The 127,914-nt window shown below is 42.7% G+C and overlaps 9 protein-coding genes and 2 non-coding genes across 20 annotated transcripts; 5 read left to right on the top strand and 6 right to left on the bottom strand.

Moving 5' to 3' along the window:
• The first annotated feature begins 8,152 nt into the window (after nucleotides 1-8,152).
• sun2 (Sad1 and UNC84 domain containing 2) lies at nucleotides 8,153-24,627 on the top strand. 3 transcript variants are annotated; one of them, XM_030433420.1, is made up of 16 exons: nucleotides 8,153-8,466; nucleotides 16,622-16,730; nucleotides 16,869-16,972; nucleotides 17,209-17,583; nucleotides 17,677-17,718; nucleotides 17,955-18,026; nucleotides 18,492-18,640; nucleotides 18,821-18,871; nucleotides 19,196-19,255; nucleotides 19,763-19,957; nucleotides 20,041-20,178; nucleotides 20,311-20,407; nucleotides 20,612-20,727; nucleotides 20,919-21,092; nucleotides 21,764-21,853; nucleotides 22,001-24,627. In XM_030433420.1, exons 2-16 carry the CDS (start codon nucleotides 16,624-16,626, stop codon nucleotides 22,115-22,117), a joined length of 1,887 nt encoding a protein of 628 aa, XP_030289280.1. In that variant the 5' UTR covers nucleotides 8,153-8,466; nucleotides 16,622-16,623; the 3' UTR covers nucleotides 22,118-24,627. The 3 variants fall into 3 exon arrangements, with proteins under 3 accessions (XP_030289280.1, XP_030289296.1, XP_030289289.1); XM_030433429.1 differs by lacking the exon at nucleotides 8,153-8,466 and adding an exon at nucleotides 15,160-15,267; XM_030433436.1 differs by lacking the exon at nucleotides 17,677-17,718.
• Nucleotides 24,628-32,146: 7,519 nt separating this feature from the next.
• Nucleotides 32,147-34,809, top strand: LOC115596408 (G-protein coupled receptor 4). 2 transcript variants are annotated; one of them, XM_030441610.1, is made up of 3 exons: nucleotides 32,155-32,254; nucleotides 32,558-32,961; nucleotides 33,676-34,809. In XM_030441610.1, exons 2-3 carry the CDS (start codon nucleotides 32,581-32,583, stop codon nucleotides 34,213-34,215), a joined length of 921 nt encoding a protein of 306 aa, XP_030297470.1. In that variant the 5' UTR covers nucleotides 32,155-32,254; nucleotides 32,558-32,580; the 3' UTR covers nucleotides 34,216-34,809. The 2 variants fall into 2 exon arrangements, with proteins under 2 accessions (XP_030297380.1, XP_030297470.1); XM_030441520.1 differs by having other exon boundaries at nucleotides 32,147-32,961.
• Nucleotides 34,810-34,822: 13 nt separating this feature from the next.
• On the bottom strand, nucleotides 34,823-37,804 carry LOC115596328 (uncharacterized). Of its 2 annotated transcripts, none has more exons than XM_030441309.1 (3): nucleotides 37,527-37,804; nucleotides 36,360-36,630; nucleotides 34,823-35,741 (listed from the first exon to the last, which is right to left on the bottom strand). In XM_030441309.1, the coding sequence occupies exons 1-3, from the start codon at nucleotides 37,634-37,636 to the stop codon at nucleotides 35,070-35,072; spliced, it is 1,053 nt and encodes a 350-aa protein (XP_030297169.1). In that variant the 5' UTR covers nucleotides 37,637-37,804; the 3' UTR covers nucleotides 34,823-35,069. The 2 variants fall into 2 exon arrangements, with proteins under 2 accessions (XP_030297169.1, XP_030297263.1); XM_030441403.1 differs by having other exon boundaries at nucleotides 37,588-37,804.
• An 8,524-nt stretch (nucleotides 37,805-46,328) lies between these two features.
• On the bottom strand, nucleotides 46,329-51,020 carry atf4a (activating transcription factor 4a). 2 transcript variants are annotated; one of them, XM_030421810.1, is made up of 4 exons: nucleotides 50,844-51,020; nucleotides 49,599-49,772; nucleotides 49,098-49,409; nucleotides 46,329-48,157 (listed from the first exon to the last, which is right to left on the bottom strand). In XM_030421810.1, exons 2-4 carry the CDS (start codon nucleotides 49,642-49,644, stop codon nucleotides 47,157-47,159), a joined length of 1,359 nt encoding a protein of 452 aa, XP_030277670.1. In that variant the 5' UTR covers nucleotides 49,645-49,772; nucleotides 50,844-51,020; the 3' UTR covers nucleotides 46,329-47,156. The 2 variants fall into 2 exon arrangements, with proteins under 2 accessions (XP_030277670.1, XP_030277677.1); XM_030421817.1 differs by having other exon boundaries at nucleotides 47,157-48,154.
• Nucleotides 51,021-52,002: 982 nt separating this feature from the next.
• Nucleotides 52,003-58,256, bottom strand: LOC115579378 (apolipoprotein L3-like). Its single transcript, XM_030412889.1, has 10 exons — nucleotides 58,204-58,256; nucleotides 57,412-57,507; nucleotides 56,130-56,234; nucleotides 55,780-55,887; nucleotides 54,884-54,988; nucleotides 54,760-54,799; nucleotides 54,616-54,667; nucleotides 54,138-54,267; nucleotides 53,737-53,925; nucleotides 52,003-52,784 (listed from the first exon to the last, which is right to left on the bottom strand). The coding sequence occupies exons 2-10, from the start codon at nucleotides 57,418-57,420 to the stop codon at nucleotides 52,356-52,358; spliced, it is 1,167 nt and encodes a 388-aa protein (XP_030268749.1). The 5' UTR covers nucleotides 57,421-57,507; nucleotides 58,204-58,256; the 3' UTR covers nucleotides 52,003-52,355.
• An 858-nt stretch (nucleotides 58,257-59,114) lies between these two features.
• rps19bp1 (ribosomal protein S19 binding protein 1) lies at nucleotides 59,115-61,523 on the bottom strand. The gene is made up of 4 exons (XM_030432150.1): nucleotides 61,319-61,523; nucleotides 60,906-61,091; nucleotides 60,083-60,180; nucleotides 59,115-59,875 (listed from the first exon to the last, which is right to left on the bottom strand). The coding sequence occupies exons 1-4, from the start codon at nucleotides 61,371-61,373 to the stop codon at nucleotides 59,726-59,728; spliced, it is 489 nt and encodes a 162-aa protein (XP_030288010.1). The 5' UTR covers nucleotides 61,374-61,523; the 3' UTR covers nucleotides 59,115-59,725.
• A 929-nt stretch (nucleotides 61,524-62,452) lies between these two features.
• Nucleotides 62,453-69,691, top strand: LOC115586021 (3-mercaptopyruvate sulfurtransferase-like). Its single transcript, XM_030424768.1, has 2 exons — nucleotides 62,453-63,156; nucleotides 68,707-69,691. The coding sequence occupies exons 1-2, from the start codon at nucleotides 62,577-62,579 to the stop codon at nucleotides 69,003-69,005; spliced, it is 879 nt and encodes a 292-aa protein (XP_030280628.1). The 5' UTR covers nucleotides 62,453-62,576; the 3' UTR covers nucleotides 69,006-69,691.
• Nucleotides 69,692-70,186: 495 nt separating this feature from the next.
• On the top strand, nucleotides 70,187-89,184 carry LOC115586004 (colony stimulating factor 2 receptor subunit beta). 4 transcript variants are annotated; one of them, XM_030424744.1, is made up of 11 exons: nucleotides 70,187-70,217; nucleotides 81,409-81,468; nucleotides 82,934-83,183; nucleotides 83,302-83,419; nucleotides 83,523-83,619; nucleotides 83,817-83,934; nucleotides 84,020-84,150; nucleotides 84,760-85,000; nucleotides 85,184-85,271; nucleotides 85,382-85,460; nucleotides 86,530-89,184. In XM_030424744.1, the coding sequence occupies exons 3-11, from the start codon at nucleotides 83,087-83,089 to the stop codon at nucleotides 87,526-87,528; spliced, it is 1,968 nt and encodes a 655-aa protein (XP_030280604.1). In that variant the 5' UTR covers nucleotides 70,187-70,217; nucleotides 81,409-81,468; nucleotides 82,934-83,086; the 3' UTR covers nucleotides 87,529-89,184. The 4 variants fall into 4 exon arrangements, with proteins under 4 accessions (XP_030280604.1, XP_030280586.1, XP_030280614.1 ...); XM_030424726.1 differs by lacking the exon at nucleotides 70,187-70,217 and adding an exon at nucleotides 73,474-73,812; XM_030424754.1 differs by lacking the exon at nucleotides 70,187-70,217 and adding an exon at nucleotides 73,475-73,812 and having other exon boundaries at nucleotides 83,847-83,934.
• A 412-nt stretch (nucleotides 89,185-89,596) lies between these two features.
• Nucleotides 89,597-104,872, top strand: tmprss6 (transmembrane serine protease 6). 2 transcript variants are annotated; one of them, XM_030424706.1, is made up of 18 exons: nucleotides 89,597-89,836; nucleotides 91,424-91,553; nucleotides 92,412-92,554; nucleotides 92,793-92,860; nucleotides 92,941-93,128; nucleotides 93,286-93,327; nucleotides 94,133-94,337; nucleotides 94,472-94,608; nucleotides 95,171-95,283; nucleotides 95,404-95,513; nucleotides 97,471-97,613; nucleotides 97,708-97,806; nucleotides 98,866-98,979; nucleotides 99,476-99,592; nucleotides 99,717-99,885; nucleotides 101,330-101,607; nucleotides 103,393-103,529; nucleotides 104,318-104,872. In XM_030424706.1, exons 1-18 carry the CDS (start codon nucleotides 89,762-89,764, stop codon nucleotides 104,480-104,482), a joined length of 2,433 nt encoding a protein of 810 aa, XP_030280566.1. In that variant the 5' UTR covers nucleotides 89,597-89,761; the 3' UTR covers nucleotides 104,483-104,872. The 2 variants fall into 2 exon arrangements, with proteins under 2 accessions (XP_030280566.1, XP_030280575.1); XM_030424715.1 differs by lacking the exon at nucleotides 93,286-93,327 and having other exon boundaries at nucleotides 89,598-89,838; nucleotides 91,426-91,553.
• A 2,102-nt stretch (nucleotides 104,873-106,974) lies between these two features.
• Nucleotides 106,975-107,047, bottom strand: trnar-ccg (transfer RNA arginine (anticodon CCG)). Its single transcript has one exon. It is a non-coding gene; the product is annotated as a tRNA-Arg (tRNA).
• Nucleotides 107,048-108,798: 1,751 nt separating this feature from the next.
• trnac-gca (transfer RNA cysteine (anticodon GCA)) lies at nucleotides 108,799-108,870 on the bottom strand. The gene has a single exon. It is a non-coding gene; the product is annotated as a tRNA-Cys (tRNA).
• Nucleotides 108,871-127,914: the final 19,044 nt, after the last annotated feature.

Raw genomic sequence — 127,914 nt, 5'->3', positions numbered from 1 at the left:
GCCACAAATAATGCTCAGAACAGCACCAAACTTCAGCAACAGTACAAATAGGGTCTCAGCACATAGTCCGGGGCATCTAACCTCCGCTAGCTTAGCTGGATTTCTACTGAAAAGCTGACTAAATTTACCACTCTTCTGCAGCAGCTTCCTGTTGACGGGAAGTCCCGACGAGTCGATTACCGAGTGCAGTAGAGTTCCGCGGCTCATGGATGAAAATGTATGATTATGACTCCATGGAAAAGCAATCAAAGTTCATATGTGTCTTACCTGCCAGTTTATAACAGTTATTATCGAGAGCGGACAGGGAAAAGAACGGAATTGAGCATTTCTAACCGCACTCGGTAATCGTCGCGTCGGGACTTGATGACTTGGAAGCTGATGGAGGAGAGTTGAAATCTGTTTTTAGCTTCCCAACAGAAATCCAGCTAAGCTAGCGGAGGTTAGATGCCCCGGACTATGTGCTGAGACCCTTTTTGTACTGTTGCTGAAGTTTGGTGCTGTTCTGAGCATTATTTGTGGCTTTTTGGTGGCGGTTTATATTTGGATCCATTTACTGCAGTGTATTGTTGTCGTGCGGTCGTTTCTGAGGTTGATAAAACTCCGTAAATTAGCGGTCTGCTAACTTTATCTCTCGAGAGGGAGTCTAACACAGTTTCACGGTGATTTAGACTATGGATTAAACTTACACTGGAATATCCCTTTAAAATAAAACTACTGTGGCTGATTCCTCTCACAGGCAGCGGATTCTGGAACAACACTGAGGTGATGTGCGCTCACCTACCGGTCCACTCATCCTCAGGACAATCTGAGGAAGTGGAGATGATGTTGTGCGACGCCGGTGGACCGAAACGAAAAACAACACAGAGCTCCTTTTAAGGAGTCTTTTTCCGCTGGATGCCTGAAACCCCCCCCCCCCCGACCCCACCCCACCTCCCCACCTCCCCACCTCCCCGTGCCTCTGCTCCTTTTCCCACTCGTTCTCTGTCCACTACCTGTGATGTCACTGATAAAGAATTCCCCACCGGTGAGACCACAGGGAGGCTTTAGTTAATAAGTGACAACATGTGACGGGGACTTTCTGGCCCCTGCACCGCTTACAGACACAGCCGGGAACAGTGTCTCATTTTCACACATAATAAAGTCACATAACTGTGTAATGTCTGATGTTTTATGTCTGTTTGTCCCGCAAGCTTATTTTACTCCACGGCCATAAAATCCACACGACGGCGGCGCAAACAAGTTGTAAACACAACACTGGCATATTATCACTTCATAAACGTGTTATGGAGAACGTTTTAGAATAAATTGCGTATTTGCACATCAGGCAGACACAACAACTGGAGTCCTATTTCTGGCCACCTTATGAATTTGAGATAAAATACTGACTAGACCTTCGTGATGTATTTGAAAGTTGGAGCCTGGAGCCCTGTCAGGAAATCGAGCATATAGGTCGTAAGTAAAGCAGCTCATTATGACCCATATTTACCTTTGTTGTTAGCTGGTAATTACTTTAGCTCCAAAGAGAGGAGAAGTAGTATAAAGAGTGAAAAGTCTGTGTGGTTTTGGAGGAGGTCGTGGTTGGACCGTCACACAGGACTTTCATTCAGGAGGCAGCTGTTTGTGTCTAAAAAGGAAACCAGGAGTCAACAGTGAGTTCTTTAAACGAATGTAGTGAAGTAACATCACGTACGCATGGTAACGCAAGTCTCTAAGGTAACTTAGAAAGTGTTTTCCTGAAGCTTACCAAGTAATCTTCCTGCCTAAATCTAATGAAAATGTGATGGCACAACAAAGGTCATGTACACATGTCGCTGTTATACTGCCAATCAACCTATTCAGTCATTTAGCTATGAGGAAGTGTAAAACTGTGTAACCAAAACGATGCGCTGTGGAACTGAACTTTTCACATTTACAGTCCCTTCATCCTTTGTTGATCTAAAGCAAATACAGATTTACTGTATGTCTGCGTGGGGTGATAACATAAGTCACACAGCCTCTGCGGCGTTGCGACAGACCTCATGTGCGAGTCTGTTACCATAATACCCTCGCTCTCTTACAGACATCTCTGACTCACCTTGATGACATCACCGCAGTGAGGTCAGTGTCCTGTCAGACTGGGAGCGGATTAACCCCGCAGTGTGCTGCATGTCACACTGATCTCGGGGTAGCTTAAGCGTGACCACGCGGGGCGACTCTGTGTGTGTGTGTGTGTGTGTGTGTGGCTGGGAAGATTAAAAATGTGTGCCATGCTGCTGGTGATGTCATGTTGAGCCCGGATCATGACCCGTATTGCAGACGATCCCTCTTTCTTGCAATGTAGACTCTTCTAATTTTGGTCTTGTTCATAATTAATGATATGACAAAATATATGTTAAAGGAGCAGTTCACAAATTATTTTCCAAAGTCCAGATATGTGAGAGAAACTCGCTTTGGCATTGATAAATTTAGATCAGTGGCAGTTTGTTTGCGATGCACACGGCGTTTAGAAATGAAAGAAAAACTGTAAGTGTCCCATTACACAACATAATGTCAACACATTCATTAGGAATATTTCCTGGAACAAAGTTCCAATAAAAATAGTTCCAAGAAAAGTCAACAGTCATTGGGGCAAAGTGAAAGTGAGCTCGGTGATTCAGGTGAAACATCTCTTTAAATAAACTCTGCTGCTGAGAACTGCATGTTTGCTTCTATGGAAGGACGATCTATCCTGTTTATGCACATTCCATAAATTGCAGAGGTCATTCTGTGTCATCTTCCTGCAGGAAAACAGATTTGAGGCTGGAAATGCCGCTCGAGTTTCTCATGAAGGACTTTACGTTAGGGTGTTGTTTGGAACAAAAGACGGAGCAGCTGTCAACATGGCCACTTGATCGACAATTCAGTGGAAGTTTCTTTATTTCCTCAATTAGGGAAACCCCGCTGACGCTCAGACCACGGTCAGCGTTTTGGTGAGGAGGGGTCACGTCGGGTTTAAAGTAGTTTTTGCAAGTCATGTATTATATATTGTTGTCATAGCAATGTATCATCACGTCTGTTTTTTTTTAAAACTGTTTTTACATGTATCCGAACCTCTGACTCAGCCTCTTGCATTTATCTGACAATAAAAACTAATAACCTCATGACACATCAGAGGGAAAATCATTTTTAGCTGATCTTTGCACAACCTTGCAGTCGGAGCCTGTGGTCAGGGAGGCGGTGTCGCCTTAAAAGTGCCAAAATCACTAATTAGAAAGCACTTTCAACTCCTATTCTCCTCTCCAGCCAGATCATTCCTGCAGGGTAAAGTTGCCGAACCCCTCGACAGGGCACATGGTTGTTGCGGCTGTATTCTGTCTGCTGAATCACAGTGTAAACACTCGTCAGGTGGTAACCGTAGATGCCTGGACTCCGGCCCAGATTTACCCATCTAAATTTAAGCTTCTCACCAGACTTGGGTCATAAAATATTTAGTGAGCGTGACCTAGAATAAATGAAGCAAAGCCTTCAGGCAGACAGCCAGGTCAGGCAGACACTCACACGACGAGCTCAGTCCACCTGTGGACGGCGAGATGAAAGCTGTGTCCCACTTCCACGCTACTTGCTAATGCTAATTCCACGCAGGTATTAAAAAACTGGGACCCCCGACACCTACTATCTCAAAAAAAGTTAGGAGCTTATGCATACTAATTTTGTGTGATGTTTGCACGTGCTCACAGCTGAGGGACTTTTTTTAAAAAAGGTCAGGAGATCAGGAAATGTGAAAAATGTAATATAAATGTTTGTAAAATCATTTTTATCTGTCTGTGTGAGGTTTAAAGGAGTGGCATGCGGTGTCACTCCACGGTCGCACTTTGATTGATTTTTCCTTGGCACACAAATCTGTCATCCCACTTCATTCCCTGTCACCTTGAGTACATTCATATCATGTATCCAAAAGTAATAGAATAGCGTTTCCTTCAACAGCACTCAGAGTCTCAGCGGTTCTGTGAGACTGAACATTGGCAGGGCGTTGTTTTTAAGCGAAACGCTGATGTCTGAATGTGTACATACTCACAACGACAATGATAAGAAGCTGATGTTCTGTTTTTTTTGTTTTTGTTTTTTTTTCTTTATTATCATTATTATTTTTTTACAAACATATTCCAACTAATGATAATACTATAAAGGAAAAAAAAAGTAAAATAATAATAAATAAAAATAAATAAAAAAGGAGAAAAAGGAAAAAAAAAAAAAAACAACAACAACAACAAAAAAAAAAACAAGACACAAACAGACAAACAAATAGCACACTTCCAGTCCCTTCCAATAAAAAAAAAAAAAATGAACTCAGACACTATAACTACAAACTTCATAAACAAATTCAAAAGAAATATTAAGAGAACAAAAAGATGTACATCACAACGACATCAAATAATTTTCCATTGGAGCCCAAATTTCAACATAACCCGCATCATTATTTTCCAAACTAAAGGCTACTTTCTCTAGATTCACTGCCTCCATGGCCTCGGTGACCCACTCCCTCTCAGATGGAGTTTTTGTACAGATCCAGTTATTGATGATCACCTTTTTTTGTGATCATGCATAAAGAGAGGAACTGATGTTAAAGCGATAGTTTGGGTCTTTTGATGTGGTAAATTATGAGGTACTTATCTGTGTAGTCGGTGTAATACCTGCGCTTGTGTGTCAAAAGACCCTAACTATCACTTTAAGCATGTAAGCATGTTAACATTAGCTAATTTAATCAAAAGCAGATGAAAGGCTGATTGAATTGGAAGTCATTTTGCAGTTATCTGTTCATAATTCAGTATTCAGGACAACGTTTTATCACGCCCCTCTGCGCCTCATATTTTCGAACAAGGTGCCCTTTGTTTGCGATATCCGAAGCGTCCTGTCAGGAAGCCCAACACATGGCTAACGGTGTGAAGTGGGCACAATTCAGTTTTGGAATGATTAAAAACGACATGGTTAATTTGGGAAAAGATTGTTAACATTTGGTTTCACACATGAAACAAACCCCAGTCTCTCGGCTGAAGGTCCTTTGTCGCTCTGTATGCTACGATGGGTGGGTCATCATATATTGCAGCGGATTGGCTTATATTGGAGCAAAGTCGTTTTTCATCAAGTCTTGGCACGCTTTAGGGGAAAACAAGACCAGGCCCTGATGTAAATGAATGGGAGAGAGCCAGAACTTCACTCCCAGTGATAAAACTGCATGTATAGAATAACCAGTCATAAAGACACAGTTAAAAAGTGAGTTAAACTTCTTTTACAGCTTTCACAGCATTTCATATTCAAAGATAAATAATCTGTTACACAAGACCTGGATGAATTCGCCTCCTTGTTCATTTAGGAGCAAAACAAACATCCAGGTCTTATCAGATTCATCATGTGTAAATAAAAGTTATCCTGTGTAAATAATCAGCATTGCATAATGTTACACCTCCGTAGTGTACACACCTGCAGTACAGTGTGTGCTTATGTCTGCCCGGTGGATTAACCGTGTGCTGGGGCTATCAGGCCTTGATAAGAGCTCACTGGTTATGACTCAGACGGTGTGTGTGTTGTTTGTGTGTGTGTGTCTGTGTGTGTCTGTGCGTGTGGGCAGTGTGTGTCACCGTCTGAAAGGTGTGCCCCCACATCTGTTTCAAGGCTTCGCTCTCTCTTACCCTCGTCATCGTTCCCCCAGTGTGCCCCCATCTCGCCTCCTTCTCCGTGTCCCCTGTACCCACCCGTCCCTCTGTCACCCTGTCAAAAAACAAACACCCCCCCCAACACACACACACACACACACATTTCACTCTCTCTCTATTTTTGATCGCATTCCAACCCAGTGACTTCAGGCCAGAAATGGGAAAGCTTGTGTGCATGTGTGCCCATGACGTCAGCTGTTTGTTTGCACACTGTGGTTGTGTCTGGGGCACCAGCTTGGTAGATAAGCAGGGTGGGAGTCCATGTGTGTGTGTGTGTGTGTGTGTGTGTGTGAGTGTGTGTGTGTGTGCTGAAGAGAGGAGAGGAGGGAAATGCCCGACATGAAAGAGCGCATAAAAAATCTCCCGTTGAAAGTCAGTGGAATTGGCCTCAGGAGTGATGAGCTTGTCAACTTTATAGACTCTTCATTGTTGAGCATCTGATGATTGAGTGTATTCCTGCGTCTCTGTCTCTCCCGCTCCCTCACCCCAGCTGCAGGAAACTGCTGCATAATGATAACAGACTCGGAGACAATGGGTTCAACGGGCGTAAATACACACGCACAAACACACACACACGCGTTGGCGCACAGTGCGTACACACACATTGTGCCGGTGGAGCCCAGGGGTCAGAGGTTCTGCCTGTGCTGCTGATAGTCTCCAGACCCTCTGAAATTATTTATCAAATATGGAACAATCCGTACATACCAGCCGCATTTCAGAGCTTTTTTTTTTTTTTTTTTTTTTTTTTTTCCCTAAAATGACCCGTCTGAATAAAGAATTATCCCTCTCCCTCCTTCCCTCCCCCTGCCTGGACCTTGTCTGCCCAGTGATAAGGTCAGATTGGGTTTATTTTGGGCTGCTTGCAATACAGCGAAGAGTACCAAAGCCCTGAGGGTTTCCTTTAAAAGCATTTTGTTGTGTTTTGGGGGGAGATTCGGTCCCTCACATGAGGCGAGCAGACGAAAAAACCCGGTCTCACTTTCTGAGAGCTTTGACCTTAACTGGTTGTGTTACCTGTTACCTGCAGTCACTTTCTCTCGTCAGCTAATGTAAAAATATAAAAAAGCTTTATATACATCAAAGAATGAACCTGTGCAGTGTCTCATAGTCTCAAAGTATAATTTACTCTTTATATCATGATACAATATCATAAATATCTGTAGCTTATACGTGAATTCCTACAACAATAAACACAAAGGTAACGTTACTGCATTTATGCAAGGATGTACATGTGTAATGTAACAAGGTGAACGTGGGTCATGACAATTAATAATCTACGAGGGGGATTAGATCCCAAAATCTTCTTCTCCTCGTCCTCATTTGATGCTATAATGTAATGAATGTAATATAAAGGTAATAAAAGTGTCAGTTAAGGTAAAGATAGGTAAATAAACTGATCATTTGTTTTGCTTTCAAACTAGTTCAAAGCTCAATATTGAACTTTTCTAATAATTCATTATATAATATATAGTAATAGTAATAGTAATGACATTTATTTCGATATGATCGTTGTTCTGCTTCATATCACTTGATCTCTGGTTTACTGGAAGTTGCTGGTGGTGGCTTAATAACTCTCACATCCTGCCCTCGTGTTTGAATGGATTTTCCCTTTGAGGGGAAATGAGGTGACCGTCTAAGATCTCATATGATTCCCTCTATTCTCTATTCTCTCTATCTCTCTAAGACTCCATAGAGAAAGACTTTGGACTTATAAGCAGCTTCAAAAAAAGTAATTCTACTGGAGTCACTGTGGTTATGTCATTTTAATGATGAGATTCATGACAGACAGGAAGGTAATGCTTTGACACTTCTGCTTTGACGCTGGTCCTAAACATCAAAATGCCAATTTAATTGGCTGAAGACCTTACACCTTGTAATAGTCCTGTTTGGCTGTTAAGGACATATTTTCCACGGCCAGGTGGCTCCACTGTGTGTCAGCACGCCTGAATTGCAGCTTGAGGGAATAATTTCAAAAAGTAGCACATGCATCACCACCAGAGGGCGCCCTGTGATTTGTTTTTGCTAGATAGACTGTGACATGGACCTCGAGAACGAAACCGGAAACAGTTAAAAAGTGTACAACATCATCCCCATGGTCGTGTGCGGAGGCAAAATAAATAAATAAAACAATTTATAAAAGGGGACTCTCTTTTATTTACTACTTCCTGGTGAAAGTGTCTTTTTGATCCTAATGAATAATCTTATATAATTTAAACAGGGAAAAGATGATTTGACTCTATAGTAATATAATGATATAAGAAGAAGAAAAAGAAGAAGAAGAAGAAAAAGAAGAAGAAGAGGAAGTGGAAGAAGAAGAAGAAGTTTTAAGTGCCCGTATACAAATAAATACAGTATTAATGGGACAAAAAATAATAATTAAATGTTACATTTTCTGTCTAACGGCTCCGAATCGTCACACAGAACTTTTATTTTGTAAACCATAACCGGAAGCTCCCTCTTCTTCTTCGTCTCTCTAGCTTGACTCCGCTAACTGTCAACATTTGTAACGGCGGAGCCTCCGAGCTGTCACAACAAGCGTCAGTCCGTCTTTCTGCCAGTCGAGCCGCTCAGCTCCACTTTACGCATGGAGATCCGTTACTTATAATACAGTTTGTATTTTGGAGGAGTTTGTCGGAGTTTAACGGAGTAGAGACGTTTCTCTAAACGGAGCTTGTTGGTGGTCGTGAGGGCTGAAGAGAGGATTATCGTTTCCTGACAGAGAACTTGACAGTTAACCGCCTGGCTGTTGGTTGTTGGTTGTCGTGGTGTGCGACAGACCTCCTCACAACATAACGAGGTAAGTTGAGGACCCGGAGTGAAAAAACACCAGCCTTTTCTCAAGTCTGTTGTTTCACTAACTTATCTGTTAAATGTTTAGTTGTTGTGTCTCGTTGTAACAGTTTGCATGCGTTATGCTTCGGGATGCTCTTGTCAGTTGATGAGACGCTGCGGTGATGGAGTGCTGATTAATCGTGTGTGTAACTGAAGACGTAAGCTAGTTACATGCCACATTAGCTTACTTTAAAAGGTGCTACACGGTTAATTACATAATTAGGCAGCTAGACATGCATGCTATATTGCTTCAACTAGCAAGTGTTACTGTGCAGGCGGATTTTTGTATATTTAAAAAGCTGGTTTAGCCAAGTTATTGACAACTAAAATATCACAACTACTAGTTAGCTAACAGTGGTGGGATGTAACTAAGTGACGCTAGCTGGTCAAGAGCGTATCACCAAAGTAACTTCCGACTAACGTAACGGTTTCGTTACTCAAACATGTCTGCGTACCAGTTTGAGGTACTTTAATTTTTTATTTCCACTTTATATTACTTTATTAATACACCCCACAACATTTTGAAGCCACAAATATAGTTCTTTTTATTTAATTGCTGTTTCCACTACATTTATTTTAGCTGATTTAGTCACTAGTTACTTTTCAGAAGCAGATTATTAATTCAGACCTAATCAATAATGATATATTTTGGTTGGTGAAGCCACCCTGCAGTATTGAAAGTAGTTACAATGAGCGCCAACTTCACCAGTTGCAACATTAATGAGGCTCACACATGACTGCATCAATATTTATAATCCAGTAATATAATAATGTCATAGTTGTCGTTGCTTTGCAGAGTTACACCAGTAATACTAGATGTAAATCAACTAAAAAAATATTTTGTTATTGCAAATTGAATTACCTAGGAGTATATCATAACCAGAAGAAAAAAGCCCCAGCTGCAACAATAAAGCATTACACATAAATGCATCACTAATCCTATAATAATAATAATAATAATAATAATAATAATAATACTAAAATGTCTTTGTATTCTGAAATGTACTTAACTTAAGCTTTGAATGCAGGACTTTTAGGAGTAACCATGTATTTCTAGACTGTAGTTTGCTACCTGAAGATCTCAGTACTTCTTCCACTACTTATGAGGTGAAAAGTATATAATTAAGTAAAGCCTATTATCATGTTTCATCTGTTGTCATCACAATGCAGTATTTTTACTGCATGGACCATGTGATGTCTATCAAAAGCAAAACAAGACCATGCTGTGTCATCGGTGGATGTTGTAGTATTACCTGTTGCAACTGCCATGTCGCCAATCTCTTAATTGCTGTGACTTCTGGGTATAGGGTCGAATAAACAAACCTGTTCTGCAGTTTAGATGCATAGGTACAGGGATCCTAATGGAACTCTAGGGACCATCAGGGGTCTTTTAGGTGCTTAAGATGAAGTTATATTTAGCAGCCCATGGCGTTGTTTTTTGTGTGTTGCAGTCATGTTCATTGTTTTCCACTGAACTATATTGGAATGTAGTTATTACAAACATATTCTGATATGCTGTGCTGTTAGCCATAGTACAAAATAATGATATTGCAGTACCAATTACTTTTAAAAAATCAACAAGAAAAGATGTTAGCGATCCAACTTTGAATAAAAACAGCAAGGAGAGTACTTTAAGGTAGAACATTAGTTTTGAGCAGGTTTAGGGGGCATTTTGCCTGCCTGGGATTCTCGTGTTGTGGTCTTCAGACAGCTGAGCGGCACAGATAACAATGACTCCACAGCTTTTTGGAACTACTTTCCGGAGTATTTCAGGGTTGTACATATTCACCAAACCCTTGTGTAACTCGGCGTATCCAGCATGGGCGAGAGACCGAGAGAATGCACTGTAAGCATCTGGTTCACATTGATATAAACAGACCTTATTAGGTAGCTGCTCAGCCAAATGACTTTAGTTTGTATTTTCCTTTTCTACTTTGCAAAGACCTCGGGGTAATTTGTGTAAAGCCTGCACACACAGATGACTCATCTCCTCTGTATGGCTGAGTCATATTTCACTGGCACCGTCCTAAAGTTAGCCACAGCATTCAACCGTTTGCCAGTCTCATGTTGGATTGATGAGGACTGATTCTCTGCATTCCTTTCTTTGCCCACTCCTACCCACTGTTTTTTTCCTTCCCTCAGTCTTCCATGCCTGTTCTTTTTCTCTCCTTTTTCCACTCATTGAGAAAAACTCTAACTTCCATGCTGGCTTGTAAACTTACAAGAGTATTTTACACATTTTCCCTCCTGTGATTTCAGGCAAACATTCCTCACACATGCTCCTGTTTCACCCCAACTCCCCTTTATCATTTGGCCCCTTTGTCCACCTCTTTTTTTCTGTCATCTTTGTTGTGCCGCCTGCCTTTCTCTCCACCCTCCCAGTGCCTTTGTCCCTATCTCCTCTAGCTCTTTCTGTCTTTTCTGTCATTACCTTTCTGCTCTTCTCATTTTTCCTTCTTTGTCCGTGCCCTGCTGTCAGTGTCAGCGGTCAGTGTACTGGACCCGTTAAAGTGCCCCACCCTGCCCTGCCCTGAACAAACGCCACCACTGCATCCTGATCTCTGCTCCCTCAGATTTAGATCCAGTATAGAGTTATGCCTGTGGTTTGCTCTCCTCACAGTATGTGTGTTTGTCTATTCAGTGTTTAAAATGTAAACACTTGTTAAGTTAGTGGAGTGGGTCTAACAACCTGCATTAAGCAGTGCTCATATGCCCAAAACTATTCCAATTTCATTTTTTATACAATCATTTATAGCCCTTCAATCCTGTAAGGGGATGTGAGAGACCAAAGTGGCGGCTGAGGCAGCTCACTGGTGTTCAGGAGGCAATTTCACTCTCGAGTTTTGCTTCTTATTCACTTCCTGTGGGCAGAGAGTTGACAATTCCTGGTACAAGTTTCATTTGAATAAATCATCCTGAAGAGACAGTTGATCTTTACTGCAGTTCTTTCAATCCATTTAGATTGTTTTGGTTTGTGTTTTAGAGATATCTGCCTTTTCTCTAACATAATAGAACTGGATGGCACTCTGCTCAAGGCACCAAAAAAGTCCATTTGAAATGATCAACAGAAAAGTCTCTTTCCCAGATATCATAATGCAGTTACCAAAGATAATCCAAAGACCTTGTTGGAGATGTTTCATGTAGGAACTATTTTCCTTTTTAAGACTACACCCTCCAACCCGGGTAATAAATTAGCATTTTAAAACATCGGCCAGTCACAGACAGAGAAATGTTAAAATTCACTAGCTACTCAGTGTATCCTTTTGTGTCTCCTAAATCTACCAGCCACTGTTGTTAAGAAAGCATTCCTCTACTCGTGGATGAGAGGCAAGCTAACTAAGCTAGCTAACATTACCAGAGGAGAGCATAAATGTTTACATCCCGCACTATCTTCCCCAGTGGAAACTCACGGTATTGCAGCTGGCAGCCCCAACAGCATTTCTCCTTTAGACCAACATTGTAAAAGAGATGACACTTCCAAAGTCCCAACAGTGTAATTTATTGTTATATTATGAATTTTGATCTATGTAGGTTTTATATTGGTAAAGCTCAGAAAATCCATTTAAAATTGATGTGATGGATGTCTAGGTGGGAGAAACACTACAACACACATTCAGTGGAAAACACGAAGCTAGAAATCTTTTTTGCACATTTCTCATTACACTGAACAGGCACCATCTTTGCATCTGGTATCAAGTGCTTCTTATCTTTGTGTCATGAGTAATATATTGGTTAGCCGATATTGTTGGCAGATGTCAGCCTTTCACACATACATTGGTATCGGCATATAGGTTGTCTGATATGTGCTGATATGTAAACGTTTTTGTAAGAGATGATACATTTTTGATTACCAGAGAAATTTACTGCTTTCGTAATTTGGCCCCAAAAATCAATATCGGTCAGGCTCGGGTCTGCGGTCCTTTGGTGGAAGGACAAGCCCTCTGAAACTGAAATTCAAAGGCTCTTGAAATCTTTTCAAGGCTTTTGAAGGTAAAATGTAATGTAGCTTTAAGATCAAGAGGCTGGGATAATTATTTAGAAACAAAGATGTTAAGGTACAGAAACAGGTACGATGTGATCAAACATGTCTCCAGTATATTAGTAAGATAATTGGTCAACGAGGAGGTAAAAGGAGAGAAAGAAGAAGGGCGAAAAGAATAGAAGGAGAATGGCTTTGTGCAGGGTGCCCTCTGCTTTAATAAGGAGGGGGTTGGTATGTTCAGGGGAAATGTGCTGATCTCAGCTGCACTGAGATGCCGTTTAAAGTGGAAGGGAGGATTTGAAGGAATTATCGGACAAACTGCTCCTTTCTCTCGACAGTCTTAGCTAAAGCCTCTCAACGTGCCATGAAGAAAGAAATGCTAATTGTGTGAAACCGAGGCATTCGTTTGCTCAGTACAGATTGTTGCTGTGGTGTCCAAATATTTGTGACCCTCGCTACTGTTTGTTTGTTTGTTTTGAGCTTAAGACAGGGTTTAAAGCATGATGTTATAAAAATACTTTGTGTGCTCAGTTCTTAGCAGTTCTTCTGAGAGAAGAGGTTTCTGCGAAAGCAGTAATTATAACTCCCCTCTCACAGTTTAGTAGCCACATCCTTGTTTTTATCTTTATTTAATCAAACATGCTAAAGGAAATAACAGAGTTAAATCCCTTGTCACTGCCCTGTTTAACATTGGCTGCTGGTAAAGGCTTGAGCTGCAGAAATTAATCAAATTATAGTTGAAAGAAAATAAATTGCTTGCTAATTTGATAATGGATTAATTGTGTTAGAGTGATTTTTCAAGCAAAAACATCTGAATATCTGTTTGAATCAATTAACAAATACCTAAATACATAAATCTCTGCATGACTGGAGGCTGCACAGACATCGTCCACTATCGTAGCCAAGGTCCACTAAAACCGACCGATAAATTGGTCAACAAATAATCATTAATTGCAGTTTCAAGGTCTTCTATAAAGTAATTTCTGATACTGCAATTTCCCTTTTCACAGGATGAGTGTAAACGGGTTTAATGCAAAATGAAAATGCTATAACTAATTTACATAAACAGCCGTGTTTTTGGAAAGACATGATGGGGACAATAAATGATGTGTTACAATAAACAAATAAGATGCACACGTTCACATCTGAACAACGTTATCTCTGTTCCATTGCTACATTTAGTCCTTTAACCTACAAACAACTTGCTGGAGTGAATGATTCTTAAGCGATGAGACAAGTGGTGAAATATTCAGCTGCATGTTTCAAGAAAGAACTTTGAAATGTAAGTCCTCACTTGGAGATTGTTTGCAGCCGCTGCAGGAAAGTCCCCTCCAGTTTGATGGTGTTTTGTCCTTATTTACATAAATAGAGAAGACCTGTCTGCTGGCAACCACAGCAACAGACTGCTGCCAGGCGTGGTGTGACGTTGCTATTATTGCCTGTTTACAGCAGCGACAGTGAGATGATGTCCTGACCGCTTTGCCCTTTTCAATCTGTCAACCCAAATTTTTATCTGACACGACAAATCCCCCAGCTGCATGCCAAGAACCGGCGGAGCAAATGAAAATTAAAGAGGGAGATCAGTGTTTTGATGTCGAGCATGTGTGCTGAGGACGGCTTCCGTGGAAAAACACTAGAGTTGTGCATGAGTGTAATAGTGTTGACTGATGAAGATAATCAAATTCAGCTTAATTAAACCTTGCATGTAACGCCCTTTTTGGGAGTGGAGGCTTCTGTGTGCGTGTGTGTGCTTTCACACAGACTTCCTGTGTCTCTCTGTTAAGTACGAGCAGCCACAGCTTCCCTTTCTGTCTTCTTCTGCCGCTCTTTTCTGTAGCGCGAGTCATTAGTTACTGCTCTGCTGTGATCCGGTCCCCGACTAATGATATCAGAGGGCTAATTCAAACCATAAGCAGGTTGGTTCTTATGAGACCACAGGTCTCTTTTAATAGAGAGGAAGCACAATAGGATGCAGGGCAGACTGGTATGATACAAGACTGGATTGCGAAGCAGATTCTAAAGGTTAGCGAGGTGTTTTGATGCTGTAGAGGTAAAGAAATGGAGATTCTTGCAGATGTGGTTGTCACAGAGCAGAAGAACGCCCAGTGGAGTGGGCAGAGTAACGTTTAGTAACGTTACTTCTAATAGGGCTGGGCGATATATCCTGATATTAGACTATATATCATCTTAGATCTTGTGTATCATTATATTGTGATATGGCTTAAGTGTTGTCTTTTCCTGGTTTTAAAGGCTCCATTACAGTCACGCGATGTAATTTTCTGAACTTACCAGACTGTTCTACTTGCATTTTCCCACTTGTAATGTGCCATCCACATTACTGATTATTTCTTAAAAATCTCATCGTGTTCATACTTTGTGACATTAGCTGTAGTCATCCCTACAATACTGTTGCAGTAGCAGTACCGAGGTGTTTAAAAAAACTGTGTGATATTTTTCTTTTCTGTTTTCCCAAAACTAACGTGAAAGTTTCCTTGCTATGGGAGCTGGCGCAGCAAACAGTAGAGCACGTGAGGTGTGGTTTGTGCTAATCATCTGCACTGTAAGAACACATTGGACCAATCAGACTGCTTATCTTAAGATGCCTGTTGCATAATGATTGTGATGGAAGCAATGCTGGAAGTTAAACTGGCCGATGCTTTCCAGCAATCATGAGTGTGCAGCAGAGTGCGGCTGAGTTCAGATCAGTGCTCTAGACATCTACATCAGCCACCGTTCAACTGTAATCAGAGTTTTCTTCTCTTTAAGTATGGTGGGACAGTTAAGGTACGCTGCTTTTGTACATGTTTTGTCACTCTGTGGTTTTGTGCTATATGTACGTTCTCTGAATGTTTCTGCGCTGTAGCATACTAAGAGTCTGCCTGTGCTCTGTAAGCTTGGGTTTTCAAATGCATTTGTTTGTGTGTTTGGGTGTTTTATTTATGCTCAGTGAGTGTTTCAGCGGCTGGCGGGTCCTGTAGATTAGTTGGATTACAGACTGCTAAGATTAACCAAGAGAGCATCTGTCAGCGACTTTCTGTTAGTGTTACTACCACTACTGCTACAGCACCACTACTATTACTTCTACTGCATTGTACTGGGAACAACTTTACTGCTACTAACTCCTATTGCTGCATCTGATTCTACCACCACTGCTACTGATGCATTTTGTAGTAGTAATAGATTGTATTGTATTGTATATGGTTTATTTGATAGGGACAGATACAGATCATGTGGGTTGTACAACAATCCAACAGAAAGCATCATAGCATTTATAGCCTTAGCTAATTTCCAATGCCCGTCCCTAGAGGGGCCTTTAAAATAACATACAAAAAGATACTGCATCTCCCGCACTACCACATGTGCTCCTGTTATTCACTGCTGACATCTGTGTTCACATCTGAAGAAATATGTAAAATATGTTCAGTTGTGGGGAAACCTGTCAATTAAAAGAATCGCTTTATTATTATTATGCTCGTGTACAGTTTGCATTCTCATTTGATGATGCTGTGTTGGGTATCCAACTTATTAGAATGCATCCATTATCAGCCTGAAATACAAAAAAAATAACTGGTAATAGTCAATAATTAGTTGAAGTTCTTTCAGTTGTCAATTAAATAAGGTTATTGTCAAGGAACGACTGATTCTGCGTAGGGCTGGGCTTTTGTTTTCAATTATGATTTTGGCTTCCAACAATTATGTAAACAAGATAATTGAGATAATCGAGCCATTGTTAGTGAAAAGCCAGTTAAGCCAGCCGCTGCTTGGATTTTGATGCACATTAATCTGTGTTTTTTTTTTACGGTAATAGTGCTTGGAGAGGACAAAAGGGATGTGAGCTGCAGTCGTTTCTCCATATAAATATGAAATTACAAAACACATCATATGTTCAGTATATCCTAATATTTATTATATTGTATTATTATGAAATATTGAGCATATTCATTGGCACTTTTTTAATTTAAAGTTCAATAAATGATGTTTCTTAAATTATTGGGTTATCATTTGAAATAATGATGTGTGTGGTACTGTACTGACCACCTTCTGCCAGCAAGTACTGATCAGAGCATTCAGAAACCTAAGAAGCTATGAAACATACTGATAAACCATGTCTTATTCTTTTTCTCTCTGTGTCTTTCAGTCATGTCTCGTAGGAGTTCTCGCCTGGTGTCCGGCGGCTACTATAATTCAGACGAAGAATCCGATTCAAGTAGCGTGACAAACATTTCCTACCGTGAAAACCCCGTCAAGTACGTAACTCTTACTCTGGATGTGTCTGCTCATGTGTCAGCTCTAATTTGAAAAGGGCAGTGTTAAACAATCTTGTCCTTTGTCCCACACCACCTCCCCCTCCTGTTTATGTGTGTTGCGTTATTTATTATTGTCAGGGTTTTCAAGAAGAAGGCTGGGGCCCGGAAGGCTGGCTCCCGCACCCCCAGCAGAGCCAACAGCAATGCCAGTTCTCCCAGCAACGAGACACCAATCACTGCAGGTCAGTATGATGGGAAAAACCTGACATAACATCCTGTCAATACAAATGAAAAATAATGGAATGAATGAACAAGGATTGGGGATATTTTTGTTTTCAGAAGCATTTCAGAGCAGTGCTGAAACAAAAAAACAAAAAAACGAAAGACTCACTGGGAATAAAAAAAAAACAGATTATTAATAATTATTTAATTATTCACAACTGACTGCTCCCATTTGTGTCTCCCTTCTGCCTCTCAGGTCTGACTCCCTCTCCCTTGAGCAGTCAGACCCAGGCGACCATGAGGACAGTACCATACCTTCCCCCCGTGGCCACCCCTCGGCCTGCTCTGACCCCGTCATCCAGCCGGAGCCAGACGCCCACACTCAGCCCCTCGGTCCCTCCAGAGAAGTGCCCTGTCGCTGGGCCCTGCAGCTCCAGCAGACCAGGCTTACACCACAGACCCAACCACAAAGAGCTGACTCAGAGCAGCGTGGACAGCTCGGGGTACTCGTCCTGTGAGGGCCCTCAGAGGAAGCCAACAGCCGTCAGCACCGATAGGATCCATGGTAACAGTGTTGCTCCCGGTGCTGGATACAGAAGCAGAATGAGCAGTGCCTTCTCTAGCCTGATGGGTGGGTATGAAGTGTGTGTTTGTTTGCATGTGTGTGTGTGTGTGTCTCTGCATGCCTCTGTAATGATCTCATTGATTCATTTGTTTTGTGCAGACTCACTTTCATTGAAGGCCGCCGCAGCACAGTCAAAAATAGGTATGCTGCTGATGTACATGTTCATTTTGTCTGATTGTATATTTTGCATATATGTTCATTATGTGCACATTTGTGCTTGTTTTCTATTTTTGTTAAGAGGATTTGTGCGTTATGTGTCCACATTCCCGTGTGTGTATACAGCTTTCACATGCCACTAGGTTTATGCCGTTTTCACAGTTGCTGCATGTGATTCGGCTCGAGCTTTTTAAAATCCCCTTTTCCTCTCGTCCCTGCAGCTAATACTTCACTGAGCAGTCACATGAAGAAGGCCTGTGTTCTGTTTCTCCTCCTCCTCTTCTTACTTCTGTGTAAGTGACATAAACATTCAACAGACTCGTGTTTGCATGTCGTCTGGTAGGTTTTTCAATCATAACTACCCAGAAGTGTTTTGTTACAGTATGCTTTTCCTTAAATACTGAAGCCATGCTGTCTTTGTTTTCTTGTCAAGATTGTTGCTTACTTTTGTGTATATATTTTTAAAAACCCTCCTGAAGACATTGTATATTATTGGCACTTAGGGTTTTCCCAAAGGTGGTAGGGTCTGCCCCAGAAGGTGTATGTTTGACTTACACACATCTCTGCTTGGTGTCTGTGGTGAGCTTTTTCCTCACACACCCCGCCTCAAGTGTGGCCGAATGAGTCACGGTAAATGTCAGTCATTACAAGTCACGCATGTCAGGGCCTTTGATCATAGGTGATGTTTACTTGGTGCAGACTGTGTCTCTGTTTCTAAGTGCTGCTCTTTAAGGCAGCGCTCCTCCTCTTTTCTCCAGGTATTTGGTTCCTCCTTCCTTTGTTGACCTCACTCTTCTCCCGCATGACTGTCACAAAGACCCCGTCACAGACAAAACCTCAGAGCCAACCTGTTATCCCTGCCACTCCTCCTCTTCAACTCAACAACGTGCATCCTACACCTGTGGTGGTAGGGCGATTATCTTTGTGTGTGTGTGTGTGTGTGTCGGTTAAATAAAACGTTTCTCACATGGTGTTTGTTATGCAGAACACCTATTTTTATGGTTTTTGGCATGAAAACTTGGGGGTCTTTTTTGTTACATCTATGTACTAGGAGTGATTTTGTTTTTTTTGTTTATTTTCCAACCAGGATCCAGCTGTTGTGTCTGCTGCTGTAGAAGCGAAGATGCAGCACGTTATGGTAAGTAGAGTTGGGGCAGATCTGATCCAATATCTGCTGTGCGTTCTATTCGTTATGTCGGCGTATTTACAAATTTGGGTTTCAGAACAGGATCAAGATTTTAAAAAGTGGATCGGATCACCTCTAAAAGGAAGAAACATATCATTGGCAAAATAAAAATATGAGAAAATTCTGAGTTGTGATGTATAATCTCCGTCAGCTTCAAAAGAATGAAGCCTGCTTAATATAAGAAAATATAAATAGTGATTACAGGAAGAGGCTAAAATAACTTTGAGGCCTCATGCTTCCTTTTTCATCAGTGTAACATGTGTCTGTCTGTTGCAGGCGCAGCTGCAGCTGAAACAGCAGGAGCTGCAGCTGAGGCAGGAACACCTTCTCGCTCAGGTGAGGGAATCTTCTCGCCCTCTTTCCCTCTCGTAGTTAACAGTCTCGCTCTGTGTGTGGTGAGACCAGTGTGGAAGCCAGACAGGGAGTAGCAACAGGGACAAAACCCAGCTGTGCTAGAGTGACATCTAGTGGTGGTAATGTGGACCAGCACAGAAGTACAGGAAGAGAGTTTCTGCATGGTTTTGTAGCCTTCTTGTTTGGTCTTATGTAACTTGTAACTACATTGTAAGTGAAAGCCTCTGCCACTTCTCTGTAACTGATAAATGTTTGAAATTCAAGTCTGTTTCACTTGACTTCTGTATGAGGGTGACACGCGGGCTATCTATTGTTCACTTCCTATCAGTTATGCAGTGTTTAATTAGACTTGTGACGCCCTCAGAAGCTGTACCTCATTCACTTCAGAGCCTCTGGAGTGATTTGAGCCACACCTACCTCTCCTTACACTGCCCAACACTTCCCCTCCCGTCCACTAGTGACTGACCCGGTCATATCGTTCTCTCTCAGATGAAGGAGAGACTGCAGCTGGACATGCAGGACATGAAAGCCCAGCTCCAGGTTGTGGACTCGGACAGTCGGTTGCGCCTGGAGAAGGAGCGGGCCGGGTTTGACAGACAGCTGGTGGACTACCAGACAGACAGCCACTCTGCTGCTGCCAGCCTCAGCCTCAGGATCCAAGCTTTAGAGGCCCAGAATGCTAAGGTAACATTTTTGTTCATAAACCCCATATTTTGTCTGTGTTCCGATCTGCTTTCTTGAATTTGAAAGATGGCTGTTTCTTGTAGCTGTCCCAGGAGTGGTCTTCCTTCCAGCTGAGGCCTCCTCCAACCGCCTGTCCTGATGCGAGCAAAACCCCCAACCACAACCGTCTCACGCCAGAGCTCCAGCAGGCCATGGAGAAGTGGCTCACTGACCGTATCAGGGTGGGTGGGGTGATATAAACTGTAGAAAACTTTCAAGACCAATTTTTGAATCTTAAACCTACATAAATGTAATCCCAGTACAAATTCCTGATCCGATGTCATACGTATGTTCTGTATGTGGATGTGAATCAGGAGCACGATGCGATCAGGCTCGCCAACAAAGGAAGCTGCTCAGACTGTGGTCGCCCCATGGCGGACAAAATGGCCGACTTTGCACTGGAGACTCAAGGTTGGAAAAATATCTGGATATTTAAAATGATGGAAAATCAAGTTTAAAAATGTATTATGGCTCTCGTTTGTAGTGGTGTCATAGATTTGTTTCACTGCGAGTAAAAGATAGTTTGTCCATTTTTGATAAAACAGATTCAACAAAGTAGCATCAAACTCTTACTTTGTTTTGTCTGTGTGTGTGTGTGTGTGTGTGTGTGTGCAGGTGCCAGTGTGATCAGTACCAGGTGTTCAGAGACGTATCGTATTCGCTCAGCTTGTGTGACCCTGTTTGGATTCCCTCTGTGGTACCCTTCTGAAAGCCCACGCACCGTTATCCAGGTATCATCACGCTCTCTCTGTCTCCCTGAACCAGTTATTATCCATTACCTTCCACCCACCTCTATCTTCTTCTTTTGTCTTTTCTCCTCAGCTTCTGTTTCCATCCCGCTCTCTAAATATTTCCTGGTATGAAAAAGAGTTTGTATTACTCAGTCAGACACTAACAGCTTTCTCTCCTCCCTCCCTACCAGGGCTACCCGTTGCTGCTCCCAGGGAAATGCTGGGCGTTTCACGGCGTCCAGGGGACTCTTGTGATCTCTCTGTCTCACCCCATCACGATAACTCACGTGACGCTGGACCACCTGCCGCGCTACAACTCCCCCACCGGCCGCATTGACTCCGCCCCCAAAGACTTTCAAGTCTATGTGAGTGATTCCCAGTCTAAAGATGAGAGTCCATTACCGATGAATGTCGTGCATGCTCTCTACTCTAGAATATGCTGATCTAGCATTAATAGCAAACACAAACACCGCCTGAACCCTTTTTAAATGACAGGTACAATCAAAAGTTGAAGTAATATTTATATGAAATTATAACAGTTTAAAAACACTTTTAGCAGTACAATTAAAGCTGCTGACAAAGTTTGGATTTGGCATTTATGTCAAAACGAAATAAAATTATAATGATCTTTGAAAACAATCAAGCTCAGGATGAACATTTTAGAAAATCTGTGCCGGGACTAGCTAATGAGGGTGGGAGGCGGCCTGTAGTCTGCGTGATGGAGATGCATTTCACAGTTGTTATTAAAAATATGAGAAATTTGCAACCTTTTTTGATTACAGTGTGACTAAATCTTATAACTAAGAGCACCAGTGTGATTTGCAAATATCCCCCTGGGATTTTCGTTTTTTTTAAAATCGTCATCTTGCATCATGTGAAACACCAGGAGCAGCGTTTCCACTGGTAACATTCTGTTATGGCCACCTCGGCGAATTAAACAAAATCACTAAAGAAGGCTGTGCCTGGAAACGGGCAGTGTTTGACCCATGAACATCATCATCACTGTTCTGACAGAGGTGTGATTTTTCTCTCCCAGGGGATGAAAGATGACACAGAAGAAGGAACACTGCTGGGAACGTTCATGTACGATGAAAATGGAGAGTCAACGCAGACCTTTAAGCTGCTGGTGAGTAGAAATAGATAAATATGAATAGAGCTTAATGCGACTACTGTGTTGTTATAATAACTCGGGGCTAGCTTGAGCTTTTGTCGCTCTTGAGTGCTTGCGCTCTTGCAGGGCGATTTGACAACTCTTGTTTTGTGTCTCATGCAGAAGCCCAGTGACGTGGTGTATCGATTCGTGGAGCTGCGTGTCCTCAGTAACTGGGGTCATGTGGAATATACGTGTCTTTACCGCTTCCGTGTGCACGGACGAATGTCCTCCACATGAGACAAGAGAGGCACTGACGAGACGTTACGACTCATTCCGCCACATCAGAATGTTTATTAGCAGCGGACACTATGTAAGGTGTAAACTCAATGTGGTGGTCTGAGGCGTGTTCAGGGCCACATGCTACTGAAAAATGTTACGTGTTGAGTCGTGTCACTCCTGTGTGACAGCTGGTGTGGTTGTGTTTGTGGATTGCTTAATGGTACAGTGACAGAAATCATAGGAGTTTTTATGCACAATTTAAAGTACACACTTGGCTTTGAATCAATGTACAGAATGAAGTGTAAGATAGGCGTCTAAAAACCAAAAATCGAGCTGGTAAAACCATCCGGGAGCATAAAGTTCTGGAAACTTTATCCTTACAGTCACATGAGAGTGTCACAGAATAATAAAAAACTTCTGTTTTTATTAATTACTGCTTGTTGTCAGGTTGTTTCCACATTCATAGGTCATAAGATGGCATTTCTCTGAGTGTGAATGCTCTTTACTCTGACAATTAAAAGAAAAGACAGTGTTTTCGAATCAACTTTACTGACCCTGGTTGTAAGCCTGCACTCATACGCAATGAAGTGACATTTATGAAGTTACAGAGGTTCATTTTTCATTTAATATATTTACGATACATCTAGTTTATGAAGTGCTCACACATGTGAGTGTCTCGTTGCCTAAAACAGCTGTTGCGCCACTTTTGAACGGGACACTTGTGATTTTTGGCTGTTGCTGACGTGACTCCTGGGATGTAACATCCTATGAACTATAGGTAGAAATTCCAAAGAGTGCAGCAGTGAATGTTATTTAAATCAGTGTTAGTAAGTTCAGTCTGACTTAATATTTCATTCAAAAGATCAAATATGCAGCCTTGTAAAGTTTTTCTCTTTGAGCAGATTTGACCTCGTCGGCTTTGATTTCATTACCGGTACTTGAAAACTTGAAAAACCTCTTTTTGTATCCTCTTTGACTGCTTCTGTTTTTTTCTTGTACATTATACTTCAGTTTTATACGAGCTCCACAGCCAGGAACGAAAAGTGTTATTTATTTGTAACTGAGAATATTCATTCATGAATTCATGTTTCATGTCTTTTTTCACACTTTGCAAGATGCTAAACTCCGTAACCATCAAGTTTACCATTCAGTATCTCTAAAAGATAGACTACCTGTTCATTAGCACTGGGTGATGTATCGATCTTAAATCATTATTATGATCTGAGACTATATGTCATCTTAGAGTTTGGACATTATTATTTTGTGATATGGCTACAGGTGTTTTCTTTTCCTGGTTTTAAAGGCATCATTACAGTAAAGTGATTACTGTGACTCTTCTTGCCTTAATCCACTTAGTCATTATAGCCACGATATTCATGATTAATGATCAAAAATCTCATTCTGTTAATATTTTCTGCAGTGACCAAAACTCAACCCTTCAGTTTTGTCGATATTGAGGAACTTGGTAAAAAAAATATGATGATATTTGATTTCTCTCGCAGTCCTCAAAGTATCGAGATATATTATCGTCTATCGCTACGTAACCTAAGAATATTTGCAACGTTATTTTGAGGCTGTGTTTGCCGGCCGTAGTGTTCATAACAAATATTGTTTGGACTGCACGCGTCAGAACTGCGCGCAACGTGTCATTCAGTCGCCTCTAATGTAATTATTTGTTTTTATGATGTACAGTACAGGTAGAGAAGGAGATTGTGAAGAACATGTCAGATACTTGTTCTTATTATGAAGTGCACTAGAGGTGAATTCAGGTCAAATCGATCATTTCTTGCTCCTCTGTCGAATATATACAAGTCTTAAAGGAACCTTGAGGAAAATGAGTTAGAGAAGCTTTTTTTTACAAGACAAACATTGGTGAAGATTAGATTATATTTTTAACTTTTCGTGTGGTGTGGGGTGGATATAAATTATTTTGATATGATTTGTGCGGGGTGTTTACATTTATAATCTTGATGTACTGCTTTTTTTTGTATTTAAACTGATGATAATTATAGGTAATGCAAGGACTTTTAATATTTTTCTCTTCATTTCTCACCTCTATTTAACATGTCAAATGCAAACATGATTGGCTTTTGAGAGACCGACGATGCCAAATGTGTGTTATTATTCACAGTGTGATGTACGTTGTCTCTTATATGATCGGAAAGAGGAGGAAGTTGTTTTCGCGTTTGAAAGCTGTTGAACAGCCTGTACAGTAAGGAGGGTTCGTGTTGACTTGCTCTTTCCTGAAAACACATCGCAGACAGAGTGTTTCTTTTGGATTCTTGTTAATGTAAAGCCCTTTAAGGAACACAGAGAGCAATTTAGAAGAGTTAATTATGTAGAGATTCTTAATTTAAAGACAGCCTGAAACACGACTTAAACAATGAGTTCAGACTTTTATCGCCATGTTCACATTTGTTTTCTCTTAATTAAACGGACTCGTGTTGTCCTCCAGAGTATTCTGACTGTCAATGCCTAATTGTAAAGCCAAAGTTTGTCTGATTAATTGAATAAAACATTGGAATATATTCTTGTCGCAGCATTTATTGGTTTATAAAGATTTTATTTTCTGATGTTGCTTGTAGACTTTTTGGGCAGAAACAAGCTTATTGGAGAGCAGAGGAATGATGTCATAGTAAAAGAAACCAACACATCCAGCTGTTGAACTGGGTTGATTAGCATACTTTTTATTTTATTATTTTTTATTATACTTTCTGTTATGGATCATCAAACTTACTTTTGCTATTGCAGTAAGATACAGATAGACAAAAAATGTTCAGGAGTTTCAGGTTTGCATTAAATAAAAGCACTGCAAGACAAACAATAACTACCAATTCAGTGTTTCTTCATCGAGCGCTTTATAAAGTAACAACAATATACAATATAACATTAAATGTTGAAGTGTTGTTATCCCACAGTCCAGGTTACAGGAGCCTCATCCCCAAAATGTCCTAAATCTGAAAACTGTATCTCACTTTAGGATAGCATTAACAATTATTGGTATCACAGAAATATATTTCCGAAGTTTTCTAAGTTAAGATGGAATAGACTCTGTCCTTTATTCGAAATAACTGTTAAAAAGTGGAAGCTTCACCATTGTTAGGTCTGTACAGCAAAGATGAGAAGAAATACAAGGAATACAGTGAAATATTAGGATTGAAAGGCTGCTGGAACTGTAGCTGTAGGAGAAGTTAACGTACGTTAGCTTTGTTTCCTGTAACATGTCTTGATGGGTACACAATAATCCTGTCCTCCACGAGCTGAAATCGAACATCTGTCTTGTCCCTAATATTCAGTGAGCCATTGACAAGTCACACAATGTGGTTGACGGTTATCCACCTTATTCCTCGGCTCCGTGATACCTTGTGTGAATTGTGGGCATGCCGTGTCTTTCATCCATGAAGATCTAACTTCTAAACTTCTTGAATGTGCCGCCAGTGTGCAATTTATTATGATACTTACTTACTTGTGCTAGTTCAGGTGCAAGTTGTTGTTTGCAGGTATGTCTTGCCACCTGTCAGCCATCTTGGCACCTATAGATTCGCTAGTCAAATCTGATAAAACACACTTGAATAGTTTGGTGACTGTGCCCCAAAATAAGGTTTTAATGCCTTTTCCCCCCTACAGGCTACACTTCTACATTTCGCGATACCAGCTTCTTTTACAGCTCAATGCACAGCGCTGCAACGTGATGCCATCAGCTCATTCCAAAAGAGCTCTTCAACTAATGCAAGTTGAGTGTCTAATGTTTGAACGACCTCACATTTGTTGGTAATCCTGTGCGTAAGTGCCTGGTATCTTTCCTTTCCATGCCTATAAGAAGTGAGTCTGCAGCCGCCTCCGAATTGGGTGGAACCTTTCCAAATTCATAATGCTTGAAGTGGTTTTCCTTAACGTAAGATAGGACACAGGACACAGCCATGGGTTAAGGAAACTGCTTCTGGAATAGGGGAGTAGGATTCGTACTATCTTTGAAACTACAGTTCAGACAGCAGTACAGGACGAGTAGTAAGGAAAGGTTTCCGTCATGAGGCCCCAGGTCTTCCCTTGCTGCTCTAAACTGTTGCCCCAGCTTTTGCCTCGGCGGTCGAGCCACAGTGACGTCTCATCTTGGACAGCTGTTTGGTCCGGACCAGATAACTCAGAGGCTGAAGGACGCTGCCCATGGAGAGGATCATGTAGGTGACACCGGTTAAGACTGAGAAGGGGCGGAAAAATTTTGGACCTAACCCCCTGAGCAGGTACTCTGTGAACGGAGGGAGGTAGTGGAAGTTGACCAGCACGAACGCAGTCATCACTATCTTGAACGCTCGCTTTTTCATCGGATGGACCTCCTTCCTGTTTGGCCCCGACTGGCGGAGGGACTTGAGAATCAGGATGTTGCAGGTTGATATGATCACAATGATACAGAACAGGAGCGCCAGTATCACATTCCACTTGCCTTTTGCATTGACCTTCACCAGACCGCAAGTAGCAGCAGTCACGGCCGTCACCACCGAGCACAACGACAACCGCAGTTTAGGATCTTTGAGCCGAAGGAAGACCAGAGGATGGCAGACGGCCACGTAGCTGTCCAAAGCCAACATGCAGAGCAACATTGGCCCCCCTGCTTGATTCAAACCCCAAACCACAAACGTACTCGCCTCTGGCGTTCTTTGGTACAGGAAACGGATGTACTCGACAATGAGAAAGAAGCAGAACAGCATGTCGAATAGAGCCAGGTTGAGCGTGAAGATCTCCGAGGTGGAGCAGATGCCGGGTTTACCCAGCAGGAGGCGTACGACCAGAGCATTGGCGGGTAGCCCAAGCGGTGGCACGGTGACCACGGTGGGCAGGAGGTACCAGACGAGATCACCGAGCATATCTATTGTGTTGTTCCTCCTGAAGCCTTCCATCACTGCGGCTGAGCTGATGTCGAGTTGCTGTGTATGTCGTCTACGATGAATATCTATCAAAAGAAAAGGGATTCTTTGACTCTGACAGGTTTCTAACTTTTCACATCCAACAATTTAAATCCCACAATTTTGTCTGCTGCCACAGATGAAAATATTTCCACGAACATGACACTTAGTTTGCATATTACATCCATGTCGTGCCAGGTAGTCTTTTGCACAGTCTGTCTAGCTTGTAAAGATGATGCAAATTCACTCTGATGGCGCTCATTTGCATCTCTATTGTTACCATAATCTCTGATATGTCCAGCTTCTCATTGGCTCAGGTAACCCAATCCTGTGTGAGCTGCCCAATAATGAAACCACAGTTCACGATTGCCTTTACTGGGTGGATGCTCATATCATATCTGTCAGTATGAAATCAAAACACTTCAATCTCAATCTCAGGGAAGAACTAAATACCATGAAAAGTCTCTTCAACAATTTATGTTGCTTAAATGTGTTAAACTGCATTGAATATTTTGATATTTTGATGTTTTCACATGTGGTATTGCTTTGTATTAGAGTCCTTTTATTAAGCTAACTATGTTAATTACAGGTTAATAAGGCGCTTGTCAGTCCTTGTAAGACACTTCTTATATTGCACCTTGTTAATAAGACCAAGTTTTAATAACAACATCATGCACAGACTCATTGATATATTATGTGACACTTAGAAGCACAAACTTCTAGACTGTTAAAGATTGTTAATAAAAGCCTTCTGAGGTCCTCGTAAACATTCATAACAGCATTAAAAACACACTTAGCCCTATATGACCATTTGTATCATATATGATATCTAAGTTTCTGAGACCTCTATCTTATCAACATAATCAATACTTTCCTTAAAAACCTGTTGTATATCACCTGATACATGTATTCTGCCCACTAGTGGATAATCATTCCACTGCAGGCAGTGGAAGGACTTTTTGTTGGCTTTTTCAAAATGGCCGCTGTCATTAAATCGTTCTCACACTTCTGGCAGGAAAATCTTTGCTAATTTTCAAGAAGTTACAGTAACATTTATATTGTTACTCATTTTTTCAATTAAATACATTCTGTATTGAATCAATGCATAATTACTTAATGATTCATTTTTTATATTACAGTTAAACTTTGTTAAAAATGTGCATCAAATTCGATACTGCAGGTATTGGTATGAATGGTCATGTCACATTTCTGTGATGTAATCTACATCAATCCTACCACAATACATCCACACACTATTTTACAAGCACTGCACCAGCAAACACATCTCACATGTCTACTGTGAAGGTGTAAGGTGCATCTTTGCCTGAACAAGGACAGAAACTGTTTTTGTGCCGACCACAAAGTAAAAGAAAAAGGCTGTGAGAAGTTGAAAAGAACAATGAGAGAAACTGCCTAAGATGTTCTATATTTTCAAAATGTTATTTGCACAATTTGATTTGTATCTCAAATCAACATTGTTGTGAGAAAAAAGTTGCCAAAAATGCCCAATGTATCAAATGTGATACAAAAAATATCTCATAAACAAAATGATATAGAAAAATATTTTGAACTGATTTCGTTAAAAGGTTTTATAAACATCTCAGTTCCAAAAAATTGGAATTTTCTGACAGTGTTTTGATGGGTCAGGCTTTACAGGGTTAGAGTTTGAATGACTTATCGTGTCATTGTTAAACCTTTATTCAGCATTATTCATTATGTTATTTGGATCAATACATACTTATTATTTCTAACCAGTGAACTATGATTTTTGCAGCTACCGGATCTAAAGTGAGAGCATTGCCTGATAAAGTTATAAAATCCATCATTATGCTCTAAGTTACATTTCATTTGAGTTTAAGTTTAAGGGCTTTTGCCTGTAGTAGATAGTACAGCTGAAAATAAAGACAGAAAAAACAAATTATTAACCTAAATAAGCCAATATGCAAAAAGCATCGTTAACTATTAATTAAGTGTGTAGTTAACTGCTAATAAATGCATTGTAAAGTATCAATTTACCTCAATAAAGCAACAAAAAAGCTTAGTAAAGGGCAAAACTGACATGATAGGTACGTTGTTTAAACTCTGCTGCTTTTTTAACAACTATAACAAACTAATGATGCTTTGATAATGCAGTTCTGTTAACAAGTTTCTGGTGTGAACAAGTTTCAAGTGCTTTTTAAATGTCCTAAAATATATGTGTACATGCTGCAATCATTTACACGTTCACAGTCTTATCTTATAATCTTATTATGGGTGATGGGAGCCTCATTAGCTATTTGCACAACTATGTAAAAAATAAAACATCTGAAAGGAAAAGAAAACATTGTACATTTATTCCTGACATGATGTGACTAATTAGTTTTGGAATCCAAACAAGTAGCTGTCTTGTATTTGATCTTTAGTGAATTAAATAACTTGTTTATAGTTTTGAATGGTAAGCTGACGAACAGGAGGCATTCACACTGGAATCAGAAAGATGCCTTGTTATTACAATAATTTACAGTATGTTACGGACTACATCAAGAGATTTAGACTCAAATAAACTTAAATGTTACTTCAATGCAGAGATACTGCCCTTTGATTATGATTTTACCCCCCAAAATAGGGTATTCGTCCAGGAAAATATTGACATGGTAATTTGACATTAAGAATCACTTTACCTTTTAGAAATTGGTGTTGTTCACCACGCAGGAGCACCAGGATTCAGCAGGAGATCAGTGCTGTGTGGATGAACACAGACAACCTCCTGATCAAACCATTCTATTCACGGTGATGCAGTACATTTGAATAACCACGGCCAAAAAAGATGTTGACACAACTGCTTCCATTTTGAATGTATTTGTGGATGCATGTAAATGTGTTCTCTGTTTCATTGAGCGATAAAAGTAAACATTGGTTTAAGGACAGCATCGTCTGCATATAGGAAGTGAAATTCTGGAAGAGGGTGTGTGATGTTTCATATGTAGCAGCGTCATTATGGACCCCACTGTTTTCTTGAAACGACCCTCACAACTTCTGCCTCTGATTGATCGACAGACTTCACCCAAGGCATGGTGGGATTTGCCAGTGGACAGCCAACAATCATGCTAACTACAACAATGAGTGTTTTCAACACAGAAAATAGATTAAGTATGAGTGAAGACATTCAGTGTTGGCAATGGTGGGGGGGGCAGGGAGGGCCATGGCCACCCCTGGAAAATTGCTGGCCACCCCACTGGCCCCCCAGTGCTCCCACCAATTTCCCTGACTGACTGAGGCGCTGGCTCAATAGGGAACTGTAATTTAAATCTCCACCTGTGGGGGTGCTAATTTGCTGAAAGGCGTGCAGTTTTACGGCACATGAAGCAGAAGAAGAATCAACAACATTTTTGTGTTTTTATGAAATGTTTGTGTGTTTCTCAAACTTGAGGTAAATGTGTTGGATGCATATTGTCTTTTTAATGAAAAAGAGTCAAGGGGAACACAATACACAGCTACAGACTGGAGCTGAATCTGAGTTGCCGCAAGAAGGACCATTTTGGTGTGCCACTCTAAGATTTTCACTGGCCCCATCGGCCCCCCCTATGAAAATGTTCTGGGGGCGCCACTGAGTGTTGGATTTAGAATTATTGATTTATTACTGGCTGGATTATAAAGTTGCTCAGAGGGATTCGATCACACTGGAGCCCTCGTTGGCCAGACAAAATGTTACGAGTAACACCTGGTATATCTTTGTTACTGCTAAAGGTAATATAGAAGAATATGGAAGAAATGCACGTGAGCTACTTCATCATTTAGGACTTTAAGGGCTGAACTTCCAGCCGCCTCTTGCGGGACGTGAATGTGCACAACCCTCTTAGTTGCATTGTGGGAAACGTAGGGGCTGGGTTTTAAGAGGGAATAAAAAAAGGTGATATTTCGGGTTCTGCTGTATCAATTTTAATCATTACATTTTAAACCGTCCATAATGACTCCAAGAGTACAACGCTCAACCAGTGCGCTGCTTCTCAAAAAACCTGGGTCCTACATCGCCCACAATGCAACTTTGAGCAGCACGGAGAAACATTAGCGGCAATTTATCTGATTAAACGTGAGCCACAAAATACTTTTTACTACTTTTTAGACGTATGCATCAGAGGTCCCACAAGACAAGCTGACAGACTTTAATGTGTCAAATTGGTGTCGTTACCCTTCATGCTTCAAAAACACTGGCTCATATATTTCAGTTTTACGTTACATTTTGCAGCCTGAACTAGTCTCTGTATGTCTTGTAAACACCCGAATCTTTCAACAGCCCCGTCCTCAGTTTGTTGACCTGTCAAACCATCTCAAGCCCCATCGGAGATCCCCCTGATGACATCATCTGGGCTTGATTTCTTACTAGTTATAACATATATACAGTAATAATATCTTCAACTCTGCAGGAACGGCTCCCAGTGTTGACTCCCAGCAGTGGTTGCGTAATGAAACATTTTATGAAACAGCGTTATTGATGTGCGTGGGTGTTTGTCGTGACTTTGCAAGCCTGTTTTCCAAACAGGGTTTCCTATTTTTTTCTCAGCACAGTCCTGGACACATTAGTAACAGCTTGCATTAGATTTCTCATTTCTGCTCACCTTGCATCACCTGTTTACTGTACAGTTGCATCAGTGAGAACTAATGTTCAGCTGCAGTGCTGCTGTAGATAAAAATGATCCCCATAGGAGCAGAGCTGGGATCGGATTACTGTTTTACGCCCTGACATGAACCGTAAATGAGAAAAATGAGAAAGGCATCCGCAGGCAGGCATCTTGGGGAAACTGTACGACTGATGTCATAATAATGCACCAACTGGGAACTCCGGCACATTCTTGGCACACAAAAGGACGATTTTAAAGGACGGTACACAGCAGCACCACTTTGTTCAGGCAGGCTGTTGAACAATCAGAGAGCCCTGGAGGCAAAAGCAGATCACACATGACTCAAAGCCAAGAAATTATGACAAGAAAGCCATTAACAACTGCACAACTCAACCTTAACACACCCCTCTCTGTACGTATCCAACTATCCAATCACCGAAGACGCCTCAGCCACTATTTTGCACGACGGCCTAATCGCTGATTGGGTCAACGCGACAACAGGCAGAGGTAGCGTCGTTCTTCGGATAGGTCCAATCCAACCATGGCATCATGCAGAGTCGATTATAAGAACCCGGGCTCAGTGATCTGGTGCTACATGCAGGAAAGTTCTGCAGTAAGTGAAGAACAGGACCGCAGGACACTTTGACCGTTTGGAGGTAAGATGGATTGATGGTTCCACTGTACAGGCCTTGTGCATTCAACTGCTTATCTACTGGTGTAATTTAACCTTTTCAGGTATCTAGTTACCCACTGGCAGAAAAAAGCTTGCATGGTAGGCTGCCAGTCCTGCTTCCTATGGTCTTAATTCTAAAGTCTCAGATTGCCATCAGAGCACAGAAAGACGGGAGGTGGATTCGATTTAAAGAGATCTGATTTTGAGCTTCTTCTCAGTATTGTGGAAGGACTCAACTTCAGTTTATTCAAACTAACCCTTCACTCTCCTTTCTCTCTCCTTGCAGCATCACAGGACTTCTTCCCCACGATGTTCAACACCACCCTGAATCCCACCATCGACCCCACCATGAACTTTACCACCCCCGCTGGCCCACGTGGAACTCCACCGTGGTTCCAGTTCCCCGTGTGTGCCGTGGCCCCTTACGGCTTCGTTTTCTACTTTGGGGTCAAGGTGTTCAACCTGGCGGTGGGCACGCCCTGCAACGTCCTGGTCATCTGGCAGATCGCCACCAGGAAAAGCGACTCATCCACCTCTGACATCTTCATCTTCAACCTGGCCATCCTGGACGCCTACTTCTGCCTCATGACGCCCATCGAGATGACCAACCGGCTTCTGCTGGATGACAGTCAGATTTGGTACTCGCAGAGGTTCGCGTATGGGATCAAAGACGTAGCGCCGCTCTTTCTGGTGAGTCTAATCTATCTCCTTTCTCTACATCAGAAAAGTGAGATATGAAATGATAATAATGATGAAACAAGTCCGTAAGTCTATAAGAACTGCTGTATTTGATATTAAGAAACCTACAACTTGTCAGTTTGTTGCTTGTAATAATACACAGTTTGGTGAAGCGTAATACATGTGGCTGGGCTCTAATGTATATAAACTATATCAGATAGATTGCTTTTAATACAATGAAGTGGAAGAGACACTGAAAAAGTACAACTTCCATCTCACTTTATTCTAATTTTCTGCTCGTTTGTGTTAATTTTTATTTCAGAAATGACATTTCTGTTTTGTGGAGCACTGAGGTTGAGTATTTAAAAGATGTGAGCCTGATCATTGGTCTCATGAATGCAGAACATTTTCTCAAACGTACACATGAAAGTCCATTTTCAGTAAGACCGGTAGGTCACTGTCTGGAGGATCTTAATCACTGGAGAGCTCTTGAATAGAATTTAAGTTCTAGTTCTGTAATTTTGATTCAACAGTCTGCAGACAAAAACAGATAACCCTAATCCTAACCCTAACCCAAACAGATAACCCTAATCCTAACCCTAACAGATAACCCTAATCCTAACCCTAACAGATAACCCTAATCCTAACCCTAACCCTTCTAAAGCCATGAAAGTGCATCCAAGCATACTGTAACGTGATATTCCTAACCCTGATCTGCTGTTCCAGGTGTGTATCTGCCTGGACCGCTACATAGCAGTGGTCCACCCGGTTCTCTTCACCGGTATTCGAGACAATAAGATCCGGATTGGCATTTCCGTGGTGGTCTGGGGCCTCATCCTGGCTTACGGCCTCACCAAGTGCACCCTGGGAGTCATGAGCGTCAACGAGGTCTTCAGCGGCGTCATCCTCTTCTCCTTCGCGGTCATGGTCTTCTGCAACATCTCCGTCATCTGGGTCCTCAGGCGCTCTGTGGCGGGGAAGGAGGAGATGCACCCGGTGAAGAAGAAGGCCTTCAAGATGGTGCTGATCATCCTGGCCATCATCGTGGCCAACTACCTGCCGCCCGTGGCTCTCATGCCCTTCGTGTCGTACTACTCGTTCATCGTGTTCCGCTGCCAGATCAGCATCAGCGTGTTCTCCATCATGGATCTGAGCTGCAGCATCGAGCCGCTCCTCTACATCACCAAGATGGAGCGCGTGGAGGGCAGGTGCTGCGGACGGAGTTTCTCCAAGAACCCACAAGATGTCAAGGTTTTAACTGTTTAGGTTTTGGGTCTTTCCATCTCAAAAAATGTTTTCATAAATTATATTAAAGTGATTTGAACCGAGCTACATCATTCCTGTAACAGGCGGGTTCATTCTCCACATCTTCTCTGGCAAACCTGTATCAGAAAACCCTTCTCGTTAACACTTAAACATCTTTTTGTCCGTTTTAATGACAGCCTGGGGCAGAAGCTGCTTTACGGAGCACTGATTAAGGACTTAGCCGGTCATTAATTTAGCCTCACAATCAGGAATGCACTGTGGGGCCAATTAGCGACAGCGTAATGAGCGGGCATGGACATTATGCAAGTGGTTAACAAACTAAATACATAACACAGTGTAATTAATGGTGGAACACAAATAAGTAGTGTATGACTGTGTGACGGTTTAAGTAACAACTCCCTTAATAAGAGTTGTTTGGGAGAATTATAAGAATAATGATATAAGTTAAACTCTCAGAATGATAAAAAGTTATAAAAATAAAACATTTCTTGTGGTTTAAAATGATGCAAATGATTTTTTCAGAACGGATATGCAGCTTTTTCATTTTCTAAATAACAATGTGTGCATAAAAATGTCCATGTATGATGAACGACCACTGACAAAGACAAACATATAAAAATCTTTATTCCGATCAAAACGTAATAAATGGAATGTTTCTTAGTTTTTGTGTCATTTTACAGACACGTGTCTAAAACGTGAAGTGCTGAATTATCTGTTTTTGAATTTCATACTTTGATTTTAAATACTTACATTTTTAATTAAGGTGCTGCAATTATTTTAGACACATCTTAAGGCGAAGGTGAGAGGAATTAGTGCTTAGCAAGCAAATCGGAATGACACCGCAGCTAACAGCATCATGTCCGAGTCATTTTGATGTGTAGTTCCTTCAGACTTTCCAGGCTGGCTTCAGGTCCATCTTCTGAGCTCACATATCCAGGGTAAGTGGGGTAAAACTGGGGAGCTGATGGCTTAATGGCGTCACCACCTGTCTCTGATGATGGAGGCAGAAACAGAGGTATCAACTTGGCGTGAGCGTAGTCGATCTCAAAACCCTCAAAAATAAGTCCCGTCCCCCAGGAACCCAGCCCCTCCTCAAGAAGCCTCGACACCTCCCAGGCTGCGAGCACCAGCTGCTCATAGTCCCCTTTTTCTAGTCTGAATATATCAGAGGTCAAAGGTCGACGTGGGACCAGCACAGTAAAGCCAGGGGAGTTGGGAAAGGGAGTGAGAAAGGCCACGTGAGACTTGTCGTCCCACAGCCGCCACTGCTGCTCCTCCCCACGGACGATGCGTGAAAACAAGCCCGAGTGAGCCGGATCGTCCCCAAGGAAAGTCAGATCGGGCGGAGCATCAGGCGACGGGAGCTTGGCTCTGATCTTGGTCTGGATCTCAGTCAGGCTAGAGTCACTCCACCTGTGAGCAGTCCTGGAGGTGCAGTAACCTGGGTCGTGGGCGTTGTGCTCCTCGTCTCCTGCCAGGTGAGGGCGCCACTCTGCATCCAGACCATGTAGAGGGAGGACAAGGATCTGAAAGAAATGTATATTTAGGTACTCAGACTCTGATTGAGGTGAACACAGGAGCGATTCAATCTAAAGCCAGTCAATCAAAGCTTTTTCATTTGCTGTTTTACACACCTGTGAGTGGCTGACTAGCTTAGTTGTGGTTCAGAGAGTTTCGCTAAACTTTTTTTTAGTACCTTACAGAGTCACGTTCAGTTGCACGCTAAATTTACTGTGGTTGCTCTGTGAGAAGCAGCTTGGCCGCAGCTAAACTGCAGCGAAACCGGATGATTTTGAAGGACAGCAATTCATGATGGACTTTGTGTGGGTGTCAATGTACTTCCTTGCTTTTTAATTACTTCAGCAAATGCTTAAAAAAAATCAGTTATCCTTTTGCAATTTCCTGCTATAATTGAACACATTTTTTACTTTGAGAGGAATGCATATTATTATCAACAACTACATCTCCTATGAGGTTTTGATAAAGCACCTATGTGTGTAAGACTCATGGCAGCTGCAGATACAAGTGCTTATAAAATAACTGTTTTGCACACGAGGGGAAAACTCTCATAGTGAAACACTAGTTACACACTCTCCGTGCAGAGGTCGTGCCGCACAGCCAATCAGTCTATCCAAACACCTCACCTGGGCAGGTCTGTCTCTGTGGGGTCTGCTGACCAGCGCGCACCTCCGCACTGCCAGCCTGTCACACAGCAGCTCTGAGACGGCTCTCGCCCCCAACAGCCAGGATAAAAACTGCTGCTTCTCCAGGTGGAAGATGCTGCCACCCGGCCTGCCAGGGGGGCTGCTCTCCAGGATAACGGAGCCTGGGGTCCAGGGCCGGGGGTGAAGGTAGGCTACCAGTCCCTCTGACTCCCAGATGACAAGACGGGGAAGAGAGGACATTCTGTTGAGCCTGAAGGTAAATATACAGAAGATCAGATACACAATCAGGGAGTACATTATGTTACATCCCTATAATCTATACAAATAAATGAGACTGTAGACACATTCAGATGCAAAACATGTCATCGACTAATCGTCTGTGGTTAATATGACAAATATTTACAACAAATATTTCTGTACTTATTCACTACTTATAAATTCAAGACTGGGATCATTTTAGTGAAATATTTAATTATGTAGAGGATCTCAATACTTCTGTCATCATCTATAATGAATACACATCTGTTTCACAATAAAGTTTTGTATCTATGTGACGATGGAAAAGATAATTAGATGATGCCGATAACTAATACAAATGTTTAGCATTATTAAGGTAGTTATTTCCATGTTTGAGCTGATTTGCTGTTCCCCAAATGTAACAACTTGTTGAACACATTAGCATAAGTAGCATTAGCTAAATTAGCTTGTCTCAAAGACAACATTGGAAGCATTCTCTGGTACTAATCACGTCCAGCAACAAATGTCGTGTCCATGGTGTGCACAGTTAGACATCAGCTGCTTTAAGTTCAGTTAAATCTGTCAAAATAAAACCCAAATTACTTTGACAGGGTATCACAAGAGTTGACCTACGTTAGCTAGCTAGCATAAATTTGTTTAGCAATTACACCGACACAGGGGCTAATTAGTAAGTGACATGTAAGCCGATTGTATCTCCACATCGAAGTCAATCAGAAAAGCTATAGTGATTGAGTAAATATAATTTTTAGCGTTAAAAAAATACCTCCCTTTCCATAAAACATCAGTTTTTTGAATGGAGTCTGGTTGAAAAGTCTGACGACTCGAAAAATCGCCGGGGTGCAGTCGGTATTTTAACGTTAACAATTCAGATAAATCGATCTGACCTACCTTCTAATAATGAAGCTTGTAAACAGCATAAAACAACGTAGGAAGTGGGACTGAAACCAACCTGCCTCCCACTTCTCTCTGCTCGAAGTAAAAAGTGGCGTAATAAGCATAAACAGCTATAAAAATAAAAAGTGCACTTCCGCTGCGCCACATGTGTCAGAGCTGAGCAGAGAAGCGAAACTGGGACATTTATAAACGATCAATATGTTACAGAAGTCACTCATGAACATTAATATCAGGACTCATGTCAGTTTACTAAAGTTTCTTCTTCTTTTCCCTTTCTTGCCGTTTGAAAGGTGAAATACTGCCACCTACTGGCCTGGAATGTAACAACAGAAAGTCCACTTTGACAGGAAAAACATTTTCTCATCTAAACTAGTTTTAGTTTTATTTACATGGCTATTATTGAATTTCCAATAAAATGTCCTAAAATTCTGGCTGATGTGTGGCCCGTGTGCACAGTTCAGTTGGGTTATTATTATTTACCTATTTTATTAAATGATGTAGATTAAATTGATTAAAAGAACCGCTTTGGTCTCAGCACTAAAGGTATTACACTACACTTCTCAAAATGAGTCAGGGATATTTCAGTATGCACGTTTCATTTGACTTTTTATTGCATATCCATCCATGCACATGCATATATGAACCCATATCCCAATATCCCTAATTAATTTTGAGTTGTGTATAATGATGATAATAGATCTAAGTCAATCTAACATCTCTAACTGCCCAGAGAAACTTAAACATGTCGACTAAGACTTCTTATTTTAACTAAACATCTGACAGTTTAATTAAAATAAGATTTTAAAAAATCCGTTAACCCTACAGTAACATGTTTGGTTGATCCCAGGGTCCGTTGAAGAAACTTTTCCTTCTGAACCAAATAACGTTTGTGCTTTTACTTCTGCTTCTGCAACATGTGGCTCTATAGAATCAGTGAAAAAGTTTGATGCATTCAAGAGTATTACATTCAAAATCCTTGAATTTATCTTGGCTGATCAATCATGACAACAGTAAAACATTTCAGCCATTAAAGGCCATTAAAGGCCTTCATCAGGACAGGATGTGTCTCCAGATCTTGATCCTTGTGACTCGTACTAAAACTCTACATTTGTCTGCATATGTCAAACATTAAAATGCAAAGGATTTGAGTCAATAGGTGATCGATGCAAGAGAACAATTAAAGTCAAACACTGCAGGTTTCATTAATCAGTGATTAAAAATATCAGCATAAGATCGATTATTAAATATTTCATTGGATGTCCATTTATTCTCCTCCATCACAGTAAAAATGACAAAAAACTTAAATGTAAACTTCTTTTTCTGAAACATGAATCCATTTTATGACACTTAAGACACCTTGGTCCTGACCTCCTCCAGCTCCTCTTTTATTTAGGTAATTAGTAGTCTTTGTTAATTGTCACACTGTCATTGTGTGACGATGCAGTAACAATGTTACTGAAGTGCAACCTGATCGTAAAATCGTCCCAGTAGTAGTTATTCTGCAAAGTATGAAATCACTGTTTTTTTAACACCAGGCTGAGATGAATGTCGACCATGAAGCTGTCCTGTGTGTGTCCAACTCCTGTGGTTTCCTTAAAAAAGTGCGTTTTGTATGGACGGCAAGATCTGACACACTGAAAAAGTTCAAGTCATCTTGGCTCCGACTCAACACTCGGTCGTCATGACCTGTGTCAACACAGCTGGTCGTCATGTGACCTGTGAACACACATCTCCAACAGAGCGCCCTGACAGCCTGACATCAGGTTTTGACATTTCCAGCGTCAGGATATTCTGGGGACAGGCCTTCCGCTGAGTGTTTTACCTCTAACATCGCTAACAGTGACATCCACTAGAAGCTGTGCTTTAGGAGCCTCTTGATCTCTTAGTATCAGATATAAATCACTCAATATGTGTCCTGTTTCCAACACAGTCCAGAGTTTTGTCTGCTGAAGTGACAGCAGGGGACGCTGTTGAGCTAAAAAGCAAAGAGGAATAAAAAAAAAAAAAAAAAAGGCTCTCTGGTGGATTCAGAAGGTTCAGAGACAACTTTAACACAAAGTCTTTTAAAAGAACAACAAAAAAAAACCCTTTGACTCATGACATCTTGTCTCGCACACCTCTCTGTCTGATGTCTGTTGCAGCTGAGCGTTAGTTCCTCTTATCTCTACCTCGTTCTCAGAAGCGAGATGGTTTCCTCTTTCTGCAGAATGTCAACACAAAGACACCTCCGCCCACTTCTCGGTTACTACGAAATGACTCACTACACAAACACACACACACACGCACACACACCTCAACACCACCTTGACTGAATTCTAACCTCAGTTGTAAAGAAGCATGTGAAACCTTTTTGTGGAAGTGAGGAGCAGACGGATGCCCCCACTTTTCCCAAAACATCCTCATTTTGAATGTCTACACTGCTCCTCACACACGTTCTTATCATCATGTGTGCGAAACGGCGAGTAGGTTTTCACTCTTGAACCTCTGCGGGCGGAAGTATTTGAATGCATCGTTGGTCAATAAGAGGAAGAAGAAGAAAAAGGGGAACACTGCGCTCTGAGGCAACACGGACAGAGTACACTTTGTCTTTGATAATGCAAGCAAAGTCCAAACGCAGGCACTTTGTCAAAAACTGTCTCAAGCACCTGTTATCGTCTCTCCCTCAGAGAAGCTCAGCTGTATATTTCCTTTATAGTTATGAGGATATATGTGCTGTATGGTCATTTGATTCCATAATGCGTTGTCAGAATAAATATGAACTCCTCTGGTTTTCATGTGGTCTCACATGAAAGACAGTGAGGCACGGTGAACACGCGGTCGTCCCACTTTCTGGTAGTAAATCTGTCTTCCTAATCTGCAGCCCGTGACCTCAGTAATGAGCTCAGCTGCTCGGAGATCCTCTGCGGAGCATATCTGCTGAAGACCAGCGCGATGATTCACTCAGCCGGAGTGGGCTGAGGGTCACGCTGGGTGAAAATCCAGGAGAGGAGTACAGAAATACCTCGACGAGGAGTGCAACTGGCTTTTGGGCTCAGTTTTAACTAGACCATGGGGTAAAGAATCTGCAAACTACAGGGCGCTTTCTCCATCACACAAAAAACTACTTAGTTACAGCGATTTAAATGCAGTCAGATGGTGATATTACTATTACTGCCTCGCAGTTTTTTTAGGTTAATTGGTGCAGGGCGGAGGTGTAAAGGAGGATTGATGACACAGGATGTGTCACAACAAACCCTTGTGCCGTAATCCAGCCAAGATAACTGAAGAATGACATTAAACCACAAACCGGTTGAATCGGTCGACTGCAAGAGGAAGGAGGATTCTTTGATAAGAATGAAACTAAAAAAAAGCCACCGATTGCCTCACATGTGGCTCCTGAGGTCATGAAAGAGTTAAAAGCGGAGGAACTGGTCCTCTTTCTTTCTCCGTGTGACTGAACGGATCTCACTACCATCCATTGACCTCGTTTAGGGAGTGTTTGAGGCCTTTAGCCACATGTAGTTTATGAGCGTGTCTGGCTCTACTGGGTCACGTTGACAAATGGCAGGAGCTGTAGTAAAGTCTCATGTGGTCAAACCTGCTGATGTGGCACTCGCTCCTGTAACCCTTCACCTGTTCTGCCTCCACATGCAACACAGAGTATGAGGGAGCTTTCTCACGCGGTTTCTGTACTCGCTGGGGAAAAAACACACAGCAAAACACTGTTTCCTACGGAGTTTTACTGATGTCATGCGGGGGAAAACGTCTGAATCATCCCTGAGATCATCGTCGGTGTCCAGACTTCCAAACAGAAGTCATATTATATTCTCTTCGGTGGAATATGAGTCAACTTTTAGTGAATACAAGGACCTTCACCACAAATATTTAGCCAAGATTTTCTATAAAATGTACTTGTTTTTACCTCTCAGCACATGAATTCTTGTTTCCTGTTTGTGTATTTCCACTTTCTGCTTTCTTTGCATTGCAAATTAACACATTGGGATTATAAAGTTGAGTAGCTGTGGCCGTGAAGCCCGCAGCTCTGTGGGGCTGAACTCAGCGACAGCAGCGCTCTGAGCTAAATGCTAACGCTGTACACCCAGGCCAGTCGCAAGAATACAATGCTAGAGGCTTAGGTTTTCATGCAGACCATGGATATGTCCAATATTTCCCAAAGCACAACTTCAGCATCTCTACAGTGTCGTGTAACGTTCACATCAGATGTTTAAGAGCTGACCTTGATTACCAGACATAAGCACAGCACAACATCATATTGAAACCTGAACATAAAGAAACGTAAAGTTGCAACATATTCGTGGTTTGTATAAATGGACATTGCCAACATTTATTCTAGTAAACTGGATTGGTACATTGTGCTAACATGCTACTTAGCATGAAAGATAAAGGAGGCTACAGCTGAGGCTGATCATAATACCATTAGTGTTAGTCATAAACCTACTGACACATTAAATTCTTGACCTGCCGATGGCGAGATAAGTCCAGATCCATGGACGGCACCAAGTCTTCAAATTTTCCCTCCACCATGGAAGTTGTGTTTTCACCAGTATCTTTGTTGGTTAGCTGGTTTGTGAGCAGGATTACACACAAACTACTGAAAGGATTTCTATGAGACTTGGATGGAGGGTGGATCTCAGCCCAGAATAGACCCAGTTATCCCAGATCCGGTGGGTGTAAAGTATGGTTAAGCAGTTATGGGTGTTTGGATATTTAGAGAGGTACAGGATTATCGAGTTTGATATTGGATTAGGTTTAACTGAATTAGCGGGGACCGTTGGGCCTTGGCGGAGGTATGCACCCTCCTCTAGTTCAGTCTGGACTCACACTGCCAAGGTAGCTAAAAAATATTCTTCTTTAGTCGTTCTAAGACAAGGAACCTTGCTGATACCATTCAGGACTTACCGGCTAAAATGTAAAGTTGTTTACAATACTACCATGTTCTCATTGCAAATAAAAGGACAACTTAAATGTTAAAGGCAAGTTTATCTGTTGGTTTACTGGTTTTATTCAATGTAAGAGACGTCATTCACCACTAGAGATGACGTTATTTGCTGTAAACTCCTGTGAACAGAACAACCTTTCGATATTAATCTGTTTAAAAATGATATACTGTCTGTTTTTCAGTGAAAACCAGTCGAAATGAATAACAGTGTTAAATATATGAAGGCCGTGGACTTCCCTGCGTTACAGTGTTGAGTAATGTCAAGGTTATTAAGAAATGTAACTTTGCAATGGAAATAAAGCTTGGGACCAGTCGCTCTGCACATTCTTAAGCCTACATGTGTCAACATAAGTGTCAGTCCAATATAAATCCCACCGTGCAATCTGTTTAATATCAATGTGACAGTATCCACGGCTCATACAAGGTTATCCAGCACGTGTTCCCCAATGTGTCACAGTTTAAAATCGGCCAGGAATAGACCAGAGATCAGCCGGCGGTCGGAATATCAGAATGTGCCAGATTGCTTTGCTATCACTGACTTACAGTAGAAAAAAACTAAGAATAGCCGTACAGCCTTACCGGGTTTCACCCCTCTGCGAGCCGACGACCACCAAGTCGGAGGCTGTAATTTGAAATGAGGCTGAGGATTCTCTGAGCAGTCTGCGCTTTAGGCTGTACGGGTGAATTTTACCCTTTTAAGACCGGTTTTACTCGCTGGCTCCAGGCAGAATGTCTAAACAGATGTCACTGTTCAAGGAAGGAAAAGAGATTAGAGAAGGGCTTAAAGATACATACGCTACGTGGCCACTTTAGAAGGTACGCCGAGCTTAAAATAATAATGACAAAACATTAGGAACACTTCTCTGCACCGCCAACTACAGCCTCCAAAAAGACCACAAAGTTAAATCAGCACCTCTCTGTGGCCGTCTCAACAAAGATTTGACTATGCTAAGACTCATGAAGAGTGTCAGTTCAGTGATACACGCGTCAATCCAACCTTTACAGAAGCCGCTTTGACTACGAAGCAGTATGATTTGTGTTGTATGTAAATAGAACAGGCCTCCGTTCAGACCGGCTCAGTCGTGACAAACTCCCAAAGTAAGACACATGACTGCACGCAAACAGATTCTGGCCTCACGGGGTCTTTGTCTGACGAAGGAAACGACCAAAAATGACCCCGCGTCAGCTCTGCCGTGAATAAATGAGCTGAATGAAACGGTTGTGATCCTGATTACTACGGACTGCAGAGGAATGTGACAAGACAGGAATAATCTGCAGGCTTCGCTCGGAGGCACCGCGCCACACCCACGATCTGCTCGTGTGGTTAGAAGCGGTTTCTCTCCATCAACCGGCTCTCTGACGATCACTCCACTTCGCAAACCTCTCGACCTTCGCTGGGTCTGTGTGTGAGGCATGTTGGGAGTTTTCTCTCGCAGTAACAGGACTCCACACGCACGTGAACTTCAGCTTCACCCCGGGCGTTTCAGATCATATCTCATGTGAGGGTGACACTCTCTATCTCTTTCTCTAGAGCAGGATCCACCTGCCGCTTGGTAACGCATAAACTCACCTGGGTTATTTTCCCACCCGATGATTACGAGATCATATTTTAGATCATTAACCAAACAAGTCTGAGCACTCAGAGTGGTAAGTGTAAGAAGAGTTCAGACTGAGGATCAGGACTGGATACTGTGATATCTATGGTAGCTCATTTCTGCTGGTAAAAGAAACAAAATAAGAAGAAATTCCAATGTGAATCAGAATTTAGAGTTAAAAAGTCAAAATTATTGGATTTTTATGTTTGTGAAGTTTATAAAAAGTGCTGAAAAATATGACCAACACCTACGTTTTAGAGGGTTCACACAGCTTTAAAGAAGTCAAATCCAACCACTTTTAAGCTACCAAAATAAAAGCATCTTAACTGATACTATAAATGCAAGTGTGTAAAAAAAAAAAACAGAATTCCTGTATTCACAGAGTGATCAGTGTACTCACATATGTTTTTTTACATCATGCTTATTTCATGCTCAGTCATTTTAACTGACAAAAAAAATGTTGCTGGGGATTGTTTCAAATATTAAAAGACACCAGTTTATGTCAAAATAAAGCACTTTTCACAAAGTATATCTGAATGCAGTCATGCTCCAAACCTTGAAACCTTAAAAAATAAGCTTTTCCCAAACTTTAAAGACTTTGTTTGAACCTGACAACGGGAATCACAACAATTTAAAAACAGAGATCAGATTTACATTAATTTTATCATCAATTGTTTCAGTTTCAGGTGTTAATCTTCTGATCGACTCAGTTGAAGGGAAACACGTCAGAGTCATAATAAAGCCGACTTTATTATCTTTGCCTCTCGGCCTGCAGCTGGGTCGCTCTTCTTATCTTTGTCTTCTCAGGACAGCGAGGCCTCGCTACTGTGGAATCTGTCAGGGAGGAGCGACTTTGTATGTGTGTGTTCGCTTCAGGGTTTTCTTTTTTTTTTTTACTGCCAAGACTAAATTTACACAGCTGCTTGACGGCGGTCAGCACATTGAGCTGACTCAACCACACACACACACGCTGGTATCACTTTCAGGGATACTACACCTGACTATTTTTTCCTGAGGAGGCACAACAAATCATCAAACCAATCCTCACTTCAAATATTGTTGAAATTAGTAAAACAATGTCAATTTATAGACCATTTTGATATCGGTAACACACGCTGTTCATGCGCTAAAGGTGGTTGATATTCACATCTGTGGCACAGTGGATCGAAACATCTGTAGCTCAACATCTGTAGCTGTTGTGTTTCCTTCCATCCTGTCTCTTTGACATCCGCCTGCGAAAGGTGTGAGACCGGTCAGTGTCGCCTGGTTTCACAATTACAGGGCCCTTCTCGTAAAACACATGCCCAGGTGTTTCTCGCTTTCGTCCCCCCTCCTCTCATTTCCTGACAGATTTAGCTCCAGGCAGTGACACGGGGACTTCAGTTCAGCTTTTTGCAGTTTAAAAATTGGCCTGTACTAACTTGTTTTGTAAGTCAGGGGGAACTTTACGCACACACAAAGTGGCACAAACTCTGTCAGGGATTTTGTGTACAGGTTAATAAAAGAATCTAAAATATTTTGCAACTGCCAGTTAAGCTTCGGTTTTCCCTCCAACTATGATCCTGTGTTCACACCCCTCTTCCTGGCACCGACACACAAGCTTTGTTTTACTGCTGTTTAATTACTTTGACAAACCAAACAAAGCTTGTGTGACTCATGTGGAACATGCAAATACTAGTACGGTAAACTGTAGTAAGGGCAGAGGGGAAAGAACACTTGAACATTCCCCTGTGATATGTTTTATGTTTCCCTTCTTCAAACCAGATTAATAATGCACATTTGTGAGTCATATTTAGAGTTTGGCTTCTCATCTACTTCTAAATCTACTGTGATCATATTAGAGATTATAGGTTTTACTCATCTACACAACATATACTACTGTATACATCAAAATACTTTTGATATAAACAATCTTTTGTTGTAAGTGAATTACGCAGGATGGTTTTCAAACTTTGGTAATCACACATTTAATAACAGCTAAATACTTGATTAAATGATAGAAAGTAGCTGAAAAATCTTTAACAATTTTGGAAATCAATTTATCATTTTAAATAACTGGCAAAAACATTCATTCCACCTTCTCAAACTGCAGCTTTATATACTTTTAATCTTCTGTTTTACAGTCACTATGACAACCATATTATTGTAACTTCACTGGAATAAAATTAGCAACTTCAATGTTATTTTCTGACATTTAGACTCCTGTTAAAAACTTGCCGGTGATTCTGTTTTTCTGCCATCAGTAAAGCACATCACACACACTTCACTTGAGCACTGATAGAAGTTTATTAGAAAAAAAAGATACGCCTTTTTTACAAGCCAAAACAGTTGTGGTAAGACACTCTGCGCTACTCCAGAAGTTATCATGTTTAATGCAGCATTAAATAACAAAAGCCACGATCAGCAAGAAAAGGAGGTGAAAACTATATACACAAAACAAAAAAGAAAAACATGGTGACAGTGTAACATCAAGATTTCATTAATATGTTGAGGCCCCTTTCTGGACTTGAAGCTGTTAAGAAGAAGGTCATGGGGTGACACTGGGTTAAAGAGGAGTGGGTAACAAGGTAGAAGTGGTAGCTCACTTTAATGACACAAGAGTTTACTGAAGCTGTGCTTGGGTTTGGATATTGACTGATACTGGGTGTGTGAGGGAATATCTTGTCATAAAGGTCACAAGTTTACACTATCAGGAGCTACAGTGACTCATGATTTGCATGCCTAGTCTACAAAGACAAATATACAGCCTGCCTGTTTGTACAAGTACTGCTATTAAGACAGGAAGTACATTATGGGGAACTAACAGGGGACTGGGAGACAAGCATGTACAGATGCTTCACCTGACTACCTCCCAGCCCCCTGCTCTACACTAATCTCATCAACTTTCAGAGGCTTTTCACTGTCCATCCAGCCATTCCCTCTTTCCTGTTCAGTCGAGAGTTTCATACATCCATCCTTGCACGCCATTCTTCTTCAATCACATACTTCTAATACTGAAGTGGACTTTGCTATGGCATGCGAGTAATGGAGTAGAAACAACGCGGCCACTACTCTGCAACAGCAGACTGTGCTTGACACACAATCTGGTTACTAAGCCACTGAGCTCGTCTTTCCACGGCGGTGCTTACGGACTTCCTCCATCAGGTCCTTCAGGTACTGAATCTCTCGGCTGATGGATTCTGCCTTCTCTGACAACTCATGGTTCCTCTTCTGTAACCCTTCGAGCTCTGTAGAAAGCAACTCCTGTTCGACCCTCTTCTTCTGTCTATAGCGAGTGGCTGCCGTCTTATTCTGCTCCATCTTCTTCATTTTCTTCTCCACCTTTGGAGCACCAGACACCGATTTGACCTTGGTTTTTGCAGAGGGGGAGGAAGCATCGGCAGGCTCTGGTTTGGAGTAGGGTTTGGTCCTGGAGGATCCAGCTGTTGAAGAGGGGGTAGGACGAGGGGAGGGGTGACGAGTAGGTGAGCTTACAACTGACTCAATGCCGGAGTCGCTGTCACAATCGCTTGATGAGGAACTTTGATTGGACTGGTCGGGGAGAGACATCAGGGAGGGCTCATCTTTGTTGGTGAGCACCACCACAATGTGGCCAGAGGGGGGAAGAGAGAGCACAATGGGGCTGGTGGTCTGAATGCTTCCACTGGGATCTGGAATAATAGTGGCTGTGAGGGGTGTGGCCGTTTTCTCCACGTCTTGGACATCCACTTCACTCCCCAGCTCTAGTGTGTCGGCTTGAGAGGGGGGAGATGGTGTGGGAGCTGGGGAAGGAGGCTCAGACTTCATAACCTCCTGATCTGGAACCAACTCTGTCTTCTTGGCCTCAGCTGCCACAGGGAGAGGGAGCTCCAGAGGCAGAGTGGGGATACTGGGCAGTGACAGACCCAGCTCCAGACTGTCGTGGAGGGTGGGGATGGCTGTGTCCAATGTATCCAGATCCAGATCCATGTGGGAGTCTAGAGAGGCCAGGAGATCCTCGGGGGAGCTGGGCGACTCATCGGAGGAGCAGGAGCCAATGAGGGAATCCAGGTCAAATTCGCTCAGATCAATTTTTTCTGACATCCAGTCCATGCCCGCAAAAGCATCATCTGCTGACAGAGAAGATGTATTCATTAATATTTGATCAAAACAATTGTGATATAGCTCGAGTGATACGCACAAATCACTTCTGGCATTTTAAGAGTCCTCTCTGGTGATCGATTTTCAAAAACTGCTGGAATGCATTTCACGTCATACTCAGTACCTTAATAATAATGTATTCAAGGGTGACCTCAAGAACAAGTCACGTTTTCAACAGCCACCCTTACTGCTACAATTCTATGACGCATGTAGGCACTTAAAATTGTACGCCTAGAACACGTGGGACCTCGAACTTGTGCTCAACAGATGCCAAGAGCCACAATGATCTTAAACCAATGACTGGGAACACTGCCACAAAGAGGTGAGTCATTGTGTAGTTACACTTTACAAAACCAGTTCAAGGCAGTCTCAGCTGCACACAAGTGCCACACCTGCCAGCTGCTAACCAATGACTGTTCTTCACAACACGCCACACCTACCAGCTACTCTTTTGCACCTTCAATTTGGGTCACAAAGTGTGTGGTGTTTAAAGGGACAGAAATGTTTCCCTTTACTTCTGATTACAGGAGTATCACAACGTGGCACCGTTTTAAAAAAGGGATATTGTGACTTCATACAACCCAATTTAACATCTACAACGTGCTGCCTGCAGGGCACCATTAGTGCTTTACCAACACAAAACCACCCACATAAAATATTTACTGCTGGCCTGAAAGCAATTTGCATTCCCAACTTCAATTTTAAGGGGAGTGGTGGTAACATTCTAGCTCCCAGACTTTTTTCCCCCACACAGATGTTTTCAGCCTCATGTAATTTAACTCTGTAAATCAGCAACATTTAATTTACAGCTAGATTTCCCTCCCCATCTTTATCCGTTCTCATGCAGTTTTATGCAAACCTCAATTGAAAAATCTTGCTTCACAAATCATGGAAATCTCAATTCTCGCTCACCTTTACCATCGTCTGCTCCAACTTGGGTGTCGAGCAGGTCGCTGGCACCCAGCCAGGTGAGGGACAGGGAGTCCGCTCTGGCCTTGGTTCCCAGGAATGAGGACGTGGGAGGAGGAGAGGGAGGTGGGGAGGCAGAAGAGTGTGGGGAGGACGACAAGGTCTGGTAAGGAGACAGGGAAGACGCATAGGAAGAGAAAGAGAGGGGGGGCGAAGCTGGCGCCTTCCCCTCTAGAGAGGAGGAGGGAGAAAGAGCTTCTTCTTCATCTTGGTCCAGAAGGGGCCCCATGGGGTCAGCCATCAGAAACGAGGGCCCTGTGGACAAAGACATCCACATTAAGTATCACATTTTTATGCACAAAATATTTAACATAAAGATTTTTCAGTTCAGGTGTCAAGTAAATTGATTTGCCACACTTTCCACCTTAATTCACAAACTGGATGCTCTGTATTCAGTTATATCTGAAGTAGTGTTTTGGGAACATTTGTCATCACAACACCAACCTAAGTACAGGGCCTCCACGTCCTCCAAGGCCAGCTGGAGTGTCATGGCTGCTGCTGGTCAGTGGTAGTCGTAAAAGGGTGAATAAAGACAAAGTGTCTGCTGACGATAGGAAGTCGAGCGGTTCCGTACTGCTGTCGACTGCAGCAAAGCTGAGGGTGGTTGCTGAGAGAGACCTGTGTGAAAAGAAGATGCAGAGATGCGAAGCATGTTACGGAGAGGAAAAACAGGACTACACAGTTTCAGCACTGATGCATTATGGGTTTAATTTTGGGCAGAAACCTATGGACTGCTGCTACTAAACTAATGAACGTCCATCACAACACAAGAAGCCTGAACAGGCATGTTTAATCTAAAGATAAGCGTGTAAGGGCAACATGAATGTATGATATGTCACGTGGTTAATGATACTTTGAAGGGATCCAACTACATCCATGTATATTCAAAACCTCCCCATAGAGTTTGTACTTGCTGGAAAACATTTCGTGATTATCAGCCATCACGCAAACTTTCATATTAGCGTGTGCTCAGGGCGTTAAGGCTGTTAGCGCCTCTCGTGTGGGGGAGGGGAGGCTAATTTTGGCTAATCTCTTTCTCTTAAGTGTCAAAGCGGCGTTGATGGGAAACGCCCCGCCCTCCACCGGGGGATAATATTACCTAATTTGGTCATGCTTTGCCGGTAGCCCCGCCCTCCTCAACGGCTGACGGCAGAGATGTGGGAGGGCAACCGCCATTTTCACAACAGAGCCATCTGTGCGAGGGCTGAGTGAAAAGGACAGTGCGCGCCATTTTGGACACGCCACGTTGTCAAGTGTTAAGTACACACAAACACAACCGATGTTGGAAAAACTGCGAACAGCCTTGTTGTCGCTGTTAAAGACATGACAGGCTTGACATTGTGTGGCTTTCTACCGAGAGATAACGTTACGTCAACACACAACGCCGAGAACAAACAGACAGGGCGCGAGACTGTCGCGCCGGTTGGTACCAACATTCTCTACTTCAACTGACAGCCTGTAATCTGACACTACCATCAACCCCAAAACAGGAAATGAAGCTACACATCTGGAGCCAGCCGTAATCCCATCAACGGTAACGTTATTATGTAATACTGGATAACATCCAGAGGTTTAAACCGTACTCAACAAGTCTGGTAACTTTATCTACACTAGTCGGTGAAGTTGACATTTGTGCCGGTCGAAGCCAGACGCACTCGCGGAGGTGAAATTTATTGAAAAGAAACTTACGCCATTTTGCCAGAAATAGCCAGTGCACTTAGCCGCTGCACTGCCGGGTTTTTGCCGCTGCAAGGATAGCCGCACGCCTTCACTCTGCCATTTTAGCGCGGGAGAGCGTCCAAGGAGTGTCTGTTGTCTCTGTTTATGTTGTGTGAGCGAAGAAGAACAGGCGGAGAGAGTGACGCTGTTATATATAGAGCCGAAACACCGCCGGCTGTATTCCTCCGCGGTATCACTCCGCGGGAGCGTTTGTTTCCATTGTAAGCAGCATCAGAGATGGGAGGAGTTTCCTTTTCAGAAAAGTGAATTTACAAGCAATGACTAAACAAAGCCCCGTCCCGCTTGGTGAGGGTTGTAGCGTAGAGTTGTCCCAAACACGCGAACCACTGCGACTGCTCCGCTCGACTCTTGTTTGTGATAGGTTAGATGTATAGAGCGTCTATACAGCTGACAAAATAGACCCATATGGGGCTTTAAACACGAAGTGCCAAATGTAGGTCAAATCCAGAATGTAAACATTAAAGATGGAGCTGTTTCTGACTCTTCTACGAATGTCCGCGTCGGATGAAGAAGCATAGACTACAACTAAGATTACATAATACAACCTCCAAATACTTTTCCATCGTAAAAAAAATAATTTTAATGTAGATACAGTACTTTATTTTATTTTCCATGTGCAGTTATTTTAGAAGCATATTTCTAATCAAATAGTCAAAACATTTACATTTAGCCTGTTTTATTCCCCCCTGCATTCATCCACCTATCAAAAAAAGATATAGTTCATGATTTTGAACTATTTATAGGCTTTTTTATTCATCATAAAATCACGTTGTTGTGTATAATATGTTTATGAGCTTTTCTTTGCTTTTTCTCTGTTCCTGCACCACAGCTTTAGACTGTATTCTTATATCAGATGTTGGTATATTTCTGCATCAGTAACATGCAGTCTCTCTTGAGAATTCATTGCAGCTGTTGGTTAAACTCCATGAACCCGGCTGTGATGGTTCACTGGGGTGAGAACCAGACTGCCCTCTGGTGGTTAGTTAGACGTAGTGAAATGCATTTTATTCAAGTGTTCATGACAATGTGCTACAGCACACCTAAATAATAAATAACACCAAATACTTCAAGCTTGAGAGGTTAAACAAAACAAAGCAAAGTTCACAAGTGCGTTTAAGGCAAAGGTTTAATAGAAAATTCCACATGAAACAAAGAATACATATTACAAAAAACAACACACTATAAACCCACATTTTTAATAATTATGTCTGTTCCAATTAACACTTCAAGATCAGATCCAGTCTGAAGCTGCAACAACAGGAGATTATACAGTAGACAACGTATGTCTTTGAAAAAATGAAATGAAGTAAAAAGAATATACACATAAAGTAGAAAAAACATCAGCAGAGAATGCTAATTTACAAGACTTGGGCTATATAAATTTAAATATCTGACCAAATAGATATAAAAGCATGAAGCTGAAATGAGGCAAGAGAAGGTCTATAAGCTGATAAACATTTACTAAACAGAAACTTGCGTATTGTAGAAGTCTCTGAGTTGCATGAGCTCATCCAAAGCCGAATTGAGATCCTCTGCGAGGCTGCGGATTTTCTTCGCCAGCTGCGACCCGTGGCCTTTCTTCAGCTTATCACCATCCTTTCCCTGGGTGAAGTGCATATCAAGGCCCAGTGCGAGGCCTTGCATCATCCCAGAGGCCTTACTGTTAGCCTCTATGGCCCTGGCACTTCCTCCTCCTGTAGTGGCAAGCTGCACCACCCTGGCCACCCTCGCCGAATCCTTCCTGGCTTCACTCAGGACGGACAGGTCGTGCTGCTGTAGCTGCTTCATGCCCTCATCGATGAACTTCAAGCAATTCTGAATTTTGTCCATGAGTTCCTTGTACTCCTGGAAGGTCTTCTCTATTTTCTTCTTGTCCAGAGTGGAGTTCACCTGGAGGAACAGATTTCAGGAGTTTTTGATCAGAAGCTTTTACTGTTGAGTAGTTGTTGTTCTCTTCCTGCTCCATACCTCGCTGAATGAATGTCCCTTGAGCGTAAACGTGTGACGTGACGTGAAGCTCGAAGTTGGGCTGTGAACAGTGACATAGAATTTGTCTTCAAAATAAGAGCTTTACATTGCACCCCATTGGAGTTTAGAACTGGGTTCTTAGCGGGGGGCTTTTAATTTGAAAGTAGCGACCGTTCCTAGCTTGCTGACACAACAACAAGCTAACACAACCAAACAGCTACAGAGATCCAGGAGACGCTAGCATCTCCTGGATCTCAGCTGCTGTCCAGTTGTTCATCTAATGTGCGCGGATGAAGTGATGGACTGACTGCTGTGATCAGCTGTTTCCTGGTTTTAAAACTCCCCAGCTGTGGGTCGCACAACAGTGCAGGTCATCCACACCTCCGCCCACCTCACCCACGGGCCGGCACATTTCCGCCTCGTTTTTAGATAGCAATAAGTGTACCCTCCGAGGCGGAAAATCGGCGGACAAAACAGACCCCCAGTTTGCCGCCCTCTGTCTAAAACCGCGGACCGAGCCGCCAAAAGGACGGGCAAACTGGCGGCTTGGTGCTCTGTCTAAAAACGGCTACTAGTAGCTGGGATAAGGAGAAGGGATATTTCACACCTCTTTATGATTTTAACATTTAGTGGAAGTGACAATAAAGAAAATATGACACCTCAAAATGAAAATTCATTATTTACTCCGTGTGCCTGGACATCCATTTGTACAATAGAATACAAAAGTTAGATTTAATACAACAAAGTAATGCATCAAAAATAGTCAAATGCAGCCATACATTTGAAAGCACTGACAAACTTTTTGCCACCTACCAAACACCAACCACAAACAAAGCCATAATGAGTCAGTGGAGTTTGTTTCACGTTCGGTCACCTTGTTGGCGATGGCTGCTGATGCACCCGTGATGCCGCCGGCTGCAGCCACGCCGACCCCGACGGCGGTCAGAGCTAGTGAGGCTCCCAGTGTCAACGGAGACAGGATCACCCCGGCCGCTGCTGCCACGCCTCCTGCTACAGTTGTAGCACCACCTGTGATGCCGGCGATCTTTGTACCCTTTGAAACCTTTAAAGGGAATGCATCTGGTATAGTTTTCAAACATGGCAAAAGTATCGGGACAGACTCGTGATGCTCAGTGATGACTGAGTACTCATACCTGATTGGTCTGAAAGAGACTATGACTGACAGCCTTAATGAACCATCTCAAAAATGGTTTAAATTTTGATTATGCTTAGATTGGCTTGATGCCATTTCATTATCTCACTTGGCCTCGTTACCTTGTCTAAGTTGTCGGCAATGCAGAGCATCTCAGCAGTTTGTTCCTTCAGGTCGTCGCCATGTGTAGACAGCAGGAGGATGTAAACCTGGATGCCGTTGTAGAGGTGTACAGCTTTATTGCTGATGATCCTGCAATGTGTTGTGAAAACATTTTGTCAGATACATTATTCGGTATTTTAGGTCTAGCTTGAGGAACCCGTCCAGTCCGACACAAGACAAGCCCGAGCTCAGCGACACCACCTGGACAGGCTCCTAGAGGGCCGTCAGCCTCAGCTACGCTTGGTTTCTAGTGCCAAAATAGCAAATATATTAAATGCTAAAATGCTAAGCTAACACGGTGAACAAGGCAAACATCCTGCAAAACACCAACCTATCATTTCTGGTATATTTAGCATATTAGCATTCTCACATTTGCGTTTACCTAAGAGCACCAATCTGCCTCACTTATAGAAATATAAAACGTAACAACCTACTTACTGTGTTTCACTGTGTCCTTTAAGTTTGAGGTTTGTGCACAGAGTCTTCCAGGCTGTAAGGCAACGACACGAAGAGTTACCAAACACAAGAGCGAACATCAAACATGACATGAAAACTGGACATGAAACTGGTTTTCTGACTCACGTGTCACATCCTTCCACCACTTCAGCAAAGACTTGGCGTCCTGGTTGAAGATGAGAGATAAAACGCAGCTTCGGTTATATCACCTTGATAAAGTGAAATGTCTGAGTGGTTGTGAGATAGTTACCAGGGTTTCAGGTTTGTCGTCAGGCTGTTCTTTTGGAGATCTTGGAGGAGGCAGAGGAGGAGGTGTTGCTTTACTCTTATCATCGATAGAATGTTCACCCATCACCTGAGACAATGACAAACTTTCACTTTCACTTTAATTTGTTTTTTAAAAATTGCACAGTTGTGATTTCTGCTGCTAAACGCCTCTCAATCTAAACCAAACCAAACACACAAGCAGTGTGGGATCATGGGAGTTGCTGTTTTTCATTGTTGTCTTCAACAGCCAGTGCTGCTGAAAATCTAGGCAGAAATGTTCACGGCCTGAGTCATATTCTGCAGTTTCATTCATGTTATGTGTACAAAAGTAGCTTGTTACAGCCGTGCTGCCGACTTCCTTCCTCTCTCCTCGCAAATTACGGATTTCTCTGGGTTTGAATCACATTCGGGATGATGTTAGTACCCAACTCAACGAAATATGCACCAAAGGTTTAGTCATTTTCAGACACTTTGATGCAGAAACGTTGCATGTCGCGTCTTTGAGTGACTCTCTCTGAAGCTAAATGCAGGACTTGTGGTGAGCTTTGGTGAGTAAAATGAAACTGTGTGGATCGAAGGTTCGTTTGATTTTTACCACATCCAAACAGATTTTTTTCTTCCAGTTTTATGTCATTTGTTTAGCAGTTAGACACACGACCAGAATATCCTGTGGTTTTGGTAGCTGTAATAAATCACATTTCACTCACTAGCTTAAGGATTTGCTCATGCTGCACCCAGTAGAGGCATTTAACGCCACTTGCCTACAAAACATTGTCTAAATCTTACTGCAGATGTGATTTTCAGGTTTCTCGGTTTGCCTCTTCAGATTTCCCCGATCAGGAGAGACAAAATCACAACTACCTTGAAATAAAACATTACCTCCACTATTTCCACATAGTCATTTCCAGAGTCAAACCCTCCTGGATTCCTTTTGACGGTGAACTTCTTTGGTGCCACCGGTGGAGGAGCCGAGCCGACCAAACCTCCCTGAGTTTGAATGGAAATAAACAAACTCTTAGTGTCTGACACAGTGTTTTGGTGTCAAAGATACAAAGACACATTCTGAGTCTCATTCCAGAAACATATTCAGGCTTGTTAGGTGTTTGGACTAAATCATGTTCCTGGTAGGTTGACATGTCAGGACCACACAGGCGTGAGTTGACATGTAGAATCGATCTCATTACTGTTAAACAGAACATTGCTGAATGTGAAGATCACTGAAGACCGACCTTTGAGGATCTCGTGGGCGACTGAGGGCTGGAGCTACAGTTTATCGGCTCGTTGCCCTCCGTTTTGTTTAGATGTAAAACCTGGGTCCTTGGCGCGGGAATCGGCTGCGGAAAGAGAGGTGCACCACTCAAGCACTTATGTTATATAGTACTTATATTACATTTACTTTACTTTTATAAAAGCTGCTGAAAGTATTTGATGGCGCACACACACACACACACACACAAAATGGCAATCACAGGAAGTTAAGAGGAAAGTATTGATTCATTCTATATTTCTGTGACTGAGAAAAGTTCTCACCAGACTCTGTCAATCAGGGCTGCCATCTAGACATCCTCACGAAACTGCTCTGTCGATTCTTATCAAACGCGTCGCAGCGTTTCGAGCAATGCGTAAAAAATGATGAAAACGAAACTTTGTTAATCTGCATTCCCGATCTGAGCACGGTTTGCTGAGGTGGAATCAAAGACAGCCGATCTGTTAATTGATCTTGCCAAGCAGGCCAGGGGAGACGGATCACATCCCTGCTGATGGCACACCCACGCCCTGTTTACTGGTTTCACTTTTGCGTTGATAAAAAAATCCGAGATCACTGTCTAATTTTTTCATTTCTGCCGACTAGATATCAGGTAGAAATAATGTGATCGCAACAGACAACCTCCAACACACAGATGGAAATCAGATCAATTTGTAGCAGATCCCCTCCAGATATGTGACAAGAATTTCCTATAAATAATATTAAAAAGTAATATGTTAATATTGATAACAACAACAACAATAACAATGATAATAATAGTAATAATTAAAATAAGAATCTGTGTTTTGTTTCCTTTTTTCCTCATGAAAGTTCAAGGAACTGGTTAAAAATGTGTAAAGAGCACATTCACTTCTCTAATCTATTAATATATGCAACACATGTGAAAGATCCTCTACTCCACTCTGAGTCATTCACTGGTTTACACTGCATATTGCATAAACTGGTTGTGATTCCACTGAAGCCCGCTGAAACATGTCTTAATCTGAGAACAGGAATGTTGCTTCTTCAGCAGAAGTACAGTTTTTTTTTTTTTTTTACCTCCACTGTATTCTGTCTGCAGAAACCTCAAAAATGTTGAAACAAAAATAATCCATGCGATCAGCGCGGCTGCATACCACAATCAGAAACTCTTTAAATGTGCAATCACTCAAGTTAACTTGTCCCAATGACATTTTGGTTAGAGTTTGTCAACACAGAAATGGTTAATAATCGTTAAAAAGATGATTTAAATATCTTATTCTCACCCGAGACATTGTGCAACTTTCCCTGCTGCGTCTGAGTCGTCCTGCGATCGCTCTCCTTTGCTGCGCTCTTTCATTTTCACCACCTATTCATCAATGCTGATCCCAAAACCACCAACAGGTTAGACTTGAAAACGAATGACATCTCACATCTCAGATGGTCCAATTCATTCATGGCCGTGTCGAGCAGCTGCATTCTTCTGGTTTACAAGCCCGTTAAAAGATCTGCGGTTGCTGGAATGAAAACAAATCCCACGTTCTGTACATAACAAAGCTGATTGTCAGATTGCGTACCACAAGTGTTCATCCTCAAGTGATATAACTTTGTTTTTGCAACCAACCGCCAGACAGCAGCTGTTCAACACTTGAACAGGGTGTGTAGGTTTCAGACCCATGCATTCAATGATTTTAAAGACTTTTTAAGGATCATTTTTACCCAATTTGTTTTCAAGATTATCTGTATCTCGTTCAAGCCCTGCAGGTTTAGTATATTTTGGTCCCGTTGAGGTGGTACCGGCAGTAAAATGCTTACAGGCCAGAACAACCTGCATGAAAATATAAATATTAAACATGTAAATCTAGAGGGGACGCCTGACGTCAGCTACTTGGACAATAAACCAATCAACAAACGCCTCTTCAGGGGACAATCAAACTGAAATGAGTTCCCAGTGAAATAAAAGGTAAAAACTGAAGGTGTATAAGGGCTTTGGGTTTCAAGGTGTTCAAGAATAAACACAGTTTCCTCAGTAGAATGAGGTGGAGCAGCCAAGAACACACGATAGGGGGTCAACAGACCAGAGTTTTTGTCTGGCAGGCTAAGAGGATGAGGTTCTCAGTGAGTCAGGGGCAGATTCAGAATGAGGGCGCCGTTCTCCCACCTCTTTTAAGCCTTCACATAAAGGGCGTCGTCACACCGTGATTGGCTGGGAGTGAAACGTCCCCAGCTGCATCCACTCATCAATCAAGAGTCAGTCTCCTCCACCATGAGCGCAGGTGATCTGAATCTCCTGTGATTACTCCAGAGGGATTATGAAAATCAGCCCAAGGATGATAGTTAATAGAGTTATGTGAATTTAGTTTGCCAACAGGAAAGACAGTATGAGGTTCAGTGGGAGGTTTAAATGTTGGTAACATCAGAAATGTAGACTGTCAGGCAGAATTTATATTCAGCTCATATTTATAAAAAGTGAATTTAAGACATTTTTAAAGTGCCTGCAGCTAAAACGCAAATCTGTCTTCATCTAAATGTTAAAGCCTGTTGATGGATTAGTTAAACCTGTTCTTCTCGAGAGTCTACAGGGTTCGTACACATTTTTCAAGGTCAAATTCAAGCACTTTTCAGGGTCATTTTCAAGATTTTCCAGCACCTTATTGCTGGGGTAAAATACGTATCTACAGGAATATATATACTCGTGATTTTTTTCTTCACTTTTTATCACAATTATGTACACTGTATTATGCTGTAAACATCTAAAATTATGTTTCATAATAGCAAAAACTTCAGAAATTAATTATCCAGTCTGATCCCAATTTTGTGAAAGACACAGAGTTATAATGTCAAGCACTTTCAAGCACTTAACCGAAAATCCAAGCACTTTTCAGACCTTGAAAACACAACATTGAAATTCAAGCACTTTCAAGGATTTCAAGCACCCGTACGAACCCTGAGTCTAGTAAGCTGTGATGACAGTTAAACACATACAAAGTCAACCGTTTTGAAAAAGTGTGTGTAAATTTATTGCAAATTCACAATGAATGAAAATAACAAAGTCAACCTGCGATTCTTGATACTGAAAGAAGAATCGGAATATCAGTTCGTTACGGAGAAGTTCAATAATGTCAATAAAGAACAGCTTTTATTGTGTCTATACGTTTCCTTGAGAAAACGGATGAAGGTTAAATATTCAGTGTGTGAAAATGAAGCGAGGAGTGACGAGACACATGGAGCGGTTTCTCTACATCATCAGGTACAGAGCGTCTGAATAAGCTGCACTCCCTCTTGTAAGATGACTAGTGACCAATGACTGGTTTTGAGGTGTTAACTAATGACGTATAATATTTTCAGCATTGACACATATCGGGGTAAAACTCTTGGCAGTAAAACGTATATCCCACGTTCCCTGAATGCATCAGTATGCGTCTGTACTCGTAACATCAGCACAGATTGAACTCGTACAAATATTTCTCCTCTGAAGTTTCTCGCCCGATTGTTGAGTTGAGTGAAGTCGAGCCAACATCCAGAAATCCACGTTGATAAACAAAACGCAGCCCCGGTGTTTCTACTGTGGCTGCAGTGTCTTTTCTGTGTCCGTGCACTTTATTTCTTCTCCTCGACCATCCTGCCAAAGTATTCCTTCTGGAACTGCTGGAACTCCGCCTCTGTGAACAAAGACTCGGGCTCCTTGGCCTTCTTGGCGGGTCGCTCCGGGTGATCTCTGGACCGCCTGCCCGTGTTGTAGTTCAGGATCTATGTGAAACGCAAAGAGCAAGTCATGACCTCACTTGAATATGTGGAAAGTAGCAAGAAGTAATAGAAAATACACAGTAAATAGAAGAAAAACTATTAAACAATCAATTAATCTCAGACGAATTATCCTGTATTGGAATTCAACACGAATCAATAGTCAATACGGATAATAACTGTAACAGGCGAGGGATCGCCGCCTTGTCTTACCTTCAAAGTTTCGGAATCTGTTGCTTTGTAGCCGGTTTCTAAAAAATACTTGAGGTTATCACTCAGGTGGCTCTTCCCCTGCTTCTTCCTGAACTCCTCTACAATAAAACACCAAAGAAGAAGAGACGGCGACATTAAAACCAAGGTACAACACAAGTTGTAAAACAAACACCAGAGGGCTGCTAGTCGTGCGATCGCATCAATGACGCCAATAAGTAATACTGTTGAGATAAAAGGAATCAAATTGAATGTTTTATTTAATTGTCGCCTTGAAGTGATGGTATTTGGGGAGGATGGTTCATTAGAATCCACATTTTTGTGCAATTTTTAACGGTTGCTAACTCCACAGCTGAAGGGTTTCTTTTTCTGTCAACAACTGTCGTAAAAATGTGCAAAAACAGTTCCTGGATCCGCCCCTTTGTCCAGATTAACTCCAAATGTGAATGAGGTTTAATCTGGTTCAAGACCCATCCTGTATTCAGGTTCTGTGAAAATCTATTCAGTAGTTTTCATGTAATTCTGCTGACAAATAAATGGACACACTTGAAAACATAACCTCCTTAATGGAGCTAATAATGTTACTGTTGTTCTTTACCTAATATTCATAATAAACAATGAAGATGAAGTGAACTAAACCTTTAACAGTCTGAAAAACTACTGTTTGATACCGTTTCAACACAGAAACAGATCCTTAAACTTCAGTTTAGTCAGTATGGTCATTATCTACATGACCGTTAGAGATAACATGCTTCTGAAACAGCCCGTGTGAAGGATGTAATGTGCTGTGAACACCGATGATGAGCAGGACTACGAGCACACTGACCCACTGCAGACTTGATCCTCTTGTCTTTGACTGTGGCTTTGCTCTTGCCGGGACCCAGACGACCCTGCAGCCGCTTGACCTGCTTGGTGACTCCCTGCCGGTTTGTGCTCACCAGCTTCATCGCCGTGGCCGAGCTGGGTGTCTGCTGCTTCTTCTTCTGCTGCTTCTGCTTCGCTTTACTAACATCTGACGGGACATAGAGAGGCAGTAAGACAACCACAATGACAAACGACAACTGTAATTAAAGCAGCATGAGAGTTATTTTGTCAGTGTCCTGTTTTAAAACAGCGACAGCGATGGAATGTGGTTAGCTACACCTGTCATAACCAAACCACAGCGATGGTTTAATGCTAATGCCGATGCTAATGTTAGCCAACTGTAATATAGCGAGCATGCTAAAAGACTCGACTGACCTTTAACATCGTCGCTCAGCAGCTCCAGTCCTCTTCTGATCAACGACGCCGACATCCTGATTTAATAATGTGGGGTTCTGTTCAACGGAAAACAAGCTACATTGATTAGAAACTTCCTTCAACTCCGAGCAGCAACGTGTGAGACCGTCAACATCCGGCGAGCGAGACTTGTGCATCACTTCAGAGCGTCCGGGTGGAAACAGTCGAAGGTAGTGGAGCTAGAAGTTCCTTCAGCAACTTGTAGCTCCAATACCGATCCTACATTACTCTAATCACTACTACTAATACTACTACTACAACTGATAATAATAATAATAATAATAATAATAATAATAATAATAATAATAATAATAATAATAATAAAAACTAAGAATAACAATGATGTTTATGTTCTTCTTCTTCTTCTTCTTCTTCTTCTTCTTCTAACCATTCACTGTACTTGTTGGAACATTTGTAGAAAGAATAAAAAAATATATCAGTTTCAAACCCTAGAATGTAACTAACTTCCTGCTACTTTATACTTCCATTCCACTCAGTTTATTTGTTTACCTTGATAAATACTCAGATTACCTAGTGTTACTACTTGTGACGTGGTGTTACCAATCATATATTGTTTCGGGCAGACTACAGACAGAGAAATGATGCTGAGCCAAAGCAACACTGTTTGAATGTTATTTATTTAATGGGCAATCGGGCTAATAAAGTTGTCCAACACTGTGTTAAAATTACAGGCTTGTATTTAATGGTGCAGCTATAACCAGTGAGAAGGCGACTGCAAATACTTTGGAATTAATAAACTCACATTTTTCTGTCTCCAACCTAAATAATAATAATGTGCCTTAAGTCACGAATTAATGAAAGGAAATGGGGCTCAGACAGAGAAAGAGAGAAGGTCTTATCCGCTCCTTTGTAATTAAATGGCCTCTTTGGACTAATATTTAATATTTCTATGAGGCTATAATTATGTGGCATAATGATGTTGTGACCTGGAGGTACTTTTATTTAAATCGGTAACCGCAGTGTTTACAGACTTAAACAGTCTCAATAGCAAGCAATAGCTGCTTGTTCCAAAGTAATCACATTACTGTAACGCGTCACCGCCTCCATTCACCTCCAGCTGTTGCACGGTAAACTGGGGGCGTGTGTTGGTCGTCGCGCTCTCTCTCCTCCATTAGTACCCTTGCTCTCTCCACCACTCCCAACCTTTGGCACAGGACTGGGTCCATCCACTGTCAACTTTGCAGCCTGTCTAGTAATCATGGCGCTCCAGGCGAGAGCCTTGCTCACCTCTAAATGGCTCGCCGAGGCTGTGAAGGTCCAGGGGAAAATGCGCATCTTGGACACTTCTTGGTATTTGCCCAAACTGCGGCGCAACGCCAAGAGCGAGTTCAAGAAGAAGCACATCCCGGGCGCAGCTTTCTTTGACATAGACCAGTGTTGTGATAAAACCTCTCCCCTGGACCACATGCTGCCGTCAGAGAAGATTTTTGCAGATTATGTCGGGAATTTGGGAATAGAGAGCGACACGCACGTCGTGCTGTACGACGCCAGCGAGTTCGGCGCGTTCTCTGCGCCCCGCGTGTGGTGGATGTTCCGGGTGTTCGGGCACAGCGCGGTGTCGCTGCTCAACGGGGGGCTCAGGAACTGGGAGCTGGAGGGTCGACCTGTGAGCGACAAGTACTTAAGACCAGCACCGACCGAGTTTAAGGCCTCCCTGAACCGCTCCTGGATCAAGACCTACGAGGACCTGCTGGATAACCTGGACACCAAACAGTTCCAGGTGGTGGACGCCAGGCCTCCAGGCAGGTTCAGAGGACTGGACCCTGAACCCAGAGACAGTGAGTAATCTGCCTGATCAGTCTGAGAATAATGGTGATGACACAGGAAACAGCAACCAGACTGAAAGCGACGCTGCAGCCATGATCACCACCAGCACCAGCACCAGCGTCATTCACTTTATTAACACAGCTTCACAGTGTTTAAAAAACAGAAATGTCTTATGTACAAATAGTAGGTACAAGCAGGCTTAATATATATATTTTTTTGAATATAAATACTACTTATACGAATGTATAAATAATGTCTATAATACAAGGAAAGTATGGGCCCCTACATGAGGAGGTTACATGACAAACAGAGGTCACCTTTTAAAAAAGAACAAAAACTTTCTTTATTGTCTTTTTAAGATGGGAACATAACACCCTCACTACAGATTCCAGGAACAGGAATTTAATAAAAAAAAAGCAAAACACAAATGTTTCTCCTGCAGTTAATTATCACAAAATAAAGTCAACATAATGTGAGGCATCAACAGAGAAGCACACCAGTCATGTCAAGGTTCACACTGATCCCCAAATACTTTGCAGCTCCGATTTCTAAAAATAATGAGTAAAAGGGCCCCATCGTCTTGTTTTCCCTTACGGTAATACACAATCTTTTCTCAGGATGTACACGTTGACAGCTCTGCTGAACATTTACAGATATACTTGGTTTATTTGCATTTTTCCACGATGGTGCCGTCATCCGTTTTGCCCGAAACAAACATAAATCTACACAGATTCAAAACTCACCTTCAGTTAAATTTCACTTTTTCAACAACAGTCCACTCCCCTAAATAATCCTCCTTTCATTTAATGTGTAATAATAATGAATTACCGCCCGTTATTGATTTGTAGTTTGGGGTGCTTATGACATCGCTGACATTTTAGTCAGTTTAGTTATTTCTGTTCCGCTGTGTCTCGAAAAGACGACTTCAATAAGCTATAAAACATTTATTTAAACCACAGACTTTAATGAAACAAACACACAAACAAACAGCTAATGAACAAAATGTCCTCTAATGTCTTCTCTTGTCCGTGAACATTTTCTTTTGTGCGTCTTTCCCCGTAGAAAGTATTTTTCATCGACGTCGAGATAATGTAAAGAATTCCACATCTGGTCACTCATCTGTTGGTCTCACAGCAGGGATGCAGGATATTAGATCTGCCAGTATTCAAACTTATTTATCCCAGTGACCAAAACTGATCTGGTACATTTATTCTTCACCTGTAGTTGAATTAATAAATCATCATACCTTCTCTTTTGTCTGAAACTGCGCTTCATCTCATCGACCTATCATCACATCAGCAGAGAAGTTAATGTCAGACTGATGCTTATAATCCTTTTAAACCCTTTGACAGCCGATATTGATGACACACCGATATGAGTGTGAATCACAACTTGTAGGGACGTCACTGATCATCCTTGTGGTGACTCAGATGAACAAAGAAAGACTTGACACTGGTTTCTGTCACCGTTTGATTCACAATCACACCCGAGTTAGCTCATCCGATTATGTGCTAACAGGAATGTACTCGACAGAAAACCGTCATTGCGTTGGTTCCATCTCAGTAGGAACGTGCTGAGTGGAAGTTTCCGTAAAGCAAAGGTTGTCCATATGATAAGTCATGCAATCAGGTCACCGAGCTGACTGTTTAACGGCTTCTGCTGCGTTTCCCGTCAGTAACATATTAGCTAAGCCCCCCTCTGTAAGAAGGAGTAGAAGAAGAGAGGCCGGTGCATCAGTAACTTATCAATGCGTGAACACAATACTGTACTTAACTGCCCCAAGAAGAACGATGCATTAATCAGCTGTCACTGATTGGACACTGTTCATTCATTCATTCATTCGTTCATTGATCAGATCACACACGGACTTTGTGATGAGTGTCAGGTGATGTTGTGTCACATCGGTCGCACGCAGACGCGACAATGCGTCAGTATGTCGCGATGTAAAGGAAACTTGTGGACTCTCAGGTGTTGATAACCTGGAAAAACTGCTCAGACTAAATGAATATCATGATATTAATGAGAGTTCTGGATGTTGTGGCACATGATGCACAGTTGATGCTCAATGAAGATATAGTCAGAATTTTTGGCTTAAAACATAAAAAAAAAACCACTTACACTGTCGACAAAGTCAGAAGAAGCAGCAGTGTTGACGTCGTGTTAAAAACATCTGTATTGTGTTTCAGAGACGTCGTGACGGTCCGATAGCCCCTGTAGTTTCAGCTGGGAGTAGTGCTGTGCGATATGGACAAAATTTTATATCACGATATCGCTAATTTTATATCCCGATAACGATATATATCCCGTCGTGTCTTTAAGTGGTAGAAAAGATTAGATGTGTTCGAGTCGCTAGTAACAACTTGTTGGCGGCATGTTTGGCAGATTCCCGTTGTCTGGTCGGTGTCTGACTTTTTAAACCCAAACCAAAGTCAAACGATGGAATTCCAGTTCCCCCTTTTCAGCAGAAATCTTTCTTTTCTGTAACGTTACTAGTAATATTATTTTCGTCTTCCATTGCGCTCTCCTCCGTCTCCGCCATGCTGCTTTGCCTCTGTTTACTCCCGAGCGACCGGTGCCGGAAACGAGTCCTTGCGGGTGACGTAAAAATGCTACCACAAAGCAGTAGCGTCGCTGCAGTTACCTTCGCTTTCATACAATACAATTGTTCTGAGATCAAAAATGTCGATATCCAACGGTCATTCCGACGTTGAGTTCTGTTTTAGACGGCGTATTAAATTACAACCGTAGCGTATGTTAACGTTAGTGTAGCAAGAGTGCTAATCAAGTAGCCTACACGTTAAAATTGCGATATAAACGACAGAGGGTTATATCCTACGGTAGACATTTTTATATCGCACTACGATATATATCGTAATATCGCACAGCTCTAGCTGGGAGACGTATGAAAGTGGCGAGTTCCCTTCTTCACTTCACGAGATAAACCCGCAATGTCAACAAAGGAAAAACTCTTTTCTCACTCAACGGAAAAAACACGACTTCAAGTACAATTTAAATACTTTTCAGAACTGAGATGTGAGGGGATTTCCCTACAGACCCACTGAGACATACTGAGCTACAAATTGAAACATGATGACTGCTGTAAACATGAATACAAACATTTATCGGCCATTTATTCGGTTTTTTTTCCCTCCGTATACTTTCTATACAGTTTTTACATAATGTGCTGAGTGGGACGTGAATGACTATACGTGCTCTGTGAGTTGAAACAGGAATTAGTCAGCATAATAATCGGAAGTCAGAGTCATTGCGGTCATTGCAAAACGATCAGTGGCTCACCGCCCCGCCATTCATCTGCTCTGAAAGTTCGTCTCACTCGCGCTGCACTTCCGCTTCGAAACCGTATTGCATCTTCGCTTTCTTCAGAACCTTCCTATAGACGCGGCGGGTGCTCGACTACCATGTTAATGTGATGTAACGCTTCTCCATCCCATTTTCTGCACGAGCTCGCCACATGAGTTAGTCAGCGTAATAATCGGAAGTCAGAGTCGTGGCGGAACGACCGGCGGCTCATTCAAGATAAATTTAGCGTCATTTTACAACTTAACTTTGAAAATGAGAAGCAGGTTGTAAAGACAGAAATATATGGAAGGATTAATAATGAGCCAAACAGAAATAAAACGTCTTTTCTTTCTTTAGTAGTCTCATTGAAAGGGAAAAATAATTGTAGCAGTTGTGTGTGAAAAGGACAAACAGAACAAACAGATGGATTATATTAACAAACTTTTAGATTTCTAACTATTGTGCCCCCACAACTGAATCAAAATCCAATTCAAGCGGCAGCCAAGTCTCATTCTGTGGCAGTTCTGGTTCTGCGTGGCCGAGGCATGCAATGGAAAAAACCATGATGGACCACGGAGTCCCTGCACGAAGGCTTTTTACAGAGTTTACTCTGGACAAACACGCAGCGGGCAGACGGGCAGCATCACTGAACAACACAAACACATAAAGAGAGCGAGCGTACAGGACCGTGTTTTAACAACGGGCACTGACCCAGTTTGCTCACACACACACACACACACACACACACACACACTGAGGAGGGACAGTAGAAGTAGGTTGTAGCCTTACGTTCGATCTTTACAGATTGCAGAATGTATTCAGTGATAAGACGCCCATTGTACGTGCCTTATCTTATTCCCTACACTTCTCACTTACTCACACTCACACACACACACACACAGACTGTATCTGCATACATGCGGCATGTACACACAATAATACACACAGAGGAGAGCTTTGATGTGCTGTCAGAGGTCCCATCCACAGGTGAAACTCCAGGCGTGAGAGCAGTGAACTTCGGCCTCGAGCAAACCGACTGCTGCCACTGAAAACAGAACTTTTCTACTTAATGGTTTTGCAGCATAGATTTCCTATAATTATTATTTTTAGGAAAAAGTTGACTGGATTTTTTAAAATAACAGTAGTTTGCAGCAGGACGCAGCTGATAGCAGGTTGAATTGAATACATCTGAGCGGCTGCAGCTGCAGTGATGTAACACGTCTCGTGCCCTGTGACCCTCTCAGTCTGCCCGACGCATGCAGCGCTCACAGCTGCATGTCGTGTTTACATTGTGTGTTTGCTGCCAGGCTCGAGCCAGCGCACGAGTGAAACTATGTGGACTGGACAACACACACAGAATCCATGACAGAGACTGTGTCGGGGGGGTTCAGCTGCAAATATTCTGGCCTGCAGACATTAAGACTTGTCAAGGTTATAAAAAAAAAGCCCTTGTTTAAGCCGAGACAGTGTGACAGTAAGCCAGCGTGCTCAGTACCGGGAGCTTTATCAGCTTAACGAGGTGTGTTGCTGCTGAACATTGTGGGCTGTTCAGAAGCTAAAGAATTGTTGAAGACCAAAAAAAGAACTAAAAGCAGAGTTAATATCTGACGTTCGTCTGTCAGGAGGGCGCAGACAAACCTTCACTGTCGCTGTGTCTCAATTCAGGGTCTGCATCCTTCGAAGGATCCGGACTTTGCGGTCTTCGAAGGCGAGTCCTTCAGAGAGACCTTGTTAACCGCGTCAGCCGTTGTTAAATGGGACGGTCTAGCCTCTGGAGCATTTCCTGTTAGTGTCACCAGATGTTTTACCCGTATGTCATGATTTCTGCCGCCCAGGCCCACAAAAGTGAGGATCTACGCCACGCGAAGTCGCCTTTTTCTCTCTTTCTTTCTTCTTTTTCGGGCACTCAGAGGATCTTGGGATATGTGAAGCCACGAAGGATTGTAGCAGTGCATCCTCCCAAAAACAGGGAAAGAAGGAGCATTTGGAGGAGCCTTCGGATTGGGACAGCCTTCCCACAGCGTTGTGATGCAATTAGCCTTCAAATGCTCCTCTGAAGGATGCAGACCCTGAATTGGGACACAGCAAATATCTGAAAGTTTCAACAAATCCTGATCGTTGTCAGCTTCTTCTTTATCGTACTAGGTGTTTATGTTGATCGTTATGTCACCTGGAAGTTGTTGATTAATCGAAAATGTAAGTGATCATCGAATCATAGAAAAAAACTCTCCTCTCATCTGTTCTCTCTCTCTGTTTCACAGACACAGAGCCGGGCCACATCCCCGGCTCCGTCAACGTGCCCTTCCACTCCTTCCTCTCCCAGTCGGGTCACTTCCTGCCCAAGGAGCAACTCCAGGCTCTCTTCACCCGAGCTGGCGTCGACCTCAGCCGCCCCGTCTGTGTGCTGTGTGGCTCGGCCGTGACCGCGTGTCACGTGGCGCTGGCGGCCCACGAGTGCGGGCACGCCGGGGTGTCGGTGTACGACGGCGGGTGGTCGGAGTGGTACACCCGCGCCGTGCCCGAGAACGTCATATCTGAAGGACGGGGGAAACATTTGTGATTCACGGGGGTGTGGTTGGGGGAAAAAAAACTGGATCGGACTGATTCTGGATGTCAGGAAGAGACAGACGATGTTCTTCTGCTTTTGTTTTGTGTGATAAAGTTTAAAGGAATAATCTGACATTTTGGGAAATTTCAATTGGTGAAACCGCTTCTTTGCTTTCTTGGCGAGAGTTAGAGATGAGAAGATTGATACCTCTCTTATGTCTGTGTTTATAAATATGAAGCAACAGCAGCAGTTTAGCGTAGCCTAGCATAAAGATTGGAATCTGTCATCCAGCACCTTTAAATCGGACTAATTTACACTTTATATTTTGTTAGTTTAAACCAGGTGCAAAAAGAAATGTGAAAACAACAACACGTGGTTGTCAGAGCCAGCTTGCTGTCTCCCCGACCCTTAATCTTTATGCTACGCTAAGCTAACGTGCCGCCATATTTAGCGCACATTGGCGAAAAAGCAAATCGTGTATTTTTCCCAAAAAATGCCAATCGATTCCCAGAACAAGGGGTTCTCCTGAGGACATTTCATTCATCCCACTCACATCGATAAATGTCTTGACTATAGAGCCAGCAATATGTGAACACTAAACTTGACTTTTTAATATCTTCTGAGACTGGAAAATGTTTGTTTACAGCTGTAATACTTGTGTTGGAATAAAAAAAATCGAGCTGCGTTTTGAATCACAATGAGTTGGGAGTCGTTGAAATCTCATCAGAACCGGATTTCCTTTGTGTGTCCCACAAACGGGAACATTTCTGTGTCACGGTAATGTTACAATAAACAATAATAGGAGTGAAAATTAACAATGTAATATCAAGATAAGAGATAGAAAACAGTCCGACCCTCATGAAATGTATGTGAGTTTCTATATCTGGACGGGTTTTAGCTGTTTTAGCTTGAGGCTGACATGTTGTACTTCACACCTTTTGTACAGAATATTCAGAAAGCTGATTCCAAGAAAAAACCACCAAAGCCAAAGTGACTAAACGTTTAAATTGGGAAGTGACGCAAGTTTCTTAAAAGCCGTTTCCGCTTTTTTTTTTTTTTTTGTGCTTTACGTCTCCTGTCAGTCATTTCTGAGAACCACAAACAATTACTCTCTTCTTAGCATGTTCTACATGTTGTATAAATAGGAAATAGGAGTCCACACATTCCTTCAACGGTGCTGTGTTCAGCTCGAGGGAGTAGTCGTGTCGTCCGAGGCTCCAACTGGTGAGTGTGCTGATCTGATAGTGAAATTATTTCTGTTATCTGGCTGTGAACACGAGGGTCCACTGGCGCTGTACAGGGACACCTCGCTGCCAAAAATGTCTCTATTTGATCCAGTTTTGTCAGTGAGTCTTGAGTGTTAAATAATAATGATAAATATTAAGCAGGAATACATTTAACGGTACATTTACACTTACAGGTGTGAGGCTAAAGATGTTTTTCTTAAAATCCTTTTGATTGGTCATCAGTCACCAGGGATCATAGGAAGTTTTTATTTTTATTTTAGGAAAATGACAAAATGAGTAACTTCCTGTGAATAACTGCTAAATATAGTATGACAGAAATAGCTCCAAAGCTGAAATGCTTGGTAGCTGACGTGCACTGCAATCCAGTGCAAACATGATACTTGGCCTGTAAAATGAATGACAAACTGTGTTTTTAAAAGTCATCAATGGACTAATATATAATATCATGTGAAAGGTATCTGGTTGGATGTGAGCGGCCCTATGTGTGTGTTAATTGTTGTTCTGCCGTAAATTAGGTTAAACCAACATGTTCATATTTATCAGGGTGAACTTGACATCACTGGACTAGAAACACGCACGGATCATAAAAGCCGTCATGTAACGTGTGAAGAGTCTGCCAACGCACACGAACAGAGATGTGAGAGCAGATGTTACCGGGCCAGAAGTTTCACTTGTGTATGTTGGTTAACCAGAAGTTGAAGTTCAGTGTGGCATGAAGGGCGTGAAGGGCGTGAGTGACGTGACAGGCAGCTGTTCCTGTTAAAACACGCCCGTCCCGCAGACTGAGAGGACCGATTCCATTAGCTGTGTTAGACAAAGGACAGCTTGTGTTGGACAGTCCTGCATCACAAGATTACAATGTTTTGCTGCTGAATGATGCTGTGACAAGTGAGGGCAGTGCAACTTTACAATGTTGGTACAGAGCCACTGAGGGGCGCCAAAGTAAAACAAATCACGAGCCCTTTGGGACAAACTGGAGATCCTCCAGTCAGAGTTGCTGTGTCTCAGTTCAGGGTCTGCATCCTTTAAAGGACCCGACCTTTGAGGTCTTCGAAGGCGAGTCCTTCAGAGAGACCTTGTTAACCGCGTCAGCCGTTGTTAAATGGGACGGTCTAGCCTTTGGAGCAGTTCCTGTTTTACGCTTACATCACGATTTCTGCCGCCCAGGCCCGCGAAAGTGACGATCTACGCCACGCGATGTCGCCATTTTCTTTCTTTCTTTCTTCTTTTTCGCGCAAAGAATGTAGGGATATGTGAGGCCACGAAGGATCGTAGCGGTGCATCCTCCAAAAAGAGGGAAAAGAAGGAGCATTTGTGGGCTGCATCTGGAGGAGCCTTCGAATTGTGACGGCCTTTGTGCGCCGTTGTGACGTAATTGGCCTTCAAATGCTCCTCTGAAGGATGCAGACCCTGGATTGAGACACATCAAATCTGTCTGTCCCTCCTCCAGTCAAAGATGTGCTTTGGATTTTGATGATTTGTGACATCACAAATTGTTTGGAGGCCAATCAAAAACTGACTCTTTGGGATTGTAGACTGGGCCGGCCGCCCACCCAAAGCGCCATTATTTGATGATTCAAAAATCAACTTTTCTTACAAATAGCACGAGCACATATTCAATTCTCGGAGCCAAACCAGTCCACGTTTCCACAAGTGTTTGAGTGGAACCAGAGGCCGTGTAGGCGAATGCTAAGGGCGCTGTCATCCACAGGGGGCAGAATAATTATTTTGAAATATTATATAGGCCCGCAGCAACATAACTTCATAGCAAAGAGAGAGATTTACTGATGCTGTAGTGGAATCACGTTTCCAAAAGATTGAAACCATCCGGCGCCCAGAGAAGGAAAAGAAGGAAAGAAGAGGAAGAAAACGTGAAAAAGATAGAGGTACAGTGACGTCAGTGATGATAAAGTTGGATGAATCCCATCGTATTTTCCATATTAGTCTATATCAGTCTTAAACATAGCACACACCAAGCATCTGTTCCTTTATTAAATGTAACATCCATCGGTCACACATACTTCTCTCTTCAGATGCACTTTAAAATACTTCACCACTTCCCCCAGTGACACAGCATCAGGTGCTCCTGTGCCGCCACCTCTGCAGAGTGACACAGCATGTTTGAATTTTGTATGTGAATAGAATATTCTTTAATATGTCTGTGCAATGCCTTATTTCAACAGCATTTTTAATTTATCACTTCGGTTTTGTTTTGGTGTGATATTTTTGACTTGAAAGAAAGAAATCTTGAACACATTCATGCAGGAACCAACAAATTGGTCAGGAACCAGGACATGTTCCTTCAACATGGGCTGCGTCCCAATTCAGGGTCTGCATCCTTCGAAGGACTCGACCTTTGCGGCCTTCGAAGGCGAGTCCTTCAGAGAGACCTTGTTAACCGCGTCAGCCGTTGTTAAATGTGATGACCTAGCTTTTGGAGCATTCCCTGGTTGCGTCACCAGATGTTTTACCCGTACGTCACGATTTCTGCCGCCCAGGCCGGCGAAAAGTGACGATCTACGTCACGTGATGTCGCCATTTTCCTTCTTTCTTTCTTCTTTTTTTTTTGGGATATGTGAGGCAACGAAGGATAGAAGCGGTGCATCCTCCAAAAAGAGGGGAAAGAAGGAGCATTTGTGGCGTGCATCTGGAGGAGCCTTCGAATTGGGACGGCCTTTGCGTGGCGTTGTGACGTAATTGGCCTATAAATGCGTCCTTTGGAGGATGCAGACCCTGGATTGGGACACAGCCATGGCGTTGGGCGGTACACAATAAGACACGCCCACTGTGGTTCCCACTCCAGGTGACAGAAAACCTGCTGCTTATAGCTCCAACTGGGAACCAACTTCCTCGGGTCCAAAACAATTTACTTTTGGTCAAAATGCTCACGATGGTTGAAATACTTACGTGTCTGAACCATAAAGGAATCGATACCAATGTTAATGTTAAAACCCTCTGTTTGGAATCAAACCTCTCATCTAACTTATGGCATAAAATATATATATATATTAAGAGTCCTTCAGTTTGTATTAAAGCATGTGTACGTGCGTGCGTGTATTAGCTGTTTGGGGTCATTCGAGGTGTTGTTTTTTTTTTTTTTTTTTTATGGTCTAGTTTGGGAAAGCACACACTTCTGTTAGTTCCCGCCACGTGATACTAACACATGGTGTGAAACTGAAGTGATAAATGTAATGAGCGGCATGAAAAAGGGAACGGAAAGTGGCAGGAAAACAAGAGAGCGATTGTCAGACAGAGACAGAGACAGAGAGAGAGACGGCGCCACACAGAGAAAAAGGGGTTTCCACCCTGGTGTTTCACCCTTGTTCTTGAAACATGGATCGCATATCACCCAGATAACACAGTCAGGGAAACCACACACACCACACGCTTGTGTTTTTTTTTTCTTACTCAGAAACATTTCCGAATACGTCACTTCACAACTCGATAGCAGTGTAGTTTTCAGAAGAGTCGAGCGAGTCTACAGACATGGAAACGTCTGATCAACCATCACTCTGAACGCACATGACAGCGAAGGGGAAGAGCTCTCCGCCGAGAAAAGAGACGCCGGACAGGTGAGCTTGTGTTTGAATCAACTCTGTTCGGGAGCTTCTTTTTTTTTTTTTATCTGTGTGTAGATCATACTTCTTTATCGGCGTCATGAATGAATGAACCTTTGTCAGGAAACTGTGCTCCGGTAGAAGTGGTTATGATGATGTGGAGGGAGATAAAGCGAGTTGAGTCTGTTCATGAGCAGTTTTTTTTGATGGTTAGATTAGAAGTGGTTTTTCTCAAAGGCAGTGACAGCGATGTGGTCATCTGTCAGGAAAAGGCAGCTCCCTCAGATACTGAGAATAATGACTGCGGTGAAGTTTTGTAGAGATGGTTTGAAACACGAGGTTCTCTTTTCTTTTTTCTTTTGAGCTTCGAGTGGAGATGTGAAAACGACAGATGATTCCTGGTGTAGTCAAGCGTGTCATTAGTGATGATGAGTTCTTTGAGAAGTTGAGACTCTGTTTAAATGTAGGAAATCTGTTGTTGTCATTGAACCACCTCTTGATTGATCAGCAACTGAAAAAGACAGTGGATGACGAAAATTAGGAGGGACGAACCATATATCAAGGTGCCTGACAGCAGCTAACATTAGCCTTTAACCACTTCCTATCATAAACGTTTGATACATGCAACATGCAACATGATAGAAGACACTAATTCTTAAATATCAACATACATATTGGACGCATTCATTTAAACGTGGAAGTAGTCACGAGAAAAAGGGGTCAGTTGTCACAAATGTTGTTCTAAGTTTGAAAAATTGCCCGACGTCACTCCAGATGTTCCCAATCCATCGTGGTTTCGGTTCATGATCAATCGGGAAATGTTTGAATGATAACAATTTGTCAGATTAGCGGCAAAACATCACCCCAGTGTTTGAGCTTCCTACTCCGAGCGTGACGTCAGAGGAAGAGTTTGGATGTGGATTTGGTCCATAAAGGGGTAGTTTGTCATTTTATGTCTTCACTTTGTGTCCGTATCGAAGACAGAGCCGAGTGTTTATGAGGCTCACGGATAAACTTTACTACATCGTGCTCTACATACTGAAAAAAAAAAAAAGAAAGAAAAAAGACAGGGACATTAACAGGAAGGAGAAAGAGAGAAGCAGCTCTGTGGGTGAACGAGTGTTTCGGTTCGTGGGAAGGTGAGAGATGGTGTTGAAAGCGAGAGGAGGTGTGGGGGGGGGGAATGAGAGAGAGGCAGCACATCATTTGTCAACCATGTTCCCCGCCTGATAAACAAGAGTCTTCATCACATTAGTGGCTGTCTGAGGCTGTGACTTTGAGCTAAATGCTAACGACGGACTGACCTGACGGTGGCGCTGGAGTTGAAGCCAGTGGGACGTCAAAGTTAAAACACTGCGGTGGGTGCAGCGATCGATCGATCGGGCGCATGTTGCATAAAAAGCTTGACGAGACCACGCCGCGTCAGTCACGACCCTGCTGGCTGAGCTGTTTACTCCTACATGCTGCTGCTGCAAATCAAATTCATTTTCTCCCACGTCACACCGCACTCTTCCAGTCATAGCTCTGTAAACTGAAACAACAACATTTTCTGCCCCTGCATGGTTTGTGTACTCTATGTTTTAATTGACATATTCCTGCTGGGTTGACATATTCCTGCTGGGTTGTGGATCACTGTCACAGGCTCCTTTTCTCACCTTAGCCACATGTAGCCGTATGTAACTTCAGCTCATCTGTTGATTGAGCTAATCAAACGCAGAAACACTGCACAGAGGTTTAGAATAGTTTATAATCATGGGAAGTTATCGCAGCAGCAGTTCATCTGTCATTACAAGAGATCGTAAGGTAAAGAGGATCAACACAGAATAAAACATAATCAAAACTATGATAATTAATGTGTCACAATGAGAATAATAATCACTTGGTCGAGGGCCGCTGTCCGATGTTTGGTCACTCCTCCTTGCCCATCCTTCCGCCCGGCACTGCCCTTAAATGACAAACCTCGACCTTTAAGGCAGGAACACACCGGCCCAACCGCTGGACGTCTGAAGCGTTTGGAGATACTCGGACGAGGTCGGCGACTAATCTGTTCGGTGTGTTCAGCTGCGTCGGAAGCTTCCGGAGCCGCACGGACGCTGTCTGATCCGATTCAACATGCGAAGTCTGAGGAGAGGTTGGCTGTCGGCCGTCTGAGCCATTGGATTCTCTGATTGGCGGTGTGCTAGCGAATCAGCGCGGTGTGTGGGAGGGGCGGAATACTGTGTGCGCATTGGTTTTCTACGCAATCCGTTCCGTCATTTCTTGTTTTCATGTTTTGGAGTACTGGCATGAGACTAGCTGTTATTATGTCCGTTCAGGACGAATTAATCTGTGTTCGTTTGGTAATGCCTCGCTGCATGTTTAGTATGCAGCTGTTTTTGTATGAAATAGTTAAGTTCAGTTTTGATCGAAAGTAAAGAGAGTTGCGTGTATAAACTTCTAGTCCAGCGTCTTTAACACTAGAGCCACCGGCTTATTGCATCTTGTGCAAACGCAGAATGTACACGCTGCTGTGGAGCTGGCAGCACGTCGAAGCAGTGCGTTCAATGCAACTTTTCTGCCGAACGGGTCAGAAGAGAGGCAACAGAGTGGTCGGAGAAGGCAGGTGGACGTCTGGGCGGTGTGTGGGGGGGCCTTAAAGCGACGAGGCCCTCCAACAGCTGGAGCCACGATCCAGTTTCCCTTCATGCCTAAACCAAACCAACCCAGCCAACATGGACGACCATAACAAGCCAATCGGACTCAGAGCGAGCCAAGTCTTGGCTTCTCCACACCGAGAAAGGAAGGACAGGAGCAGAGGAGGAACTTTTGTGATGTCGGGGTCATGAATGTATTTCTATTGAAGCTGCTCAGTCGGAAAAAAAAGATCCCATGACGGACCGAGGAAGTGCGTCAGGCCTGAATCAGACCGTCAGTGGATGGAGATTTTATCTCGAGCATCACGACTTGTGTTACTGTCGCTAATTCGATCTGTTCATCATCATGATAACGATACAAAAGTCTCTGAATGCCTCACATTTAAATCATCTTTCCCCCATTTGAGGGCTAAACCGAATGTTAGCTAGCTCAGCCTGATGACGGGGATGATCTAAAGGCTCCAAAGGCCCCACGGTGCAAAAGTTACATGAATGATCAGGTTATTTTGAATATGAGAAGTTGAACTTCTTTGAATAGCAATGCAGTCATGACCCGGATCTACCCTGAGTTCCTCCTTTGCGCCCGTCCACAATGATCTGTTTCCGATCTGAAGCATCAGATCCTGCAGGTTTCATTTGACCCCATCACATATTTTCAATCACCAGTCAAAATGCATTATTTCAGGCTCGTGTTACCCGCACCAGTGTCGACCATCCTGTGTACGATGAACACCGACACATTCTAGTTCCACCAACTTATCCTTGACTTATCACATGACACTTTAAATGTCGCTCCACAAAGTAAAGATTTTTAGTGAGTTGAAATGTTTGTATGTTGTGTCAAACTAGCCGAATTAATGATCAGTATATCACGTACAACACTTATATTCTTCCAGCCAGTACAACTAGACGTCAGAAGCTGTGTCCTTAGTAGTTCTCGCACCTGTATCAGCGTTTTATGTCAGAATTCATGAAAAGGAAGGGCATATTTGTGGGGTGGGGGGGGGGGGAGACTGAATTAGTTATTCTCTTTTTGGAAACAGCAGTAGCGTTCTGGGAAGAGAAGAAGGGGGGTTAGGAAGTGGTTTCTGGGTGTGTTTACTCTACGTGTGTGTGTGTGCGTGCGTATTTGTGTGTGTTTGTGGTTATTTCCGTGCGAGTGTCTACAAGAAACTGAGAAAGCGAAGAAAGAAAGAGGAAAGAGAGAGAGAGAGTGTCAGCTCTTTTTCTTGGTTTCTTTGGTTCATTTCACGTTGGAGCCGGCGAGGGGAAGTCCAAATGTCAGAGGACGGAAGACATAGATGAAAAAGTATCTCAGCGAGAGAGGTGAGAAAGAAGCAAGGCTGTCAGGTAGATAGTTGCTGACTGCTTCCCTCTGGGAGGCCTTTCCCGTGATCAGATGCTGATGGTTGAAAACGTTTCGCTGACTGAACGGAGTCGCTCAGAGCTCCAGTGTTAGCTCGGGGAATACTGGGGAAGTTGGTGGACTTTACAGCACGACCAAATCTCATGACATCAGGCTGAACACAGTGTTTTATAGGTGCAGTGCATCCTCATATTTCATCGTGACGAATGCTGTGATCACATCACACATAAGTCAAGTGTCATATAGATCACACAGAGCAAAACAGAACACCTCTTATTAAAGGGACAGTTCACCTTAAATCATCAAATGCATACTTTCCCTCTTACCTGTGGTGCCGTTTATCCAATTAGATTGTTTCGGTGTGAGCTGCTGAGTTTTGGAGATATCGGCCGTAGAGACGTCTGCTTCTCTAACATATCAGAGCTGGAAGGCACTCGGCTTGTTATGCTCAACCAGACAAATACATTTGAGCATCAGAACAGCAACGTCACTCTCGAGACATCTCCGAGTAATTTCTTTGGACCGGACCACAAATCTATCAGCGCACAGGAGGAAGCGTGCATCTGCTCGTGGAAGAGAGGCAAACTAACTAAGCTCACTACAGCTCAGCTGAGCAAGTTGCCGTTAATGTTTAGATCAAATCATGTGCATTAAAGTCAGAACAATCTGCCTCCACGCTCCCGATCCTTTTTTCTAGGAGTGTAGCGATTCATTTTAACACCGATTCGATTCGTATCACGATTCGTGGTTGCCGATACGATTCAAGGACGATCTTGGTTCAGTTAAAACGATACGATACGATACGATTCACGGACAATCTTGGTTCAGTTAAAACGATACGATACGATACGATACGATTCAGTGACTTGAAATCGTTTCAGTAACTTTTTAGCCAAAAATTCAACCAGTGTGACGGTGAAATAAATACCTGGATACTGGACAGTACAGGTGAAGTTTCCTGTTGTTTCTTGTAAGGGAATCAGGTTTAAATTAAATATGGATATAAACAAGTAAACAACAATTAATGGCAAATGTATCAACCTTTTATTTGAATGAAGTGCAACCAGGAGGTTAACCTGTTCTGCTCTCATTTTCAATATAAAAAGAGAACAGTAAGTGCAACCAATATTTCCTCAGGTTGAATTAACAGTAGGTGTACCTGCTACTTCTGCTGCTGTTTACGACATAAATAGTACAATAGTAATACCAAAAACGGAATGCAATCGACATTCTGCAGAGCTGACGTTACCTTGCTTACCAACGCTGCGAGAGGTGCCTGGACGGTCGGCGTTGTGTGAAATCCCATGGCGCCTTAGTAGGTGGATGGAGAGATCAGTCGCGTTGCCGTGTTTTTTTTTACTTGGCTTTTACATATTCTACAAACAGCGAGCGACTTAATTAGAACATCTCCGTCTTTGCAAAAAGCCAAAGCGTATCCACACACACTCGCCGTCTCCTCTGCCATCCGCCCCACTGCGTTTTGTTGTTTGTTCTAAGATTTGCACTGCTGCCGATGATGTCACAGACAGGCAGACTGAATCGAGTAACTTTTAACATGTCTTTATCGTTAAAAGTGCTAAAAAACACACACATCCTTAAAGTTTGCCGTGCTTAAATCCGATGTGCAATGTCCTACTATCCATAGAATCGATTCTTTACCATTTCAAACAGTTTTTAATCGATATATGTCGCCTGAAAGGCCAACTTGCCGAGCACAGATCGATGTAGTTGGATCGTAGGAATATAAATTGATTCGTCGATGTAGTAGATGAATCGTTACACCCCTAATGTTTTCATATCAGCTCTAGTATCCCGAACCGTGCGGTAGAATGGATTTAAAGCTGCCGTAAGTGACATTTTGTGTCAAATAGCTCTGTATTCTGGTGTTTGATCGTGTCTTTCTTCCCCTTACAAAAACAAACTCTGGCATCGCTGCCCACTTAATCCAATCAGGACTGAGAAGTGAGGCTTGTCTGCAAAGTACCAGCTAGTATCCAGCTAGGATCCTCCAAACTTGCAACCATTGCAACCTGATGAGAATAAACTGAAATAAGTGCCTGCGTTTGGCCTGTGGCCACCAGTGAGTTTTGGTTTTTGCTCTCCAAGGGAAAAAGTTTAGACGCCCCTTGTTTAAAACCTCAGACCTCACAAACAGAAGCTGGAACATGGTGACCTGAATCTCATACTGTTTTATACTGTGAAGTTAAGTGGGTTAAGTCGGTTCAGCTTCCCTTTTCTCACTTTTTTTCAACAAGTGAGAAAAACCCAACGAAGCACAGGAAATAGCCAAAGCAGAAAAGAGACTTGTGTCAAACCCCCCCCCCCCCCGATTACCGGCAGTCACGCAGAAGATACACTTCAGCTTTTTGAATCCCTCATTGACAACAAATTAATGATCACGATTACTGAGAACATGCGCCGCAATCTGATTAATGCCGTTTTTAAGAACAGGAGGTGTCGTTGGCAAGGAAGTGCACCTGTCAGAATAATGGAACGTTTGGTTTCTTAGAAAAAAAAAACGAAATGAAAAAAACAACCAAAAAAAACGCCCTGACCTTTATCAAACCACATAAACAGGTGACCGTGGTGTCAGCATGAACTTCCCCCCCTGTGCGTGCAAATGGAAAGATAAAATGTACCCGTTATAATGTTGTGTTTGCACGGCAAAAAGCAGAAGTTTTCTTTGGTGTATACGTTTTCTAGCAAATATAAGAAGCTCTTAAATATCCTCTGAAAGTTGTCGTTGTGCACAGTGAAAGTATTTGTATCTAGGGCTGTGGGTGTTTGTGGGTCGACTCTGTGCTGGGCTGTAATAACCACACGCCACAAATTGTACCTGATACACACACACACACACACGCAAACGCACACGCAATCACACACACATTTCGATATTTCATCCTGTTTTTGACGGAGTTTAAATGTCAGTTGTGGTTCGCATGCAAAAGCAGCAAAAGTTCATGAAGTATCAACTGAAAAGGGCGAACATGGAAAAAAGAGAAGAGACACACATCTTAAGATCTAACACAAACACCATACTGTGTGTGTGTGTGTGTGTGTGTGTGTGTGTGTGTGCACAGCGTAACAGCATACAGGGGGAAATAAAAAAAAAAAAAAGGCAGGGAAGTTAAAGAGGGCGAACCATGAACTTGTGCAGGGGTTTAAAGCTGCAGCATCAACGCTGCAGTCGCCAGTCTCCACCTGTGTAGGGAAGGATCCTGTTCTTGGACCATTTTTTGAAACCGTCCATCAGATTGTAGTCATAGAAACAGGCGCGCACAACAGGTAGTACCACTAAAATAAGCCCTTATCTATTAACTGATGGAAAATAGCAGAGGAAGCTGCTTGAGGTGTGAAAAGGCTCTTAACCACAAAAACTTGAAGAGGATGCCAGTTTTCTTTTTTTTTTTTTTCTTTTTTTTTTTTTTTTTATCACAATTGATCAGCTAGCGGGGAGCGGGGGTGGATTCAAACCGAGAGAGGACTTACAGGATTGATCTCAAACGAGATCAAACTTCTGAGTAGTGACCTTCAGAGAGCATTATCTGCCGCTGGTGTTTTTCCATTTCCCCGTAAGTGGAAAACCTTTATATGTCTGATGTTCTTTCGCAGGGCGGTGAATTGAACGAAAGCCGGCGCCCTGAAGCAGATGCTGAGCAGCCTCGCCAACAGGTAAGACGCATATTTTCTGCTGGTTATTTTCTGCTGGTTTTCTGAGATGGAGCTCGTCAGCGCCTAACGTACACGACGACTGTTCTGTCAGGACTGCATCAGGTGGGGTGGTTGAGGCAGGATGTGATACCTGTAGGCAGATTCTCTCACTAAATGATGGGTTATTTCCCTATTTTTAATGAGACGCAGGTCTGACTGCGTGTGTGTGTAAAGCACTCGATGAAAAATACTTTGGCAAAGGTTGTTGAGTTTCAGCAACAGTCATTTGGTATGCGGGGCCTTTTTACACCCACAGCTAATGAAACAGGCTGCGGTTTATTAATCAAACTGATGCAACTGAGCTTGACGGTGAGGAAGTCAAGAATTATGCCAAAAGTCCAAGATGTTTTTATTCCATTTTGGTTCCAGTTTGGCTCATTGACAGCTCTCAGTGGTGCACAAGTGCAGATATTTGGGAATTGTAAGATGTTTTTTACCACTTTGGTCCTTTGTTTGGCTGCATCAGGTGAGGAAGTTGGTGAGGCGGTGAGTGTCGGTGCGCAGTCGACGCCTCGGCTGCACTTACTGGCAAAAATTCCCTCCTGAGACGAGACGGCGTTCAGTCTCTTACGTGCAGAATTTGAATAAGTGCAACTCTGGCATCCCTCTGGCAGAAGTCAAGTAAAAAAATGATAATTTGCAGGCATTTCTGCGCCGTGCCGCAGCAGCTGGTGAAAAACAAACGTACCTTTTCTCAAACGTAGAGCGGTTAACATCCACAACACTATACAAACATTAATAAACACAATTATTTTTAGATTGTACAACATTTCTAAGTGCTTATAAGAAACTTTTTAGTGCTTAAAAAACTGCCTTTATAACCTTTATAAAAACCTTTTGAGTGCCTAATAACCGTTAATAATAGAAGTTTGACATGCATATTATGAAAGTGTTGAACCACTTTGCCTTTTTGTTGCTTTAATTAATAAACACTTTATCATTAATTTTGTAAAACAGCTGACTATGCTTTTTGCAGCTGCCGGGTCTAAAGAGAGAACAATGCCTTGTTAGGGTTCATAAATCCTTTAATATTCGCTTATAATCTTCAAGAAAAACACTTCATAAGACATGCAGCAAACGCTTTAGTAAGAATTCAGCCCCTGTAAAAAGGTCACGGCTCACTACAGGTGAGCTGCGGGATCGCCGCCTTCAACATCGTCTCATATGATTTAGTGATGTTGGTTTTGCAAGGAGGTAAAACTAACATGATGCAGCATGGCCCTGTAAATGCACCAAACATTCCAGCAGGTGCTTTATTGGTGCATGAAAGTGGAACCAGAGGCAGGATCTGAAACATTTCTATTTCTGTTTTTTTTTTTTTTTCTCCGATCACCTGTCGCTGTCACAGCCGTCTCCTGCTTGTGTTTGTGGTCAGGAAGTGTTCGGCCGTGCGAGTGTCAACCCCTCAATCTGTTCATCTGCACAGGATGAGAAGAAGGAGGAAGCAGTGAGTTACCACCTGGAGCAAAGAGCAATCCATCAAACCCCCGACCCGTCACGAAATAATCATCCCGCATCGGAAGCCCGGCGTTCCCGATGGTTTGAGATCCCAGGAGACTGGAGATTGATGACTGGATAAATGGAGGGAATTAAGAAAACCCTTCATCTGTTTCTGCTTCTGGCGCTCCCTCTTCACTCATCGCAGTTGAGCGGTTGTCCCACCCTCCCAATCGAAGGTTAGTGAGTGTTTGATGACTTGACGTGACGTTTTTTCAGAGTGTCTAGCGTAATTGATTTTTTTCCTTTGATGAAACGCTCTTGATTTCACCCCTATCTCCGTTGTTTCTCTTGTAGGTCTCACCTGCTACAATGACTACTCTAAGGTCATCACTTGTTCGTGGAACAGCACGTTTGCGTCCGACCATCAGGACACTGAGTGCAGGATAGATGCCAAGAGGGTGACGCCAGGCGTGTAAGGACGATTTAAAAAAAGTGTCCATACAGTTTCCATACAGTACATACACACAGTTACTATGTACCCAAAGTGAAATGAACATGAAATGATCGTCTTACAGGGACTATAGATACGGCAGTTCCTGTAAACTTGAGCCTGTTGACGTCTCCACACCAACGCTAAGGAAGTGCTCCATGGTCTTCGGAAAAAAAGATATGGTAAGTCTGAGAAGCTACGTCACCTCATTTGTTCTTGAGTTTTCTGACGAGCACTGAAGGTTAACTTTTAATCCGGGCATCACAGAGTGTAACTGTCCAGCAGATAATCACCTTTAATGTCAAAGCGAATAACATCTGACATTTAAAGGCCTTGCAAATATCAATATCTATTTTTGGGTTCTTTGACTGTTTCCTAGAAGCCATGTTTATTCTCAAACTGTCCTCAGTTTATGAGCTTCGATGAGCTGTCCATAAACCTGACCTGTCACCCTGTGGAGAAAAGTCTGGACTTCCTCTACTGGCCTATTTGTCACAGTGAGTAGAAATAGAATATAACTTCGCCCTGACTTACCGTGCGAGCAGTTCAGGACGATGACACTATGTTTTTCTGATGTTGCAGTAAAGCTGGATCCTCCACCAAAACTATTTATCGACAATGCCACCTTCTCCTGGTCCCCTCAACTCATCAAGAGGAGATTTAGGGATTATCGCTGCGAACTGCAGTGGAAAGAAGCGGATAAATCCTGGAGTGTGCGTAGCTATTTTGTGTTATCTATCTATGTTATCCAGCATAAATAAGTGTTTGTCTGTGTGTGTGTGTGTGTTGAAGAAGGACAGAAACACAGTCTACCCAGGTACACAAATGCGTCGCCAACATTTTAAACTTCACAAGACCCAGGGAGAGACACACATACACAACAAGATTAGCTCACTATTTGCCCGTAACTGTTTTTTATAACCTTAATTTATTTGTAACCGTTTTTACAACACTAATTTGCCGTCTGCATGTTGTGTTTCTTGGGTGTGACTGTGTAATTTTTGCTGCTTCTTGGTCAGGACTCCCTTGAAAAAGAGGTTTTTAATCTCAGTGGGATTTTCCTGGATAAATAAAGGTTAAATTCAATTTTTTTTTTTTTTTTTAAATCCCCTGTTTGAGGACTGACGTTTGTTACTTGTGGACATTTGCCTTCACGTCCTGCGTGGCCGATGTTTCTGCCCTTCAGTGTTGGAGAGATTGTGCGAGAGATTGTTACATCAGTTGTGCAAATGACCTGTGCTGTGTAGCTGCAGGAAAAATCCGAGCCAAAGAAATGAAAGTCAGCCAATTAAACACGCCCGCATTTGTTTCTTCCTCGTCAGGATCCCTCTGTGAAGACAATACCACAGTCATGTAAATGGACCTGCAGTGATTTGAAGTTGTGCAACTGCACAACCGACATGCGTGAACCCGAGCAGGTGATGCGAGGCGCGAGGTACCAGGCGCGTGTTCGAGTGAGGTCCAATGATGATGCAAAATATTTGTCAACTTGGAGCGAGTGGAGCGAAACGACATCGTGGGTCTCAACCTTTGGAAGAGCAAAACCAACAGCACCACCCTCAGGTACGGGTTGCCAGATACCAACAAAGCTGATCGGTTTTTACCAGAAACATTTCTACAAAAGTCTTGAGCGATGGAAATTGTATTGATACAGCATAATAAGGGAGCAATATGTAAGAGATGGACAGAATTTTGGTTTCAGACATACTAAAAATGAAGTAAAAATCTCTGTCTTGTCTTCTCCAGATGTTGTTCGGTGTGTCTTCGGCGCTCTCGGGAGCCTGGCAGCGGTGGCCTTGTTGCTCGTACTCTTCAAGACTGACAAAAGCTCCTGGTAAGCAGACACGCCCACAAAGACACATGTGTCACTTGAGGTGGAACTGTATGTATACAGAGAGTATGTTTTCCCACTCCTCTTTGAGACAATGTCCTTCTGTCTTTTAGGGTTTACATGCTAAAGAAGAGAATCACAGTTCAGATACCGAAACCGCAGAATTCTTTCCTGAAGGATTTAAATTCCAAGGTGAGCGTGTGAAAACTCTTTGTCTCATTTTACTATTGATGCTTCTATATAACTCATAATAACTATACATGACTGGTTGAAGCGTTAAACAAAGAATCTTTGATCTTTCAAAGTGCTAATATCTCTGCTAGTTTTCAATTTCTGACAACCACATTGGATTTACTATAGTTTTATATCACTGCAGATCACTTAGGAGCTAAAAACACACTGTTATGATGTTACCTGCATGCCCAGTCTGCTCTGATTGGTCAGCTCACGCATGCCCGACCCAGCACTGCTAACACCAACAGAGCAGCTGTGCTACATAAATTCATACCGTGCCAAACTAGCTACCAGCAACATGTGTGACACGGTGAAACTAAAGGCGGGACAACTGACGAGACGTTTCAGGTGCAGTGATTTCTGTGGGAGAGACGAGCTTCTGTGGGCGCAGGCGTTGGCCCTTTTGATTTTTAAAATCTTTCGACTGCAACACGGAAAAAATAGATGCATAGAATCAAATTATGGTGGCATGTTAGTCCAAAATTCAGTCTTCTTTTAACTTTGTTTTGGTGTCCACTGGCTTCTTAAAAAGTATTTTAGCTGCCTGAAGGTCAACTTCCTCTCCAGCAAATCCCTAACAGCAACTTCCTGTCTGTCATTTTTTGCTGGACAGAAACTAAATCCAAAACCATTCGCTGAAAAGATGCTCGAATGTCCACAACGTTTAACAGAACTGCGCTGATGAGGAATAAACATCTGTAGGTTCCTCACGATCAGCACACCCTGGCAGTGACAGCACGTAGTTATTTGACTCATGGCTCTTGTGAGGTGTTTATTAGTGCAGCCTTACAGATAGCGGTGCATACTAAAAAAGGTCAAACTCAACCTGACGCAAAGCAGTAGGATGCACGGCTCACGTAGGCGTTGAAACCAGACAGATGACTAATCCGTCAAACACACACGACCTTTACGATCGTTTAGCATCAGAGCAGAGACACGCACAGTTAAATGCAACTTTACAACCTTCTGGTGTTTGTGTTTTATTAACTTTAAATCCAATCATTTCTCTCACAATTAAATCCTCCAGAGCTGGTCCGGCCCGTACTTCGACATCGAAATCATGGATTCCTTCTTGAAGCCGGTGGACATCGTCTCCGTCGAGGTGTCCTCGGCTGTGGATGCCGTCCTACCCAACAGTCCAGAGGCGGCGCTGCAAGAGAAGATGCGAGTCGAAAGCAGCTACGAGTCGACCAGTTCCAGCTTCTCCAATCCCAGTTACTCCCAGCTGTCTCCTCCTCTCGCCCACGTCTCCCTGCTCACCGCGGGGAATCTGAAGCCCTGCAACGCCGATTCACCCTACGGGCCGGTTAGTAGTCAAGGCGAGGGTAGGAAAGCAGAGGAGGATAAGGATGACGAGAGCAGGGAAGAGGTCCGAAAGTTGCTCTCCGAGGGCAACAGCAACAAGGAGCCCATGCCGGTCATTTCCGACTACGAGAAGGTTGAGAAGCCCCAGATGGAGCGCTTCAGGCTCCAGAGTCTAGATTCAGGCGTGTGCAGCGGCGAGGAGGTCAGTCAGGAGAGCCTGGAGGTCGATAGCATCAATGTGAGCGACGAGGATCCTGAAGGCAAAGAGGAGGAGACGCAGGGAGAGGATAGAAAAGAAGTAGATTTTCAGAAGCTGTTAAAAGGCATCGGAGGCGTTTTCGACAAAGGGTCCATTCAGGTGTGTTCGGGCTACGAGCAGGTCCAGAGGCCGCAGGGCGACAGCCCCGAGCTCAACAGCCTGGACTCAGTCATCAGCAGCGGGGACGAGGAGCAGGCGAGTCAGGAGGAGAGCCTGGAGGATGCTGTTCAGCCCGCCGAGTCCACGAGCCTCCTGTTTTCTCCTCCTCTTCATTCCAGCGCGCTAGCATGCGCCCTGCCCTCTTTCACGCCGCTGCCTCTGAACTTCTCTGCAGCGGCTTTGAGTCCAGATCTGGGACCTCTGCCGATTCAGATGCTGGGCAGGATGGCTCTGCTGTCAACCAGCGGGCCAGTGGAGCCCTCTGGTGATGGATACATGCCAGTAAGACAGGAACAGAACTGAATACAGTCATCAGTCGCCTCACGCAGGCCGTGCAGCAAACGCCGACAGCTTATCGGCAGAGAGGCGGTAAATGTTCCCATCAGCGCCTGACGATCATTTCAACATTTCTGTCTCATCGACGATGACAGTTTGAATGTAATCAATGTATTTTCTTCCACACTGTCTTCCTAATGATATTTATCTTTATTTATGACAAAACAAAGAAAAACCCTGCGAAATGACAACATTATGGAACAAAAAGAGAAAAAGCAAAAGGTACATCTGCAGTCTTTATGTTTCAATTATGTCCTGGACCAGAAAAGAATTTAAAAAAAAATACATATATATACATACACATAACTATATATTTTGGTCATTGTGTCTTCAGTGAGAAACCTGTATAGGCAATGTCTACCTGTGTTTATCTCAAATGTACAGTATGTCACTTCTGACGTGAGGGGTTTGTCAATCCAAGAAAAACAAAAAAAACAAAAAGATCTTCACTGTCAAACAACGATGATCTGATAAAAAGCTACATCGACGTGACTCAGGCAGATATTCAGATATATTAATGTATCCAAAAGCTAAGTATCAGCATTGTGCCTGATTTTTTTTTAAAGCTTCACTCAGCTGTAAACTGTCGTTTCTGTTTTTACGACTCGGTCTCATTTTGTTGTTTAAGTGTGTGTCTGGCCACATTCAGTGTGTTGCTAAAAGGAGAAATTCACCTCCAAATTTCTCTGCTCCGAAACGAGTGTTTTTGGCCTTTTCTGAAGTAGTTTGATGCGTTTAAAATGTAAAACAAACGGCTGGAAAAAAAACATGAAATGACTCCATACAGCCCTCCTTCTTCTTCTTCTACTCTTTTTATTGATGCATCAACAGCTCATCGAGTCTCTCCTGTGGGTCGAGGCTCATGTGAAACATAAACAGTGCAGCGAGCCACCCCTCACAAAACTCTCTAGCGCCACCAGCGGACCAAAACCCCAAAGGACGACTTGAACGATATATACTGTATGTGGAATCCATATAAATTATGCTTATTTATATCTGTATGGCAGCTATTTCATGAACTACTGACTATGGAGATGAACTGAGAGACTGTAAAATATGTATTGACTCATCTTTGACATTTTGATCCATCGCTTATTTTATCATTTAATGATTTCTTATTTGTAGTTATATTTTTTATAACAACCCAGAAGTGCAGAAGTCCACCACTGTAGCGCTTTTGTTTCTCCGTCCGCTGTGTGGAGATTCACAGTATTTGATGCCACATGCGCTGTAAGGAAACGTGTTTCTCTGTACAACGAACGTCTTCCTTTGCCGTCCACAGAATGTCAGCAGTGTAAAAAGAACTCAACACAACAGAAATATACACAATAAAGCAATTTTTAAAAGGCAGCGTGTGGAAAATTAATAAAAAAGCAACAACAATGATAATAATAATAAAACGGTAAAATGTTTTATTGAAATGGTGTAATAACAAAAAAGTGCGATGTTCGTGTGACGTACATGATGACATTTCATTGTTTTTATTTCGTATTTGGGCCACAGGTAAAGTTACACCTGGATTTTTCTTTTTTGTCTTGTGAAGTGGAGTTTAGCAGACAGCTATCTCAGCTGCTCACCTGCTCACAGCTTCAGTGTTACAAATAAAGAATCAGTAACAAGAAATTTAAACTCTCAGTCGTCCTTTAATGCACAGATCTCTCCTCCTGCTCTCTCTCTGCACTTTACGGCCAATTGGGAATTCTTGTTTGCGTGGAAAGCGAACTGAACTGAAGTGAGTCCACAAATAGCCCGACCCCGCCTCTTTCTCCACCGTGTTTACCTGGGCAGGGGAGGGAGCTGACTGGGAGCATCACTGTTGCTAGGCAACGATCTGTGACATCAGCGCACCTGCACCTACCTGAGTCACTGCAGCTCCTCTCAGATGAGACTGTGATCCCTCAACATGTACGATCAGTGCCGATCAAGCCATCGGTTGTGACTCTCTCACCATGTGCAGTCCACACTAGCTTTTTTTTTTTTTTTTTTTTGGAAGTATTGATTGATTTTTTTTCTTTCTTTCCTTTTTACCTTTGGACCTACAAACAGAGGGGGAACCGTTCTGTCTGTTGCAGCAACATGTCTGGCTACGTGCTCGCCAGAGATGCTGAATAAAATCAGTTAAAACTCAAATTCAGACATCGGCGAGCCTCCACGGACAGCGAGATGATTTCTGAAGGATAGAAAGACGAGGAGTGATGCGATGGCGCTCGGTCACGGCTCCAAGAAGTCAGTCTCATGTGACCAGGTGGTCATTCCTGCTCCTCTGGACAATGGGGTCAGTAACGCTTTTACTACACGTATAATCTGATATATATCTCTCACTGTGTTGGGATTGATTTATGTCAATCTGGTGGAGGTCTGTTTATGTAGGCCTGGTTCAAGTTGAGGCTTCTGTTATGGTTTTGAATGTTGTTTGCTCTGGTTGGGAACTGAAAGCTCAAGAAGGAGAAGTTGCTTTCACATGCATTTGGTTTCAGGATAGTTTTATAAGGCAAAAAAAACAAAAAACAGACGATGCAGGAATTAAAATAAATGTCCCCAAAAATAAGTTCCTGGTTTTTAGTTTCCTGCACTAAAGCAAAACTTCCTGTCACGTGTTCCTGCCTGGCTGAGGCCGACTTGAGGTGTGGGGTTGGAATAAAGTAAATAAATACATACATATATCTCTCATCAGTTTGTTTTTAATTCAAGATGAATGGTAGTAAATAAAGAAACGTTTATGTTTCCACAGATTTTGCTGATTTGCTTAGCAGGAAACACATTATTAAACCTTTATTTTATCTTTACGATCAGAGAGGCAATGTATGATAGTTCAACGTAGAAGAAATAAACACAATGTAGTATAAAATGAAATAAAATAATAACACAGTACAGTTGAAAACCATTTGCATTGATATCAAAGCATGAATCATCATTTAGGCCGAGTTGGGGCAGTAAAAGTGGAGAAAGTCGCTGCATTAAATCTCTAAATTAATCATTCAGATGTTTTGATTTTGACCTCAAGATTGATTGCATGTGGGATGTAATGGAGGTGGATACACTCACCTAGTTTTCCAAAATAAAAGCCAACACACATCATCACTGTGCAGCAAATATTGTTGCAGTTTGACAGAAAAGAAAAGATTAAAGAAGGGCACGAGGACAGAAAGTACAGGGTTCGTACACATTTTTCAAGGTCAAATTCAAGCACTTTTCAAGCACTTTTAAGGGTAATTTTCAAGATTTTCCAGCACCTTATTGCTGGGGTAAAGTACTTATCTACAGGAATATATATACTCATGATTTTATTCTTCAGTTTTTATCACAATCATGTACATTATATTATGCCCTAAACATCTAAAATTATGTTTCATAATAGCAAAAACTTCAGACATTAATTATCCGGTCTGACCCCAATTTTGTGAAAGACACAGAGTTATAATGTCAAGCACTTTCAAGCACTTAAACCAAAATCCAAGCACTTTTCAGACCTTGAAAACACAACATTGAAATTCAAGCACTTTCAAGGATTTCAAGCACCCGTACGAACCCTGAAAGTAGAAATATTCAACCAATGGGAATGAGATTGTAACTACAATGTTAGGCTGCTTTGTAAGCAGAACGCTATGATGCTGAAGTCCTAAACTATAAAGATAATGTTGGCAGTTTACATCAGCTGGTGAAGTCTAAGGATAGACTTCACCAGGCGAGCGAAACATACAAACCACAACAGCGCCACGGCTAAACATAATCCACCAGGAGGAAACATCTGTGCTCTGTGTACAGTATGTTCAGTCACACCCTCACTCAAACAAACTGCATCTGGATTTATATTTTCAACCCAAAAGAAAGTCGTTTTTTTTTTTGTGTGTGTTCTCCTCAGTCAGGAGCTGGTGGACAAGCTGTGGCTCCGCCCACCAGGAAGACTCGGTCCAAGTGCAAGTGTCTCCTGGCCTTCATCATGGTCGTCGTCCTCATTGGTGCAGGAGCAGCACTGGCCTGGTACTTCTTGGGTCAGCAGTTTTTTTTTTCTCTTTATCAATTAATTGACCAATTGGGTTTTTCCTTTGATGTGACCACAGTGGCGGACTCAGGAGTGAAAAAATAAAAGGGGCACCAGCTGTTTGGAGTTGGGCACCAACGCACGGATAGTTAGGACTTGTTTGCTGTGTCTCAATTCAGGGTCTGCATCCTTCGAAGGATTGTATTGTGGTCTTTGAAGGCGAGTCCTTCAGAGAGACCGCGTCAGCTTTGTTAAATGTGACGGTCTAACCTTTGGAGCATTTCCTGTTAGCGTCACCAGATGTTTTACCTTCACGTCACGATTTTTGCCGCCAAGGCCCAGGAAAGTGACGATCTATGCCATGCGATGTCACCATTTTCTCTCTTTCTTTCTTCTTTTTCGGGCCCGCAAAGAACCTTGGGATATGGGAGGCCACGAAGGAAAAGGCCGCATTTGGAGGAGCCTTCGAATCGTAACAGCCTTCGCATGGCGTTGTGCCGTAATTGGCCTTCAAATGCTTCTCCGAAGGATGCAGACCCTGAATTGAGACACAGCAACAGTGTAGATAGACCTACTGAACTTGCTAGCATGTTGACATTAGCATTTACATTCAGGACATTTAGCAGACGCTTTTGTCCAAAGCTGCTATAGTTCATATGCTCATATAGTCATACAGTGATGGCGGTGGCTGCCATGCAAGGTGCCAACCAGCAAATCAGGAGCAGTTTGGGGTTCAGTATCTTGCCCAAGGACACTTCGATATGTAGACCAGGAGAATCGAACCAGCGACCTTCCGATAACAAGATGCTGGCTACACTTTGTAGTCAAAATGCGACTTGAAGTCTTGTTTATTTATTCTCCGTAACAGATTACAGGGTTTGGGTGTTGGAGCCTCGCGTCCAGCAGCAGTACACGGCCTACGTGTCCATCATGAACCGGAACTTCACGGCTGATCTGTCCTCTCACGACAACCCCGCGTTCAAGAAGGAGGCCAAGGGAGTTCAGAAACTGGTGAGCAGGGAGCATCGAGGCTTCTGATACCTGCTGCTGTTGGTTTTCTATTTTTCAAAGCAAAAACTAGCAGGTTTCAAGCTGTAAGATTTTATATGTTCGTTTAGATCATCCCCCTGGAAAGTGCTATTATCACAAGCTAGCATTTAGTTGCTAGCATCTCAGATAGCACATAAATGCACCGTTCAGTTGTGCTTCCACATGTAAGCAGGTGATGGTGTATTTCTCTGTCTTTCAGATAGAGAAGACAATGAAGGGCTCGAGTCTTTCTCGTTACTTCAACTCCACCACCGTCTTCGCCTTTGGGTATGCGGCTCCAACAAAGTAGTGACACTGTACTGTATACATGCTGTGTGGATTCTGATCTCGTCTCGTGTTTGTTGCAGGGAGGGGAGTATTGTGGCTCACTTCTGGGTAGTGATGTCTGTGCCAGGCAGCCATGTTGGGAAGGTCACACTGGAGAAGGTCACCGCGAGCCTGGAGAAAGGCCTGAGGTGGTACGGAGGGTCGGGGGAGGAGGAGACGGCGTGCCTCGGCGAATACCTCCTCCACCTCCCCTCGCTGTCCGTCAGCGGTGAGAGCAAGTGAGGGGCAGAGGGAGGAACAGTGTGTGTGTGTGTGTGTGTGTGTGTGTGTGTGTGTGTATTAGACAGAGATGAATACAGGTACATATAAGAAGTGTTTGTTTTTATAGTTTAATTTCTCTTGTCTTTTTGTTCTGCTCCCTACAGACACTGACTCCAAAGTCATAGAGCTTTTGAAAGCCTCATTTGGTATCACACTTTGTTGTCATCTGCTTTTTTTTTCATAATTTTTAATTTTACATTGATTTATTCATTTTGATTTAACTGTAATTAGCATGCAACTGACAAAACAAACTATTACTATACAAAAATTCACAATAATAACAGAACAGTATAATCTAAATCATCTGGTATCATCTTTGAGGTGGAGGACTAAACAATGTTTTCAACTAAGATAGCTAATGTTGTCTGCCGGGTTGCTGATTAGCTTTAACTATCATAGGCTAATAGCATTTTAGCTTACACAGAGTGGATGTTTTCCTGAACGGAGGTCTTTCTAGCGACATGCAAATTAATGTAGTTAGCTAGCAATTTATACGCTAACTCTTAGCCTTGGAATGAATGCTAATGAGCTAGGTAGCGGATATGCTAACACTTCCAAAGCAACAAACAGGCTGTTTAATCAATACTTACCGCTTTCCACTTTTGTAAATTTGTTTGGAAATCAGACAACATTTTTAAAAAAATGCTTTGTCCCTACTAAGTCTTCATACGCCTCAATTGAATAGTTCTTTTAACCGTATATATCCTCGACTGCTTCAACATTCAGACACAGGAGGCTTGGTTAGGCTACTGATGCTAAGCTAAGGGTAGACACTTGCCATTCAATAGAGGGTTTTAAGCAGTTGATATCAATTCAGGTGTTTAATTAAATGCAGACGTAGCTCCAAACATAAATTCCAATCAACCAACTACTGTAGCACAACAACGCTGCACACAGTCAAAGTCGAGCTTATAACTCACAGTTTCTTTGGCATCCTTTCCCCGGCTCAAGACTGCTACCGCTACCAGAAGGTGGTGTCCAGCGGCCCCGTGGCTCTCCGTGGCCCCAACACGCAGCGCTCCTCCTGCCTGTGGCACCTCCAGGCCGCCCCCGGCTCCCAGCTGGAGCTCCGCATGGAGTGGCTGCTGCCGGAGTGTCGAGACAGGCTGCTGGTGTACAACTCCCTCACCCCCACAGATACCCACCTCATCACATCGTGAGTTTTCCAGACGTCGTTGGGTCTCATCGCCCTGAACCATTGCTTTGTTTTTATCCATCAGACAAGATGAGTTAAACTATCTTCCCCACGTCTCTCTGTCTATCTATCTATCTGTCCCTCCGGCCTCTCAGTGTGTATGGCTGCAGCAGACATGAGCGCGTGGTGCGTGTCCTGTCCTCAGGCGAGTGGATGACGGTGGTTTGGAAACAGGGTCTGTACAACTACAAGGACCCCTTCTCTCTGTCGGCGCAGGCCTGGTACCGTCAGGGTAAGACCACAGACAGCCCGGGACTTCTTTTACTTAAGTTCACGCTTTAAGCTTAATGCTAACACCAGCATGCTCATGATGACTGGTGAGATGGTAAGATGCTGATGCTAAGCAGGTGTATTGTTTACCACGTTCACCATTTCAGCTCTGAACTCAGCTGAGGCTATGCAAAAAAAAACCCCAAAACCCCAAATTATGTATTTATGTAAATGCATTTCTTCACATATGAGACCAGCCGACCTAATTCTGAGTTCGTTAACCGCCCTGCTGAGCCGATCTGACCTTCATCCTCATGACTCTCACCTACATTGACGCTTTGTTTTCGCGTTTGACTTGCAGCAGAGCACTAAAACTTTCCATTCGCTCTAAAAATGGGTTTATTCAGCAGCTACACCTCCTCCAGGAACCCTAACTCAAACCGCCAGCAGTCAACAACCTTTAAAGGTTAACGTAATAAAGACAGTTTTCGTTTTAAGGGTAAAGCCTTTTGACTTTTGTCCTGTGTTCTGCAGTTAAAAAATCATCGATGCCACATTATTATATTTTTCTGTCCCTGTGTCAGACTGTAACTCCACCATAGAGCTCTCGGCAGTATCAGGGATCCAGGGGACGCTGAGGACACCTTTCTTCCCCAGCTACTACCCCCCCGACACCAACTGTAGCTGGAGCTTCACTGTAAGACACCCCTTCATCCATACGCCCTCCACTTCCTGATTGATTTGATTATGTATCCACACACAGCCCCTCTATATTAACGACACATGTTTTTGGTTACCGCCCCACATGTGATTTCAGATGCCCGGTTTGGGGATGGGCTTGTCTCTAGAATTTGAGGGCTACGAGCTGAGCCGAGCCAGCTACAACCAGGTCTGTACGCAGGGGCAGTGGATCATCCAGAACCGCAGGTAGGCTGTGCCGAGATGAGGTTCTGTTAGAACTGAGAGTGACTCGGCCTCGACGGTCAGATAACCTGCTGTCAGGTTATTGTGAAAGCAGCAGTCCAAGTCTCCCTAGCTGACTTCTCTTTCTACAAAAAAATGAAAACTTCCGAATTTCAGATAACCTTTTTTCTCCCCAAAAGGCTGAATGTACGCACTCGTCTAGTTCCCCTTTGCGCTTGTCTCTCCCTACTTTCTTTCACCTGACACCAGACCACATGCAGGTGGTGGCAATAAATAGACTTTTTTTTTTTTTTTTTGTATTTTTACTGCTAGGAGACTCCTGTGCAATTGAGGGCAGAGAGATCGGAAAAAAGCTGTCGCCTGATAAGAGCGATGTCTATTTATAACCTCCACCTGTGTGTGTGTGGTTTCTAGTGTCACATAGTCTGTGCATGTACAAAAAAAATGAAAAAAATTTCCACACCAGGTTCAGGTCACGACTTTTCAGTTGGTTTCATGATGAAATGAAAAGATATAAAACAAAAGACTTTACAGTGAGTAGATTCTCATGATCTCTATTTTATTTTTGTATCCTGTGCTGAACAGCAGGGGGCAGCAGCGTGTCATTCGGACCTCCTGTTAGACGTGCATGCAAACTTTTAGAGCATTATACATCTCTTTTTATATTTAATCAATCCTCCTCAAACTGTTTTCTTAAAGGAGGATGCAGGAAGTTGAGCAACATTAGGAAAGATGTCTGTGTTTCCCCTTTTCCCTCATGGTGTCTTATTTTTAGTCTTAGCCAGAAATCTCCACTTCAGTACCTCTTAGCTCGCCAGTTTCATTCTTAGAATACTTTTGTTGCCTCAGTTTCTGAAGAGTAAGCAGAGTTTGTACAGAGGTAAAAAGAGAACTTGATTGAGTAAGGCTGTCACAGCATGGCCAGACCCTGCGCACGGCGTGTGATTGAAGCGAACTCCGTCTTCTAAACAGAAAAATTACCCAAACTATGCAAACTAGTCAGGGAGGAAGCTGTCGGCTGGTTCATAAAGAGGTCAATCTAACCTGCGTGCAATGCTTCAGGAAGTGTGGAGGGTTACCTCAACGCTGTTGCCGTGTCTCAAGTCAGGGTCTGCATCCTTCGCGGGAGCATTTGAAGGCCAATTAAGTCACAACGCCGCGCGAAGGCTGCTCCAATTCGAAGGCTCCTCTAGATGCTCCTTCTTTTCCCTCTTTTTGGAGGATGCACCGCTTCTATCCTTCGTGGCCTCACATATCCCAGGATTCTTTGCGCACCCAAAAAAGACGAAAGAAAGAGAGAAAATGGTGAAATCGCGTGGCGTAGATCGTCACTTTCGCGGGCCTGGGTGGTAGAAATCGTGACGTAAGGGTAAAACATCTGGTGACGCAAACAGGAAATGCTCCAAAGGCTAGACCGTCACATTTAACAACGTCTAACGTGGTTAACAAGGTCTCTCCAAAGGACTCGCCGTCGAGGACCATAAAGGTCGGGTCCTTCGAAGGATGCAGACCCTGAATTGGGACACAGCAACTGACAGCTAGAGAACCAAGTCTGACAGGCTGTATTTGCTGCAAACAGAGCATTTTTCTGACAAAGCAAAGTTTCAAGGACACATTGTTATTTCCCAAAAAACTGACTTTATTTTCTAATCATTTGTCGAGTGTGAGTTTAAGACCCCAGCAGTAATTGTGACATTTAAAAAAATGCTGAAAAAAACAACCTTTGACTCTTAAATGAAACACAAATTCTCAATACTTGATTTGCATATTTAAACAAACAGTTTTGGAAAACAATTAATACACAAAATAATCATTGTTATGTGAGTAGTCAGCTCAGGAAGTTTCAGGGTTATTTAAACCACTCGTCTCAAACCTGTGTAGACGTCCGCCAGAGCTGTCTTGTTGTCTCCGCAGTGAGACGTAGTCGGTGTAAACATTTGATTTGAGCCCTTTTCCTCAGGCTGTGTGGTACCAGAGGCCTGCAGCCGTACAACGAGCGCCTCCTCCTGCTCCCCACGACGGCCACGGTCGTCATGACATCAGAGGTGTCGCTCACAGGGCCGGGCCTTCAGCTGCACTACAGGGTCTTCAACCTATCCGATCGTGAGTTCTGGACGCAGAAAATACTTACGATTCCTCTCTTAAGTCATGGTTCTTCTGGGTTTCACTTGCACTTTTTTGAAATGTGTTTTTACAGCTTGTCCCGGTCAGTTTCTGTGCTCCACTAATGGCCTGTGTGTTCCTGCCTGCGATGGAATCAAGGACTGTCCCAACGGGCTCGATGAGAGGAACTGTGGTACTTTTTTAAATGTTTTTAAGTTCATTTCATGCATAATTACTCATACACTGTTTTATACTGAAACAGAAACATTTGGTTTAAACTCTCAAATGATGTTGAGCTTCTCCTCAACACATCAGCATGCTGCTCACGAGCGCTGGCCAGTCTAAAAAGTCTGAGGGCGATGCTGATCTGATCGTCCTGTTCTTACTAAATCTTGTGAACTCATTTGAATGCCAGACAGTGTCTGAGAATATGAAAACCTCCAAGATTTGGCAGCTTGTCAAGCTACGACGCTGCGACTGGTTTTGCTTTTTTAGATGTGACTGCTGGCAGGGTCATTAGCCACTAATTAGGTATTATTTAATAAGGAGTAATCACATTTATCAAGTGTCAAAAAGAATCAGAGGGAACATTATATTTTCCTGCTTTTTCTGAGACAGGATTGTATATAATGAAATAATAATAAAAATGATCAGTGATGTGTACGGGGGGGGCAGGGGGGGCAGTCACCCCCCTCGTGGCCCAATTGTTGAAAAACACGTGCTAAAGTGCCCTCCTGGGAGCCAAAACGTGCGCTAAAGTGCCTTCTTGGGAGCCAAAAAAGCGTGCCAAAGTGCCCTCTTGGTTGGCAAAACACACTAAACTGTCCTCTTGGCTGGTTAAAACATGATAAATTGCCCTCTTGGGAGCCAAAACGTGTGCTAAAGTGCCCTCTTGGGAGCCAAAACGCATGCTAAAGTGCCCTCATGGAAGCCAAAACACACGCTAAAGTGCCCTCTTTGGAGCCAAAACGCGTGCTAAAGTGCCCTCATGGAAGCCAAAACACACTCTAAAGTGCCCTCTTGGGGGCCAAAACACACGCTAAAGTGCCCTCTTGGGAGCCAAAACACGTGCTAAAGTGCCCTCTTAGGGGCCAAAACGCATGCTAAAGTGCCCTCTTGGGTGCCAAAACACACGCTAAAGTGCCCTCTTGGGAGCCAAAACGTGCGCTAAAGTGCCCTTCTTTTCGTCCCTGCCCTTCAAAAAGTCTGTGCACGCCACTGAAAATGATAATAAAAGCTCTCTGTGTTTCAGTGTGTGTGGCCAAGTTCCAGTGTCCAGAGGACAGTCGGTGTGTCGACTACTACAAGGTGTGTGACCAACACCCGGACTGCCCCGAAGCAACAGATGAGATGAACTGCACAGCTGGTAACACACACAACAAGCTCCACACAAACACACCACATGCCTTTTCCAAAATGTACCGCCCTAATTAGTATCTTTTGCGCTACATTTTTCATTAGTTATACAGACACCTGACTGAATAAAACTCGGTGTGTTAAAGATATAATGTGTGAGATTTCGTTCTAGCCTTCTCTAAATGTTTTGCCGTTTACTCAAAGTAACGGTGCTTTTCATTTGGTCGCCTGTCGCTATAAAGAGAGTCAGAGAGCGAGGAAGAACAAGACGTAAACGTAACGTGAATCACACATTTCAAACTTACCTCGTCATTGAGCATTTGTGAGTCACAGCAGATCGATTTTTAACAGCAGTGTTGGTTGTTTAATGGTGTTCCTCCCACCGACCAAGACATGACTCTGAATTAGTTTGAAGCTCGATCAACCTCTCACTGAACTAAGCCCTCACAAAAACATTAACCAGTTCTCCGTACTGAGATCTACTAGCAGCGAATGTGTGTGTCCAGGTGTGCAGTGTACAGATATGACCTATGTGTGCGCCGATGGAACCTGCTTGAAGAAGCCGAATCCAGAGTGCGACTCTGTCACCGACTGCCCCGATGCCTCTGATGAGAAACAGTGTGGTGAGACGATAAACACACCTGCGTATCGGTTCACTTCCGTTCAGCTTCAGGTCGATTTTGTGTTTATGTTCACCTTATTTTAAGATGAAATTGTGTGTGTTAATATTTCGGTGTGTGTGTTCAGACTGCGGCCTGCGGCAGTTCTCCAGCCGCATTGTGGGAGGGACCGACGCCATGGAGGGGGAGTGGCCGTGGCAGGCCAGCCTGCAGGTGCGGGGTACCCACATCTGCGGCGGCGCACTTATCTCCAACCAATGGGTGATTTCCGCTGCCCACTGTTTCTATGACGACCGGTAAGGGCAGAGATGAGGGGGGAAGTGGTGATGAAGGTGTCAGAACACACCTTCAAAACAAAAACACTTTGAGCAAAACATTACTGCTGAAGATGTTTGTTCACTGACTTAAATGGAGCACTTTTAAATAAGTCGTGTTTATATTTCTCCTAAACGTATTTCATGTTGCAGGCCTGCTTCGCTCTCCTGTGACAGCCTGTTTGACTCAGAGCCATGAGTGTATTTATGTGTTTACATGCACTCGTCTTTTTAAAAGCATATAGAATCTGAAGCTGGCTGGATCACGGCCCAAAACTATAGCTGCAGCATCCTGTCGAGGATTAACAATTCTTCTGTCTTAATGCTCTCTGTGTGGTGATTAAGAGCTCGTGCAGCAAAAAGCGAGTGTTTAAAGGGATATTCCGGTGTAAATTTAATCTATGGTCTAACACACCGTGAAACTGTGTTAGACTCCCTCTCGAGAGATCAAGTTAGCAGACCGCTAATTTACGGAGTTTTATCAACCTCAGAAACGACCGCACGACAACAATACACTGCAGTAAATGGATCCAAATATAAACCGCCACCAAAAAGCCACAAATAATGCTCAGAACAGCACCAAACTTCAGCAACAGTACAAATAGGGTCTCAGCACATAGTCCTGGGCATCTAACCTCCGCTAGCTTAGCTGGATTTCTACTGAAAAGCTGACTAAATTTACCACTCTTCTGCAGCAGCTTCCTGTTGACGGGAAGTCCCGACGAGTCGATTACCGAGTGCAGTAGAGTTCCGCGGCTCATGGATGAAAATGTATGATTATGACTCCATGGAAAAGCAATCAAAGTTCATATGTGTCTTACCTGCCAGTTTATAACAGTTATTATCGAGAGCGGACAGGGAAAAGAACGGAATTCAGCATTTCTAACCGCACTCGGTAATCGTCGCGTCGGGACTTCCCCGACCCGGAAGCTGATGGAGGAGAGTTGAATTCTGTTTTTAGCTTCACAATAGAAATCCAGCTAAGCTAGCGGAGGTTAGATGCCCCGGACTATGTGCTGAGACCCTATTTGTACTGTTGCTGAAGTTTGGTGCTGTTCTGAGCATTATTTGTGGCTTTTTGGTGGCGGTTTATATTTGGATCCATTTACTGCAGTGTATTGTTGTCGTGCGGTCGTTTCTGAGGTTGATAAAACTCCGTAAATTAGCGGTCCGCTAACTTGATCTCTCGAGAGGGAGTCTAACACAGTTTCACGGTGATTTAGACCATGGATTAAACTTACACCGGAATATCCCTTTAAATTTCAGTGGACGTGGATGATTTTGTTCCAAAACAAAAACTCTGTTGGTAAGAGTGGAAAACTGCTACTGTATATAGGCAGCAATCAAGATATCGCATGTTTTTTAATGTGCTCGATAAAAATCTAACTCACTGCCCCTGTAACACTTGTAACTTTATCCCCTGCAGTCTCTACTCTCCCTCGGTGTGGACCGTCTACCTGGGTAAACTCCTGCTGAACCGCAGCAGCCCGACCGAAGAGGTGGCGCGAGTTCAACGCATCCACCTCCATCAATACTACGACGATGACACCCACGACTACGACCTGGCCCTGCTGAAGCTGGACCGGCCCGCCTCCCTTCAGATGGCTGGACACGCTCGACCCGCCTGCTTGCCCCCGCCCACCCACCAGCTGGAGCCGGACCTGCTCTGCTGGGTCACCGGCTGGGGGGCTCTCCGCGAGGGAGGTGAGGATGGGAAAGAGGGAAATGGGGGGTTGGAGGATTTGGAGAGAGGATAGAAGTTGTGTTGTCGATCGTGGAGGTAAACAGAAGCATTTCAGCTCTCCAAGTGGTCTACAGCAGCGGCTCCAAGTCTGTTTTGGCTTCATGTTGCATGTTTTAAGTGAGCAACAGATTGTTTAATTTGAATAATCGGTGGAGTCTGGTGTGAGGTAAACATGGAGGGGAGCAAAGCAGGATTTGGTTGCGATCCAAAAATCTGTGTCACCTTTTACGACTTCAGGAATGTTGAACAGGCCGCATGTTAATCCTTTCTGAAGTTGCATCACCTACGTCGACAGGAAGTCACTGTAGCATCACAACACGTAGCATAACTGCCAGAAATACGGAAACTTTTTTAGAGGGAAATATATGATGTTGCAAACTTTATTCTGATTTAAGTTGCGTTTTGAAATCGTACCCGTTAACTTTCCACAAAATTATATATTACGTCTTTTCCTTTTCTGCGTCTACACAGACATGCTAATGTTCTGCTAACAGTTAGCGTGTGTAAACATATATTGTCACTTTGTTCAACTGGCTTTCTGACATTGCAATGAATCGAAATAGATTAAAAGACTCAAGCTACATATAAACTGGCGGCACAATGTCAGTTCTTCCTTTAAATGCTAGTTAAGTCCTGATAATTTATGTCATGAAATTCTTATCTAGTAGTCCAACATAAAGAAGCACGTTTGTCTCAGGGCACTTCAGATTTATCTTCTGACCCTTTGAACAGGCTGCAGCTCAAAAAGCTAGGAACCGCTGCCATAAAGTAACTGCACAATGCAACAAATAAGCAATCTAAAGACTTTCAATGTTGCAAAACTTAAATCCAACAAAACGTCCTCAGGACTACTGTTATAATTTCTATCTTACCTGAGACTTTAACGGTATGTGTGACCTGGAGGAAGACGTCATCGTGCCTCTTTAAGAGACAGTTTTAAGTTAAACAACGCAGATTTATTAACACAAGATGAACATTTATTTGGTGCTTTTGACTTTTATAGGTTTATCTTATGAACGCTGATGTCTGAGTGCAGTGTTTTGCAGGGTTAGCAGTTAACTTTTTCCACTGGGTTATGTTTCATGCAGCACAACAGCCTTTTCACACAAAGTGATTTTTTCACGACTTGTGCAGCCTTGACAAACAACCCCCACAAGCCCTCAGTGGCCCTTTGAAAAATAAGATAAGATGTCAAGATGTGGGTTATTAAGATAATGGAACAAAAACACATGAAATTATCATCATAAAAAACACCATTCGAATCAAAGAGGCAGCAGAATGAAAGAGAGGTGTGGGCGGGAGCGTGTGGGCTGCGGTTACAAATGACGAACCAAGGCTGCTTGAGAAAATAGCGTTGGAAACCATCTTCCGGCGCTGAGAGTTTCAGAAAGAGCCACAAGATCGACCTGGCTTTCGCAACTACTGTGAGAAAAGCTCGGCTAAATGTGCGTTTACTAAAGTGCGGTCACGACACTTCATTTCCAGTGAAGTGGTTTCTTTTCACGGTAAACATGAAAAGTGTTACTACCCATTTTTTGTTTACTGCTGGTGTGAACATCAAAAAGTGCAACCGGAGCCAAGTGGGATATTTTTGGAGCTGCTTTTGAATCCTGGCCATCACGTATTGCACCTTTAACGCGAAGAGGTTAATGCAGACTTTGGACGTTCTCTTGAAAATATCAATCATGTATTTTCTCCATCTTTTGGCCTGAGATTGTTCCCCCTCTCCCCTCCGTCCTCCTCAGGCACTTCCAGCAATGTGCTGCAGAAGGTGGATGTTCGCCTGGTCGGCGAGGAAGCCTGCGTTCGCTCCTACGGCCACCTGGTCACTCCCAGAATGCTTTGCGCCGGTTACCGCAGTGGAGAGAAAGATGCCTGTCAGGTACAGAGAAACACATACAGACGGAGGATATTCAAAGCTGCATTATGATGAATACTGTACTATCAAAAATTGTATTTAATTACTCTGAATGACGCTGAGAAGCGTCACCTGACTCCTCAGTTCCCATCACCTCCGTAGAGTTTTCTTTTAGCGCCTTTAAACTAATTGTTTTGGGGTTTTTTTAAGTGAGAAAAGTGGTAAACAGTGAAGCACTTAGCCGCTAAAAGCCCTTATATTTCTCGCAGCTTTACAAGGTGTCAGTGTTGAGGTTGTGCTGCCCCCATGTGACAGAAGAAGAAACCAATGCAGGTTTAAATCAAAGCACATTTTCAAAGTACAGTTATATAATTCCAGATAGAGTCGTTGTGCAGTTTCATGGCTGATATAAAACAAACTAAAGCTTAACTTTCAGTATGCACTGTACTGTTTGGGTGGAGTCATCAGGTTATATGTAGTCTCGCTCTCGTTCTGTTCGGTTGGAGACGCAAAACTGGGACGAATTCAATGAAACAGAAGAAAAAATTTTATTTCTGCAAAACACAGATGCTGCATCTCAGTTTAAGTACATGTATGTCGGCTGCATCCTGGAAGTCCTCAGGGTGGAGAATTAATGTTCCCAAACAGAGTACAGGCCATTAAATGAGTTTTAAAAGCCAGACATCCAAACGCAGAGTGATGTCATAGTTGAGTCGCCAGTATTGATCATCAGTCTCGCCAATTATTCCGTCATTTTGTTCTTTGATTACATTAAAACATTCTGCCCTTTAAACATTGCCCGTCTCCGTCAGGGAGACTCCGGCGGTCCGTTGGTTTGCCAGGAGCCGTCGGGCCGCTGGTTCCTGGCCGGGGTGGTGAGCTGGGGCAAAGGCTGCGGGCGCCCAGACTACTACGGCGTCTACACTCGCATCACCAGGCTCACCGACTGGATCGAGCAGATCATCAGCAGCCCCTGAGACATCCCGGGATCATCTTCATCATCATCCTTAAATCAATATCCTCATAACCCGGAGCTCGGTGCGGAGGAGGATATTATCCACGTGAGGATAAAACACAAAAAAAGCACCGGCAGATGGTTTGGAGACTGCTTCTCTGTCAGACAGCAAGGTGGCAAAGCACGAAAGGCTTCCAAAAATCATAATGAAGCTTTAAATAATCAACTCTATTTATGTGGCACCTTTCACAATTGATAGTGTAAAGTGTTAATTCAGCTTGCAGTTAAAAGAAATATGTCGAAAAAAAAAAAGTAATGATAGTAATGATTGCTCCTTTTCAGACTGAATCTTCTATATTTTAAACATTTTGAACTTAAAGCATTTTTCCATAATAAAACATCTGTTTTGTAATCAAGTTTGCAATTATTACTTTTGGCTGGCACAACAGCTAACATCAGATTTACACATTAAAGCGTTAAATTTGATGTTAAAAAGTAGGATACGGCTTTTTGTGGGCAGCTCCAAGATGTCTGATACATTTCCCTCAGTTATGTCGCTCAGTGGCTAAGTTGCATTGTGGGTAATGTAGGCACCAGGTAATTAGAGCAGTCCCATAATACTTGTGGACTCTTTATTGACAGTTTTAAACCTAATGATCGTAATCGATACAGCAGAAAAAAGAGATACCACCTTTTTTATTCCTCGCATTCTGAACCTTTTTTCAAATAACCTGGCGCTCCCCAAGACTGGGTGGAGTCGCCCTTTAAAAAACATACTAGCGCAAACGTATTTTTAGTTTAAAAGCCATCATTTCCGCTTGAACATCCATCCAGTAGTTGTTTAGACATTTTAATCTAGATCGTAGAGGTGTACCGTGCTGCAGCCGAGTCGATGCGTCCTGCTTCTTGGAATCTGATTTCACCGGGCCGGTGGATGCAGGTGTAACTTTAATGTTCTATTTCACGAGCTGCTTTAGAGAAAGGGGGTTATTTTCAGGGTGTATGAATCAGTGTCTGGAGAGAGGCAATTTTTCTCCCCAGCTGATTTTTATTATCAGCAACAACACTATTTTCAAGGGGATCTGGGAGCAGGTGCCAGAGCTCAGCATCCCTGCTGGATGCTCAGGAGTCATTGTGACCCGTAAACAAAACTGGAACGGTGAGAATTTGTCTATCTATCTATCTATCTATCTATCTATCTATCTATCTATCTATCTATCTATCATTATTCCCTTCTCCTCATCGTCTCGTTAACCTTCTCTCTCTCTTTTTCTCTCCCATTCATCTTTTTCACTCTGGAAATGGAAATGAGCCTCCGATCCTCTGGGGGATTTTTCAATATTTGGAAGTTCCCATTTTCGCTGTAATTGGTATTTTATAAGGCTGTAAACCATAATGACAGTTCTGCTCTGTGAGGCATGACGGCAGTCCTGAAACTGGCCTCTGGGGGCCCGGAGAAACCCATCCATCACGGCAGCCGACTGTACCGCAATGTTCAAAGCTTGTAAATGACCTTCGCCACTTTCTGTGGAGCACGTTTGGACTCATTTTGACATTTAAATATGAATGTGTTGTATATATAAACATAATAGATATTATAATTAAATACATGAGAATAAATAACAGCACAGAGGTACACAAATAGAGATACAAACATAACAGACAGAGATTTCAGGGGAAACGTTTTGATGATTATTCAGAAGTTTATTACAGCTTTTTTTCATTAAACTGAGTGATTTAAGCAGGAAATGTAGTTTTAGGGGAAAAGGTGAAAACTTGGGGAGAGATTTTAAACATTTCTGTTTGTGAATTATGAATTCTGCCTCCACAATAATCAAGTTCTGCATCGTGAACAATCCTATTCTTAATGTTAAAAGAGTAAACAAGAAGCCTCAAAAATACGAGACTCTCCAGAATCTTTGGGATATTTCAGTCGAAAAAACAGGGGAGATGTTTTCTGTTCTATTCTTTTCAAAAGGTTAAAGAGATATGGACATTGGTAAACCTAACTTCTATTTTCTTCTTGTTTGAAATACAGTATTTATAAGTCAAAATGTACTTTTGGCTCTTGAAGTTCAAATAGTTTTCAGGCTCTTCCTTTTGCTGCCATTGGGGGGCGCCATTGAACACAAATAGCCAGCGTGCACCAAGTGAAATATCTCCATTTTCAAGGTTCAAGTGTGATTTATTAAGTGGTTTTACGGCACGGGGTTGCATTATTTAGGCTATAAACACGTGTAGGCCTACATAAACATGTTCAAACCCCGTGAAATAATTCTGTGATCCGCATCTGGATGAACGTAAACAGCAGCGACGAGATGGTCAGCCGCTTCACATTAGAGGTTTGATTGGTGGGAAAACGCTGTCCTTTAACTTGACATCAGTGATGTAAACACTCCACTGCTCCTCATACTGTGGGAACAGCAGCCAGCCTGTTTGCTCATAATTCAAAATCTGCCTTAGCCAGACAAATTCTGCATGAATGTATCACTAATGTACATTATAATTATTGATTGACCCAGGTGGGACTTGAACCCACAATCCCCAGCTCCGGAGGCTGATGCCTTATCCATTAGGCCACTGGGCCACAGAAACGTGAAGAAATAGATGCTATTTTTTTCACTTAGGCCTGCAAACGTAGTCCAAATACCGTAAACTGAGTTGTACGTGACTTGACGTCAGTGTCTGTTGTTGGTGCTTTCTTTTTTTTCAAGCCAGACTGATCCACTGAGCTAACGCTGCAGCCTGCATCAAGAGGAATAATATACATCCAGACCTCCTGCTGACGGCGTCACACACATTCTGCCCCGAGGCCTTCAGATCAAGACGGTTTTTGGTGTCTGTTTACCCACAAAAATACGGCGTTTTGCTCAAAACGCATCGCTATCAACTTTGAAAGATCACAGGCGATATTTCGCTGGGAGCTTAAAGGAAGCGGCGCCGCGTCTTGTTTTTCCTGCATAATGAGCCGTTTCCCACTCAGCCTCGCAGGAGCTGAGGTTTATAGGTCGCGCTGAAAGAAAGCAGTCCGGAGGAGAGCGCCAGACAGAAGGCAGGTTGAGTTAAAGAAGCGGCCTGCAGCTCCCTAACCCGTCAGACGGCTAATCAATCGTGCGGTCAAACAATCCCAACCGCGACGCACTGTAGACCGACCATAACAATCGATCTGTGTAGTTATCAGGGAAGTCGAAGCGTATAAATGAGCCAGGAGGAAGAGACCGGCAGAGTTTGGCGTGGGATGTTGATTAAAATCATGGACGTCGGCCATCTTGCTTCTCTTATGTTTTGCTTTTGCCCATGAAAACTGTTTAGAGGGACAGATGGAGCTGATTCCGGTCCAGCCCAACAGAACAGCAATATGCATGTATGTATGCCTCGTCTTAACTCAAATCTCATCAGACACCGACCACAATATTTAAACATTATTACACGTGAGAGCTGGGAAATACATTTGTAGGATTACAGAGTCCTTGTTTTGTTCACACAGCTACAAATCTACAAGACTTGAGAAACACTTGGAGGCTTTGAATGGCTGGAACCAACTTGTCTTCCATTGCGAAGTGGAGAAACTGTTGCGTGAGACAAATAAAATATGATATCATGCTGTGGCCTACTTTTGTTGGCCAGAGACCCCGATGACCGTCCAGATGTTGCTCTGGACAACTCAGCGGTTTGGGAAACGAATGAGGCGAGGCGTCTGACTGTCTGTAGGTTTGATATGAAATCTGACAATCTAAGAATGATATGTTAAGTAGAAACTGAATAAAATAGTCATGAGGAGCCTTTAAGGTCATTTTAATCTTGAAATCAATTCTAAAACCAGCGGAAGTTAAAACAGAGCTGACGTGATCTTGTCGTTAGTCAGTTTCTTTTTGGTTTAACCTTGAACACAGCGAGTTACAATAATGGAACCGAGATTATATTTTTAAGAAAAGCAAGTATGACCTTCTTGAGATCAGGCCGGGAGAGAAAAAGTCGACATTTTTTGTTGATAAAAAACATCGTTGAACCACAGTTTCCATCGTGTTGTTCAGAATTAAAGGTCACTATCAAATATGACACCCGGGCTGCAGGTTTGACATTTTGCAGATAGTGACGGCGCTTTTGTGTAGGAAAAAAATGATTTCTGAATTGTTTTCATTTTCATCTCAGACCGACACAGACAGATGATAACTTCTCTGTTTCGGGTAGACGAGCTTGTCATCTGCATATCCATGACTGTGAATCTTGTGGTTTTCTATGACACAAGATACACACAATGCAACATGAAAGCCTTTGCCTGGTTGTGTTATCTTCTACGGGGGTCTTTGTATCTTGTTGAACCACAAAGACTAGATTAGGGGGCACCCAGAGTTGAACTAGGGACCTCTTGATCTGCAGTCAAATGCTCTACCACTGAGCTATACCCCCTCTCTTTTACTGAGTGTGACTGAGAATGAATCATAGCTGTCGGGAAGGGGATTGCCGGATACTGACACATTTTTTAGTGAGAAGCAGCTTTTCCTAATGACCTCCTCTTCTTCTTCATCCCAAGTCCCAAGATTCATGTATTAAGGCCAAGTATGAAAAACGCCCAGCTCTTCAGCATTTATCCAAACAGCCTCTCTGACCTCAAAAACATCGAACGAGTGGGTTTGAAACACCGAAGCACAATTTACATCACACAGCTAAACAGACATATCTTACTGTCAGCAGCTGGGCCAAAGTACGTAACATCGTTTAAGAGCTTTAGGGAAATCTGACATTTTAATAAGCTGTTTTGAATAAAGTCCACGCAAATTATGCAGACGTGCTCAACGAAACGTCTAGCGCATGACCCGGTGATCTGGACCGGATCAATAAGTGTGAGTGTGAGTGTGTTGTAAGATCTGGCAACCTTGGACGTGTTCAGAAACTCCGTGTTCGAGGTCAACACATCAGATTTGTGTTCATAAACGGGGTCAACACACAAGATAGATTCTGCTCTGTGTTTCCAGTGATACTGTAGGTAGAGCTCAGGCACGTGGGTGTGTGTTTGGTAATAACTTTGTCTACAGCAACATGAAATCCACTTAATCTCCATCCAGTCGTTTACTCGCCGTCCTCAGGGCGGCTAGATTAAAACATCTTCACTGCACTCGCTGAACCGTGAACACTGGCCTTGCAGAAGTGTAAGCGGCGTCCTCGCACACCAACAGGATTTACAAAAACAATTTTTCACAGTTATGGAAAAAAAACAAAAAAACTAGAGTAGATGTCACGGATGCGGGCCTGAGACGCACCGCATTTATCATCATAACTCAAAGACAAACACAGGAGCCGCCGCTTTATATTTCTTGACGGAGACTAAAAGGCTTGTGAGAAAGTTCGATTCACAGCTAAAGTAGTTGTGAATTTTTCATCATCAAGTTACTTTAATTTCCTTTTATAAAAAAACCCCTCTGTCACAAATGTGGGTCATGTTCATCTGATTCAATGATTTTTTAAAGAAAGAAGTCGAGATGCTGCTCTGAAGAACTAAAGAAGACTAAAAGAGGAGTGTGTTTTATAACACAGCCTCGGATCCGCTGAGTAAATGTGGTGGTAAGTATGAATATTACAAAATGGCCTGAAGACATGAGGGAGTTGCACTTTCCTGTCATACAAAATAAATGTCGCTTTTGCTTTAAAAATGCGAAGTCAAGTGATCTCTTTGTGAAAGCAACGCGCCCTCTAAACTTGTCACATTCATCATCTCGGTCAGCGGCCTCAATCTTCAAACTGTCACGCTCTATCATAACCTCAGATAAGACTTTCAGAGTAAAAGCATTCAAGTAAGGACACGTTTGTAATATACAGCGTCTGGTTGGACTTTCAAAATAAAACTGGTTCTGACTTTTAGAAGGTTCAGCTATATTCAGTTGATGACAGTCTTGTAACGAGACATCAGTTACATCATTTAGGTACGTTAACTTACTTATATTTCATACATTTAAAACAAATCTGGTGCCTGAGTCTCATTTGAAAGGTTTTAAACAGCAATTGTGAATTTTGTCCTCGTGTTAAAGGGATATTCTGGTGTAAGTTTAATCCATGGTCTAACACACCGTGAAACTGTGTTAGACTCCCTCTCGAGAGATCAAGTTAGCAGACCGCTAATTTACGGAGTTTTATCAACCTCAGAAACGACCGCACGACAACAATACACTGCAGTAAATGGATCCAAATATAAACCGCCACCAAAAAGCCACAAATAATGCTCAGAACAGCACCAAACTTCAGCAACAGTACAAATAGGGTCTCAGCACATAGTCCGGGGCATCTAACCTCCGCTAGCTTAGCTGGATTTCTACTGAAAAGCTGACTAAATTTACCACTCTTCTGCAGCAGCTTCCTGTTGACGGGAAGTCCCGACGAGTCGATTACCGAGTGCAGTAGAGTTCCACGGCTCATGGATGAAAATGTATGATTATGACTCCATGGAAAAGCAATCAAAGTTCATATGTGTCTTACCTGCCAGTTTATAACAGTTATTATCGAGAGCGGACAGGGAAAAGAACGGAATTGAGCATTTCTAACCGCACTCGGTAATCGTCGTGTCGGGACTTCCCCGACCCGGAAGCTGATGGAGGAGAGTTGAAATCTGTTTTTAGCTTCCCAATAGAAATCGAGCTAAGCTAGCGGAGGTTAGATGCCCCGGACTATGTGCTGAGACCCTGTTTGTACTGGTGCTGAAGTTTGGTGCTGTTCTGAGCATTATTTGTGTTTCTCGGTGGCGGTTTATATTTGGATCCATTTACTGCAGTGTATTGTTGTCGTGCGGTCGTTTCTGAGGTTGATAAAACTCCGTAAATTAGCGGTCTGCTAACTTGATCTCTCGAGAGGGAGACTAACACAGTTTCACGGTGATTTAGACCATGGATTAAATTTACACCGGAATATCCCTTTAACCTCAAGAGTTTGATCGTGGGAGCATTTGATCGTGGGAGCATTTGATCGTGGGATCGTGGGAGCAGCAGTGAGTGTTTGGCCTCAGTTCCTTTCACTTTCTGTCATGCTGTCACGTCAGCAATGATCCAGCATCAGTGCAGCTGAGGGTCATGTTAGCTTGAGACGTATCTTGAAACATTGGACAAGTGTAAACGTAAAGCTTTCCTGGCGGTGTAAGATGAACAGGAAGGGGCTCGACAAGCCATTCTGTGGACAAATGTGCGCGACAACTTCTACTTCAATTCGTCCAAACGTTGCCAAGCTGTAACACTCAGTGAGAGCGCTGGACAAACAGTGACGGACTGATGCTGTCATCCACATTGAGCCGATCCGTCGGGGCGGATAAAAACAGCAGCCGGCACACATAACTTCTCTGGACTGATGAAGGCATTGCTTTTCCCCTAAAACTGACAGCTGTGAAGCCCCAGCAGAGGGATATTATTCTGCTTTATTCAGTCTTCTCTCTCTCTCTTTTTCTTTTTTTAAATAAACCCAACCACTAAGTCAGGGGTCGATCTCTGACTGACTCTCAGATGGAAAAGCAGCTCAAGATCGATTCGGAGAAACAAGCAGCTCAACTGGAACAAATGGAACAAAAACAACCAGTATATTATGCTTCAAATTCTGAAATGTAAATGTGCACTACGTATTTCATCACGATCCATTAAAACATCTTTATACATTTACCGTTCAACAGCTGCTACATCCATGTAGATTTCCTGGATTTAACATGATCTCGTGCTGCTTTTGATTCACAGCTGTGGCCTCAGTTCTGCTGCAGCTTTTTTTCTATTCTCTATTCTTCTATTCTTTTTTTTTTCAAAAGCACTGTTTCATTTTTCTCCTTTTTCTCCATCCCTCCATTGCTCCCCTGGGCGCCTCTCCCTCTCATTCCTTGCAGTGATGGGTTAAACAGCTGAAGGCGGTGTGTGTGTTTTCGTTGCGGTTCAGATTTATCTTGGGAGTTAGTGGTTAGACTGGGAGAGAAGGAGGACGTGGGAGGAGGGTGCCGAGTGTGTGCAAGAGGTCCAGCAGGGGAAAAAAACAAAACGAAGAGAGAGAGAGGGAGAAACAAAAGAATGACCCAAGACAGGCGGATGAGGAAAGAGGCGAGCATACATTTTCTGCAGGCAATATGTATAACGTCTGTGAGAGAGCCGAGGTCGTGACCCTCGTGTGTGGTAGCCTCGAACAACTTCCTGCAACTCAGTATCTTGTCTGGAAGGTTACTTGTATCAAACTTTCTGAAAAGCGAAGACACGATACTGAATTTAGAAACGCTTTAATATTAAATTTTTGAATTCAATAACCACAGTCCACATAGCTTCTTGGTGACTAGCAGGACCGTCTTCCAAATTCAAAACAAGGCTGCGTTTCTCTGAAGGAGCCTTCGGTGCTCGTCCAACCATTATTACATTTTCGAGCTTGAATTGAGGACTTTGAAGGTGGTCGCCTCGCCGCTGAAATGGGACACTGCTCGTGTATACGTCGAACGTAATGGGAATCAGGCGCTCGTGGTTTCCCTCGTCAGAAAAGAAAGACAGAAAACACTGTGCAAAGAGTGGAGGCCGGCTTCTTTGAGAGCACATTCCCGGCAGAACGGAGTGAACGGATGCTTTGCTTTGAAAAGTAGTTAAGCGCTTGCATGGGATTTTGCCCCGGGAAAAGGAAAACACAGCCACCTACACACAAAATCAAAAAAAGCGTAACCCAAACTTGCATGTGTAAAAAAAAAAATCACAGCATAAAAACAACCAGAGAGGCGCGCACACACACACACACACACACAAACATGGATGAGTCATCATAAAATGTGCACTGTACTTTTGATGTGTGTGCTGCAGTGAACGATAGAAACAAAGATAGAGAAAGCTCATTATGTGATCCGACTCTGGGAGGGAATGCATGAAGTGCACTGATTAGTCTGACCCACATCCACTCCCTCTCAAACCGGTTTTTAAATCGAATCTCTGCAGGGCCGCAGTTTATCTCTATATATAGGAATAAAGCGGAGGAAGAGGAAGGAAACGGGCACAACAATTCCAAGCAACTGGAAAGTTATGTTTAGCGTTTGTAGCATTTTGAGATTGTTTTTTTTTTTTTTAAAAGGTCACTTTTCACGATAAAGGGTTCACAGATTTGTAAAAATCCCATGAAATCGCCTGGCTTGTAAACCTTTTCTGTCCCCATACAGCTACAACAAAATATGAAACCAGCATTTTTTAAATTTGATCCGTTGATCCGCTGTGCACAAGACAGAGGGTTCAACAGTTCATCACCAAAAGGAAGAGGAGAGGCTGAAAGCACTGTGTACAGAGAAGGCGCTTCCCAAAGAGAGAGATTAAAAATTGATGCGAACAGTTTGAAGACAACTTCAAAAATATGTCGAAAAAACAAGTCAGACTAAAAGCCTCGACGCAGCGGCAGGCTGACTGAGGGGTGAAAAAAACAAAACCATCTTCCCCCGTCTTCCTCGGCATCGTTTCAAGAATATTTGCGTTCAAATGGATCCACTGTAAACGACTCAACACGCTGTAGTTCATATTCCAGCCTATAGGTGGCGCTTGAAATTCACCAAAAACAGAGAAGAAGAGACGGAGCATGAGCGTAAAGCAAATAGACAGTAGAAGAAGAAACCGAACAAGAAGAAGGTGAAAATGGCTAGTCGGTTGTCCATAATCCTTTTTCGCTCAGCGTAGTTGCAGAGGAGCAGAATATTTTGTCCTAGTTACCCTAATAGGCTCAATATCCTCTGCGGCATGAACACAAGCATGTAGTCCGCCATTGTTGTTGTTGTTGTTATGAGACGTCGCGGGGTTAAGAGGTCAAAGGTCGAGGGGTGGAGCGATGGCGTCATCGATACGTAAAGTATGCGGATTCGACCGTCCACACGAGAATGCAAGGGCAGCGTTTTTGGATATTTCCACCCTGAGACCAGGTTTCAAAAAGTGCGTTTACAGGATCCATGTGGACAATCGGCCAAAACTATAGAAAAACCTGTGCGCTTACACGAAAAGTGCTTCCATGTGGATGGCCCCTGAAATAGCTACGATGCGTGGAAGGTGTCGGTCGAACAATTTTTGAAACGGCCTATCACAAAATTTAGTTACGACACAGCAAGACAGGAGGCGACGGTTAAGGCCATAAGATAAGCTGATTAAATAGGCCTTAATAACTGGACCTACTGGGGCATTATGAACAAATGGACTGGAACATACTGAAACTTCAAACAACAAGCATGATTTTCTGGGGCGAGGTGAGTGAGAGGAGACGGGTAAACACAGACGCAGGATCCATATTTAGCTTCCAGTCCCTTTGGAATATGAATAACAATGAGACAGTGTAGATTAAAACCAATTAGAAAATGTAAGCATCAACTAACTGTCAACTGATCGTACATTATGGCACCGGGATTATTGATTGTGCGTCACACAAAGGAGAGATGTGTGAGGAAAAACACAAGAAGACCCGAGGGACAGTAATATGAGTCAGACAAAGACAAGACCGAAAAAGGTGGTGACAGCACAGCAGAAAGGAGAAGGTAGGGCAAAACAAAAAAAAAAGGATGAAAGGGAGGAAACACGAGAGAGGAAGAGCCAGAAGACAAGAATCATCTATTCTGACAAAGACATGAAATGAGGGGAAAGAGAAGGAGGATATGGGAATGAAACAGACTCACTGAAAATGACCCCAAAGCCACAGAACAGGAAAAAAAACTCCTCAGAGGTGAGCGCCAATCAAACCGACAGCATGACGGGCAGATGAAAGGAGCTAAATGATGTGAGGATGAGAGCGAAGAGGAACCGAAGATGACAGAAGGACGGAAGAGGAGGACATCGGGTTGAAAGAGTAAGAAAAGAAGGGAAATGGTTGGCGGGTAAAAAGACCGATTGGGGGGGAAAGAGAGAGAGACAGATGAGGGGGTGTTACACTTCACAACGTTCAGTTAGACAGATTTAAAAGGCTTATTTCTGCAACCGGAGCCTTATTGTCATAGTTTTGGCCAACATTCATTTTTTTACGTGGGAATTTACCTGCAATCTTTCTAAAGGCCAGCAGGGGGGCAACTCCACTGATTTAGATTCATAAACAAGATCAATTGTAAGTACATTTATGAGAAAATGACCCATCTTAGTGACAATAAAGCAGGGTATGAATGTGTTAATGTGTTGCTATGTTGTGGTTGATCAGTCAGTCGCGGCGTGTTGTTGGTTCCTGTGGTCACTCCTGGCTCCAAAGAATACCAAGATGGTGGCGGATTTAATGCCAAACTCGAGGTTTTGAAACGATATGTCCACAAACCAGTGGGTGACGTCACGTGGGTGTTTATTATACAGACTGCAGAAAAGCAGCCAGTCATTCAGTTAACACAAGCAATCCAGCTGTTTTTAACAGGTTATTAATTCAGATATAATCAAAGCACTGAATATACTTGGAAGGGAAAACACAAGTACGTACGTTTCCTCATGGGAAGAAAAAGTCTTTGTCTTGTCTTAAAGTGAAACTCTCGCCAAAATGCAACCTAGGCTTGTTTTTGTGAATGTACCCGAGTCAAACCTTCGTTTAAAGCATAATTACGATGAAAGAGGCACTTTTAAGATTTACCGTATTTTCTTTTTTGGGTCAAACTCATTTTCAATGGGAGTGCTACGGGCACTTTTATGATAGCATTAAAATCTCTATTTTTAAAACAGTAAGAAGTTTCGACACAACATGAAACTTTGCTCGTAGTATCACCAGGGTCTCTACACATGAACACGAGCATTGAGAACATTGTTTGTGTACACAGAGTTTACTAAAAAGAGGGTTTTTGAACAACTCACGTTAGCAGTAGCTTGTTCTGCTAGCCGCCGTCATGGCAGTGAATGTGACGTAACTTTGAGGACAGTTAAGGTGGAACACTCCTAAAGCTTAGTTCCATATAAACGCACGGATAATTTGTTGTTTTGTTGTTAGCGAAGAACAATATTGACCTTGAAGTTGAAAAAGGAGCCTCATATAAGAAACAATACTAAAATAAAAAGCCGGAAAAGTCACGTGAGATATTGCGTGGATAGTTGTTGCCAGAAGACAGTAGTTCCACCTTAACTGTCCTCCAGGTTACGTCACATTCTGAGATCGATACTTCTCGGCCGGCAGGACGGCGGCGAGCGGAACAAGCTACTGCTAACATGAGTTGTTCAGAAACTTTTTCATAAACTCTGTGTACACAAACAATGTTCTCAATTCAAAGTTTCATGTTGTGTCGAGCCTTCTTAGTGTTTTAAAAATAGAGATTTTGATGCTAGCGTAATAGTGCCTGTAGCACTCCCAATGAAAATGAGTTTGACCCAAAACTAAAATACGGTAAATCTCTTTCGTCGTAATTATGCTTTTACGCGAAGGTTTGACTCATATACATTCACAAAAAGGTTGCATTTTGGTGAGAGTTTTGCTTTTGTGAGAGTTTTGCTTTTGCGTTAAAGTTAAAGTACTGTTCGCTGATCAGAAATGCCTCTCATGCTGTGATCGGCTGTGACTCTGCAGTCATCAGCTTTACATTTATTCTGGACACATCACTTAGCTGAAGGCAGTGAGCTGTCTAAAGGTCCACTGGGACGAGCGTCTCAGCCTTAATGCCTCCTTTTAAATGTGGTGAAGTGTTTAATTAATTGGTTTGTTCTCTGTCTGACAGTGTTATCGTGAAGCCGCTGTTCATCAGTGGCAGGAAGTAAAGCACGGAGGGTCTTATCTGACAGGCGCAGGTGAAGAAGCCTGTTAATGCTCAGATGAAGGGAGTCGTCACACTGACTCAACACTTTATTGAGAGTTTTCCGTGCAGCTGAATGTAAAAAAACAACAGCTCAGTCTGCTGGTGTGTGTTGGCACAGAGAGGAGACGAAGCAATTCTGAGATAACAATGGTAGCTGTTTACTGACGGGAGGAGAGCTCGTGATTACTTTTTAACCTTCAGCGTTAGAAAGTGGATTTATCTTCCCGCCTGTTTATCTAGCGATCTGTGGAGGTGACCTCAACAAAAAAAAGTTTTGAGTCACCTTGAGTGCAGAAATATTACACACGTCTTTAACTGTCATATTCTCTGTGATTATCTTCTCTTCTTTAACTGAGAACACGTCGTGATTCTGTGTGTTTATGTGATTTCCTGTTTTATTTAGATTGTTTTTCCCTCATGCGTCGCACGTTGCTTCTCCGTTGCTCCCATTGTGTGATTTCCCGCCTTTTTTCTGTATCTGTGTCTTGTTTAGCCCTTTTAATGAGCCTTTGTGAGTGTTTATAGTATTTGCGCTCCCTCATGTCATTTGAACTTTGCTTTTGTTTGTACTTTTTTTGTAGCTTTTTCATCTGTACTTTGTATTTTTGAGGTTTATGCTTCTTGAGTTTTGGACAACTTAGCTTTTTTTTTAAATAAAGCTCTCCCTTTTGTTCTCCATCCTGCCTCCGCCTGGTGATTTGCATCTGGGACTTCACCTTTTCTAACTAAATTGTGACAGAACATGCACTGTAAAAAATGTCTGTAGAAATTACGGTAAAAAACTGTCAATAGCAACAGTAAAATACCGTAAAATAAAAAAATTGTATATCACTGTAGTAAATACATTAAAGAAATGTATTTACACAAAGAATTACCGTAAATCAAGAAACAGTAAATAACTTAAATTTTACGGCCTTACTAAGTAGAAAATATGGAATTTACTGTGAATGTTATAAAAAGTTTGCTAAATTTACGGTAAAATACCATAATGTCACAAGCATGTAATTACCCTAAAATTGACGGTATCATTCTGTCTGAATTACAGATTTTGCTGATGTTTACGTTTAAATTTACGGTACACAACCATTAAATCATACCATCATTTGTATAGAAAGTAGAATGTTAAAAAGTATGGTATATTTAAGCAATACATCATGACAGGCCGTGGTATGTGCTTATTATATCACAGTTAAGGGGCATTGTTCGGGCCGACACAAAGCACTAAATGCAATAGAAAACTATAAATGTTGTATTATTGTCAAAACACAGTGAATTAAGATAAGATTAACTTTATTGTCCCACAGGAAAACATAGGCCTACAACAATCGTTAGAGTTTATCATATAGAGTTTTATTGCAGCATTGTGAACACATCCTTTTTGAATAATATGGAAGTCCATTTCCGCCACTTGATGAAAAAAAATTATGAGATACTAAGTCAAAATTATGAGATAGCTAAGTCAAAGTATCTCATAATTTTTGTCAATTGGCGGAAATGGGCTTCCATAAAAAAATAGTATATTTTATTTTATATCTTTCTTTTGTATAGTGAAAACACAATTTCTATTTTTATTTTATTCTTGTACATGTCCTTTTTTTATTATATGTAAAACATGACAATGAAAACGTTGTTGTGTTTGTAGTTGTTCGTGTCAATAAAGCTTTATTGAATAGAGGAGAGAGACACAGAGAAAGACAGAGAGAGAGAGAGAAAGAGAGAGAGAGAGAGAGAGAGAGATGACCGCTGAGTTAACGGAAGCTAGAAATTTGAATTTCAGTTCACCGCCATTGCTTCGCGCCCACAGGAGCAGTGTTTGTTGTTGTGACAGAGAGACAGACACACAGCTAGATAGATAGATAGATAGATAGATAGATAGATAGATAGAGACAGACAGACAGACAGACAGACAGAGAAGAGAGAGAGAGAGAGAGAGAGAGAGAGAGAGAGAGCGAGGACCGCGAGTTAACGGAAGCTTGAAATTTCAGGTCACCGCCATTTCTTCGCGCCCACAGGAGCAGAGTCTCTTCTTCAGGTAAGCACATTCACAGCTCATTGAGACTGTCTGATTAACGTTAGCTAGCCGCAGAGCCACGTTAGCTCTTATTTGTTGACTTTCAAGCAGAGGAGTTCAGGTAGCTATATCTTAAAGGTTGCTGGACATGTCACTATCTGCTTTTTGCCGAATAAAAGAGTCACTTAAGGGCTCTGAGAAGTCGCTAACGTTACAGCTAACGTTGCTAATGCTAGAAAAATGTTTAGCTGTAACTTCTGTAGCAAGTCGGTTAAGACTTTGATAATGGAGAAACTGGTTTACTCTTAATAAAAGATGATACAAGGAGACTTGGATGTATTACGAAGGAAACATTTATTGACACTTGATCTAGGCGAATTCAAAGATAACATAACAAGTGAGAATGATCCCTTTAACACCTTAGACATACATTTTTTTTAACAAATAATTTCACCTTCTCCACAGCACGGTGCAGCTGGATAATGTAAGGCAATCAACTTTGCAGGAATGCGGTATGGCCAGTACTCTGATTCGTCGTCATCGTTATCAGCACTCAGCTTCAGTGAGTACATTTAAATAGATTGGCTTCTGAACTGGTGCTGCCATTAAATGTTTTTGTTTCTTCATACCTGTCAAATACTTACATGGCCACATCAATAATTATGTCTCCCATATATGTCTACTACCCTGTTATCTGGAGTTCCTTAAGGGTAAATCCTCGGAACTATCCTTAAAAAAATCAAAATCACTGATTCGATGTCAAATCCAAAGGATTGTGTGTTTTCAGCTGTAGTCACTCTCCACAGTTTCTCCCTCAGACTCTCTCAATCTATTAGATCTGCTAAATCTGTTAACCGTTTTAAGCGCCTCCTGAAATCATATTTATAGGATGGCCTTTTTATGAGATTTTTTAAACCTACTCTTCATTCACCATTTAATTTTTTTTCTGTTCCAACTTCTTTAATTAATGTTTTGTTTTTTGTTGTTGTTGTTGCGGGAAGCACTTTGCAACAGTGTAAGTGCTATATAATAATAATTATCATTATTATCATTAACAATGTTTTCTTTGTTGTCTTTCTTTGTCTGGTTGCAGTGAGATTCATGCCAGTCCACAGTAAACACCTGATTGAAGACTGCTGGTGAATTTTCAAGCAGGAATGATGACAACACCTGCCCAAAGTTCCAGTTTCCTTAACATTGTAACATGTCTGTATGAGACTCTGTCCCACCTGTCTTCAGTCAAGTCTGGACCCAATGACTCAAACACCAGTCTTGTCAAGGCTAATTAGAGGTAAGCTATGGTTTATGTCAGTGTAGCAAATGAGTAGATGCAAGCACTCAAACTACACTCAATCGATCTCCCTCAAGTGAACGGTGCCAACAGCTTCATACAAACATACAGTAGAAAAAAAAAAAATCAGTATTATGGACAGGATTCAGGATTTAGGCTGCAATTCGACAAGGGTGAAACAAATAGTGATGATCACTTAGTCCTAAAAAAAGTGACTGTTTCTACTTTTCACACTAATACAATAAAATAAATGAAATACTCCTGATGACCTGCAAAACTATATTCCAGAGTACTGGTTTCATTCTATGTATAGCTCATTGGAGCTCAGTTTAACAGCAGAAGGCTGAATTTATCTCTGTAGGCATCATGCTCAGGCACTGCATCAATCTAACCTTTGCTTTGTTTCTTTTTTCTGGCTGCAGAGAGGATCATGCCAGTCTACAGTGGACACCAGATGGACAACACATGAGTCTTCAAGCAGAACTGGTGACTGCTGAATGCTTTAAGTTCCAGTTTCTTGAACACCATCTCCATGTTAAGAGCCCTCTTCAGCCAAGTCTGGACTCAGTGACTCATTAGTGTTGATCAACACAGGGCAAGTGGCTCCTTTTTTCATGACGTTTATTTCTTCTACCATGGACTATCCTTCATATGTATGGACACACACTGTCTTTTGAAGATGTCAACACTGCCTTGTGAGTATACTGGACAAGTTCTGTTTTTCAAAGAGAATGTGTATATGCAAAGAGATGTTCTTAAAGTTTATCAATTATAGTCTGTACTTTGGTTTACAATGGGCTTAATTGGTTATTTCCTTTATAATTTACCATTTGCATTTGCTGACTGTAAAATCTACGCCAACAAACTGTAATTCCATGTGTGTTGTACCATATTTTTTACGGTGAAATTCTGGCAACCACAGCTGCCAGTATTTTACCGTAGTTGAACTTTGCAATAAAATACCGTAATATATCTTACAGTTTTACCTTGTTTTTTCACTGATGGACTGTAATTAGTTTTACATTATATGTGTTATTTTTAAAAGAATTTACCGTAAACAGGTTTATATGATAACTGTTATTTTTACAGCAAATTACCGTAAACAAATAACAGTTCTCTAATGTGAAATTTACAGTTACATTGTGACCGTATTTTCTACGGTAAAGTTCTGGCAACCACAGCTGCCAGTATTTTACCGTAAATTCTACAGAATTTTTTTTACAGTGATGCCTGTTGACACATTAAAACACATTTTAAAGCCCCTGCAAAAAGTTTTCTATGCAAATGGTTTAACCTGTTACGGATCACCATTCCAACATAGGAACGCCCTTCACTAAGAGGGGGAGCTCCAAAACTTGGTAAAAACTTTGCTAATAGTTTTAAGCATCAGATCTTAACAGTATATACTCATGCCGCACACTGTTGGAAAGCTGAGACTGTCGTGATTATGAAAAAGTTATTTCCAGACCATGTAATAGCCTTCTAAACTCACCATGACACAACATTAGAAAAAGCCCTCTACCGCAAGTAGCAAGAATGCCTACATACCTTCGGAGTGTTCCCTTTTTCCACAGCTACAACGTCAGTTGGAGTCTCCAAAAAGGACCCAAGCAAAACGCACAGACATGCCTTTAGAAAAAAATTTGTGAAAAATCAATTTTTCAGTCTTTTGACTTGTGTAGTGTAGCAAGCTGAGACCTGTGGCTATGGCCTAATTGTGTCTGCTGTGTCCACAGACGTACCTGAACCCTTATATCTTAGTCAGTTTATTGACATTTGAATTGGACGGAAACCAAAACCTGTGTTCCAACCTCTGTAACTCTGTGTCAGTACACTTCTAGAAAAACTTACCTTTCCAATGGTACCAAGCACATCCCAAACTATGTGCTAGTCTCACACTATATGGGAGCTGTCATGCTTTTAATTTCGGTATGTCGTTTTGGAGAAAGAACCTTAAAATGGGGGCGTTAACTTACAGGTTAAAGAGCATCGCAGCCGACCTCTGGACAAGCTTAATTCCACTACACACAATATAAACGTCGTAGTTTCGTCGTAGTTTCGTAGTGGAAAATCATGATGCAACATGTGTATGTATCTTCTTAAAATAGGAATCTTTAATTACATAATTCTCCAACATAAACATGCGTGTTACAGGAACTTACACATAGAAAACACTGTATATGAGTTGACTCTGGTTATTTAAAATGATCTCACCACTGCTCATAAAAAGGCAATTTCAGCTCCGCTTCACATCCCCACTGTACATAAATGGCAGTTTGATTAAAAGTAATGCGAAAAGCTACAACTGAGGCGTCCAAAAATGCATACAAACTCGATATCCCTGATATATGTTTACTGATTCGAGCAAAGCGATCTGCAGGATGTTCCAACGTTGATTCGCTGACTCATAAACACAGATTTACTGGAGAAAGGGGGGCTGTAAAACATTTCCCCTCCCTCAGCACGCTGCGGTAAATGAAATGGAAACCAGTAGTAGAGAGTGAAGAGGTTGTGGAAGAGACAGAAGTGTTAGACCAGCGGTGACAGGGACTAAACGAGAAGCAGAAATCTGCGGACATGCAGATTTTAAAGCCACAAATAACTTCAACTTTTGCTCTTTGACGAGGGACTTTTTTCATCGCAAAGCCAAACTCACACAAATCCACAAGCTCAAGTTGTTTGTGGTGATTAATTGTGTGTTTAATTGTGTGTTTAATATTGGCTGTTAATTGTTTTGAAAGGCATGACAGGGTTTTTTTTTTATTTCATGCATTTCTACTCCCAAAAGCTGGCTGCTGATTAACATATTCTAGGGATTAAAGTACGAAAATGAACCACCAAAGCCTCTAACGGGTTGGCTGGTTCATATTATGGGCTATATTTCAGGCTTTGATCCAAGGCGACAGGTTGTTCATGCAGTCCTGGGTCGGACATCCTAAACTATTTATTCTACAGGGTTCATGCTGAAGATGCAGATTGTATTTCAATTTAAGAGGTACCATTAACTACAGCTATGATTCAAGTTCAAGATGTTTACAGTCATTCCGGTTGTACAAGCACCCTGAGCCCTCCTGGGCGAGGAGGCTCCAGAAAGCTCGAAAATAGATGTGAAGACGGGGTGGAATAGCAAGATTTGTGCTCATAAAGAGGCTGAATGTTATAGAAACAGACAGGACACAAAGTGGAGCTCAGAGTCTCGAAGACGAGTAGTCTAAACAAATCACACAGAGAGAAATCTCAGTGTATACGTTGGGGCAAGAGCTGCTTTAAATCAAAAAGTCAGCGTCGCTGTAGGTGTGAAAGTGTTTGTTCCAGGGAGGAATGCATGGGAGGAGAAAAAAAATGTATTTAAAGGACTCAAACTATATCACCTGACAAGACTTTGACATTCTGCTACAGCCTAATTACCTTCAGTGGCTTTCAGCACCGAAGAATTGCATCAACAAAATGGTTAGCCTCATCTCGGTCCTGGAAATGTATGGAAAATTAAACACCAAAGTAAACCAACATCGTGAAAGAAGCATCTGTATGACAGTGGATAAAGTTTTTGGAGTGTCACAACCCTCGTTTCACTGTCACAACAGGAGTCATTCAGTCCAATAACATCTGGAAAGTCTAGAAGAGCCGGATGATTAAATTATTTTATTCCCATTCAAGTTAGACGGGCGCTAAACGGGAAGTTAGTCTCTGGTGCACACACTCAAAGGGCCGCACATCACAGAAGATCCACGTATTTTCAACTCCTGGCTTCAAAACATCCCTGAGCAGCTTTCACAGGAAGGAACGCAGCTCCAACTCCAAGGCTGTGTCCTTGGTCGCCGTCTCCGGATGTCCATTGGAGAGGGATGATGGCTTCTTTTTACAGATCCGTCAGTGCAGTTTTCTGCATTTTTTTTGCCATTTTGTCACCAACAACAACAAGCAGTTGCAGAAATACTTTGCCGTTAACTTTCCTGAATGAAGGACACGACAAGTCTTCCTGCTTTGGCAGTGAAGGTCAGCATTAAAAATGTAAGTTGTGTGGAGAAATATCGTCCAATATGAATGCAATATCTGTTTTTTTTTTTTGCCACCTGGGCAGAGGTAAAGAGATGGGAGGTAAACAGCAGAGAGTAAATCTGAAAAAGTGAAACAGAGGACTATATATTAATAATGCATGTGTGTGGGTTCATCTTTATGCAGTTCGGATGCTCACAATCTCTTGTCTTTACGTTTTATTCCTCCAAGAAGATTCTTCTATCCACTGGTGTTATTACAAGAGCTACAAGATCAGACGCTGGAGACGGAATATATACTTTAGTCTTTGTGTAACACACACATTTAAAGTGAGCCGGTCTCAAGTCGAGTGGAATTAAAAAAACAGGAATGAAGTGTTTTTCTCTGTGTTGGACCTTCTCTCATCTGCAGCTCCGCTGTAATTAGCTTTCCAGTTCAGAGAGGTAGCTCTCAGCTTTTAAATAATTCAATACTCTCAGCTCTCTCTCACATACAGAGAGCAGGAGAGACACTGCAGACACAAACACTACACACTCCGGCCTTCTCCAAATTGTATCATTAAACACAGACAACACACACAAACACACACACACACACTGCTAACTCCCCCCGGTCTCCGCCACCATCTGTCTCGTCTTCCTCCATGTCGAGTTTCCACAGATGGGACCCAAAGGTGTCGCGCAGAACTGGGAGATGATACAACACCACAATAAAAAAAAAAGAAAGCAAAGAAAAGAAAGCCGTTGAGACAAAAGAGGAGCGGTGAGACGGAGACACGCACACACACGGAGCAAAAAGGGCGACGTGACAGAGAGACAGGAAGTAAATATAAAAGTTTATATTCATAAAACAAGGTACCAGATGGGGGAACACGTATTCAGCCTCGCTTACATCACTCTGAAATGTATTATTACAATACCTACAGTGAAAACTCCTCCTACTGCGGCTCACAGCTGCACGAGGCCGGATGAGAAAGGAGAAAGACTTGTAGATCTTACAGCAGCTGGAGAGTGCTGTTGGCATATAATGAGCTGCGATCAATTGTCTTACTTTCTTTCCAACATCAATGATGAAAATAGCAAGCGAGGCAGTTTTTAAATACCTGCTACTCCACCTACAGGAAGCGCCAAATCTCGATCTTAACACTTGAAAGACGCCTCCGCCCCCGTCTGTCCTCGCGACGAGCTGATCAGCTGAACAAACCCCAGATCAGATGAACAAAGACGTGGAAAGTCACATCTTCTGCCAAGTCATGCGACACTCTGATCCCGTCTGGCCCCGCTGTTATAGATAAATATGCATACATACATGCACAGTGTAGCTGGAAGCGCGTGAATGAAAGTAGAACTGGGAGGAAGTGTGGGGTAACCTGGAACATGTGGAGGACAGAAAGAACAACGATTCAGACACAGATTCAGGCGAATGCAGATGAAGAGTATTTCGTTACCCTTTCAAGTCCGTCAGCTAACCGTGGACTGGAGGGCTGTCTGAGTGATGCCAGCCTCCTCTTTCTCAATGATCAGTGTGCTTTTGAAGCCTCAACACTGTATTCTAATATCTCACGTGTTTTGGTATCGCTTGTCATCTCGAATCATCCTCATTAGAGTCACGGCACGCAACGAATCCTCTGAAGCTCACAGAGTTTTCTCTCGAGTCGGTGCTGAATTCCCAAAAGGAACGCTACGTTTTTAATGTCAGGATCAATCTGGAAAACATTTGCGGTTTTTATGAGATGAAAAAACAACATTTGCGTTTGGTTTCAGGCTTCATTTCGTACCACCGGGTCAACATTCACTCGCATCTCGTCAGATACGGCGTCTACTGGCTCCCGTAGCGTCAGTTTTGCACGCGAGGGGCTCTGCGGTCAAGCTAACTCTATTATATGTGTTATATGTGACGTGCATCTGCATCTGTTTGCCAGCGGGGGCTGAAGCTCAAAACTGCCCCCGTCTCCGGTGTAATAGAGGTGTTTTCTTTCCTTCAAACCCGATGATGTAAGCGGTGCAAAAGCCCCGACAGCACCGGTAATAACAGCTGCTCGGTGGCTTGCAGCTGCGGTTGTGTAAAGTGTAAAATGTGGGCGACTATGAAGATAAATCAAAGCTGGAAACAGAGGCTGTGTATATGTGAGAGAGCACCGCCAAAGGCTCCCGTTCACGTCTTGTGGGGCTGAGCAGGAGCCGCTCCCTTCTCATCACAGGTTTTTTTGGGCGACCGCAAGCTTAAACAAACAGCGTTATAATCACACTTAGCTGCTCAGCTGTCAGCAGCAGCTCTCTGCACCTTCTCTTTGTTCGTTGTTCTAAATGTGACGTGTTGGATTACGTGTGGAGGCTTTTGTGCCTTTCTGCCCTCTAGTTGCCAGTTTGGCACAAATCAAGCGATGAATTCTTGAACTTCTGCTTAATGTCCAAATAAAAACGAAAATGTTTGCCCTACAATTTCACTGATGGTGCGGCTTCATGATTTGGTTGCAAGGGAATATAACTTACACTTACATTGCACACACACAGTCAATATAATTATTGTGCGGGTCAGTTATATTGTGTTATTAAGTTTTGATGAAGGCCAGAGCATGTGAGCGGCGAGAATTCCCGCTCCCCGCTTACGTGGGTGTTCGCTCCTTCGCTCCATCGCTCAAAGTTATACCAGACACCCCCGCTCAAAGACCGCTCTCCGCTCACCTAAAATTTCATTCAGCTCTGGTGAAATCGCTCCACGCTCGCTCACATTTAAAAGAGGGAGCAATTCCTGACGTTGCACCTATATGACCTGTTTGCTTGCTTTTCGAAATATTTTACAAACTCCATCTCTCAACGAATGACCTCTGATGTAGGCTAACCCTTGAAGGCACACGTGAGTCTGTGTGGACTTGTGCATGCCCTAGACTCGTGGAGAGCGGTATCGGAACGGAACTGGAGCAAAACGGAACCATCGCTTTGGCCTTTGGATCAAAACCCACTCTGCACTCCGACTATATTTCGCACGCTCCGCTCCCCGCTCGCTCCGTGCTCCGCTCCCCGCTCGCTCCGTGCTCCGCTCCCCGCTCGCTCCGTGCTCCGCTCACATGCCCTGATGAAGGCTAACTTCTCTTTACAAGTTCTTACAAGTCTAGTCAATCATTATTGCACTCTGTGTTTCTAACACATTCCTGTATGTGCATGTTCATCACTGTGTATCTAATCTAAACCAGATTAGAGGTCACAGGTGTAAAGTCACCGAGGCTGCTAGTGCTCACCACATGCTTCAAATGAAAAATAACTAAATAACTAACTAAAGCTAAATGCTGGTTTTAATATTTACTCTTGACCCAAATACACCTCTTAAAAAGGGCGTAGAAACCCAAATGTCAGAATTTAATGAGTTGGTAATGAGACTCAACTATCTTACAAATTCTTAATAAACCAACCAACCTACGAGTTTTAAGTGTCCCAGGAATTCAGACTGACCTCAGTG

Source organism: Sparus aurata, chromosome 1 (assembly GCF_900880675.1).
Source record: "Sparus aurata chromosome 1, fSpaAur1.1, whole genome shotgun sequence".
In the NCBI taxonomy this organism is placed as follows: domain Eukaryota; kingdom Metazoa; phylum Chordata; class Actinopteri; order Spariformes; family Sparidae; genus Sparus; species Sparus aurata.
The sequence above is the reverse complement of the archived record's forward strand: the minus strand, read 5'-3'. Positions and strand labels throughout refer to the sequence as shown.

Excerpts from the sequence above, each read along its gene's own strand:
- sun2 (XM_030433420.1), top strand. The coding sequence starts at position 16,624 with ATGTCTCGTAGGAGTTCTCGCCTGGTGTCCGGCGGCTACTATAATTCA. Across the intron at positions 16,973-17,208 it reads CGAGACACCAATCACTGCAG|GTCTGACTCCCTCTCCCTTG; the intron begins GTCAGTATGATG and ends TCTGCCTCTCAG. Across the intron at positions 19,958-20,040 it reads TAGAGGCCCAGAATGCTAAG|CTGTCCCAGGAGTGGTCTTC; the intron begins GTAACATTTTTG and ends TGTTTCTTGTAG.
- LOC115586021 (XM_030424768.1), top strand. The coding sequence starts at position 62,577 with ATGGCGCTCCAGGCGAGAGCCTTGCTCACCTCTAAATGGCTCGCCGAG. Across the intron at positions 63,157-68,706 it reads GGACCCTGAACCCAGAGACA|ACACAGAGCCGGGCCACATC; the intron begins GTGAGTAATCTG and ends TCTGTTTCACAG.
- rps19bp1 (XM_030432150.1), bottom strand. The coding sequence starts at position 61,373 with ATGTCGGCGTCGTTGATCAGAAGAGGACTGGAGCTGCTGAGCGACGAT. Across the intron at positions 61,092-61,318 it reads GCTGAGCGACGATGTTAAAG|ATGTTAGTAAAGCGAAGCAG; the intron begins GTCAGTCGAGTC and ends ATGTCCCGTCAG. Across the intron at positions 60,181-60,905 it reads GAGGATCAAGTCTGCAGTGG|AGGAGTTCAGGAAGAAGCAG; the intron begins GTCAGTGTGCTC and ends GTTTTATTGTAG.
- atf4a (XM_030421810.1), bottom strand. The coding sequence starts at position 49,644 with ATGACACTCCAGCTGGCCTTGGAGGACGTGGAGGCCCTGTACTTAG. Across the intron at positions 49,410-49,598 it reads CGTGGAGGCCCTGTACTTAG|GGCCCTCGTTTCTGATGGCT; the intron begins GTTGGTGTTGTG and ends CTTTGTCCACAG. Across the intron at positions 48,158-49,097 it reads TGGAGCAGACGATGGTAAAG|CAGATGATGCTTTTGCGGGC; the intron begins GTGAGCGAGAAT and ends CTTCTCTGTCAG.
- LOC115586004 (XM_030424744.1), top strand. The coding sequence starts at position 83,087 with ATGGAGGGAATTAAGAAAACCCTTCATCTGTTTCTGCTTCTGGCGCTC. Across the intron at positions 83,620-83,816 it reads TCTTCGGAAAAAAAGATATG|AAGCCATGTTTATTCTCAAA; the intron begins GTAAGTCTGAGA and ends ACTGTTTCCTAG. Across the intron at positions 84,151-84,759 it reads AAGCGGATAAATCCTGGAGT|GATCCCTCTGTGAAGACAAT; the intron begins GTGCGTAGCTAT and ends CTTCCTCGTCAG.
- LOC115596408 (XM_030441520.1), top strand. The coding sequence starts at position 32,581 with ATGTTCAACACCACCCTGAATCCCACCATCGACCCCACCATGAACTTT. Across the intron at positions 32,962-33,675 it reads ACGTAGCGCCGCTCTTTCTG|GTGTGTATCTGCCTGGACCG; the intron begins GTGAGTCTAATC and ends CTGCTGTTCCAG.
- tmprss6 (XM_030424706.1), top strand. The coding sequence starts at position 89,762 with ATGGCGCTCGGTCACGGCTCCAAGAAGTCAGTCTCATGTGACCAGGTG. Across the intron at positions 92,555-92,792 it reads CCAAGGGAGTTCAGAAACTG|ATAGAGAAGACAATGAAGGG; the intron begins GTGAGCAGGGAG and ends TCTGTCTTTCAG. Across the intron at positions 97,614-97,707 it reads GGTCTTCAACCTATCCGATC|CTTGTCCCGGTCAGTTTCTG; the intron begins GTGAGTTCTGGA and ends GTGTTTTTACAG.
- LOC115579378 (XM_030412889.1), bottom strand. Across the intron at positions 54,668-54,759 it reads GTGGTGGAAGGATGTGACAC|CCTGGAAGACTCTGTGCACA; the intron begins GTGAGTCAGAAA and ends GTTGCCTTACAG. Across the intron at positions 53,926-54,137 it reads TTGCCGACAACTTAGACAAG|GTTTCAAAGGGTACAAAGAT; the intron begins GTAACGAGGCCA and ends TTCCCTTTAAAG.
- LOC115596328 (XM_030441309.1), bottom strand. The coding sequence starts at position 37,636 with ATGCTTATTACGCCACTTTTTACTTCGAGCAGAGAGAAGTGGGAGGCA. Across the intron at positions 36,631-37,526 it reads ACAAGCTTCATTATTAGAAG|GCTCAACAGAATGTCCTCTC; the intron begins GTAGGTCAGATC and ends ATTTACCTTCAG. Across the intron at positions 35,742-36,359 it reads ACAGAGACAGACCTGCCCAG|ATCCTTGTCCTCCCTCTACA; the intron begins GTGAGGTGTTTG and ends CATTTCTTTCAG.